Source organism: Schistocerca cancellata, chromosome 3, assembly GCF_023864275.1.
Source record: "Schistocerca cancellata isolate TAMUIC-IGC-003103 chromosome 3, iqSchCanc2.1, whole genome shotgun sequence".
Lineage (NCBI taxonomy): Eukaryota > Metazoa > Arthropoda > Insecta > Orthoptera > Acrididae > Schistocerca > Schistocerca cancellata.
In genome coordinates, this window is record NC_064628.1 from 390,059,398 (window position 1) to 390,181,293 (window position 121,896).

Here is a 121,896-nt window from a genome sequence, read left to right on the forward strand (position 1 = left end):
GAAGTTGAAAGAAACTGGTCTGCACATTTACCAAAGCAGCTTTAGAAAAAGTGGATTCAAAAAAGGCGAGTAACAGCCAAAAGTAAAGTGACTGATACCAAAATATCAGTGGAGTTTGTGTTAAGACTGTACAACACTGATTCTTAAATTTTATCTTAAACATAGGACCTGACAAAGGCAGCAGCTGAAAAATGCTGTAAATGAAAATGAAAATTGCGATGTGTAATACAGAGCTGTATTACTTTACTGTTTTTTTTTGTTATGAAAGACGATCGATTTAGATAATGACTCTGACCAGCTTCGGGTCACGAAAATGAAAATACATTAATCGACCTCGACTGTATTATTCGAAAAAAAATTATAAAGACTACAGACTCATTTAAGGAATTTGAGGTGTTATAAATGATATGTGATTGTATAAAAATTAGTGTTATGTATTTAAGTTCGAAGTAAATCGTATCTAATCGTCATTTCGGTCAACCGAGCGAGGCGGCGCAGTAGTTAGCACACTGGACTCGCATTCGGGAGGGGGATGGTTCAAACCCGCCATCCTGATTTAGGTTTCCCGTAGTTTCCCTAAGCTACTTCAGGCAAATGCCGGGCTGGTCCCTTTGAGAAGGCACCGTCGAGTTCTTTCCCCATCCTTCCCCCATCTAATGGGGGCAATGAACTCCCTGTTTGGTCCTCTCGCCCAAATCAACGAACCAACCAATCATTTTGGACGAAAAAGATTTTTGGTGTACCCCTTCGGTTACTATAAATGAAAGAAATCTATTTTCCAATCACAAACGCAATATTATTCTCAGAGAAAATGTATCAGTATCTGGCACCCGTAGTATAATGGAAGAGTCTTCTCTATCTTCCGTCAAGGGCACGCCTCCTGTGCTTTGTCAGCAAGGAACACTCATTCGGAACGCACTTAGTCTCCATCTTTAGGTCGGTTAAGTGAAAGCCACCTCCTTTTCCTCCGGACGGCCTCCGATTTGCTCGAGGTGTTCTGCGATAGTACCGGAGGCGACAGCAGACAACTCGACAGTCGGAAACTAGGACTTTAAAGTCTTTGCGCAGACCGTCCGACGGAGAGATACGAAGCGCCGTCTTTCCAGGTGCGAGCCCAGTGTCTTATCACTTAGTGCAGGTGACTCCTGCCGTCTTCAAAAATGTTTCAAATGGCTTTGAGCACTATGGGACTTAAACTTCTGAGGTCATCAGTCCCCTAGAACTCAGAACTACTTAAACCTAACTAACCTAAGGACATCACAAACATCCATGCCCGAGGCATGATTCGAACCTGCGACCGTAGCGGTCGCGCGGTTCCAGAATGTAGCGCCTAGAACCGCTCGGCCACTTCTACCGGCTGCTGTCTTCGGCAGTAACAGTGGATGACCTAGTGTTGGGTCAGTTTCCGAAGACTAGGGAGACCTTGGACAGCAGCTGCCTGCAATAGAAATACGGACTGCTGACGGCACGCCAAATTCTGCGCAGCGCCTGTTCCCGCTGCGGGAATACGAAGCGACGCATTCCAGCTCGTGCTGCCGTGTCTCCGCATGCCAGGAGTTCTGCTGACGAGGCTGCTGCCGCCACCTCCGCATGGAAGCAGCCTCGGTTGGAAAGCAGCAGCTCTCACAGGCGGAGCGTCTGTACGTACAGAGGGGGAGAGGAAGAGAGGGGGGGGGGAGAGCCCAGACGAATTTCTGGAGTACGTCATGCTATTGTTATTGGTCTGACCAGCGTCCGATACGGTTTTGTTTACGAGAAGTGAGGAATATTCCGCTTCCCAGCCAGACGGAAGTTTTCGTGGGGTCACACGCCTGTCGCGCGTCGGTCGAGTGACCCCTCAGAGTTTAATGGATCCGTCTGTCTGCTGCCGAAGCCCATTTACGAGATATTCGGGGCAGTCGTGAATGAGAAGAGGGCACTGAGGACCTCTAGAGCCACACCCCCCTCCCCCCCTCTCACATTGGTGACGCGTCACGGCGTTCTGTCCGTAGATCGCACGCGAGTGTGGGCGAATCGCTGGTTCGGACGTTCCGATACCGGATTTGATACGATATTTGGTATCGATACAAGTACCTGTAACGGCATGTGGATGAGCAGAACGGTTTTGGCACTGATAGATCGAGTGCTTACCCTCCTGAAGCAGGTAGTCGTGAAAAGCAGAGAGTGGAACAGTACCATGCACATTCTACTTAAAACAGGCTATGTCAAAGCCTTTAAGGGGGGTAGGACGTCAAACGGGCCGACTTGGTGCAGAAGAGGCATCACAGGACATTTTAATTTCCAGTGTCTGTACTTTTACAAATAAAGTCATAAAACTTTGTCAGAATCACCAGGAAGGATTCAGGATTCACACTCATTTCAGTGGAAGTTCGAAAACATAACAAAATAATTTTTTTTACATGTGAAATTTCATCATTTTTTTCACTTACTTATGGCTGCATTTGTTGCTATAGGTGCACTTTTCTTCATAAGTTAGAGAGATTCTTCGATGAATTTTGCACTGCGTACATACCATACTTAGAGATGTATGAAACTCTAGAATTTATTTAATTTATGAAAAAACGAATGAGCTGTTATATTTTAAACTTTATGTTTAGAAAAAACACAAATTTTATAGTTCATTACCTAAATTTTTACCATAGTTTTCAATAGATTTGGAAAATTCTAGAGTTTTATACACCTTTAAGTATGGTTTGTATGCTGTGCAAAATTCATCGAAGAATCTCTCTTACTTATGAAGAAAAGTGTACCTACACCAACAAATGCTGCCATTAAGAAGTGAAAAAAATGATGAAATTTCACATGTAAAGAAAGTTATTTCGTTATGTTTTCGAACTTCCACTGCTATGAGTGTGAATTCTGAATCCTTCCTGGTCGTGCTGACAAAGTTTTATGAAATTATTTGTAAAAGTATAAACAGTGGAAATTAAAATGTACTGTGGTGCCTCTACTGCTCCAAGTCGGCCCGTTTGACGTCCTACCCCCCTTAACAGAGCACTCAGGAACCAAGCATGGGACATAATAGATTGCATGTAAAAACGTGCGTTGTTATCATTATTATTGTTACACACGCTTAGGCCGCTTCAGAACCACGTGAAGAGTATTCTCGATGTGACATTTTTCTCCCCCCTCCTTCCATCTATTGTCCACATTAAAAAATGGCCAGTCCAAGTAATAAATAAGCAAAGTCTTTTATGAAGATTTGAGAGGAGTGACTATTACAGTAAAGCGGAAGTGTTTACTTAGCTTGTCATGTTGAGATGGCTCCAGTTCTTCTTGTCTAGGGGTCTGATTCTTGAAGCTGAAAGTCTAACATCAGGTCCTCACGGTTGGCTTTGAACTAAATAATTTGGAAGATTGTTGTTGCAAAATTTTTACGTAAATATATTTCTCACAGATTTTCTCACATTTTGGTATATCATACAGTATTATATTTTTCACATTAACAAAGTCGAAATTACGTTGTTCGCACCTATTATACAAAAATACGTCTCATCACATCAGAGACAAGCATACGACTCTCACACTCTGCGGAAATAACAATATTCTAAAGGTCTTACAAGCTTTCTTAACAAATGAATTCCTGATAGTTTTGTTACATTATTAATTTAGATTATTATATCATAAATGAATCAAGAAATAAACATAGTAAACAGTACAGGACTGCGTAATAAGTAATATAAATTTTAAGTGTGCAAATAATTCGTAATTTCAAATGTTTCTAAAAAAAATTAACTGTACATTCAGAACGAGTACTTATCGACTATGATATCGAAACTAAAATATTTTATAAAGTAATTCCTTTTCATAAATTTTAACTTCACATAGTGTGTATAAAATTATATGAATGTTTTTAGAAGAGCAACTGAGATAATATTGACCTGTCCAAAACTCTAAAATAATACTGTAATAGATTGAAAAAAGATTTATTTGCAACTAATTGGCTGATTTTTTTCAATCTGTTCTGAATCACACAGTTGCTGTTTCGCAGTCATGTTTACGATTTTGAAATAATACTGGTCTCAACAACTGCTGTTGAGGAAAAGTAATACTAGAGGAAAATGTCCCGTTACATGCCACACTTTTCATCTTTCCACTATGCATTTTCTTCCTTTCTTCCGACCATGTTCTTACTGCCTTCAATTTCTTGAAATCTTGGTTCACTATTCGCTTGAGTACTTTGTGGCTGAAATGTTTGCCTGTCTTGTATATCTGAGTCTGTTATGCAAACATCATTCAGGACTTTCCTGACTTCGGGGAGCCGCTCCATGTTCTAGTCTATTCTACAATTGCCTAGTTTGTCGGGTGGCCGGTTTTCTCCTTATATGCCCGTAAAATTTCAGTCGACATTGCTTTGAATCAGGAACGGTGTTAGATATTTGTTCGGTCTCCTGTCTATCCTGCTGTCGGTAGCCACCTTATGTCTTACTCGACCTCAAGATTTTCCAGGTGATTTTCATCTCTAGTTTCTTAATATTTTCTAATGCATTTTTTACACCCACGATCAACATTTCTGAAGCCTGTAAGGTTTCTGGCTTGATGCCAGTGTTGTAATGTCTTTCTGTTACATTACGTGATAGGGATGATTTATAGTAGATGTTTCCAGTCTTTCAAAATGCTCAAGTACTTTTTTGATTTCTCAGTTTGTGAGCTGCTTCCTCTAACCCATTTTCATGTATCATCGTGCCAAGATAGTTTAATCTGTGAACTCTCATGATGCTGCTATATTTTGTCGTAATCTTTTTTGGCGCACCTTTTTGATTTGTTATCTATTCCGTCTTATCGAAGGAGATCTGTAATCCGACCTTTTCAGCCTTCTCTTTCAGGATCTCTGCTTTACTGTAGTATCTGTGTTATCTATTGTCAGTGAATGTCAGACAGCAAATATGTACTCCTGTAGTTTTCTTCCTAGCCTGTTTGGTTTATAAAGTCCCTGTATATTCAGTCATTTCTCCCATTCCCTGACAACTCTGATCGTATGTTCAACAACATTTGCGATATACCATCTCCCTCTCTCAAACCTGTTCCAATCGCTAACGAATCTGGTAAATCTCCCATACGTGTAATTTTGTGTTCATTGTTTGTTTATCAAACATGTTCACTATCGTTTCGTCGAGGCCCCTCTGTTCCAGGTCTTAGATCTCTAATGGTCTGTGTAAAAAAAACACCGACCAGCTTTAGGGACAGGTTTCTTAGGTAAAACAAGAGAACAAATGTCTTGTAAGTATGGGCCGTAAAATGCATACTTTTAAAGCTATGGGCAAGCTATGAGGACTTGCTCAGAAGAACAGGTGTGTTTCACACTAGCGAAGATGAACAAGTGCCAATAGCTCTTAAAACCCATGTTTACTGAACATGTTTTTCTTAAAGGACATCATCTTCACGCCAGTGACTGTTATAAGTTTTTATTACACTATTGCAAAATCGGCCTTTGGCCATTATCAAGTGCTGCTGAAAAATACAGAATGTTTAAAAAATCATTTTACAGGTTCATTATGTATCTCGTCGTTGTGCCGATTAAACAAAACATTTTAACTGTGAATCCATGTTCCTTACATGTTATGGCTTTAAGCCATGTCAATGTAATGTAAGCTGACACATTTTTATGTCGTTGTCAATACTGTTAAATACATTCGTGACGTTGTTACACAGTGCGAGCAGACGTATTCAAACGTCGTAAAGCAACATAATCTGTAAGTGCACACAATCGTTAACCCATCGTTAGTCACAAATGCATTAGACCGCAGCTGCAGACTACTGTTTGCAGGCTACTAATGAATCTGCAAAATAATTTTTTAAACATTCTGTATTTTTCAGCAGCACTTGGTAATGGCCTAAGGCCGAAATTGCAGTAGTGTAATAAAAACTTATAACAGTCACTGGCGTAAAGATGATGTCCAAAAAAATTTTTATGGCTGTGAATCCCAGCTACAACAAGTTTATTTTTTTCTTAGTTTGGGCCATGTGACTTCCTGTTAAAATATAGAAAGCAAAGTCATTTCAGTGGAAGAGACCTGTTCCATACTGTCGAAATTGAACAAGGGTATATAGCTCTTAAGGTACTCCGTTGAGAGCCCATGTTTACTAGACCTTTTTTTGTTTTGGTGTGAGCAATCTGTTCTTAAAACTCGTCGGTTCTTTTTTTTGGGACACCCTAGAAATCACGGGATAGCGATAAGCACATCACCAGATGAAGGTAGTATCGCAAGGCAGGCAGTGCATTGATAGAGTTATCATTTGTACTCAGGCGATTCGTGTGGAAAGGTTTCCAACGTGATTATGGCCGCACAATGGAAATTAACAGGCTTTGAAGGCGGAATAGTATTTTCCACTAGACGCAAGGGTTATTTCATTTCGGAAATCGTCAGGAAATTCAATACTCCGAGATCCACAGCGTCAAGAGTGCGCCGACAATACCAAATTTGAGGCATTACCTGCCGGCCGCGGTGGCCGAGCGGTTATAGGCGCTTCAGTTCGGAACCGCGCGACTGCTACGGTCGCAGGTTCGAATCCTGCCTCGGGCATGGATGTGTATGATGTCGTTAGGTTAGTTAGGTTTAAGTAGTTCTAAGTTCTAGGGGACTGATGACCTCAGATGTTAAGTCCCATAGCGCTCAGAGCCAGGCATACCCTCCCACCACCGACAACGCATTGACCGACGTCCTTCACTTAACGACTGAGTGCAGCGGTGTTTGCATACAGTTGTCAGTGCTAACAGACAATCAACAGTGCGTAAAATAACAGCAGTAATCAATGTAACACGTACGACAAACGTATCCGTTAGGACAGTGTGGCGAAATAAGGCTATACTGGGCTATGGCAGCAGACGAACGACGCGAGTAGCTTTGTTAATAGTAAAATATCGCCTGCAGCGCCTGTCCTGGGCTCGAGGCCATGTCAGTTGGACCATATCGAACCGGAAAACCGTGGCCTGATCATATGAATCCTGATTTCAGCTCGTAAGAGCTGCTGGTAGGTTGTCAACAAGGCACTGTGCAAGCTGGTGGTGGCTCCGTAATAGCGTGGGCTGTGTTTACATGGAATGGACTGGGTTCTCTGGTCCAACTGCACCGATCATTGACTGGAAATGGTTATGTTCGGCTACTTGAAGACCATTTGCAGCCATTCATGGACTTCATGTTCCCAAAAAACCACGTCATGGTACTGGGCCACAGTTCGCTATTGGTCTGAAGAACATTCTACACAGTTCGAGCGAATCATCTGGCAACCCAGATCGCCCAACATGAATCCCATCGAACATTTATGGGACATAACTGAGAGGTCAGTTCATGCAGAAGGTCCTCCACCGGCAACACTTCCGCAATTGCAGGGCTATAGAGGCAGCATGGCGCAATTATTGTAGTGGACTTCCAGCGACATGCTGAATCCATGCCACGTCGAGTTGCTGCACTGTATCGGGTAAAATGATGTTCGACACGATATTAGGAGGTACGCCGTGACTTTTGTCATCTGAGTGTATCTTAATAGATGGACCCGCCAGGGTAGCTGTGAGCGCTAACGCCCTGCTTCCTGGACTCGGGTAGGCGCGCCAGCCCCAGGTCAAATCCGCCTGGCGGATTAACGACGACGGCCGGTGTGCTGGCCAGCCTGGATGTGGTTTTTAGGCGGTTTTCCACATCCTCCTAGGTGAATACTGGGCTGGTCCTCACGTCCCGCCTCAGTTACACGACTCGCAGACATTTGAAACACATTCACACTTTTCACGATTTACACTGAGAGCTGGGGTACACTACTTCCGTCTCGGGGGGAATGGGGTGGCGGCGGGAAGGGTATCCGGTCATCCCTTAAAATTAACCATGCCAATTCCGTACTTAACCCTACCGACCCTGCGCGCAATACAGAATAAGGGAATAGTAAAAGAAAGAAAAGAAAAGAAAGTGTTTCTTAATAGATTAATGAAATTACGGCACTTCCAATGTAATTGATTTAGTAGTCAAGCTGTACCGAGTAAACAGTATTACGCTGTCGCCACTGCTATGTATTGTATACGCTACTGACCAAGCTGTTGGGGAAAAGACATAATCTTTTATTTACGAGGATTACGAGGATAATAGAGAAACTGCACGCTAGGCAAAAGCTCATAATGAAATTGAGAATGCCGCGCGGGATTAGCCGAGCGCTCTGAGGCGCTGCAGTCGTGGACTGTGCGGCTGATCCCGGCGGAGGTTCGAGTCCTCCCTCGGGCATCGGTGTGTGTGCTTGTCCTTAGGATAATTTAAATAGTGTGTAAGCTAGGGGACTGATGACCTTAGCAGTTAAGTCCCATAAGATTTCACACACATTTGAACCTTTTTGAAATTGAGAATGGCCTGAGTGAGGACCTCGTGACCCTCACTAAGCACTACAGGGTAAATCAACAAACACCGAGTTCTAGCAAATCCCATGTATCACCTTAACAACAGGGAGGCAATAAAGGAACTAAATATCGTCTGGAATGGTAGGCATCTGGTAGACTGTTCCCATCCAACATACCTGTACATCACACTCGGTAGAACTTTGATGCGTAAGAAGCATATGTAGAAAACTAAATATAAATTCAGACATTGAATAGAATACTAAACAAATCAACTTCTGCAAAGGTGGGGGAGCACCGCACAGCACTGGCAACCAGTTTCTAGGTCGCCGAGTGAGAATGTTTGGGTTGGGAGAGAACCTTGCATTACAAGAAAATTGACACTGTCCTGAATGATTCCTGCAGGAAGATTACTGGCTGCCTGAAAACAAACAAACTGAATCATTTGTGAAACTTCCTGGCAGATTAAAACTGTGTGCCCGACCGAGACTCGAACTCGGGACCTTTGCCTTTCGCGGGCAAGTGCTGTACCATCTGAGCTACCGAAGCACGACTCACGCCCGATACTCACAGCTTTACTTCTGCCAGTATCTCGTCTCCTACCTTCCAAACTTTACAGCGCACACTCCGCTGCAGAGTGAAAATCTCATTCTGGAAACCTCCCCCAGGCTGTGGCTAAGCCATGTCTCCGGAATATCCTTTCTTTCAGGAGTGCTAGTTCTGCAAGGTCCGCAGGAGAGCTTCTGTAAAGTTTGGAAGGTAGGAGACGAGATACTGGCAGAAGTAAAGCTGTGAGTACCGGGCGTGAGTCGTGCTTCGGTAGCTCAGATGGTAGAGCACTTGCCCGCGAAAGGCAAAGGTCCCGAGTTCGAGTCTCGGTCGGGCACACAGTTTTAATCTGCCAGGAAGTTTCATATCAGCGCACACTCCGCTGCAGAGTGAAAATCTCATTCTGAATCATTTGTGTTCGTTATCGCGTATTTCTTGAGCGCGTATCCGATGACCATTCCTGACACCATGCGGCACGCACTATACATCCATCAAGCCGTGCTCAGACGACTTAAATACAGACCAAACTTCATAAATTCAGTGCAACCTGAAAATGAGTCTGGCAACAAGAATGTCCAAACGCCCTTAATTAAGAGGAAGTTTTACCATAGGGTTTCTTCTGGACTGGTGGAGCTGAAAAACTTTCAATCGACATCGTATGGGGAAGGGGTGGTCAAACCACGTTACGAGTAAATGGGGTAACATAGACACCGATACGTGTGACTGTGGTGAGATTCAGACTATGCAGCAACTTCTGATATGCACGTTAGCAGTGTGCTCTCAGGAAGATCTTAGAAAGTACAGTGTTCTGTGTAATTGTGAGTGCATTACGTCGGAGGTAACCTGTCACCATGAAAACAACACGAAGAGAGCTCCATAAGCAGGGGTCCACACGGAGAGCTGGAATTCGAAAACTACTCATCAGTGTTTGCAAATGCTCCAACTGGAAAACGTGGTTCCTGTGAAACAGTACTATCTCTTTATTAACATGAAGTGTTGAGCGCTATTGACAAGGGATTTCAGATCGATTCCGTATTTCTGGATTTCCGGAAGGCTTTTGACACTGTACCACACAAGTGGCTCGTAGTAAAACTGCGTGCTTATGGAATATCGTCTCACTTTTGTGACTGGATTTGCGATTTCCTGTCAGAGAGGCCACAGTTCGTAGTAATTGACGGAAAGTCATCGAGTAAAACAGAAGTGATTTCTGGCGTTCCCCAAGGTAGTGTTATAGGTCCTTTGCTGTCCCTTATCTATATAAACGATTTTGGAGACAATCTGAGACAATCCGGTTGCTTGCAGATGACGCTGTCGTTTATCGACCATTAAAGTCATCAGAAGATCAAAACAAACTGCAAAACGATTTAGAAAAGGTATCTGAATGGTGCAAAAAGTGGCAGTTGACCCTGAATAACGAAAATTGTGAGGTCATCCACATTAGTGCTAAAAGAAACTCGTTAATCTTCGGTTACACGATAAATCAGTCTAATCTAAAAGCCGTCATTTCAACTAAATACCTAGGTATTACATTAAAGAAAACTTAAATTGGAAGGAAAACATAGAATATGTTGTGGGGAAGGCTACCAAAAGACTGCGTTTTATTGGCAGGACACTTAAGAAAATGTAAGACCTACTAAGGAGACTGCCTACATTACGCTTGTCCGTCCTCTTTCAGAATACTCCTGCGCGGTGTGGGATCCTTACCAGATAGGACTGACGGAGTACATCGAAAAAGTTCAAAGAAAGGCAGCACGTATTGCATTATCGCGAAATATGGGAGAGAGTGTCACAGAAATGATACAGGATTTGGGCTGGACATCATTAAAAGAAAGGCGTTTTTCGTTGCGACGGAATGTTCTCACGAAATTCCAATCACCAGCTTTCTCCTCCGAATGCGAAAATATTTTATTGACACCGACCTACATAGGGAGGAACGATCATCAAGATAAAATAAGGAAAATCAGAGCTCGTACGGAAAAATACAGGTGTTCATTCTTTCCGGACGCTATACGAGATTTGAATAATAGAGAATTGTGAAGGTGGTGCGATGAACTCTCTGCCAGGCACTTAAATGTGATTTGCAGAGTATCCGTGTAGATGTAGATGTAGATGTGGTGTTGAAGCCATATAACCTGGACTGTGGAGCAATAGCACAAAACCGTTTGGTCGGATGAATGGTGTTACACCCTGTATCCAACTTCTGGCCGGTTTTACGCCCCAGAAGTGAAACATGGCGGTGGTTCGGTGATTATTTGGGCAGCCATGTCGTGGTATTCCATGGGTCTCACGGTTACTCGGCAATGTGGCATTACTGCCAAGGATTATGTGACCAGTCTGGTTGATTAGGCCCATCCCACGGTACATTGTTTATGCTGTGTTCCAAGTCGACAGGGACCCTGTACACACAGCTCCTACCGTCCAGAACTCGTTTTGTGAGCACGAGGAAGAATTGTCACATGTCACCTGGCCCCTACAGTAGCCAGATCTCAATATTATTGAGCTTTCGTGGTCTGCTTTGGAGGAAAGGGCGCGTAATCGCTGGTGACCCATTTCACCGTTACCTGAACGTGCCACTCTTTTGCAGGAATAATGGTGTAAGATTCCGTTGAAAGCCATACAAGGCCTGTATTTATCCATTCCCAGACGGCTCTAAGCTCATTTGAAAGCCAACGGTTTTCCTTTTTCGTATTAGGCATATTAATGTGTTGCGTTTCTTGTGTTCCTATTTTTTTGTCCACCGTCAAGAATGTTGTAGATAAATACACCTACATACACTTTTTGTTTTATGTTTGTTTGATTTTAATGTTATGTTTTAAGAAGTAGTTCTTAATGAACAGCGTCTCTCGATACCAAAGGCAGAAACGAATTTAAAGTTTGTCTGGCTTACACTGTCAGGCTTAAACTACACTACTGGCCATTAAAATTGCTACAGCAAGGAAAAAAATGCAGATGATAAACGGGTATTCATTGGACAAATATATTATATTAGAACTGACATCTGATTACATTTTCACGCAATTTGGGTACATAGATCCTGAGAATTCAGTACCCAGAACAACCGTCTCTGGCCATAATAACGGCCTTGATACGCCTGGGCATTGAGTCAAACAGAGCTTGGATGGCGTGTACAGGTACAGCTGCCCATGCAGCTTCAACACGATACAACAGTTCATCACGAGTAGTGACTGGCGTATTGTGACGAGCCAGTTGCTAGGCCACCATTGACCAGACGTTTTCAATTGGTGAGAGATCTGGAGAATGTGCTGGCCAGGGCAGCAGTCGAACATTTGCTGTATCCAGGAATGCCCGTACAGGACCTGCAACATGTGGTCGTGCATTATCCTGCTGAAGTGTAGGGTTTCGCAGGGATCGAATGAAGGGTAGAGCCACGGGTTCTAACACATCTGAAATGTAACGTCCACTGTTCAAAGTGCCGTCAATGCCAACAAGAGGTGACCGAGACGTGTAACCAATGGCACCCCATACCATCACGCCGGGTGATACGATACGCCAGTATGGCGATGACAAATACACGCTTCCAATGTGCGTTCACCGCGATGTCGACAAACACGGATGCGACCATCATGATGATGTAAACAGAACCTGGATTCATCCGAAAAAATGACGTTTTGCCATTCGTGCACCCATGTTCGTCGTTGAGTACACCATCTGTGATGCAGCGTCAAGGGTAACCGCAGCCATGGTCTCCGAGCTGATAGTCCATGGTGCTGCAAACGTCGTCGAACTGTTCGTGCAGATGGTTGTTGTCTCGCAAACGTCCCCCTCTGTTGACTCAGGGATCTAGACGTGGCTGCACGATCCGTTACAGCCATGTGGATAAGATGCCTGTTATCTCGACTGCTAGTGATACGAGGCCGTTGGGATCCAGCACGGCGTTCCGTATTACCCTCCTCAACCCACCGATTTTAGATATTCTGCTAACAGTCATTGGATCTCGACCAACGCGAGCAGCAATGTCGCGATACGATAAACCGCAATCACGATAGGCTACAATCCGACCTTTATCAAAGTCGGAAACGAGATGGTACGTAGATGGTACGTATTTCTCCTCCTTACACGAGGCATCTGTTTGTGTATGAGAAATCGGTTGGAAACTTTCCTCATGTCAGCACGTTGTAGGTGTCGCCACCGGCGCCAAGGTTGTGTGAATGCCCTGAAAAGCTAATCATTGCATATCACAGCATCGTCTTTATGTCGGTTAAATTTCGCGTCTGTAGCACGTCATCTTCGTGGTGTAGCAATTTTAATGGCCAGTAGTGTACATAGCCTACACTAATTTTACCACTGACTGCATATTTGGACGTAGCATGTACCAACTGGAGCAAGTATGCATAAACACACATTTACATATACGGGCTCACCGCCAACTGCTTGCCGTTGTATGACCGTGGCTCAGTGAGCGGTACATTTCCGACCGGTGGTTCACTGACTGATTTTTCTCGAGCCACCTCTGACGTTATCGTCAGGACTTCTCAATGCCCGTATATGTCAAACAACTTTGAACGATCAGTTGACTGAGCAGAAAGTGAGGGGAAGGGGCAGATCGGATATGATTGCAAAGCCTCGCAGCGTTGCCTTCGGCACTGGTTTCGCCAATAACGTGTAAAAATGTTCGACGTATTCCTGGCATCTGACGCAGCCAGTGAAGGAGAGACGAGCACGCTATCTCACCGCTGTCCCCGTGCAGGCATCGTGACAACAAGATATCAGAAATTAGAACTCCCTCACTATAGCGGCCCGTTTTCCCGAACAGTCTATACGATAGCAACTCGATAAGCAGCTGTTTTGCCCGGTTACGAAAGTTATGTCGTGATGCGGCGGGCCTGCGGCCTACGTGTGTAGTGGCGTTCTTAGATGCGAAGTAAGGGAACTCGATACTTTTTGCGATGTAGCGCAAGCTCTCTTCTCTGTGGTTATTACGACAAGAGAGGCGTTACTTGTCCACAGAGTAGAAGAGAGCAGAGTCCAACTTGACGCGATTATTCTTGAATTGCAGAAAACCTACAGTAGATGTTCTCACCGTCGCCTAGAAAAGAAAGCATGCGCATACTGAATATGTGAACATATAAGAAGCTAGACAAGCAGACGCCCTAGCAGGCAGAAATCAGTGCGACGACCTTAACGGCGGGCCATCGCAGGCAGTGTCTGTGTCCCTCAAGGCACTGTGCTAGGTCCACTCCTGTTCACGACATATACTGGGGGTGTCACAGTTCTTATTACAGGCTTCTATGGGTTGTACAGAGGTCTTGGTGGATAAGGTTCTGACGAGGAACACACACACGGAAATGCACTGTTTGGATGTGAAACAAGTTTGGAGATTGGATCACTTTCAAATCTTCCATCGTTGCGGCTGATACAGCAACCAGTGTAAGATTTGAAATAACAATACAGTCATGAGGAGGTTTTTATTTTCAAATTTCAATGATGGGTTTCGCCTGTGGTAGGAATCTTCAGATTGTAGAAACTGGTCGCGGCGCATGCCGTCCATAAAAATGAATACACGATACGAAGTGCGATTAGAATGTCAAAACGTTGAAAATACCCTATGGGTGTCAAGCGGGTTCCTAACTCGTTGCCATTCTTCATGTGTAATCTTCAGCATCGAGGTATGGTACGTAATGATACAGCTGCAAACGAATGTATCGAGGAAGTTATGCGGGAGATTTGAAAATGATCTGAGCCTCAAACTTATTTTACATTATAACTGTACATTTCTGGACATAGATCTCTTCTCAAAACTCTTCTTAATACATATTTTCTACAACCCGTAGGAGCTTGCCACAGTACAGTCGTAAATAACATGCATTTCACACTCGCTTGCAGAGTATGTCGATAGGTGTGGAAGTCAGCATATAGGAAATGTATGATTAAAAATTGTTGTAGTCACTGAGATAGTTTTCAGTGCTGATTTCTCAAGTAATCAGGGATGGTAGTCACATACAGTAGATTAAATGAGCCCTTGTGCATGCATGGAGCTTAGCGAATGAGAGATAACACCAGTCTTACCTCAAGGGGATGGACAGTTCCATGTGTGGCTTCTTTGGAGTCTAGCTCCAAACCTTCATCTGCTCCCTGAATACAGATGCGTAAACTTACTTATCCAAGACATGGCATCAGTCACTGAGCTACCACGAACTTAATGAATGTAATATAAACACTGGAGAAAGTTGCACACAGCGCAGTAATGGACAAAGGTTCCATGTCGAAAAATAAGTTATAAATAGAGTATTTCACTGCGGCCTATTATAATAACTTGCTAATATTATTCTTACAGAGGTGATGGTGCCCTGTTGCTTGAGTTTTAGATTTACACTCCTGGAAATGGAAAAAAGAACACATTGACACCGGTGTGTCAGACCCACCATACTTGCTCCGGACACTGCGAGAGGGTTGTACAAGCAATGATCACACGCACGGCACAGCGGACACACCAGGAACCGCGGTGTTGGCCTTCGAATGGCGCTAGCTGCGCAGCATTTGTGCACCGCCGCCGTCAGTGTCAGCCAGTTTGCCGTGGCATACGGAGCTCCATCGCAGTCTTTAACACTGGTAGCATGCCGCGACAGCGTGGACGTGAACCGTATGTGCAGTTGACGGACTTTGAGCGAGGGCGTATAGTGGGCATGCGGGACGCCGGGTGGACGTACCGCCGAATTGCTCAACACGTGGGGCGTGAGGTCTCCACAGTACATCGATGTTGTCGCCAGTGGTCGGCGGAAGGTGCACGTGCCCGTCGACCTGGGACCGGACCGCAGCGACGCACGGATGCACGCCAAGACCGTAGGATCCTACGCAGTGCCGTAGGGGACCGCACCGCCACTTCCCAGCAAATTAGGGACACTGTTGCTCCTGGGGTATCGCCGAGGACCATTCGCAACCGTCTCCATGAAGCTGGGCTACGGTCCCGCACACCGTTAGGCCGTCTTCCGCTCACGCCCCAACATCGTGCAGCCCGCCTCCAGTGGTGTCGCGACAGGCGTGAATGGAGGGACGAATGGAGACGTGTCGTCTTCAGCGATGAGAGTCGCTTCTGCCTTGGTGCCAATGATGGTCGTATGCGTGTTTGGCGCCGTGCAGGTGAGCGCCACAATCAGGACTGCATACGACCGAGGCACACAGGGCCAACACCCGGCATCATGGTGTGGGGAGCGATCTCCTACACTGGCCGTACACCACTGGTGATCGTCGAGGGGACACTGAATAGTGCACGGTACATCCAAACCGTCATCGAACCCATCGTTCTACCATTCCTAGACCGGCAAGGGATCTTGCTGTTCCAACAAGACAATGCACGTCCGCATGTATCCCGTGCCACCCAACGTGCTCTAGAATGTGTAAGTCAACTACCCTGGCCATCAAGATCTCCGGATCTGTCCCCCATTGAGCATGTTTGGGACTGGATGAAGCGTGCTCTCACGCGGTCTGCACGTCCAGCACGAACGCTGGTCCAACTGAGGCGCCAGGTGGAAATGGCATGGCAAGCCGTTCCACAGGACTACATCCAGCATCTCTACGATCGTCTCCATGGGAGAATAGCAGCCTGCATTGCTGCGAAAGGTGGATATAGACTGTACTAGTGCCGACATTGTGCATGCTCTGTTGCCTGTGTCTATGTGCCTGTGGTTCTGTCAGTGTGATCATGTGATGTATCTGACCCCAGGAATGTGTCACTAAAGTTTCCCCTTCCTGGGACAATGAATTCACGGTGTTCTTATTTCAATTTCCAGGAGTGTAGTTTCACGTCCTCAACTGATGAAAAAAATGTGAGTGTACTGAACATTATACAAGCTTCAGCAGTTAATTAAACAGTTCACAGGGAACAGAACACGGCACATTTTTATATACAGGATGGTAAGGGTATAAGTGCAGATATTGTGGTCATTTGTAAATTAATATGTACCTACTTCATTATGTTATTTGTTTTTCTCTTCGTCTAATGGTCTTCCCACAAACACGTCACGTAATTTACTGCCTGATGTTCCCTACACGGTCATAACTGCACGCCTGCCAGAGCAGGAGTGACGTCATAAGCGAGTGACTGCGTCTGAGATCGCTCTCTAAGTTTTCATATATTTTTAGGTTTCAGATACATATTTTAACGGTTTTTGTGATAATATTTACTATATAAGTGACGTATTAGTGGTTTCTTCATTCACCTCTGCCTTTCTTGTGTTGTGACCTGATATTTGTGAGTGTTTCGTATCGAGCAACTTAACCTCTTGCCTGTGTTTACATTCCGCGCTGACCAGTTGCAGCTGTAGCGGCGCATCGAAAGCTAAGTACTAATTAATTGTTTGTGTATAGTGGTTTATTTAGGAACTTAAGTAGTCTTCAACCGGTGTTCTTGGTGTTTTCTGGTGAAATAATTTCAGAAGAACCTTTTGGGAACTGTTTACAGCTTCGTTACTGTGTCATTAGACGTTTGATTCTCTTTCTGTATTAGTCTTTTGTTATATTCACATTTGTTGTTTATTAATACTGTTAATAATAGTAGTTACTTCCCTTGTAGAGTAAGTTTGTGATTATTGTAGTCAGGTTTTTAACATCTTCTTATTGTAGTAGCGGAAATTAGAAAAAGTAAAATTTTACCATGAGTGAGAAGTGTGGGCTTTGCCGTAGGTTCGTGAGTAGTGGATTGCGGTGTGAGACTTGTTCGAAGTATTTTCACTGGGGGGCAGTGGGGAAGCCAGTGGGCATTCTGGTGAGATCCTCTCCTGGAACTGCAGGTTATGTAGCAAGAGTAAGTTGATAGAGGAGCAGGAGCGTAAGATCTGTGCCCTTCAGGTGCAGTTGAAAAACGCACAGGAGGAGCTAGATAGGATGAGGAGGGAGAAGGGGGTTGGGGAATGGGAGCTGGCTGTTGGCAAGAGATTTGCTAGGAGAAGAAGATTTTCAGATAGTTTTACTATTGGTATTTACAATAGATATGACCAGTTGTCAGAGTCTAGTGGAGAGGAATCTCTAGTAGCTGTAGATGTAGGAAGTATGCAGCAGACCTCAGTAGTTACTGTGCCTAGAACAGTTGCAAAGTCGAAGAGGAAGAAGAAGGTTCTGCTGTTAGGTAGTTCTCATGGCAGAGGTGTAGGCCAGCAGTTGCAGGAAGTGCTGGGGAGTGAGTACCAGGTCACCAGCATTGTGAAGCCTAATGCAGGGTTGGCTCAGGTGACTGTTAACATAGGGGGGTTATGTAGGGATTTTACTAAAGAGGATCAGTTAGTGATTGTGGGTGGGGCTGGTAATAGTATTGATAGGGATGGGGAGTATGACATAGATGGTGACCTGGAAAAGATAGCCACTCAGACTGGCAACACGAATGTGCATTTCGTGGAACTGTTTCAGCGTCACGATCGGCCTCATTGTGATACAGCCGTCAGGCGTAATAACATGAGACTTGGGGGTGCGCTGATGACAGAAAGCATGGGTCACATTTCAGTGGTGTCGGTGGAGTCTATCAGCAGGACGGGTTTCACTAGACACGGCCTGCACCTCAACAGGTATGGGAAGGGGAGGTTGGCAAAGCTTATAGGTGACAGCATAGGTGGGGTTGGTGGGATCACTCATGGGAAAATTCCTGCAGTAGTGGGTGTTAGAGCTGCACCTTTTTTAGATTGAAGTCAGCTGATAGGTATTCCTGCTTAAGGGAAGTCTCTCTAACAAGTGAATCACTTTTGACAAAGCTTAGGTATCCGAGTAATGAGGGAATTAGTATATTTCATCAAAATATACAATGTATTAGAGATAAAGTTAGTGAACTGCTTATAGATGTTGACTCTGAAATTATTGGTATATCTGAACACTTCTTAAATAAGGAGATAATTCAGAGGCTTCCTTTACCAGGATACAGGTTGGCTGGCTGCTTTTCGAGGAGCTCTTTGCGGTGTGGGGGAGTAGCCATGTATGTGAAAAACGGCATCGCATTTGAGTCAATTGATGTTTCAAAGTACTGCACTGAAAAGGTGTTTGAATGTTGTGCAGGTGTGGTTAAATTTAACGGAGCTAAACTTGTAACTGTTGTTATTTATAGATCCCCAGACTCCGATTTCACAACATTTTTGCTAAAGCTAGAGGAGGTTCTTGGTTCACTTTATAGGAAATACAAAAAGTTAGTTATATGTGGTGACTTCAATATTAATTGTACAAGTGATTGTGCAAGAAAGAGGATGCTGGTAGACCTCCTTAATTCATATAATCTTATGCAAACCGTATTCTTTCCAACGAGAGTGCAAGGGAACAGTAGAACAACCATAGACAACATTTTTGTTCATTCCTCATTACTAGAAGGGCATTCTGTTAGCAAAAAGGTGAATGGCCTTTCAGATCATGATGCGAAAATTTTAACTTTAAAAGATTTTTATGCTGCAACACGTGTTAAATATAGTCATCAGTTGTTCAGGAAAGCTGATCCAGTTGCTGCAGAGACCTTTGTAAACCTTATAAAGGAACAAGATTGGCAAGATGTTTATAGCGCTGATACAGTAGACGATAAATATAATGCTTTTCTCAAGACTTTTCTCATGCTCTTTGAAAGATGCTTTCCGTTCGAGCGTTTAAAACAGGGTACTTGCACAAACAGGCAGTCTGGGTGGCTGACTAGAGGGATAAGAATATCTTGTAGAACAAAGTGGCAATTATATCAAAACGTTAGTCGAAATCTAAATGCAGCAGCCCATTACAAACAGTACTGTAAGGTGCTTAAAATGTTATTAGGAAGGCAAAAAGTATGTGGTATGCAGATAGAATAGCTAAGTCTCAGGATAAAATTAAAACCATATGGTCAGTCGTAAAGGAAGTTGCTGGTCTGCAGAGACAGGTCGAGGATATAGAATCAGTGCGTAGTGGGAATGTCCGTGTTACTGATAAGTCGCATATATGTACAGTATTTAATAATCACTTTCTGAATATAGCAGGTGAACTAAATAGAAACCTAGTCCCAACAGGGAATCATATAGCGCTCTTAGAAAAAAGTGTTCCGAGACTGTTACCTGAAATGCTCCTCCATGATACTGACAAGAGGGAGATTGAGTTAATAATTAAATCACTAAAGACCAAGAACTCTCATGGATATGACGGGGTATCTAGCAGAATACTGAAGTATTGTTCTATGTATGTTAGCCCAGTTCTCAACCATATCTGTAACTTTTCCTTTAGGAGTGATCGGTTTCCTGACCGATTAAAGTACTCGGTAGTGAAGCCACTTTATAAAGAGGGAGACATTGATAATGTTGACAATTTTAGACCTATTTCTATGCCATCGGTGTTTGCTTAAGTTATCGAGTAGGTTATATATACAAGGTTACTGGAGCATTTAAATTCACATAATTTGCTGTCAAATGTTCAGTTTGGTTTTAGAAATGGTTTAACAACTGAAAATGCTATATTCTCTTTTCTCTGTGAGGTTTTGGATGGATTAAATAAAAGCTTGCGAACGCTAGGTGTTTTCTTTGATTTAACGAAGGCTTCTGACTGTGTTGACCACAAAATATTACTGCAGAAGTTGGACCATTATGGAGTAAGGGGAGTAGCTTACAATTGGATCGCCTCTTACTTTAAGAACAGAAAGCAGAGGGTAATTCTCCGCAATATTGAGAGTGGTAGTGATGTTCAGTCCCAATGGGGCACTGTTAAGTGGGGCGTTCCCCAAGGGTCGGTGCTGGGGCCACTGCTGTTTCTTATTTATATAAATGATATGCCTTCTAGTATTACAGATGATTCAAAAATATTTCTGTTTGCTGATGACACCAGCTTGATAGTGAAGGATCTTGTGTGTAATATTGAAACAGTAACAAATAATGTAGTTCATGAAATACGTTCGTGGCTTGTGGAAAATAATTTGATGCTAAATCACAGTAAGACTCAGTTTTTACATTTTCTAACTCACAATCCAACAAGAACCGATATTTTGATCAGACAGAATGGGCATATTATAAGCGAGACGGAACAGTTCAAATTCCTAGGCGTTCGGATAGATAGTAAGCTGTTGTGGAAAGCCCATGTCCAGGATCTTGTTCAGAAGCTAAATGCTGCTTTATTTACCATTAGAACAGTATCTGAAATAAGTGACAGTTCAACACGAAAAGTAGTCTACTTCGCACATTTTCATACGCTTATGTCGTATGGTATTATTTTTTGGGGTAATTCTTCTGATTCAAAAAGGGTATTTTTGGCTCAAAAACGGGCTGTTCGAGCTATATGTGGTGTAAGTTCGAGAACCTCTTATCGACCCCTATTCAAAAATCTGGGAATTCTGACATTGCCCTCACAGTATATATTTTCTTTAATGTCGTTTGTTGTTAGCGATATTAGCCTATTCCCAAGAGTTAGCAGCTTTCACTCAGTTAATACTAGGCAGAAATCAGATCTGAATGTAGAATGCACTTCCTTGACTCTTGTGCAGAAAGGAGTGCAGTATTCTGCTGCATCCATTTTCAATAAGCTACCACAAGAACTCAAAAATCTTAGCAGTAGCCCAAACTCTTTTAAGTCTAAACTGAAGAGTTTCCTCATGGCTCACTCCCTCTATTCTGTCGAGGAGCTCCTGGAAGAGCTAAAATATTAAGCAAATTCCAGTGTTACATTGTTGATTGTCTTCATTTAAACTTACGACTTGTCACCTGAATATGTTTTTTTTTATATTTCATTTTATCTGTTTCTAATATCGTGTTATAATTTCATGTATTGACTCGTTCCATGACCATGGAGACTTCTTCTTAATTTGGTCCCACGGAACAATAAATAAATAAAATAAATAAAAAAAAATAGACTAACAGTTTAGCGTCCATGCATCCACACTTCAACACCTGACCTGATGCCCAGGGGGCAAATAAGAAGTAACCACTTCCTGTTGTCACATGTACTTGGAGGTACTAACCAAACTAAAAACATACTGCTCCTAATAGCTACAATTATTATGTGACGAAAAAGAATTTTTGCAGTCAAGATCGCGTGTAGAAATATTTTTATTTCCTTAATTACAGATTTCGACGGAGACTAGCTGTTATCTTCGGATCTTCTGGAAATAAGCAAATGTGGCGCCTTTGTTTTATAAATGGTGTGTGCTCTCGTTGAATTCGTGTGATCCATGGGCAGTAATATTTTCAGACGATCCGAAGATGACAGCCAGACTGGCTGCAAAAATTGTTATTTCCACCAAACATCAGATCGCCCCTAGCAACATGTGCAACTTCTACAGTTATTAGTCTACAAATGAAGTAAATACTGATGTAATGTTGTCCAGCACACTGTCCTGTGTGCACATCCCCGTGACTCCCTATATTTTTGGGTCCTATGGCTCCGGCCGCTGCCCGCATCTCCACGATATCTCTTTAAATATATTTAAGTTGCAGTCTTCCTGTGTGCCTTCTGTTGTTGGTGTAAATTCAAATTCATTTTTGGTTATTGTTTCTTGTTCCATTGCCATTAAGTGTACAAACCAAAAAAGTTGTCTGCTTTCTGTTTCATCCATTATTCTATCTTTCTTGTATATTATTTCCCTAACATTCTCATTTGTCCTACAAATAGTTCCTTTTTCATCGTTCCAAGCTGTAGAGCTTTGATGCTCGTCTTAGAAAGTCCATTTCTACAGTTTTGATCTTCTTGCCGTTCTTCTCTGTATCCGCGCAACACTCCGAACCATAGATGGCAATTGGCTCAACAATAGCCTTTATGTGTATCAAGTTCCGTTTTTAATACGATTTTTGTGGACCACAAAAGGGAGCTCAGTTTTGATATTGTTGTCCTTCCTGAACTCAACCTGTTCCTCAAGTTATCTTAGAATGTGCAATCTTCATTAATTGAAATCCATAGCTGTTAATAACTTTCACAGTTATCGGTTGTTACATTGTCTGATATTTCAAGATCTATCGATTGCATTCCCGCAGTTAAGTACGAGGTGCATTCAAGTTCTAAGGCCTCCGATTTTTTTTCTAATTAACTACTCACCCGAAATCGATGAAACTGGCGTTACTTCTCGGCGTAATCGCCCTGCAGACGTACACATTTTTCACAACGCTGACGCCATGATTCCATGGCAGCGGCGAAGGCTTCTTTAGGAGTCTGTTTTGACCACTGGAAAATCGCTGAGGCAATAGCAGCACGGCTGGTGAATGTGCGGCCATGGAGAGTGTCTTTCATTGTTGGAAAAAGCCAAAAGTCACTAGGAGCCAGGTCAGGTGAGTAGGGAGCATGAGGAATCACTTCAAAGTTGTTATCACGAAGAAACTGTTGCGTAACGTTAGCTCGATGTGCGGGTGCGTTGTCTTGGTGAAACAGCACACGCGCAGCCCTTCCCGGACGTTTTTGTTGCAGTGCAGGAAGGAATTTGTTCTTCAAAACATTTTCGTAGGATGCACCTGTTACCATAGTGCCCTTTGGAACGCAATGAGTAAGGATTACGTCCTCGCTGTCCCAGAACATGGACACCATCATTTTTTCAGCACTGGCGGTTACCCGAAATTTTTTTGGTGGCGGTGAATCTGTGTGCTTCCATTGAGCTGACTGGCGCTTTGTTTCTGGATTGAAAAATGGCATCCATGTCTCATCCATTGTCACAACCGACGAAAAGAAAGTCCCATTCATGCTGTTGTTGCACGTCAACATTGCTTGGCAACATGCCGTCAGCATTCGTGGCACCCACCTGGATGACACTTTTCGCATTTTCAGGTCGTCATGCAGGATTGTGCGCACAGAACCCACAGAAAGGCCAACTCTGGAGGCGATCTGTTCAACAGTCATTCAGCGATCCCCCAAAACAATTCTCTCCACTTTCTCGATCATGTCGTCAGACCGGCTTGTGCGAGCCCGAGGTTGTTTCGGTTTGTTGTCACACGATGTTCTGCCTTCATTAAACTGTCGCACCCATGAATGCACTTTCGACACATCCATAACTCCATCACCACATGTCTCCTTCAACTGTCGATGAATTTCAATTGGTTTCACACAACACATATTCAGAAAACGAATGATTGCACGCTGTTCAAGTAAGGAAAACGTCGCCATTTTAAGTATTTAAAACAGTTCTCATTCTCGCCGCTGGCGGTAAAATTCCATCTGCCATACAGTGCTGCCATCTCTGGGACATATTGACAATGAACGCGGCCTCATTTTAAAACAATGCACATGTTTCTATCTCTTTCCAGTCCGGAGAAAAAAAATCGGAGGCCTTGGAACTTGAATGCACCTCGTACACTGAGGTGACAAAAGTCGTGGGATAGCGATATGCACATAACCAGATGGCGATAATAGTGCGTATACAAGGTATAAAAGGGCAATACGTTTGTGGAGTTGTCATTTGTACTCTGGAGATCATGTGAAAAGGTTCTCGACTGATTATGGCCGCACGATGGCAAACACTTCTTCCATCTGATAGACGCACACACCACAATCGATGTTCTCTTAACTAAATAAAGACACGAAATGTGAACAAGCAGTCAACCGAACAATTTACATGGGAGGGAATAACGATCCATCGCAAACACACCTCCATTTTCAGTCTTCTCAATTTTGCACGTGATGACGAAAGGTATCCAACACATACTAAGCATTAGTTCGGTGTTCGCTCATCTAGAGGATAACACGGTTGTGTCATCTACATTCCTGCACTCCATTGAGATTTGTAACGCTCTCGCGATGTCTAAATGCACCAGTCACGGATCTTGCCATTCTCCTTTGGATCTTCTCAATCTCTTGAATCAGACTCAACTGTTAAGGACCCCATACAGACGAACAATACTCTAAGACCAACAGGACGCCATGAATTAAAAAAAAACTACCCCATAAATGGGAATAATATCGATTTAATTGATTTGCATAAATTTTTTACATCAATGTGGTCTTAGTGGTACAATAGTTAAGGGGAGGGTGTGTGTGAGTGGGTGACATGGAGCAGAACAGCAGGTTAAGTGCAGAACAGTAAGTTAATTTGAATAATTTTTATGTAAAACGCAGTACAATAGTTAAAGGGGGTGAGTGACAAAGAAGAATGCGCCAGAAATGGCGTTCAAAGGGATGCGAAATTCGAAAAGTGTACCAGAAAATGGTGGGAGGACGTAACTAATTACTTAATTTGGTATCAAAGGCGATGCAATAGTTTAAGGAAATGAGGGTGACATCGAAAACCAGTTAACAGGACAATAGGTTACATACTGATGAAGGACCAAACATTAGGTTAAGACACCCAGAGTACAGTGGCGAACATTAGGTTATGCAACATGTTTGCCCCATGTAAATACTTCTTACAAGACCTACATGTTTCCAAACAGCAGAGAATGATGTGTAAGAGAAATCCCCACAAACTGATTTTTTTATAAATAAACAATATACCCCTGAATTTCCTGTTATGAGACCCTTCCTCTCCGTCACCAGACCGCCATCTTAGATTACGTCATGGAAGGGATGACAGCGCCCTCTGGTGGCATACGTCGTGGCGAACACACTGGATGGTGAACTGCCTCTAATTGTTTAAATAAATAGTGCATGCAAAATAAAGACTTATATCCAGTCCATGTCAAGTCCTTTTCCTGCCAATCCCTAGGAAGACGTGGCGGTCTGATGACTTAGGTTAGTGGAGGTAACCCAAGTGACCTATCTTCCCACCATGTTCTTAGGTTAGTAGAGGCTGCATTGTCCTGATGGAATTTGAACTTCCTGCCAGGGGAAGAGGTGTGGCACTTTCCCATCAGAGAGGTTAATTAATAGAGCAATTTAATTAAGTAGTCAATCAAATTGATAAGAGTGAGAGTGGGGCCTATTCTAGTAACTCAGACCTGGAAGTGTAACTGTAGCAGCGAAGGGGGAGGGGGTTGGGGAGAGGTAGGGGGGGGGGACAATAGGTTAAGTGCCTGTCACTCAAAAGGAAAGAGGGGTGACATGGAAAATCACTTAACAGAACAATAGGTTAACTCAGACCTGAAATTGTATCTGTAACAGCGAGGGGTGGGAGGTTTCCTGAGGGGTGAGGGGAGTGGGAGGGTGTGGGGGACAATAGGTTAAGTGTGGTGACATGGAAAAGCACTAAACAGAACAATAGGTTCGTAGGAGAGCTTCCGTAAAGTCTGGAAGGTTGGAGGCTGGGTACTGGCAGAAGTAAAGCTTTGAGGACGGAGCGTGAGTTGTGCTTGGGTAGCTCAGTTGGTAGAGCACTTGCCCGCGAAAGACAAAGGTCCCGAGTTCGAGTCTCGGTCCAGCACACAGTTTTAATCTGCCAGGAAGTTTCATATCAGCGCACACTCCGCTGCAGAGTGCAAATCTCATTCTGGAACCATTTACAAGTCTTTGAGAATAAATTTTAAGGAAAAATCTTTGGTCCGTATTACGACAGTGAATCACAATGCTGGAAGAGAAGACACAACAGAAATCCACGAAGTATCACAACAACGAACGATAGTGAACATAATAAATGCTAGAAGACTTCAATGGCTGCACATCTGATGAGAATGAAAGAAGATCGAATTGTGTAAAGAATATTAAGGGAGAAGCCATATGGCAAAAGACCATGGGGGAGACCCAGGCGTACTTGGCGCAATGAAATGGATTGCATATGCGAAAGATTGAGAATAAATAACTAGAAAGAGGCAGCACAAGACAGGAGCATCTGGAGGAATCATTTGAGATTGGCACGGGAGCTTCGAGTCCCTTAGAAGTCTGCTACTACTACTTATGCCAAAATACCGAGACTCGTGAAGAGGGGTCGACAAGAAGTTCGTGAACTTACACCATTTATTGCCCGAACCGCCCGTTTCTGAGCCAAAAGTAGCCTTTTAGAATGGAAAGAATAATTCCAAAATATAATACCGTACGACATAAGCGAATGGAAATAAGCGAAGAAGACTGATATTCATGTCGAACGGTCATTCGCTTCAGATACTGTTCGAATAGTAAAAATGGCAGCATTAAGTCTTTGAACAAGATCCTCCACGTGGGCTTTCCAAGACAGTTTACTATCTATCTGAAAACGTAGAAATTTGAACTATTCAGTTTCACTAATCATATACCCATACTGTAAAGTTAAAACGTCAGGTTTTGTTGAATTGTGTTTTAGAAAATGTAAAAACTGAGCCTTACTGTGATTTAGCTTTAGTTTATTTTCTACAAGCCATGAACTTAGGTGATGAACTGCACTATTTGAAACTGAGCCAATGCTGCACACAACATCCTTTACTACCAAGCTAGCGTTATCAGCAAACAGAAATATTTTAGAGTTACCTGTAATACTAGAGGGCATGTCATTTATATAAATAAGGAACAGGAGCGGCCCCAACACTGATCCCTGGGGCACTCCCCACTTGACAGTACCCTACTCAGATCCCACATCACAGCTGTTATCAACATTGTGAATAATGACCTTTTGCTGCCTGTTGCTAAAGTAATAGGTGAACCAATTGTGAGCTACTCCCTGTATTCCGTAATGGTCCAACTTCTGGAGCAATATTTTGTGATCAACACAATCAAACGCCTTAGTTAAATCAAAAAATATGCATAACGTTCGAAACCTTTTGTTTAACACATCCAGTAACTAACAGAGAAAAGAGAATATAACATTTTCAGTTGTCAAACGACTTCTAAAGCCGAACTGTACATTTGATAGCAAATCGTGTGATATAAAATGATCAATTAACCTTACATACACAGCCTTTTCGATAACTTTTGCAAACACTGATGGCATAGAAATAGGTCTAAAATTATCTTCATTATCCCTTTCTCCCATTTTATAAAGCGGCTTTACTACTGAGTACTTTAATCGTTCAGGAAACTGACTGTTCCTAACAGAAAAATTACAAATATGGCTAAATACAGGGCTAACACGTGGAGCACAGTATTTTAATATTCTTCTAGGCACTCCATCATATCAATGAGAGTCATTAGTCTTCTGTCATTTAGTTATTGACTCAATCTCCCCTTTGTCTGTATCACCAAGGAGTATTTCAAATGCCAATCTCGGAATAGCATTTGCCAAGAAAGTTATATGATTCTCTGTAGAAGCTAAATTTTTATTTAATTTACCAGCAATGCTCAAAAAATGGTTGTTAAATACTGTACATATATCTGATTTATCAGTAACAGAAATATTTTTACTATGAACTGAGTTTATATCATCGACCTTGTAGTGCTGACCAGACACTTCCTTCACAACTGACCATATGGTTTTAATTTTATCCTGTGAATTAGCTATTCTATTTGCATAGCACATGCTCTTGCCTTCCTAATAACATTTTTAAGCACCTTACAATACTGTTTGTAATGGGCTACTGTAGCTTGATTGTGACACCTTCTAACAGTTTGATATAATTCCGGCTTTGTTCTACATGATATCCTTATCCCACTAGTCAGCCACCTGGGCTGCCTATTACTACTAGTATCCCATTTAGAACGTTCTAATGGAAAGAAACTCTCAAACAGCATGAGAAATGTGTTAAGGAATGCATTATATTTATCATTAACGTTATCGACACTATAAACATCCTGCCACTCTTGTTCTTTGACAAGGTTTAAAAAACTCTATTGCTGTTTAATAAACTTTCCTACATAGTTTGTAATTATATGATACATTTGTTTGAGTGTTTAGTGTTAAAATTTTTGCGTCATGGTCTGAAAGGCCATTCGCCCTTTTGCTAACAGAATGCCCATCTAATAATGAAGAATGAATAAAAATACTGTCTATGGCTGTGCTACTGTTCCCCTGCACCCTAGTTGGAAAAAACACAGTTTGCATCAGATCGTATGAATTTAGGAGATCTACCAACATCTTTTTCTTGCTCCATCAGATACAAAATTTATACTGAAGTCACTACATATAACTAATTTCTGGTACTTACTACAAAGTGAATCAAGAACCCTCTATAGCTTCAGCAGAAATGCTGTGAAATCAGAGTTGGGGGACCTATAAACAACAACAATTAGAAGTTTAGTTTCACTAAATTCAACTATCCCTGCACAACATTCAAATATCCGTTCAGTGCAAAGTCATGATACGTCTATGGACTCAAATGGAATACTGTTATTTACTTACATAGACCACAATCCTCACCCTGCATGGAACTCCTTGAAAAACAAAAAGCTAATCTATATCCTGGTAAAGGAAGCCTCTGAATTGTCAAATTATTTAGGTGGTGCTCCGATATACTAATAATTTCAGAGTCAACATCTATAAGCAATTCACTAACTTTATCTCTACTATGTAAATGTATGGATGTAGAGGCATATCTCACTAGGGGTAAGATAGATACTGCCTACAGAAAAATTAAAGAGAAGCACTCGTATGTGAAGCAGTGGCTCCGCCACCATGACAAGGATTGGTACCGATGGGACATACACGCCCTTGCGTCGCGCCGGAGGAAGCCCATTGAACGATATGGAGATTACACGGAAAAATAGGGTCTCTAGATAAAACACCATTCTTTCGCGTGTGGAATTCTCATTATTTTCAATAAAGAATTGTTGAAAAAATTGCGGAGTGTTACTTCCTTGGCAACCATCGTTTCGGCTCCTCTGCCGCCGTGGTAGGGAATTGGGACGCGTCAGTTTCATTGTGTACCAGGATTATGGACATGTACTTGCAACGAAACCAAACGTCAACCGCGTAGCTTTGTTTTTTCGAAGTGAAAGTTAAAAACTGTGTGACTACTCCCTGGCTGGGTAGGCAGAAGCAGTCGGTCGGAGGCCTACCTGCTAGAAGAGCTTGCGGCCGGCGGTGGTGGGCGGCCGGCGGCGCTCGGGCAGCCAGCAGGTGATGTCGACGCCGCCGTAGTGGTCGGAGGCGGCGTCGCCGTTGGGGGCGCCCAGCAGCGGCGTCTCGGCGGCCACCAGTGACGCGGCGGCTGCGGCGCGCGTCAGCGTCGCCGTGCGCCCCACCGTGGCCGTGCGCAGCGGCACCTCCGCCCCCGGCGCCACCCCAGCGCCGCCGCCGCTCGCGCCGCCGCCGGCCTTGTTGAGCGCCTCCAGGCTGTCCGCGGCACGCGACATCGCCTCCAGCCGCTCCAGCCGCGACCTCAGAGACCTGTGGATCGGACAGCGCGCTGTACGCCTCCAATATGTATTACACTACTGGCCATTAAAATTGCTACACCAAGAAGAAATGCAGACGATAAACGGGTATTCATTGGACAAATATATTATACTAGAACTGACATGTGATTACATTTTCACGCAGTTTGGGTGCATAGATCCTGAGAAATCAGTACCCAGAACAACTACTTCTGGCCGTAATAACGGCCTTCATACGCCTGGGCATTGAGTCAAACAGAGCTTGGATGGCGTGTACAGGTACAGCTGCCCATGCAGCTTCAACACGATACCACAGTTCATCAAGACTAGTGACTGGCGTATTGTGACGAGCCAATTGCTCGTCCACCATTGACCAGGCGTTTACAGTTGGTGAGAGATCTGGAGAATGTACTGGCCAGAGCAGCAGTCGAACATTTTCTATATCCAGAAAGGCCCGTACAGGACCTGCAACATGCGGTCGTGCATTATCCTGCTCAAATGTAGGGTTTCGCAGGGATCGAATGAAGGGTAGAGCCACGGGTCGTAAAACATCTGAAATGTAACGTCTGCTGTTCAAAGTGCCGTCAATGCGAACAAGAGGTGACCGAGACGTGTAACCAATGACACCCCCATACCATCACGCTGGGTGATACGCCAGTATGGCGATGACGAATATACGCTTCCAATGTGCGTTCACCGCGATGTCGGCAAACACGGATGCAACCATCATGATGCTGTAAACAAACCCTGGATTCATCCGAAAAAATGACGTTTTGCCATTTGTGCACCCAGGTTCGTCGTTGAGTACACCATCGCAGGCGCTCCTGTCTGTGATGCAGCGGCAAGAGTAACCGCAGCCATGGTCTCCGAGCTGAAAGTCCATGCTGCTGCAAACGTCGTCGAACTGTTCATGCAGATGGTTGTTGTCTTGCAAACGTCCCCATCTGTTGATTCAGGGATCGAGACGTGGCTGCACGATCCATTACAGCCATGCCTGTCATCTCGACTGCTAGTGATACGAGGCCGTTGGGATCCATCACGGCGTTCCGTATTACCCTCCTGAATCCACCGATTTTAGATATTCTGCTAACAGTCATTGGATCTCGACCAACGAGAGTAGTAACGTCACGATACGTTAAATCGCAATCGCGATAGGCTACAATCCGACCTTTATCAAAGTCGGAAATGTGATGGTACGCTTTTCTCCTCCTTACACGAGGCATCACAACAACGTTTCACCAGGCGACGCCGGTCAACTGCTGTTTTTGTATGAGAAATCGGTTGGAAACTTTCCTCATGTCAGCAAGCTGTAGGTGTTGCCACCGGCGTCAACCTTGTGTGAATGCTCTGAGAAGCTAATCATTTGTATATCACAGCATCCTCTTCCTGTCGGTTAAATTTCGCATCTGTAGCACGTAATCCTCGTGGTGTAACAATTTTAATGGCCAGTAGTGTGTAATCCGTTCATCATAAGAATAAAACTGATGTAAACATTGCACTATGTATTCTTCTGCGTTTGCTGGAACCTCATTGGATACCAGTTTCATGTGGGACTGCAGCCAAGCTGTCGCGAGTACTGTCAAGTATTACATAAGGGTACATTATGAGCTAACCTCCCGCCGGACGTTGGAGTCCCCCATTCGGGCATCGGTGTGTGTGTTGTTCTTAGCATAAGTTAGTTTATGTAGTGTGTAAGTGTAGAGACAGAAAACCTCAGCAATTTGGTCCCTTAGGAATTCACACACATTTTGAACAATAACAGTCATCTTAAACCCTAACCTAAAATGTTCGCATTTGAAATAGAATTTTTTTGCAAATTCGCTGTCAACTCGGCATAGAGAGCGATCATTAATTACAAAATTTCGCTTGTTTATATACACCGGTGTGGGAAACTTAAGGACGGAAGTAACTTTGCCATGACGTGTCACTGCCAAGTAACATAGCACGATGGAACTTGGGCCGTAGATATAAACAACTGCCACAGTATGGTGCAGAAGGCAACTGAAAAATGCGCAATGAGACGAACAGAAATGGCACTTTCATATAATAGTTTGACTAAACTTCTAACGATTTGCCATGGTCTCCTGGAGCAGCTCCACCTGTGCTATTCGATGTTTCAACGCCATAGCCCGTTAACTGGGATGTAATTATTTTACTTGCAATTAATGTGAAAGGCAATTTCTGGTTGTGAACTATTTTTAAATTAAAATGAAAAGCAATGGTGCCGTCGTTAAGAGAAACAGGGGCCTTTTTCATTAAATGACTGACTTAATTCAGAACTTTTACCAAAGTTAATGCAGTGTCTTCCGAAAGTAGCAACGCCCCACAGTTTTGGCTTGGAGAGAAAATCTTACTGTAAAATTTATTACTGACCGTGAATTTAAAAATGTTTCCTTGCCGAAATTTGTATTAAACTGATTGTCGGACTGCGCAATATTAAAATGATTGCAGATTTTGTCGTATGTCACAAACAAAAGACTACGGCGCATGAAATGGCGCGTGCAAACTGTAATAACCAAAAGAAGTGCTTCCGTACTTAAGAAAATCTGTAAAGGAAAGACAGGTTTACCAATGAAATATGGTTAAACTTTAGCAGCATATTGTAAAGAAATAAAAGTCAACTTACACTATTCCACACAGCCTAATATTTAAAACAGGAAATCCTCTACATGAAACGCGCGATATCCAAGCGGACGTACTTGGTATTCTGATTTCTAATAACAGTTCCAGTTGCAAATAAATAAGTAGCAGTCCTATTGGCAATTTGTGGTAAGGTCTTATGGGACCAAACTGTTGAGGTCATCGGTCCCTAAGCTGACACACTACTTAATCTAACTTACGCTGAGGACGACACACACACACACACACACACACACACACCTATGCCCGAGGGAGGACTCGAGCGGCTACCCCGCGCGGCGTAAGCAGCAGTCGAAGAAAGATCTAGTACGACGAATTCATCGAATCCGCAAAATTAATTGCGTAACATGAATCAGGCAAAAACAAGAGAACAAAAGAGGAGAGCAAAAAAGAAAAGAGAGAGGTGCCCTTGTTTCTCGACTGTTTCTGCTAATTACGCGTTATGGTCTTTGTACGATTTTCGATATATTATCCAGAGGTGTCTGGCACAGTTACATTACTTTGGGTAAATTTCGTGTAAAAGTTGGGGACGTTATAGTGTATTGTCATTGGAAAGAATGAAGTCGTGGCAGAATGCATCCCTGAAAAGACCCACACGGTGAAGGAGTACATTGTTAGAATGATATTGACCAACATGTGTACCGTGTTCAAATATTTAGTCGGTACGCCCATGCAGCGTTATGCCTCCAAACAACCTAACTACTGGACCACCAAAACGATCATGTTCGACAATGTTTCCGGGTACATTACGCCTCCCCATCTCTCGCCATAAGGGAGTACGTCCAGAATCAACCACTATTCAGATCAAATCTCCCCCCTCCCCAACCCGAGAGCAGCACATCACCCAGTTACTCGTTGGTCCAGACCCTGCGGTCTTAGCGCCGTTTCAAAAGTCCGTTGCACAACGTAGCGATCATCTGCTGTTGTAATTGGTCGTGGTGGGTACCACCTCTCCTTCGGGCAGCAATGGCTGTGGCTCGGAGTACTATACATGCACGTGAAACAAGGTTGTGAGTAATACCAAACTCCTGGTCTACACTCGTCACAATTTATTTAACTGTGGAAGTAATTGTTTATTTTTATCGTGAAGTAATTACGCTCTTGAGAAGAAGCAAGTATTTATGTTTGCCGCAATTTCTCTATTTGACAATCAATCGCCGGCCGTTGTGGCAGAGCGGTTCTAGGGGCTTCAGTCTATAACCGCGCGACCGCTACGGTCGCAGGTTCGAATCCTGCCTCGGGCATGGATGTGTATGATGTCCTTAGGTTAGTTAGGTTTAAGTAGTTCTAAGTTCTAGGAGACTGATGACGTCAGATGTTAAGTCCCATAGTGCTCAGAGCCATCTGAACCATTTTTGATAATCAGTCAGAAACAGACATAGTGGTCGTAAAGTACCAGATCATTGAAGTAAATGACTGGGGTTCGATCCATGGTTAGTCCCACGATTTTTATGTCATTTTTCACTTCTTTTACCGGCGGCAAAGTTTTTTACTGTGAAAAATGTCGAGTTGCGCCGGGGTTCTGAGTGCACGCTCAACTAGACCTCCACTTGTAAATGGCTGCGTGAGTCAGAGGGAGGCCTCCAATAGCGCCATGCCCAGTATGCCGCAGTAGCGTTCAGTCCAACCTTCTGTTTGATGACACACTGACTTAGTACAAATGTTATGGTAGATTAGAAAGTAAATGTCTTCTGTAGAGAAATCTTTGAGTGCAAGAGAAGTGGGAACATGGGTGTCTTCATGCAGTTGAGTCAACTATCTTCAAGACCTTCTCCAAGACTTTTGCGATTATTAAGGCCGTGATGAATGATTTAATGCACAGACATAAAATCAGCATTTCTAAAATGAGTAGCTGACACAGATTTTTATGAGTCTGTCTTCGTGAACTAGGTCATTTGTGTGATTTTCTGGCACACAGGTGGCGATTTCAGCCGGCCGTCCACTGCGGTGAATAGCGGTGACTGATTTTAAAATGTTCGATTCAGAAGTACAAGTTTCCGCCGCTTAAGCGATTTTAACCTGACTGTCGAGATCTTGTCGAGTAACTTTTAGCAGGTTGGGTAACGAAGTGGACTTTTATGTTCGGGCACACAGCCCACAGTCGCATTAAATTTCTTAAAGGAAGTCATTTCCCAGCATAATACTTTCTTTTATTTTGAAATAAAGAGGTTATGTTCGATTGTATAACGATTAGTTAATTTCATACTACGAAATGGAATGAAATGATCGTGTGTCATCGTTAGCTGGGAGGCCAGTCCAGGGAAGTTCGGGCACCGTTTGCTGCAAGTTTTATTGCAGGAAACGCCATACTGGGCGACTTGCGCATCGGTGATGATGAGGTGACGAGGAGGACGATACAACGCCCAGTCCACAGGCGGAGAAAATCTCCAGCCTGGCTGGGAATCAAAATAGTTCAAATGGCTCTGAGCACTATGGGACTCAACTTCGGAGGTCGTCAGTCCCCTAGAACTTAGAACTACTTAAACCTAACTAACCTAAGGACATCACACACATCCATGCCCGAGGTAGGATTCGAACCTGCGACCGTAGCAGTCGTGCGGTTCCGGACTGTAGCGCCTAGAACCGCTCGGCACCGTGGCCGGCCGGCCGGGAATCGAACCCGGGCCAACGACATGGTAGGCAAGCACGTTACCACTCAGCTAAGCTGGCTGACGCACAGTGCTAAGCTATATGACAATAAAAATTTTGATGCTTTCACAACGCTATCATCTACCACTTGGCTCAAAACATTAAAAGTCACAGAAATGACTCTTCGGAGAAAACCAAAGAGCGAAGAAAAAGTACGCTACTAAAAATAAGAAAAAAAGAATTGTTTGATGTATGTTTCCATTGACGCACTTACGCTAACGTACTTTAATGTACATAAAATGCCTTCGCAGTGGCGAATATGACCAGCTGTCAGCTGTGTAAGGGAATGACAACAGTGAAAATTTGTGGCGGACAGGGACTCGAAACCGGATTCCCACCTTAACGCGAGCCGTCGGCTTAACCACTTTTGGCTATCCAGGCAGGACTCACGGCAAGACCCAGACGTTCATATTTCGTCATTCCTGCCCCAAAACCTAGTCGTAAACACACTATTTAATTCTCGAACAGTGGAGCACATTTTACACTACTGTCCATTAAAATTACTACACCGCGACGATGACATGCTACAGACGCGAAATTTAACCGACAGAAAGAAGATGCTGTGATATGCAAATGATGAGCTTTTCAGAGCATTCACACAAGGTTGGCGCCGGTGGCGACACCTACAGCGTGCTGACATGAGGAAAGTTTCCAACCGATTTCTCATACACAAACAGCAGTTGACCGGCGTTGCCTGGTGAAACGTTGTTGTGATGCCTCGTGTAAGGAGGAGAAATGCCTACCATCACGTTTCCGACATTGATAAAGGTCGGATTGTAGCCTATCGCGATTGCGGTCTATCGTATGGCGACATTGCTGCTCGCGTTGGTCGAGATCCAATAACTGTTAGCAGAATATCTAAAATCGATGGGTTTAGGAGGGTAATACGGAACGCCGCGCTGGATCGCAACGACCTCGTATCACTAGCAGTCGAGATAACAGGCATCTTATCCGCATGGCTGTAACGGATCGTGCAGCCACGTCTCGACTCCTGAGTCAACAGAGGGGGACGTTTGCAAGACAACAACCATCTGCACGAACAGTTCGACGACGTTTGCAGCACCATGGACTATCAGCTCGGAGACGATGGCTGCGATTACCATTGACGCTGAATCACAGACATGAGCGCCTGCGATGGTGTACTCAACGACGAACCTGGGTGCACAAGTGGCAAAACGTCATTTTTTCTGATGAATACAGGTTCTGTTTACAGGATCATGATGGTCGCATCCGTGTTTGGCGACATCGCGGTGAACGCACATTGGAAGCGTGTATTTGTCATCGCCATACTGGTGTATCACCCGGCATGATGGTACGGGGTGCCATAGGTTACACGTCTCAGTCACCTCTTGTTCGCATTGACGCCATTTTGAACAGTGGACGTTACATTTCAGATATGTTACGGCCCGTGGCTCTACCCTTTATTCGATCCCTGCGAAACTCTGCATTTCAGCAGGATAATGCACGACCGCATGTTGCAGGTCCTGTACGGGCCTTTCTGGATACAGAAAATGTTCGACTACTGCTCTGGCCAACACATTCTCCAGATCTCTCACCAACTGAATACGTCTGGTCAATGGTGGCCGACAACTGGCTCGTCACAATACTCCAGTCACTACTCTTGATGAACTGTGGTATCGTGTTGAAGCTGCATGGGCAGCTGCACCTGTACACGCCATCCAAGCTCTGTTTGACCCAATGCCCAGGCGTATGAAGGCCGTTATAACGGCTAGAGGTGGTTGTTCTGGGTACAGATTTCTCAGGATCTATGCACCCAAATTGCGTGAAAATGTAATTACATGTCAGTTCTAGTATAATATATTTGTCCAGTGGACACCCGTTTATCATCTGCATTTCTTCTTGGTGTAGCAATTTTAATGGTCGGTAGTGTAATTGCAGGCCACTGTCGGGTGCCGGCGGATAAATACGATATTGCAGTGCCTGTGGTGCTAAGGACAACGATGCAGTTTTCCTTCGAAGGTGCATACATGTCCGAAGGATCACTGCGTCTTTCGCCTTAACATCACAGGCACTGCAGTATCGTATTTTATCGTGTTACGTGCGCTGGCGCAGTGACAAAACCGGCGTAAGAGTTGCAAATGGTTCAAATGGCTCTGAGCATTATGGGGCGTAACATCTGAGGTCATCAGTCCCCTAGAACTTAGAACTACTTAAATCTAACTAACCTAAGGACGTGACACTTGTTTTAATTTTACTTATGGACTTCATATCTTTGATAGCTGTGCCTGTAGCGACTTTGGTAGGGTGAACCTCCTATTATTGCTTCCACATGACACAACATACTTCGGAAAAAGTACAGTGGAACAACATACTTCGGAATATTGTGTAGATTGATAATTCCCAATGGGCGAAATTAGGTGACTGATAAATTATGTAACAGTGCTTGTTTCGAAAAAAAAATACCGTCTCACGAAAAAGACTTCCTTTAAGAAATGGAATAGAAAACAAGACTTCAGTATCTGGAATGTGCTGCTCGTTTCGAGATTGGCGAAATAGTCGGATGTGACGTCACACTCGGCGCAGTTTTTCCCAGATCACGTCACTGATTTCCCGGTGAGATGCAGCCGTTTTACATTGGAATTCTGGGACTTGCTGCCGCAGTAGAGAAACAGCCGGCCCTCTGTTGACTTCCTGGGACTCTCACTGAGAGAGTTTTCCTGGAGGCCGGAGTCGGCGGACCATCGTCCCGCTGAACTGGACAGACGGAGGGAGAAAGAGACACGGGCGGGGCCAGCAGGCAGCGAGTGACGGGGGACGGACCCCCTGCCCCCCTGAGATCGCGCGGACCCCCACCGTGCCCCGCGACTGACGTAAAACGGCCGCCGCCGGCGCTATCTGGCCGTGGCGACCTCGCGGCCGGCCTGTTTGTCACCTCCGGACGCTGGCAGTCCCCCCCCCCCCCCTCCGCCACTTTCCTCCCGCCCCCCGCCTTTCATCTTAGCCGCTTCTTCCTCTGTCAGGCATTTCATCACACCGGCCCTCGTGTCCTTGCGCTGCGGAGACGAAACGGCGAAACTGGATTTTTCCGGCACCAGAATCGGCGCATCTATCAGATGACATTCGGACGGCGGAGATGCGTCGCAGAAGCTCACACACACCCACGTAGTACACCAACTACGGCACAACGCGCTACATTAAAAAAACTGTCACTTGTAAGGTTTCATTGCGCACTTTGCTGAAGGGGCGAGTATGCTGACCGTAAGGCACCTTATTTTTATTTCCTCCTACAAGGTAATTTACATTTCCATAAGCACAGAATGAGTACTAATATTTTCCTACTTTTACTATATTTCATAAATATTGCACTGTGACTGCAGTCTCATGTTTTCTATCCACCTTGAACCTCCTCGCCACCCCTCCCCGCGTCTCTTCTGGTCTCTCTCCCATTCCCGTATCCCTAGTCGTCCACTATGCCAGCATTACTGTACCAACCTAATCTAACGGATTACCACTCTTCCCCACTCAGCCGCCACGCCTCCCTCATCTCTTAATGCTTTGTTTGTCGGTATATATCACAAGTCTCTTGTTACCCCCTCCCTCCATTTTGGAGCCTTTAACCACTGGCCTATAGGTAGGTCCCTTGAAGTTAACATTTAATCAAATTTTCACTCATATCGCTGCTGTCATTTTATCCAGCCCCCCATCCATATCCCTCACTTAAACCCACCTATGCAGCATCAATTTATCACTTCCCATCTACCGTCCCCCCCCCCCCCCCCCTCGCATTTTTAACTCCTACTGTTAACTTTCGTAATATACTGGGTAATTGTATCCCAGAAAATTGTGGATTTTACTTCTCCTGTTTTTCCTTCTCGGTGTATTTTGGGCTTGTTTATTTCATTCGATATCAATGGTTTTCTCTGCAACTTCACCCTCTTTCGACTAGCACTGGGTATTCTCAGTTCGAACAATCATCAGGTCACCTCTAATACACGTTTCCTGTAGTAAGCAGAACCACATCTGAAAGTTGAGATCATTTGCATTTAGGCACCTGAAGATTTCTATTATACAGCAAAGCCAACTAAAGTAACGTTTTGGTGTCTAGTTTCTGTAATGTTAGAGTGTTTCAGTCAAATATGAACCTAGTTATAACAATTTTAATTACTTTTTCCAGGATTGGTATTGCGGGTTCGCTGAATTCATTTTAAGAGCCCAGAACAGTTGAGTCTAAATTACCTAAAAGCATTTTAGCAAACTTAAATTTTGTTTAATCTAAAAAGTACATGTTTGAAAGAGGAAACTCTTCTTTCGTACCTAGTCTTCTTGGCACTATGTTGCATACCACTAAATATGGTTTTAATGTCTACGAGTCAACCGGCCGTTGTGGCCGTGCGGTTCTAGGCGCTACCGTCTGGAACCTCGCGACCGCTACGGTCGCAGGTTCGAATCCTGCTTCGGGCATGGGTGTGTGTGATGTCCTTAGGTTAGTTAGGTTTAAGTAGTTCTAAGTTCTAGGGGACTAATGACCTCAGAAGTTAAGTCCCATAGTGCTCAGAGCCATTATTTGTCTACGAGTCACATACTTTTCGTATTTCAACGAACGTTTGCCCCAAATTTAGCAAGCCTATAACTGCTAAATGGGCTCAAGTCCTTAGCACACATTTCCACACCTTGTCAGTAACTACGTCTTTGTCGTGAGTAAACAGCTGGTGAAATTTACAAACATGTCGTAACAAAAGTGGTTGAAATGGCTCTGAGCTCTGAGGGACTTAACATCTGAGGTCATCAGTCCCCTAGAACTACTTAAACCTAACTAACCTAAGGACATCACACACATCCATGCCCGAGGCCGGAGTCGAACCTGCAACCGTAGCCGTCGCGAGGTTCTAGACTGAAGCGCCTAGAACCGCTCGGCCACACCAGCCGGCATGTCGTAACATACTCGAGGTTACCGAATGAGTGTTTAGTAACTTTTTACACAATTTGCGTTGCGAGAGACCTACCGTTCTATTTGAAGCTGCCTCATGAACACAAGAAAACGTTCCTCACGCTGGACTTGGGTTCCGTTTCTTGACTGGTATGCAGTCACCAATTCTTAATTTCCACCCAGTCTTCTTTAAGTTCGGTTTGTTCATTTTGTTGCTGCCACCATTATGAAACTACCTACGCAGACATGTCATGTTGGACTGACAGCGCAACCTGCCGGGTGCAGCAGGCAGAACGGGTGCCGTGAAGCTTGCCAGGCTTCGGAAGCCCAAGCGGGCCTGCTCTAACCGCTGTGCTTCAACACACATGCACTCTTGTGCCTCCGTTGCTGACGCTGGCGCTGATGCTGAGAAACACGAGCCGGAACTTCGCTCACGGTGGTGCAGTTTAGACAGAAATTGTCGTTCCTGAGGTTCCTAATGGGTGGAAGAATATACACTACTGGCCATTAAAATTGCTACAGCAAGAAGAAATGCAGATGATAAACGGGTATTCATTGGACAAATATATTATACTAGAACTGACATGTGATTACATTTTCACGCTATTTGGGTGCATAGATCCTGAGAAATCAGTACCAAGAACAACCACCTCTGGCCATAATAACGGCCTTGATACGCCTGGGCATTGAGTCAAACAGAGCTTGGATGGCGTGTACAGGTACAGCTGCCCATGCAGCTTCAACACGATACCACAGTTCATCAAGAGTAGTGACTGGCATGTTGTGACGAGGCAGTTGCTAGGCCACCATTGACCAAACGTTTTCAATTGGTGAGAGATCTGGAGAATGTGCTGGCCAGCGCAGCAGTCGAACATTTTCAGTATCCAGAAAGGCCCGTACAGGACCTGCAACATACGGTCGTGCATTATCCCGCTGAAATGTAGGGTTTCGGAGGGATCAAATGAAGGGTACAGCCAGGGGTCTTAACACATCTGAAATGTAACGTCCACTATTCAAAGTGCCGTCAATGCCAACAAGAGGTGACCGAGACGTGTAACCAATGGCACCCCATACCATCACGCCGGGTGATACGATACGCCAGTATGGCGATGACAAATACACGCTTCCAATGTGCGTTCACCGCGATGTCGCCAAACGCGGATGCGACCATCATGATGTTGTAAACAGAACCTGGATTCATCCGAAAAAATGACGTTTTGCCACTCGTGCACCCAGTTTCGTCGTTGCGTACATCATCGCAGGCTCTCCTGTCTGTGATGGAGCGTCAAGGGTAACCGCAGCCATGGTCTCCGAGCTGATAGTCCATGGTGCTGCAAACGTCGTCGAACTGTTGGTGCAGATGGTTGTTGTCTTGCAAACGTCCCCATCTGTCGACCCAGGGATCGAGACGTGGCTGCACGATCCGTTACAGCCGTGCGGATGCGATGCCTGTCATCTCGACTGCTAGTGATACGAGGCCGTTGGGATCCAGCACGGCGTTCCGTATTACCCTCCTGCATCCACCGTTTCCACATTCTCCTAACAGTCTTTGGATTCCGACCAACGCGAGCAGCAATGTCGCGATGCGATAAACCGCAATCGCGATAGGCTACAATCTGACCTTTATCAAAGTCGGAAACGTGATGGTACGCATTTCTCCTCCTTACACGAGGCATCACAACAACGTTTCACCAGGAAACGCCGGTCAACTGCTGTTTGTGTATGAGAAATCGGTTGGAAACTTTCCTCGTGTCAGCACGTTGTAGGTGTCGCCACCGGCGCCAGCCCTGCGTGAATGCTCTGAAAAGCTAATCATTTGCATATCACAGTATCTTCTACCTGTCGGTTGAATTTCGCCTCTGTAGCACGTCATCTTCGTGGTGTTGCAATTTTAATGGCCAGTATTGTATATTACCTTTCTTCTTGATTCGTTCTTGCTATTGGGTACCTGTAAAATAGAAGGTAAACACTCTGCTGGGGGATTAGTAAAGAGCCGGCCGGGGTGGCCGAGCGGTTCTAGGCGCTTCAGTCCGGAACCGAGCGACTGCTGTGCTCACAGAATCTAATTCTGCCTCGGGCATGGATGTGTATGATGTCCTTAGGTTAATTAGGTTTAGTTCTAGATGACGTCTGATGTTAAGTCCCATAGTGCTCAGAGCCATTTGAACCATTTGATTAGTAAGACTTAATTCCTTCGCAGGTCAGGCCAACGCGTGGTTGGCCTGTGGTGCGGTTGCTGGTTCAGTCCTCGTATGATCCGGTTGCGGGAGTGCCCGCTTTCTCTTAGAACTTCCTGGCGATGGCGATGTCTCCGTCGCGGCAGGCTGAGCTGCTTTTATGGTTGCGGCGGAGACGGGGGCTGGCAGACAGGCTGGAAGGAGAATTTGTACACGCCCGGTAATGGAGGAGGCTGGCGTCGCAGATCGATCCGCGCCTTGTGTCGAATCGGAACAGCGCGGAACTTTACGCACTATTCGATAACGGTGGTTTTCGACAGACTTGCTGCCCCATCCAAATTTTTGTATGGGGTGTCTACCGGTGTTTGTCCCTCGGCAGTCACGAAATGAATAACAGCATGTTGGCCCTGTTTTCGGTAATAACGTAGCCATAGTTCACGCTTCCGCATTTACCGCACGCAGTCGGAAAGACACCTAAGCTCTACTAATCCCTTGCCTACTGGTCGGTGCTTATATACCCGCTTCGGAGTCGCGCTACGTTACGTATATGCTGCAGCAACGCTCTCAAACGGAAACTTTTTGATCGCCTCTTATGTATTCAAGTTCGTTGTAACACAGAGCTTTTATTTCAATGGTATACTTGAGTAATAATGTTGGAATGTGATGATTTATTTACAAGTATACAGAACAATGCAAGATATTCATTGACTCGAAGAATATTACTTGAACTGGGAAAGAACTAGTTATTGAGCGTAATTGGTAGATGTTCTTTGACTTTAAAAGTTTAATAGGAAGAATTTCTAATTGAAGGCAGTATAAGATGGCTATTTTTTGATGATGTTATTGGATGTGTTAATGTTTGTAAAGGAAAGTGGTATATTTGAAGAACTGTGGTCAGAGAAACAGTTGTTAGGCAACAGTATCTGTGTCTGCGATGATAGCACTGTGGAGTCGTAGAATCTTTGACATTCAGTAGTGGAAAGGTGCGGTGTGCAGCAGGCGCGGGTTTGTTGAGTGTTCAGTGTAACACATGGACGCATTTTTCTATTCCATGGACGAGTTTCTGTTTCACAACTGGTAAAAAATAGTTGTACCTCTAAATGTAGTTGCATGGGTAGAACTAAAAATTTCAGTAATATTAATATTAGCGCTATTCAAGTGTGGATATATATCTTGTAACCTGACTTGTTCCACATCATATCGACAGAATAATCGGGAAAGTAATCTACGGAACATGACATAACTAAAACTAACTATGCGAGTTGCAGATTTATTACGGGGAGGAATGATCACTGGGAACAATTGTTGGATACATACGTACATAAAAAAGGACTTGAAATGAAGAACAAGGTATTATTTGATGAGCTAAAAAAGTTTATTTTTATTTTTGGTTGGTTGGATTGGGGAGCAAAAGGACCAAACTACGGGGTTATCAGTTTAATTTTGTAGACTTGTGTTGTTGGTCCACTTCAACCTCGTCGCAGTCGAGTTTCTGATAATTATTCTATTGATTAATGTTCTCAGTTAATTTGCTGTACCATGGAAGTTATTAGATTAAATGAGTTTTGATATTAGAGTCTTTAATTGTTTTCTTTGATAAGTTCCTTCCTAATTGAAATTTTAGTACTTAAAGGTTGAGTCATGTGTTTCTTTGGCATTCTGTATCGAGATTATGTACCCAATTATCGTGGACGAACAGTAGTTAGTTTTTAGCAGTATTTTTTATAGCTGTTGCGGACTCATGATGCGTTGCTGTTTCTACCAGCACTTCATTTTGCAGGTGAGATTCACAATACCCGATTGTTTCGTTTCCTTTGCGCAATGTAGGTTCATTCAGTTTCTTTATTTTACCACGGCCGAAAGTCAATGCAGCAATTTTCGTGTGTTTCAGGTTACATTCTTATACAGGTCGACATTACAGTTTGCTTTCCTTATATACAGTTACATTTTTATCGAACAATTCGCACTGACCAAATCTACAGCCGGCCGCGGTGACCAAGCGGTTCTAGGCGCTTCAGTCGCGTGACGGCTACGGTCACAGGTTCGAATCCTGCATCGAGCATGGATGTGTGTGATATCCTTAGGTTAGTTAGGTTTAAGTAGTTCTAAGTTCTAGGGGACTGATGACCTCATATGTTAAGTCCCATAGTGCTCAGAGCCATTTGAACAATTTTTGAAACCAAGTCTACGGAGCGTGAAATCATTGGTTTGCTTATTTATTTGTTTATGAATGAGATCGGTTTTTCACAGACACAGGATTTTTTTCAGTTTCATGTAAGTGACGTGGCTTTGAGCTTAGTACCACATTTAAATTGTCAGTTCACTTTCCCAGGTTTGTATTTACGATAACACACACAAGTAACGCCTATTCACTTACAGCAATCAAATGAACATCTTCGGCCAGACATATAGTGTTAATTAATTATCCTTTGCGCGTCATGGGGGATTTTGTGTATTAGGCCCCTATGTGATGGACGTTTCACCTGAGCGAGCACTATGTTACCAATGAATCGCTGAGGACCGGGAGTTTGGGACAGTCAGAAGTTCAGTGAACTGTGTTCACTTCCTTTACAGGAGGGAAACGCTACACTTCCATCGGGCAGTCCACGTTTATGAAAAACGAGGATACGTACATTGCAGTGGTAAATTTGGAAAAGGTTTTTGGTAATGTGGGATGGAGAAAACTTTTCGGTTTATGTGAAAGAGATTGTATTGATGAAATGATACACAGGCCGCAATAAGGAAAAGTGTAAGTTAGTGATGCTTATTGTCACCGCAGTTAGGAAATTTTTGCATAGGGGAGACAATAAGGGAAGTGGGTGACCGTGGCAATACATGAGTTGATCGACACGGTTAGAAAATCGGCACAGTACGTTTCTCTCATGCCACAACAAGAAGAAGGCTAGAATGATGCTATGCACAGCATTTGGTCATCCTGGATGGTTAAATGTGTAAGAGGTCCGAGCAGATGTAATTTCGATGTATTGCTCACGCGCTGCCTGCGATATGTAAGGTATAAGAGAATCTCAGACCAGAGAGCAGTGTTGACTGCAGTAGGAACTGTGTAGCAGTAGGAGTAAGTTGTTGCTAGCGAGCAGTCTGGTCTGGTGTATCGTGTTGGCTGGGCCGGTCGCTGTGCAGCGAATTTCGGAGCCTGAGCATTATTGTATAAGGTAAAAAGCAGCCTCGCGCGTATGTAGTATTGCTATCTCAAGTCCCATGTAAATGTTTTAAAAATCTCCTAATAATAATCTTTCTCATAAAAAGTAACTTTTAACAACCAGTCATTTCAATTTAAAGAATTTACTAATTTCTCCAATCCATGATCTTCCTGATTATTGCAACAGAAAAATCAGTTGTTTCCTTTCATAAATGACAAATCTATCGGCCAGCATTGCATAGGGCTGTGCCAGAAAAATTTATTGTAAGAGCAGATATATACGCGTTATCCGGCGACTTCTTTGAGGTAAGAATTTTTCTTTTTTTTTTTTTATTCAAAATGATCTTTCAGGGCCATGACGCAGCACTGCTGACGTCCAAAATTTACCAGGTTAAATTCACAGTCAATTATTCAAAGGTTGTAACTGAGTCACATTTATTATTGAGAGATTAGTCACATTGTATTATTGCAAAATTACCGAATTTATCTGAGGGAGGTTACGCTGAATGTGAATGAACGACATAATTATAATTTTTACTGTTGAGAGGTTTAGGAATTTTTCTGTTTTAAGGTTACACTAAATGAGAATCAAATTTTTTGTGCGGAGGTTACAAATGTATAAGCAGGACAAAAAGCCCTGGAGAAAATGGGTCAGTTATAACACCTAGAAATATATTTAGATGACCGCGTCTGTAGCTGGGTGATCAGCGCGACTGACTGGCATGCCTGGGACCCGGATTTGATTCCGGGTGCTGTCAGGTATTGTTCCTCTGTGGGAGGACTGCAACGGGGTGCACTCGGCCTCGTGAAGCCAACTGAGGGGCTGCTCTACTGATTAGTAGCGACAAGGACCGGTTGACTGGTGTCCAGTGACATCACTGGAAGAGGGTGACAGGGCGGTTGGTCGGACCCGATTAGCCCATCTAGGGTGAGGATGCGCAAAATTTTTCTTACTTTTTTAAGATTAGAGCAGATATACAAGTTTAGGGTTGAGCTCTGGGTGGGAGGCACAGTTTTTTACTCTCCCCTGCCCTTCCCTCTCTAATTATATTGTGCTCCTCAGTTTTAACCAGTCACAGGTGCCTAAAGATTTAAGAATAGTAGCAAAATATTATTATTGTTGTTGTTGTTGTCGTTGTTGTTGTTCTTCTGCAAACCATTTAGTATAATTTAGTTACATCCGTGCTTACTTCAGCAGTTCCGTAAAATTTCTAACAGATTGAAATTCCCGTAAATACAGCGTCTGAAAAGCATTAGTCTAAGAAATTTAGATGTACCTGTCTCGTGTAATAGCTTTAAAAACAGTAACAGCAACAAACTATAACATTAATAATTTACCTGAATGGTTGGTGTCCGTTGTTTCGGACAAGGCCGGAAGAACAGGCACCACACACTCATATAATTTGATTGGCCTATCTGGGCAATGGATCCACCTTCTTCAGTGCGGCTGCACAAGTACGTCTGACTGTGGCATTCTCAGTGAGCGAACATGGAGTAAATGGACACGGATTGCGGATAGTTGACGCTAGATGGTAGTGTGAATCGGTCGTGTGGCGTGCTGAGTGTTCTGCGCAGTTGCGATAACGCTGTGTGGCGGATGGCGCTGTGGTTATCGCAACTGCCTCGTAAGCGGGAGTTACCGGGTTCGAATACCGGTCCGATACACCTTTTCAGGTTCCACCGAAGCGTCCGATCCCACCCGTCGGCTTTGACCCGTGACGTAAGACTGTTGTGGTGTGTGACTTCACGACGGCGCGGAATTTAGTTTGAGAGTGGCGTGTTTGTAGGTGTCGTTTTGATGCGACCGGTGGTGCTCTCTGGTGGTGTGTTAGGTGATGTTTCTGGTTTAGTGTGCGTCGTGTGTGAATTTTGGTAAATTGCTTTTTTTACGTCTTTGGTAGGTATGGATATGACTGACAGGGTCAACAGTTTTCGGTTGTCGGCTATGATGGGGGACAGTGCGTTGTCTCTAATAAAATTTCTTCAACTATTCGAATTTTTGGATGAAGTCGTGAAGTGTTCAGTATGCTGTGAAGAAATGAGGCTTACTTAAAGTTCCGGCGTCTCGGACCAGGGACGGGTGTATGTGGAGATGTTGTAAGGATAACAGGACAAGGGAAGTGTTCGATCCCAATGTGTGGTTGTATCGGGAGATGTTTTTGAGCTATATAGGTCAAGGGAAGTGTTAGGTCCTAATTTATGGGCTCGGGAGCTGCTGTTGAGCTATATAGGTCAAGGGAAGTGTCCGATTCCAGATGATATTGTGTTTAGTGGTATTTGGGGAGTTTTGTGATGTCGGGTTTTTTCGTCGTTTTGCGTGGTTTCGTATGGGGGTGGGTGTCTAGTGGTATTTGGGGAGTTTTGTGACGTCGGTTTTTTTGTCGTTTTGCGTGGTTTCGTATCGGGGTGGGTGTCTAAATTTGTTTATATTTAGTTTGCCCCCACCCAAAAACCCCCTATTTCCCACGCTTGTCCCGTTAGTGTCATTAGGCTTTTTGTGGAACGTGTGTATGGTTGTTTTCGATTTATTTTCGTCCTCATAATGTGTACGTAACGACTTTATATGCGCCATATTGGAATCGTGGTTTATGGTCGTTTCCGCCATATTTGTGACGTCATGGGTCAAAGCAGACGGGCGGGATCGGACGCTTCTGTATTTCCCATTTTAACTCGTCGCCGCTGATTCCGAGTAACGATCCAATACAGCTGACGGCAGTGATCCACTGCCTTTTCTTTCCTTTGTTCTTCTCTCCACCTTCAATTTACATATAAAGTTTTATTAAATTCGTAATTTATTCGATATAAAATCGAAATGTGCAGTCAGCATCATCAGTGGTCGACTAAGACTGCAAATACAGGACTATGGCTGTTCGAGTATGTAAGTCGGGGGGGGGGGGGGGTACGGTGTATCTTTGTGTCGTTCCGACCTGCGTTCAGGAAAGTCATCCTTACTGTTAGTCAGGAACGGTGCCACGCCTGTTGCTGGCAGCAGACTGCGAATGAGCGGCTTTCCCTAACTCCAGTATGCAGTTAGTGAGACAGGAAACAAATCCAGCGGGCACGGGTAACGCCTGCAGGGGGGAACAGCGACCGTCGGATACTAAAACTGTGGAGCAGCCAGAGGTGGCACGGAAATTTATTTTATGGCATGTTTCACTTCCTAGACGTGAGCGTCTTCAGAACTGTGGAAATACAATGTAGCACAGCACCACAAAAATAAGTCTACTTAGAAATGAAAAAAGTCGTGATAAATTGCAGTCTAACAAGGAAAATATTTGTTGTTGTTCATGAGTTCCACTCCCCATGTAATAATTGAAATTCGGCTGGAAAGAAGCAAGGGAGAATGTTGCAACTTGAGACAATTTTCAGACTTCCGCCTCAAGCGAGCCTTGCAATACAAGCTTGATGTATTTTTTATTCCGATTTAAACAATGGGCGGCCTCTGTGGCCGAGCGGTTCTAGCCGCTTCAGTCCGGAACCGCGCTGCTGTTACGGTCGCAGGTTCGAATCCTGCATCGGACATGGGTGTGTGTGATGTCCTTAGGTTAGTTAGGTTTAAGTCGTACTAAGTCTAGGGGAATGATGACCTCAGATATTAAGTCCCATAGTGCTTAGAGCCATTTGAACCATTTTTAAAAGATTGATTCACTTTTTATGTGCCTTAGTCTTTTTCTAAAATTACAAAACTTACTCCAGTAAATTAGGATTTTCCAAATTTGAAAACATGTTCCAAGACAGAACATGCCCATATACCTAGGAACAAACTTTCGATTCAAATTTAAAAGCGTTCCAGTCGAGACAGTCTTGTCAATGGTGTGTTTAATAGTCTACATAGTTACTACATTACACACCAATAATCAGTAAGTGAAATCGATTTAAGCTGAAGTAGACTGCGGGAAAAAAAATAGTACACCCTTTCGGCGGTTTCCAAGTCACTCAAGATTTAATCTGGCAACAGTGCATATAGAGTACATGAAATGATTGCATTTACAGTTGGATAGCGCAAGCGGTTCCGAGATAGCGCATATCGACAGATGCTGAAACACCCATATTAGTACGTGGGGTAGCCTCCACAGGCGGCAATGCAGGTGCTGACTCTGGCCTCCAGTCGCTTGTACAGACAGCGAATGCCGTCCTGGGATACGTTATGCCACGCCTGCTCGACCTGTTTACGTAGTTCTGTAAGAGTTGCACGAGTCACTTCTCGTCCCGTCATATCGCAGACGTTTTCGACTGGATACAAGTGTAGAGATCGCGCTGGCCAGGAGAGTTGCTGCATACGTTGCAGAGCACGTTGGGTTTCACGGGAAATGTATGGGCGAGCACTGTCCTGTTCGAACAGTACATCACCTTGCTGCCGCAAGAATGGCAAAAGAATGGGTCTAGCAACATTCTGCATGTACCGAGCGCTTGTTAGCGTCTCCTCTAAAAACACCAAAGGTGAATGAGATTTGCAGCACCGGCCGCGGTGGCCGAGCGGTTCTAGGCACTTCTACATCTACATCTACATCCACACTCCGCAAGCCACCAGACGGTGCGTGGCGGAGGGCACATTGAGTACCACTATCGGTTCTCCCTTCTATTCCAGTCTCGTGTTGTTTGTGGAAAGGATTGTTGGTATGCCTCTGTGTGGGCTCTGATTTTATCCTCATGGTCTCTTCGCGATATATACGTAGGAGAGAGCAATATACTGCTTGACTCCTCGGTGAAGTTATGTTCTCGAAACTTCAACAAAAGCCCAAACCGAGATACTGAGCGTCTCTCCTGCAGAGTCTTCCACTGGAGTTTATCTAACATCTCCGTAACTCTTTCACGATTACTAAATGATCCTTTAACGAAGAGCGCTGCTCTCCGTTGGATCTTCTCTATCTCTTCTATCAAACCTATATGGTACGGAGCCCACACTGGTGAGCAGTATTGAAGCAGTGGGCGAACAAATGTACTGTAACCTACTTCCTTTGTTTTCGGATTGCATTTCCTTAGGATTCTTCCAATGAATCTGTCTGGCATCTGCTTTACCGACGATCAACTTCATATGATCATTCCATTTTAGATCACTCCTAATGCCTACTCCCAGATAATTTATCGAATTAACTGCTTCCAGTAGCTGACCTGCTATATTGTAGCTAAATGATAAGGTATATTTCTTTCTACGTATTCGTAGCACATTACACTTGTCTACATTGAGATTCAGTTGCCATTCCCTGCACCATGCGTCAATTCGCTGCAGGTCGTCCTGCATTTCAGTACAATTTTCAATTGTGACAACCTCTCGATATACCACAGCATCATCCGCAAAAAGCCTCAGTGAACTTCGGATGTTATTCACAAGGTTATTTATGTATATTGTGAATAGCAACGGTCCTACGACACTCCCCTGCGGCATACCTGAAATCACTCTTACTTCAGAAGACTTCTCTCCATTGAGAGTGACATACTGCGTTCTGTTATCTAGGAACTCTTCAATCCAATCACACAATTGGTCTGATAGTCCATATGCTCTTACTTTGTTCATTAAACGACTGTGGGGAACTGTATTGAACGCCTTTCGGAAGTCAAGAAACAGGGCACCTACCTGCGAACCCGTGTCTATGGCCCTCTAAGTCTCGTGGACGAATAGCGCGAGCTGGGTTTCACACGACCGTCTTTTTCGAAACCCATGCTCAGTCTGGTACCGCACGACTGCTACGCTCTTAGTTTCGAATCCTGCCACGGGCATGGATGTGTGTGATGTCATTAGGTTAGCTAGGTTTATGTAGTTCTAAGTTTTAGGGGACTGATGACCTCAGATGCTAAGTCCCACAATGCTCAGAGCCATTTGAACCATTTGAGATTTGCAGCTACTCGGGCCCCAGGTCAAAAGGCTTGAGGCAGGGTCAGTGTGTTGGACGAATGCACTCCAAGAGAGACAGCATTCATAAAGTCTGCATTGTATGGGCAAATGACCATCACTTGCTTGAGGGTAGAACCTTCTTCATCGCTTAAGACCACGCCGTCCCATTCGTCTTCCAAGTGATCCTCTGACGGCACCAGTCGATACTGCGACGTGAGTGGAAGGTGGTCTAGAGGTGTGCGTGCCCGTAGTCCCACTGGTAATAACCGGTTCGTAGCAGTTCGTTCTGACACGTCTTGGCCCGCAAGCCCTCTTACTTGTCTGTGGTAGCTGTACGATGTGCTACTGCTGCCCTTACAATACGACGATTCGGGCGGGCGTCTGTGCTGCTTGGACGTCTAGAACCTCGCCTACGCGTGTGGGAATGTTCACGTGACTAATAATGTCAGCACTGATTCACAGCTGACGCAGTAGGTCCAACTTGTGTGGCAGTCCTCCGAAAGGTCCACCCGTTTTAAACCTGCTCAGTTGGCTGCAGGAAGCACGAGTGCGTCTCCGTGGCATGTCTGCCTGCTTGCATCGCACTGAGCCTCCTGACTATTAAGGGGTCGACGCAGATAGCGCTCTTGTAGCTAGGCCACTACACTATCTGTTGGTGGACGACGTTCAAACCATTATCAGTACATTTACTACCACGCAGGTGGCATATGCCGTCATTGGAACAACATCGACGTCGCCTTTTCAGGTGTACTTGAGAGGCACCCACATGCCTTGCTCATACTGTGGCATCAAGCAGTCAGGCCTGCAAGATGAATGGTCTGCCAAGCGAGTGGATTCATTCTTATTTATCGAGTAACATGAACTCTCGTACTCACAATTAAGTTACAAATTACCCTCCTGTATGAATATTACGCAACGGAAACGCACATCTGACTATCAGTAATTTACAGAACTCTGACTGTTCACTACGCACTGGCAATACCACATTTTCTTTCTTATTTAACGGCTTTGATCAACACGTGGCCATCGCACTGAATATGAATGGCGCACACATAAATTCTGGATATCATGACAACATACAATTCGAAGGAAAAAGCCACCAATCTTTTTCTTTTCACTATCTTATTTATTCCAATAAATTCTATAACCTAAACACACAAATTCTATAACCTACAACAATAACACATGAGAAATTCCGCCCAGTGGGCATGGCTTTACATTGGTGATTCTCTATCTTATGGTCTCGTAATTATTTAATGCTACAGTGCACTTTCTGGATAGGATGGTGGATCTTTTTCTATATCTCACACTTCGACTCTCACAACCATCATCACGAAACTTTCCTCCACCATCCTATCCTTTCTGGATAGGATGGTGGATCTTTTTCTATATCTCACACTTCGACTCTCACAACCATCATCACGAAACTTTCCTCCAGGCCGAGCGGTACAAAAGGAACATGCATAACCCACTACCTCTAAAACTACCTTGCTACTCTCCCATGCAAACCACACATACTTAAATTACATAACATACACCACACTGCAACATGGAATACGACATAAGGAATAGTCACAACATTATAATCACATCACTTTCAGCTTTCCCACTTCAATTAGTATTCATCCCAGTTCCACACGACACTGCCCCACTTCGTAACTTTTCTTTCCTACTACGAACTCTCGACGTTATATGCACGTCTTCCTGTGCAATGCAAGTCACGTGGCGTTGCTGGATAGACGGCTGACTCACCTTGCTTCACTCTCAGAGTATTATAGTTTGAATCAAGCGTCACACGGAAACACAACACGCAAAGTAATATTAAGAACATATTCATCACACACGCGAGTCCTCAACTGATACCATGGACGAGTACTTCTCTTTATCCTTTGTCTCATACACAGATTGAGACTCACACAGTACTCACCACGTGGAAGTACTCGTCTCTAATTTCAAGTCCTGCACACGCCATTTCTTAAATATTTCCAACTTATAGTGCACACGCTAGTAATTCAGCTTAACTTAAGCACTTGGAAGTATTTCAACTTATTGCTACACGTGGTTTCATTGTGACCGTTGGTCACTTCCGAAGATTACTACGATCCCATTAATATTACCTGCCTGACATTTAATTCTCCCCACAAAAGTTCCTGAAATAGAGAAATTATTATTCTAAACTACTCTTAAGTATTTCACATGCATACCATGTCTCCACTCTTTTGTCCTTACGGAGCACGCCTAAGACAGGTCTTACCAACACTAATCCAGCGGTAGAGTGCTGAAACATGGCCGTTCTTCAGGTCCTCTCGCACCTCTGTCGAGGTGGGGGAAGACCATGCTACCGTATTGGTCAGCCACATTTCAGGCGCTCAAAGCTCCGGTAAGTTTCATCTCTTTGGTTCCACCAAAGGTGGCCAAAGGATCGTCTCAAAGATGATCATATATTCACATTCACTATCTGCGGTTAGCAGACGACCATACATTCATTCATTTCACAGATCTCACCAAACTGGATGTAGGCATTTATTTTGTGGGAGTGCACATGTGATCAATTAAATAAATAAATTGTCATTCTTTCCCACACTGGTATCCGGCTTCGCTGTATTAATTGAAATTGAGTTATTTTTACAAAAAATACGTTGTACTGACAAGAATAACGAAGATGTTGTACCTATTTTCAATGTCGGGCGGTACTGTACCCTTTCATACTAATTTTTTTTCTGGTAGTGTATTCCAAAAAATCTTTTACATTCTGAAATAGAAGCTACTAGAATTTAACAAACATTTCCATTTTGAAGATAGGTAAAACGCTCAAGACATTAACAAAGAAACTCAGTCCATTTGCAAGTATCGCATGTTCCGTAGTAACAGACCTTCTTTTTCAGGGTACAAGACTGTACACTATCGACGAAGTATGGCTTAACTGTCCACATCTTATATGAATAGCGCTAAAAATACATTGAACTCACCATAAAATTCTGTACTTGAAGAATTAACAATATATTCCAAATAGTTATAATACACTACTGGCCATTAAAATTGCTATCCAAGAAGAAAAGCAAATGATAAACGGATATTCATTGGAAAAATATATTATACTAGAACTGACATTTGATTACATTTTCACGCAATTTTGGTGCATAGATCCTGAGAAATCAGTACCCAGAACAACCACCTATGGTCGTAATAAGGGCTTTGATACGCCTCGGCATTGACTCAAACAGAGCTTCGATGGCGTGTACGGGTACAGCTGCCCATACAGCTTCAACACAACACCACAGTTCATCAAGAGTAGTGACTGGCGTATTGTGACGAGTCAGTTGCTCGGCCACCATTGACCAGACGTTTTCAATTGGTGAGAGGTCTGGAGAATGTGCTAGCCAGAGCAACAGCCGAACATTTTCTGTATCCAGAAAGGCCCGTACAGGACCTGCAACATGCGGTCTTGCATTATCCTGCTGAAATGTGGGGTTTCGCAGGGATCGAATAAAGGGTAGAGCCACGGGCCGTAACATATCTGAAATGTAACATCCACTGTTCAAAGTGCCGTCAATGCGAATAAGAGGTGACGAGATGTGTAACCAATGGCATCCCATACCATTACGCCGGGTGATACGCCAGTATGGCGATGACGAATACACGCTTTCAATGTGCGTTCACCGCGATGTCGCCAAACACGGATGCGACCGTCATGATGCTCTAAACAGAACCTGGATTCATCCGAAAAAATGACGTTTTGCCATTCGTGCACCCAGGTTCGTCGTTGAGTACACCATGGCAGGCGCTCCTGTCTGTGATGCAGCGTCAAGGGTAACCGCAGCCATGGTCTCCGAGCTGATGGTCCATGCTGCTGCAAACGTCGTCGAACTGTTCGTGCAGATGGTTGTTGTCTTGCAAACGTCCCCATCTGTTGACTCAGGGATCGAGACGTGGCTGCACGATCCGTTACAGCCATGCGGATAAGATGCCTGTCATCTCGACTGCTAGTGATACGAGGCCGTTGGGATCCAGCACGGCGTTCCGTATTACCCTCTGAACCCACCGATTCCATATTCTGCTAACAGTCATTCGATCTCGACCAACGCGAGCAGCAATGTCGCGATACGATAAACCGCAATCGCGATAGGCTACAATCCGAGGTTTATCAAAGTCGGGAACGTAATGGTATGCATTTCTCCTCCTTACAGAAGGCATCACAACTTTTCACCAGCCAACGCCGGTCAACTGCTGTTTGTGTATGAGAAATCGGTTGGAATCATTCCTCATGTCAGCACGCTGTTGGTGTCGCCACGGTCGCCAAATTTGTGTGAATGCTCTGAAAAGCTAATCATTTGCATGTCACAGCATCTTCTTCCTGTCGATTAAATTTCGCGTCTGTAGCACATCGTCTTCGTGGTGTAGCAATTTTAATGGCCAGTAGTGTATGATATGCAGCAGTTAAATATGTAAAAGGCGAAATATTTACAAATGCTGGTAAAACGTAGTCTCATGTCTAACAACAAAAACTGTAGAAAATGGCGCAAGCTGATTATGGCTGTGTTTAGTCCACATTCGTTTCGAACATGCTGGGTAGATGTTATACAACGATGTTGCAAGGTCTCTCTCCACTCCAAGAAGTTAACGAAGTATTTATTTTGTTTACTGGTAATTTGACGACAAAGACGGGTTAGATTAAGGACCGTGACTGTTAGTGAATCACCAACTATGCGATTTATCATAGAAATTATTATTCATTTCAAACAATTTTTAAAGGTATTCGGCTTTAGCAATATTCAGCATGCCACCATACTACGTTTATCGTTCCACACCGAAACCTTAAAGCGAACTGAACAAGGGGCGAATAATTATACTGGAAGCAAATTAGCAATGATGTGCCGACACGCACCTCGTGTGCTCGTCTATAGCACGGCCTCGGGTGCCATCCCAACGATCCACCACCCTCTGGTACACAAGCAAACAGTTTGTGAAACTGTATTGTGTTTGACAGTATTTGACCGCGTAAAGAGCTGTTTGACGTGTTTGTCAGACATAGAGAGTGTTTGATGTGTTCGCCAGAAATTTCGATTCACAGAAAATTTGATAAGGTGGCAGACGTTGTGTACGTCGACGTTCCGACGCATATATTTAATGAAAAACATTTTTATTACAATTTATCTCACAGGTCCGTCAAGGAAACTACCGTCAAGGAAAATAGCACTGGTAGTTACCAAAATGGCAGCGGTGTTGCATCTTTCCCAGACATATATTAGGCAGGATGAGCTTGGGAAAAATATCAATATTCTACGCAAAACATAGAAGCGGGAGTGCAATATAATAAAGACGGGTGTGGGCTACATGTTCCCACGTTGTGGTAATTTAATTAACTATCATACTGGAGCTTTGAGCAAAGTTCTGGTACTTGCAGAAAAATAACAATGAATTAAGGATGGGTTCGGATCAGAGACGTAAATCCGTGCAGGGAAACGTGTGTCCAAACCACAGCAGTATAACAGGACGCAGTATTTTCAAACAAAGAGGCGGAATCGGACGTAAAAGCTATCAAGATACGAAACATAATATGTGAATAACAAATTACACGAAATAATTCGACACATCTAAGCTTCACAAAACGTTTAACGATCTATAGGCCCATCTCAGCTCCACAAAACACGTCTGGTACATAAAAACAAACTTGTCACAGCTAAGGACTAGCAAAATACTACAATGGCAAGGACAAAAACGGGTATATGCCACGAATTTTACCAGAGCAAACGTTTTAAATGTTGCATAATAAGCAAAAAATGAATGCAAACGATTTTGTAACATCCTTTCACGAAAGTGAAAAAAAGAGAGCTACCCTATTGGGCACATATTAGGACGTGAATCGTTACTGAAAGCTGTAGCTGAAATTTTTTTTTTTTTTTTTTACTTTATTGTCATTTTAATGCCTATACAATAAGCAGGCTGGCAGCAGCACACTACGCTGCTCTTCAGCCAAATGAGACAGAAGCACAAAAAAACAGGAGAAAAACAGAAAAGTCACAAAATGGTGGGCGATAAAATAGGAGACACAGAGAGACAAACACGGAGCCGTTCACACTTGACGATAAACCACACTGCAAACTGTTGAGACGACGCACAGACACTGAAGAAGACGATGGCACTGGTGAACAACGGAGCGTGACGGGAAACACTGAACACGAAACACGACGGCACACACAAGACACTGATGGCGGCGATCTCCGGCGCGCGAAAGTCCACGGAGCGTGTGCGAGTCCGGGGACCTGCCAAGAGCGGAACAGGGGGGAGGTGGGGGGAGAGGGGAGAATAGGATGCCAACGGCGGGGGAGACGGGGGCAAGAGGGCGAGGGACAGGGGAGGGGGGGCCCGGGGGAGAAGGGGAGAGAAAAGGAGGAGGGAGGGAAAAAGGGAGAGAAGGGAGGGAGGGTGCCCGGAGGAGCAAGCACGGGAGGAGGGCGGGAGGATCAAAGTTGGTAGGAGGGGTAAATGGAGGGGAGGAGGGCATCATCAGGGAGGGGGAGCTGGCGGAAGCCACCTTGGGAGAGGGTAAGGAGGGTGGAGAGATGGAGACCGGGTGGGACATGAGAGTACAGGCGCGGCAGCGGGCGGGGGTGGGAGAGGATCGGGGAGACGAGCGGGTGGGGAGGATCGAGTTTACGGGAGGTGTAGAGGATTCGTATCCTTTCGAGGAAGAGGAGGAGGTGAGGGAAGGGGATAAGATCATACAGGATCCGTGTGGGGGAGGGGAGACGGATGCGATAGGCAAGGCGGAGAGCATGGCGTTCAAGGATTTGGAGGGATTTATAAAAGGAAGGGGGGGCGGAGATCCAGGCGGGATGGGCGTAACAGAGGATAGGGCGGATGAGGGACTTATAGGTGTGTAGGATGGTGGAGGGGTCCAGACCCCACGTACGGCCGGAAAGGAGCTTGAGGAGACGGAGTCGGGAACGTGCCTTGGCTTGGATTGTCTGGAGATGGGGAGTCCAGGAGAGGCGACGGTCGAGGGTGACGCCAAGGTACTTAAGGGTGGGGGTGAGAGCGATGGGACGGCCATAAACGGTGAGATAGAAATCAAGGAGGCGGAAGGAAGGGGTGGTTTTGCCTACAATGATCGCCTGGGTTTTGGAAGGATTGACCGTGAGCAACCACTGGTTGCACCAAGCGGTGAACCGGTCAAGATGGGATTGGAGAAGGTGTTGGGAGCGTTGCAGGGTGGGGGCAAGGGCAAGGAAGGCGGTGTCATCGGCAAACTGGAGAAGGTGGACGGGGGGTGGCGGCGGCGGCATGTCCGCCGTGTACAACAAGTACAGAAGGGGGGAGAGGACAGTGCCTTGGGGCACACCGGCGGAGGGGAAAAAGGTGTAGGAATCGGAGTTATGGATGGTGACATAGGAAGGACGGCGGGAGAGAAAGGAACCGATCAGACGAACGTAGTTAATGGGAAGGGCGAAGGTTTGGAGCTTGAAGAGGAGACCGGAGTGCCATACGCGGTCATAGGCGCGTTCGAGGTCAAGAGAGAGGAAGATGGCGGAGCGACGGGAATTGAGCTGTTCGGAAAGGAGATGAGTGAGGTGAAGGAGAAGATCGTCGGAAGAGAAGGACGGCCGAAAGCCACACTGGGTAACGGGGAGGAGGCGGTGCTGGCGGAGATGCTGGTGGATGCGGCGGGTGAGGATAGATTCCAGGACCTTGCTGAAGACCGAGGTAAGGCTGATGGGACGGTAGGAGGAGACGGCGGACGGCGGTTTGCCAGGTTTGAGGAACATGAGGATACGAGAGGTTTTCCACAGGGCGGGGTAGTAACCAGTGGACAGGACTACATTGTAGAGCCTGGCCAGGGTGGAGAGGAAAGAGACAGGAGCTTCACGAAGGTGACGGTAGGTGACACGATCGTGACCAGGAGCGGTGTTGCGTTTGGTGCGGAGTGTAGTAATGAGATCCTGTGTAGTGATGGGGGCGTTAAGTGCCGTGTGTGGAATGTTGTCCAAGTACTGGAAACCAGGAGCGAGGGGAGGGACAGAGGTGTCAGTTCGATCGCGGATATCTGGGAAGAGGGAGTAATCGAACCGGGGATCATCAGGGATGGAAAACACATCGGACAGGTAGGAGGCAAAGTGGTTGGCCTTACTAAGGGCGTCAGGGAAGGGGTGGTCATCGTGGAGAAGAGGATAGTAGGGGGAGGGCTTAGTTCCGGTAAGGCGACGGAAGGCGGTCCAGAACTTGGACGAGTTGATGGGGAGGGTAGCATTTAAACGGGTGCATGTCTGTCGCCAGTCCCGGCGTTTCTTAGCCGCGAGCAAATTTCGAATGTGTCGCTGTAGTTGCCGGTGGCGTCGTAGGGTGTCCGGGTCACGCGTGCGGAGGAAGGCACGGTAGAGACGACGGGATTCACGGAGGAGGAGGACGGCCTGTGGTGGTAAGGTAGGACGGTGGGGGTGGATGGCAACAGTAGGGACGTGGGCCTCCACGGCCTCAGACAAGGTCTGCTGGAGAAAGGAGGCGGCATGGGAGACATCATCGGGATGGCGGTAGGCGAGAGGGTGGCTGTCGACCTGAGTGGAGAGGGTATCCCGGTAGGCATCCCAGTTGGCACGGGAATAGTCATGGATGTACTTGGGGGGAGGGTCATGACGAGGGTCGGGGCGGGGGCGACGACCGTCTGAAACGGTGAGGAGGACAGGGAGATGGTCACTACCAATAGGCTCCAGGACATCCACCGTAATGCGACCAAGGAGGTTGGGGGAGGAAAGAATAACATCGGGAGTGGAATTGGATTCGGGGCGGGTGTGCTGGGGGATGGGGACGAGGTCGCCTTGAAGGGAGGAGAGGAACCGATGCCACCGCCGCAACTGGGCAGCGGAGCGACTATGGATGTTGAGGTCGGCGGCGATCACATAGGAGGAGAAGGTACGGTCGATGTGGGAGAGGAAGTCGAAAGGAAGAGGGGCGTTGGGGCGGACATAGATGGTGGCACAGGTAACGGTAAGGCCGGGGAAGAAGAGACTAAGGATCAGGTGTTCGGTGGGGTCGGGAAGGAGAGGTTGGAGCCGAACGGGGATCTGGCGGTGGTGGCCAATGGCAACTCCGCCACGCGCAACTGGGAGGGGATTATCGGAGCGGTGGAGGAGATAGGGGGACTGTAGCTGAAAGAATGGTCGATGGGAACATTCGCTGAGGCAAGTCTACAAGACATGAGTAAAGAAAGCAGATCGTCGATCGTTTGGGACCAAAACATTCAAGCTGAAGTGGAGTATGTACAGGGTGTTTCAAAAATGACCGGTATATTTGAAACGGCAATAAAAACTAAACGAGCAGCGATAGAAATACACCGTTTGTTGCAATATGCTTGGGACAACAGTACATTTTCAGGCAGACAAACTTTCGAAGTTACAGCAGTTACAATTTTCAACAACAGATGGCGCTGTAAGTGATGTGAAAGATATAGAAGACAACGCAGTCTGTGGGTGCGCCATTCTGTACGTCGTCTTTCTGCTGTAAGCGTGTGCTGTTCATAACGTGCAAGTGTGCTGTGGACAACATGGTTTATTCCTTAGAACAGAGGATTTTTCTGGTGTTGGAATTCCACCGCCTAGAACACAGTGTTGTTGCAACAAGACGAAGTTTTCAACGGAGGTTTAATGTAACCAAAGGACCGAAAAGCGACACAATAAAGGATCTGTTTGAAAAATTTCAACGGACTGGGAACGTGACGGATGAACGTGCTGGAAAGGTAGGGCGACCGCGAACGGCAACCACAGAGGGCCACGCGCAGCTAGTGTAGCAGGTGATCCAACAGCGGCCTCGGGTTTCCGTTCGCCGTGTTGCAGCTGCGGTCCAAATGACGCCAACGTCCACGTATCGTCTCATGCGCCAGAGTTTACACCTCTATCCATACAAAATTCAAACGCGGCAACCCCTCAGCGCCGCTACCATTGCTGCACGAGAGACATTCGCTAACGATATAGTGCACAGGATTGATGACGGCGATATGCATGTGGGCAGCATTTGGTTTACTGACGAAGCTTATTTTTACCTGGACTGGCGCATATGGGGAACCGAAAAGCCCCATGTTGCAGTCCCATCGTCCCTGCATCCTCAAAAAGTACTGGTCTGGGCCGCCATTTCTTCCAAAGGAATCATTGGCCCATTTTTCAGATCCGAAACGATTACTGCATCACGCTATCTGGACATTCTTCGTGAATTTGTGGCGGTACAAACTGCCTTAGACGACACTGCGAACACCTCGTGGTTTATGCAAGATGGTGCCCGGCCACATCGCACGGCCGACGTCTTTAATTTCCTGAATGAATATTTCGATGATCGTGTGATTGCTTTGGGCTATCCGAAACATACAGGAGGCGGCGTGGATTGGCCTCCCTATTCGCCATACATGAACCCCTGTGACTTCTTTCTGTGGGGACACTTGAAAGACCAGGTGTACCACCAGAATCCAGAAACAATTGAACAGCTGAAGCAGTACATCTCATCTGCATGTGAAGCCATTCCGCCAGACACGTTGTCAAAGGTTTCGGGTAATTTCATTCAGAGACTACGCCATATTATTGCTACGCATGGTGGATATGTGGAAAATATCGTACTATAGAGTTTCCCAGACCACAGCGCCATCTGTTGTTGAAAACTGTAACTACTGTAATTTCGAAAGTTTGTCCGCCTGAAAATGTACTGTTGTCCCAAGCATATTGCAACAAACGGTGTATTTCTATCGCTGCTCGTTTAGTTTTTATTGCCGTTTCAAATATACCGGTCATTTTTGAAACACCCTGTATGTCGTGTGGCTAGGGCCTCCCGTCGCGTAGACCGTTCGCCTGGTGCAGGTCTTTCGATTTGACGCCACTTCGGCGACCTGCGCGTCGATGGGGATGAAATGGTGATGATTAGGACAACACAACACCCAGTCCCTGAGCGGAGAAAATCTCCGACCCAGCCGGGAATCGAACCCGGGCCCTTAGGATTGACGGTCTGTCAGGAGTGACGAGTTGACACGTGAGTGGAATGCGGATCTCCATCAACGCAAAACTGAGAATGGTGGTCTTTTCTACCACATGTTTTCTGAATTCGAAAAAAAATGTGCAATTAATGATCTCATGTTTATAGCATCTAACTTTGGCAAACCATGTTTTTAAAAACTATATATGGTGCTTTGCTTTCGGGTGCAAATGTGAATAAGTTTTGTGGTTGCCCAAGACGCTTGTAAGGTTGTGTCTCTGAGAAAAACAATTATTTTAAACTCAGTCCGCAACTTTGGAATGATTCCCCTTGCGCTTCATTGATAGTCGTACTGTTCGATAATCTTACCGGAATCTGGAGCCTCATAAAGCTGAATGCCAAGTTAGATGCCTTGCCTTTTTCTTTTGCAGTTAATGATTCCACTGCTAATTGATAAATTAGTGCATCACCTTGAACTGTACCCAAATTCTTTAGGAAGCAGAACTGGCAAGAGGTATTTCGCTAATTTTTGTGCAGGCGCTCGACAGCCTCCAATTCACTGTGATGGATTCCGCTAGGGTACCGTAGTTAGAAGGCCAAAGTACTTCGTTAAGTCCAAATAACTTACGATAATGCAGCCGGGTGACGTCCTTGAGTATTCAACATAAGCGTCACAGCATCACAGACCCTTACAATAGCCAGTCAAATCTGATACTGGAGAACATTGCCTAGGCACCGGTCATCCTATAGAATATAGCAACGCGGAGATTATGGCGTGCACTTTCAACTGTTGCGATAGTGTTGGTAAGGAAGTTGTTGAGATTAAATTAACAAGCGACACTGTAAATAGAGATGGAGGTTTTTGCTGAAATTCTGCATGGAAACCTGCCCTGCTTGTTTCATGTTTCCGGATACGCTCTGCACACCGTGGTTTTTATGTTTCCTTGCACAGCGGCTTGTTGCATTTGTGCCTTGAAAATGACAGGGTGTCCCCGTGTCAAAATAATGGCGGTTGTCGAAGACGACACCCGTCTTCATTTCCATAAGTTATCTGCGCGTAGTATAGACCGGTAGAGACTCAAGCTACACTCTCTGGTTTAACTTACTTTGCAGGAGATACTGAATGGATGTTTGCTGCGTGGAGTGGCCGCGCGGTTTGAGGCGTCATGTCGCAGACTGCGCGGCCCCTTCCGCCAGAGAATGTGTGTGTTGTTCTTAGCGTAGGTTAGTTTAAGTTAGTTTAAGTAGTATGTAAGTCTAGGGACCGATAACCTAAGCAGTTTGGTCCCTTAGGAATTCACACACATTCGAACATTTGATGTTTGCAAGGACACGAACCTCTACACCAGTTTTCTATTTTGGCTAATTTTAAGTACTGGGAGGTGCTACCATTGCTACAATGTTCTGCTGCTACCCAATTCCGACAGGAGTAACCCGAGAGCATAGCCGATACGGAGTGCAGTTAATACCGCATACTGCCAGCGTCTGACCACGCAGCGTAGGTCTTACTGGTAAGGTGCGCAAAGTTTAAAGGCGGTCCGGAAGCGGGTAGATATGTCCCAAGTCAGTCCAGTCCTCAAGAGGCACTGCCTTCTGAGGCCCACACAGGGTCAGTGGACGAAGCCTACAGACCAGTCGGCGCGTGGTGATGATGTGCTCTACAGCACCCAGTAGAATGTCAATGTGCGGACCTACTGTTTGTCTCAACGAAATAGCTGGCAACCAGCAAAGTGAGAGAATTATTAATGCAATGAACATATCACTACTTTCTCATTAAGAAATCGATTCTAGCAGTTTCGTAAGGAGAACTGTATGGGCTGATTACAATCAATGTAGCTATGATCTGAAAACATACATATTTTCTGGAAATAAAAGCAGTTAAGACATATGGAACCTGAGTTTTCCCCGCCGCATACAGTGTTCAAATAACTTAGGGAATGCTGCCGGGTGACGTATTCGACAACCGCTGATATTTCGACACACTGTAAACACTAGCGCTGTTGTGGATTGGCAAGAGAGCCAAACCACTATGAGAGGAATCCGAAAGGCACGCGTTTTAGCTCACGCAGGCTGGCGTGAGGTCTGGAACAGGTCAAGGAAATGAGACTAGCAAAAAACGTACGTAGCTGCTGGAATACTTAACTTTAATCCATAATTGGTTAACATCGCTCTTGACGGTACATGTTTTACAGCATCAATCGTAACTGGTAATGGCGCCTTGCTAGGTCGTAGCAAATGACGTAGCTGAAGACTATGCTAACTATCGTCTCGGCAAATGAGAGCGCAATTTGTCAGTGAACCATCGCTAGCAAAGTCGGCTGTACAACTGGGGCGAGTGCTAGGAAGTCTCTCTAGACCTGCCGTGTGGCGGCGCTCGGTCTGCAATCACTGATAGTGGCGTCACGCGGGTCCGACGTATACTAACGGACCGCGGCCGATTTAAATGCTACCACCTAGCAAGTGTGATGTCTGGCGGTGACACCACAAGCGCTACCACAAAAGCAAAGATGACGGACGTCAGAAGTTATCGATAGTGAGAATTATTAACCAACAGGTGAGGTAGCATTAACTCTGGTCCTCTGTTTTCTGCGTATCGCAGGATCTGTGGAGACCCCATAAAAAGTGTTAAGAAAAAGATAACAGCCTGGACTTTCAAGTGTCTTAACTCGTATTGTGCTCTCCCCCTTAGGTTATATGGCCTTCAGAATCCCCATAAGGAACGGGTTCCTCTTAGGCCGGTTGCGATGCAGCGTGTAGCAAAACATCTCACTATTGCTTTGATCCCACTAGTACGCCTTTGTGTGCATCACATTAAGAACTCGGCGTATTTATTACGTTGATTAGAGGGAAAGCGTTTAAACCACTCTGATATTTTGGCAAGTTTAAACGTGGTCTCTCTCTTCACTCGCGTTCCACTGTGTGGTTCGATACGGTTGGTTGAGGGTAGGTTTGGTGCTGAATTAACGAACCTGCTTCGTCCTGTGTTGACTTGCACTTACGTTTTATTAAATTATCAGCACTACGAGCAGGAAGATTGAATTGCGATGAGCCAGCTGCTGTGACGGAGCGGTTCTAGGCGCTTCAATCCGGAACAGCGCTGCTGCTACGGTCGCTGGTTCGAATCCTGCCTCGGGCATGGATGTGTGTGATTTCGTTAGGTCAGTTAGGTTTAAGTAGTTCTAAGTCTAGGGGAATGATGACCTCCCATAGTTCAAATGGCTCTGAGCACTATGGGACTTAACTTCTGAGGTCATCAGTCCCCTAAGTCCCATAGTGCTTAGAGCCATTTTGCGATGAGAAGTCCCTTGTCACTTATTGTTGCCAATTTGTTTATGGAAGACTTCGAGGTTCGTGCTTTGGAGTGGGCGGCTTTGAAACCTGCGTATTTTCTATACTTACATCTACATCAGATATGTAGACAATACTTTTGTTGTTTGGCCCTGTGACAGTGAGAATTTTTATGACCTTATACAACACCTGAATTCAGTCCACCCGAATATCCGTTTCACTATGAATGTGGAAGAGGATGGCTGCCTTCCATTTCTTGATGTGCTGGTCATGGGGAAGGTTGATAGAACGTTGGGAAATGCCGTTTATTTGAAGCCTACTCACAATGACTTAAATCTACTGGCTCATAGCTGTCAACATCCAGCTCAGCGTGGAGGGATACTTCGCACCTTGGATCACAAGGCCGACGTCATCTCAGACGCTGAGAGTTTGTCAGCTGAGTTAGCCCATCTCGAGGTCACCTTTCTTCGGAATGGCTACAGTCAAAGTCAGATAAGACGTGTGTTGTGGTACCGACCGACCGTGGACTCTGTGAGTGATGACAATACCCAGAAGTCACCAAAGTTCACAGTCTTTCCGCCTTACCCAGAGAGCACTTACAACAGGATTGTTCGTATTTTTCCGAAATGTGGCGTGGAATGTGTTTTTCGACCACCATCTGATATTAGGGTCCTTTCAAGTTCCGTAAAGGATGATCTTGGTTCGCATAAGGGGGTGCCAGTCATATTCCTTGCAACTGTGGCGTGTCGTATATTTATCAAACTATCAGGACTGTGGAGAACCGGTGTACCGAGCGTCACACATGCATACAAGACCCGAGGAAATCTGCTATTGCGGCACGTTGATCTTGGCACCGTCATCCAATGGAAAACACTGAAGAGCCAAAGAAACTGGTACCCCTGCCTAATATCGTGTAGACTGCCCGCGAGCACGCAGATGTATCGCAAGACGACCTGGAATGGACTAGACTAATGTCTGGAGTAGTGCTGGAGGGAACTGACACCTTGAATTCTACAGGACTGTCCATAAATCCGTAAGAGTACGGAGTGGAGATTTCTTCTGAACAGCCCGTTGCAAAACATCCCAGATATGCTCAGTAATGTTCGTGTCTGGGGAGTTTGGTGGCCAGCGGATATGTTTAAACTCAGAAGAGTGTTCCTGGAGCCAATCTGTAGTAATTCTAGACATGTAGGGTGTCGCATTGTCCTGCTGGAATTGCCCAAGCCAGTCGGAATGCGTCACCTGTCAGAGTCGTATCTAGACATATCAGGGGTCCCACATCACTCCAACTGCACAGGCCCGCGCCATTACAGAGCCTCCACCAGCTATAACAGTCCCTTACTGACATGCAGGGTCCGTTGATTCATGAGGCTGTCTCCATACCCGATACAGTTTTCATCAAGGGTACACGAGTAGCCCTTCGGTTCCGAAAGGCCATATCGATGATGTTTCGTCGAATGGTTTGCATGCTGACACTTGCTGATGGCCCAGCGTTGAAATCTGCAACAATTTGCGGAAGGCTGTCTCTGAGCACTATGGGACTTAACTTCTAAGGTCATCAGTCCCCTAGAACTTAGAACTACTTAAACCTAACTAACCTAAGGACATCACACACACCCATGCCCGAGGCAGGATTCGAACCTACTACCGTAGCGGTCGCGCGGTTCCAGACTGAAGCGCCTAGAACCGCTCGGCCACCACGGCCGGCTTTGTGGAAGGATTTGCACTTGTGTCGTAGTTGGTCCCGTTCTTGCAGGATCTTTTTCCGGCCGCTGCGATGTGGGAGATTTGATGATTTACCAGATTCCTGATATTCATTTATTGTCTTATACAGGCTTTGCTGACTGCAGCCCCGTATTCTGCCTCTTTACATGTCTTTGTATTTGAATACGCATGCCAATACCAGTTTCTTTGGCGCTTCAGTGTATAACAACACGGAGATTTTGTTGTTGAAATTAAATTATCAAGTAACCTGATAATTAGAGATGGTGGTTTTTGCTTAAATTCGGCGTGGAATCCTACTTTCTCCCTTGTCAAAAGAAGAGGGGCAGAGGTAATGATACCTCACCTATTTATTAATTTTCACTATTGATAACTTCCGATATCGCTCGTCTTTGATTTTCCGCTGACGCTAGTGTTTACAGTGTGTATGTCGTGTGTGTTATGTTTCCGGAATTGCTCTGCAAACTGAGGTTTTAAGTTCCCGTGTCCAGCTTTTATTTGCTGCATTTTGCCTTGAAAATGACAGGGTGTGCAGCTGTCGAAATATCGGCGGTTGTCGACGATGTCACTGTTATTTCAACAGTTGTAAATACATTAATAATATTCCTGCAGCTGGTACACCTAATTCTTTTATTCGGTATTGACTGCAAAATGCTGCACTCCAGTCTAAACGTTTACAGCTAATAAACATGACTGCTACATATTTGGTTACCAAATTGAATAACTTACGATAAATCCATCACCTCCTGATAATTTCATTTAACGTGACTCGTATCTAATTGAGAAAAACATACAATAACGGCTCAATATTTGACTAATAATAAAAACAAAACGACATATATTAGAATTCCAACGTGGGGTTAACTGCAACAACATCTGTCACTACATAAACCGCTGACCAACGTGGCTCTAGCAAAGTGCTTCCTACAAGCCGTCCTCCATAAGCAAGATCAGTTCTTTTAAATGCCTCGGTCCAGGGCGCGTACATCGGCATGCGTTATGTCACGAGAGTAACAACAAACACGGAGGAGGGGGAGGGAGGGACGACCTCTGCTCGCGCGCCAGTAAAGGATGTGAAGTCCGGGTAGCGGCAAAAACTCACTATCTCCACCTCCGTTTCAAAACACCCGCATTTTTCCGTCTGGCCGCTCCGCCTCTTATCGTCTGCCGCCTCCCAGCCGACTACGGTTACTATCTCTATTATTGCACGGGGCTATCGGAGTCTTTCTCCGCGGGTCGCTTACCAGATACAGAGGCGCTGGAAATTAATTACCACTCAGTACTGGCGAGGTACACGCTTCTTGTCGTGGAGACTCTGCCAGAGGATTATGTTCAAAATGTTCAACTGTGTGTGAATTCCTAGGAACCAAACTGCTGAGGTCATCGGGCCCTACACTTACACACTACTTACACAAACTTATGCTAAGAACAACACACACACCTATGCCCGAGGGAGGAGTCGAACCTCCAGTCGGGAGGGGCCGCGCAGTGCGTGACACGGCGCCTCAAACAGCGCGGCCACCCCGCGTGCCAGAGGATTATGAAAATGTAAACAGAGGCCTAAATCTGTGGACGTCTCTACGCCGGAAACCCCCATGCAGTGGAGGCAGAGGGTACTTTGAACAAACAAATACCAGCGACATTCTCTCCTATTGTGTTTAGGTATTGAGCAATGGAGAAATGACCACGCGTATTAAATCTCTTACCCTATTACCATGGTGGCTTCCGGAGATACACTATCGCAGTGGTAGTCAGCCTGGTCCCCGACGTCCGCTTGCGCGCGTTTTCCACCTTTCACGGTGGGTGGTAGGCAGTAAATCGTTATAAAAACATTTTCATAAACTTTTCATATAGTACCCCTTGTTGTTGTTGTTGTTGTTGTGGTCTTCAGTCCTGAGACTGATTTGATGCAGCTCTCCATGCTACTCTATTCTGTGCAAGCTTCTTCATCTCCCAGTACTTACTCCAACCTACATCCTTCTGAATCTGCTTAGTGTATTCATCTCTTGGTCTCCCTCTACAATTTTTACCCTCCACGCTGCCCTCCAAAGCTAAATTTGTGATCCCTTGATGCCTCAGAACATGTCCTACCAACCGGTCTATTCTTCTTGTCAAGTTGTGCCACAAATTCCTCTTCTCCCCAATTACATTCAATACCTCCTCATCAGTTATGTGATCTATCCATCTAATCTTCAGCATTCTTCTGTAGCACCACATTTCGAAAGCTTCTATTCTCTTCTTGTCCAAACTATTTATCGTCCATGTTTCACTTCCATACATGGTTACACTCCATACAAATACTTTCAGAAACGACTTCCTGACACTTAAATCTATACTCGATGTTAACAAGTTTCTCTTCTTCAAAATCGCTTTCCTTGCCATTGTCAGTCTACATTTTATATCCTCTCTACTTCCGCCATCATCAGTTATTTTGCTCTCCAAATAGCTTGACAATTTAAATTTTGAAATATATGCTATTTGTTTCACACGCGGTTATGTTTAGTCCATGTTATGTAAGTGAGACTATATGGTGCTATACAGGGTATATCACAAAGAACCATCCGTTTTGGGACGTCTGTATTTCTGAAACTAATAAACATATACAACGAATCTTGTTTTTGTGATGAATGAGAATCTCAGTTTTTTTTTCATGCCTTTTCTTAGGTGTTTGATATGCCCCCCCCTTGAGGTGCGCGGCATATGTCAACGCAGTATTCAAATTGTCCCCACACTGCAGCGAGCAGCTTCCACAGCTGCTGTTATACGTTGTCTCAGTTCATTCAGTATTGTTGGTAACGGAGGCACACAAACAGTCTTTTATAAACCCCTACAAGAAATAATCACATATAGTCAGGTCTGGTGACCTTGGAGGCCAGGAACGTAAGGCTGAATCATTTGGTCCAGTGCGCCCGATCCATCGTTCACTAATCCTTTGATTTAAAAATTCTCGCACATCCAGATGCCAGTTGGGCCGGGCCCCATCCTCTTGGTAAATGAAGCCGTTCAAACCAGTCTCCAACTGTGGGAAAACAAAGTTCTCAAAAAAAAAAAAAAAGGTTCAAATGGCTTTGAGCATTATAGGACTAGACTTCTGATGTCATCCGTCCCCTAGAACTTAGAACTACTTAAACCTAACTAACCTAAGGACATCACACACATCCATGCCCGAGGCAGAATAGAACATGCGACCGTAGTGGTCGCACGGTTCCAGACCGTAGCGCCTAGAACCGCTCGGCCACCCCGGCCGGCGAAGCTCTCAAGCTCAAGATATGTGCTTCCTGTTATAACAGTGTTCTCGGCAAAGAAAAATGGACCATATACCTTTTCCATGAAACTGCACAAAACACATTAAATTTTGGAGAGTCCATCTCATGTTGCATAATTTCATGTGGTTGTTCCGCACTCCATATTCTCACAGTATGATGGCTCATCTTTCCATTTAAGGGGAGACGGAAGACAAGTGGGCTTCAAAATTCGATTTTTAGATTTTAGCATATTTGAAATGCCTGGCCTTTCCTGCGTGAAACAGTTTTTGTTTTATATAAATACGACAAATTTTTCGTGAGATTTTCCTGACGCTCTGTGCTATCTGGCATTTAAATGCCACGCCTTCCTTTCTGCGCCATGCAGAGATAATGCACAACATTCTTTTACTTCTTGTATATTATTTCATGCTTCTATTGTTTTATCGCTTCAATGTTTCCTACCCTGTATCTAATATCGATATACTTGTCTGTTAGCACTCACAACTTTACGCAAACGTCGCTGCTCTTGATCTTAGATAAGTGCAGTTCGTCGGCCACTGCGTTGTCCTGGTGAGAGGTAACGCCTGAAACTTGGTATCTTCGGCTTGGCCATAAGAAGATAGGAAGGGAATTTAGAAAACATAAAAAGAGCTGTATGGGCTATCCTTTTCCATAAGCTTTCCACAAATGAAAATCCAGTGCACGGTCTTTGCCCGAATGATCCTGACACTTGGTGCAAGTACAGGAGAAGTGCCAGATTTGACCATAAACATTCTTTACCTGCGTCAGTAATGAATGAAATTAAACCCATATTTAGAGACCTTTGTAAAGATACCATGTTGAAGAAATGTCTTCATGGGAAAATCCAAAATTTAAATGACTGTGTAAATTCTGTCCTCTGGAACCGGTTACCGAAAACTGTATTTTTTCAGCTTACAACCCTCAAATTTTGTGTTTATGATGCTATTTTATGCTTCAATGATAGTGTAATTAGAAAACTGGATGTTTTGGAATTATTGGGCATAAAATCTAGTGGAAATACTGCAAAATACTTGGTGCAAATAGATAAAGAGAGAATCCACAAAGCAGATATTCCTAATTTAAAATGCACAAAAGATGCCAGACAGAAAAGAAGAGGGACCAAGAGAAGAAAAGAAGATCAGTATGAGTCAGATGATGCTCAGTATGGTGCAGGAAAATATTAGTGGTAAGTAATTCTCATCAATAACTATACTAGAATTGCGATATTAAACTTTAAATGGATTTTTCTCAAAATTACATTTTTTTTTTACTTTCAGGTACCATTATTTGATAAACTAATGGGGTTAGAAACATGAAATTTGACCAATTTGTACTGCAGATAGTAATAAATTATTCCAAGTAAATTGAGACCAACCAAATAATCAGAAACTGTTTTATAATAATTAATGTACAAAAAAAGTTAAATTTTACTAGTGAAAGAATAAATATTTTTTATACCATAAGAGATATTATGTTCATTTTACTTTTAAACTGAAGCACATATGTTTTATATATATATGCAGCAAAAATTTCATTCTTTTATCACTTATAGTTCTTTTGAAAAGTGTACCTATTCAAGGGGTAAAATAGCATTGGCAGAATAGGGATAAAAATTGCCTTCCGTCTCCCCTTAAATGGAATGTTGCCTCGTTACTAAACACTAAGTATGTAAGAAAACTGTCAGCCTCCATCTTGCCAAGAACGAAATTACAGAACTCACAAGCTGTTGTTTGTCAGCTTCACGAAGACCTTGCAGTACTGAATTTTGTACGGTTTCATGTGTAAACGTCGACGCAACACACACCAGACGGACATCGGGGGCATGTTGAGCTGTCGAGCTGCAAGGCGAACGGATTTCTGCGGACTCTTTGCGAAACTGTGGCGGATGTTTTCGACGCTTGTGTCAGAAACTCGGAGGCGGCACAGCCATTTACCTTTGCTCAAACAACCTGTTTCTCGGAATTGTTCATGCCATCGTCTAATGTACAGGAGCATCGACACCATACTTAGTACGAAAGTCACGCTGAACAGTTATTGCTGACCCGCACTGCGCAAAACACAGAACACAAAACGGCGTCTGTTGTCCCGACGCCACTTTTACTATAACTGAAGTGGGCGCACACTGCTGCTACCTAGTGGGAAGCATGTAAAACCCGATAGTTTGCTCTTTACTACAGTACATTGTTGATGCATATACCTCAAATAACATAAGAGAAATGATTCTCTTAAATCGGATAAGTCTTTTTCATACATCCTGTAGTATGATCCGAAACTAAGGAACTACGTCCTAGAACAGCTCGCGCACTCCCCCTCCCCCTCCCCATAGTCCCCACCCCCCTCCGGCATCCCACACCACCATCAAACTGTAGCAGACAATTTGCACTCATTCTCGGCGCCAACCCCACTACGAACCCAGTCCGTGATGCGCGAGAGGCATGCGCAGCAGTCGGCACACGACACGCGCTCTTTTGTTTGTGGATGGGCTCGTGTCTCAAGAAAAATAAACACGTTCGTGGCTAGTTGCCAGAGTATCTGAAAATCGGTTTTATAGATTCGGTTGTAAGTGAACAACAAATCTACTACGAGAACACTTTTCTACAAAGCATCAACATAATAATGGCAAGCCCATTGAATAGTATCGGTAAATCCATAAAACACTTCAAAAAAGTTCAGCAACCGTTGCATCATTTAAGACAGAACACGCAGTGAACGAAGGTCGATCAATTGCCACTTACCGCAATCCGAAATATTTCCAAAAAGCGGTAAAGGCTTTGATACTGGAGAAACGGTAATAATACCCTCTGTAAGAGAACTTACACTGAGGTGCCAAAGAAACTGGAATAGGCATGCGTATTCAAATACAGAAATATGTAAACAGAATACGGCGCTGCGGTCGACAATGTCTATATAAGACAACAAGTTCAAAAATGGTTCAAATGGCTCTGAGCACTATGGGACTCAACTGCTGTGGTCATAAGTCCCCTAGAACTTAGAACTACTTAAACCTAACTAACCTAAGGACAGCACACAACACCCAGCCATCACGAAGCAGAGAAAATCCCTGACCCCGCCGGGAATCGAACCCGGGTGTGGGGAAGCGAGAACGCTACCGCACGACCACGAGACGCGGGCAAGACAACAAGTGTTTGGTGCAGTTGTTAGATGGGTCACTGCTGCTACAATGGCAGGTTATCAAGATAAAGTGGTGTTATAGTCGGCGCTCGAGGGATTCTCCCGTTCGATCATTTCACGAGTGTGAGTGTACCGTGAATATCAGGAATCTGGTAAAACTTCAAATCTCTGACATCGCTGCGGCCGGAAAAAGATCGTCTAAGAATGGTATCAACGACGACTGAACAGAATCGCTCAACGTGACAGAAATGCATCCCTTCCAGAAATTGCTGCAGATTACAATGCTGGGCCATCGACAAGTGTCAGCGTGCGAACCATTCCACAAAACATGATCTATATGGGCTTTCCGAGCTGAAGGCCCACTCGCGTACCCTTCATGAGTGCACGACACAAAGCTTTACGCCTCGCCTGGGATCGTTAACACCAACACTGAACTGTTGATGAGTGGAAACATGGTGTCTGATCGGACGAGTCTAGTTTCAAATTGTATCGAGCCGATGGATGTGTATGGGTATGGTGACAACCTCATGAATCCAAGAACCCTGCATGTCAGCAGGGGACTGTTCAAGCTGGTGGGATGTGTGCAGTTGGAGTGATATGGGGTCCCTGATATGTCTAGATACGACTCTGACAGTTGACACGTATGTAAGCATCCTGTCTGATCACCTGCATCCATTCATGTCCATTGTGCATTCCGACAGAGCTGGGCAATTCCAGCAGGACAGTGTGACACCCCACACGTCCAGAATTGCCACTACAGAGTTGCTCCAGGAACACTCTCCTGAGTTTAAACACTTCCGCGGACCACGAAACGCCCCAAACATGAACATTATTGAGCATATCAGGGATACCTTGCAACGTGCTGTTCAGAAGAGATCTCCATCCTCTCGTACGCTTACGGATTTATGGACGGCCCTGCAGGATTCATAGTGTCAGTTCCCTCCAGCACTACTTCAGACGTTAGTCGAGTCCATGCCACGTCGTGTTGCGGCGGATTCGTTACTCGCCGGATTCGTTACTAGGGTGACAGCCAAACACAACACGTTCGAAGTCACTGGGTTGTCCTGACCGAACCATTGTTGCGTTGCTGCTCCACTACCGACAACTTAGTACCCCCAACCTTCTACTGTAGTGACACGTCCGCCTCTGGCGACATATGGTCTGAATTACGTAGGAATGTCCGGAAAGCATCCCTGATAAGCTCAATAATGTTCATGTCTTGGGAGTATGGTAGCCAGTGGAAGTTTTTAAACCCAGAAGAGTGTTTCTGGAGTCAGTGTGGGGGGGGGGGGGGGGAGTCGCATTGTCCTGTTGAAATTGCCCAAGTGTGTCGGAATGCACAATGGACATGAATGGATACAGGTAATCAGACAGGATGCTTACGTACGTGTCCCCTGTCAGAGCCGTATCTAGACGTATCAGGGGTTCATATTGCTCCATCTCCACACGCCCTACAAGATTACAGAGCCTCCACCCCCTTGAACAGTCCCTTGCTGATATGCAAGGCCCTTGGATTCATGAGGTTGTCTCCGTGCGCATACACGTCCATCCACTTTATACAATTTGAAACGAGACTCGTCCGACCAGATAGCATGTCTCCAGTCATCAACAGTCATTGTCGGTGCTGATGGGCCGAGGCGAGGCGTAAAGATTTGCCTCGTGCAGTCAAGGGTACACGAGTAGGCCTTCGGTTCCAAAACCCCACATCGATGATGTTTCGTTGAATGGTTCTCATGCTGGCACTTGTTGATGAGCCAGTATCGAAATTTGCAGCAACTTGAGGAAGGGTTGCACTTCTGTCACACTGAACGATTCTCTTCAGTCGTCGTTGCTCCCGTCCTTGCAGTATCTTTTTCCAGTCGCAGAAATGTCGGAGACTTGAAGTTTTACCGGATTCCTAATATTCACGGTACACTCGTGAAATGGTCGTACGGGAAAATCCCCACTTCATCGCTACCTCGGAGATGATGTGTCCCACCACTCGTGCGCCGACTATAACACCACGTTCAAACCCATTTAAATCTTGATGACTGCCATTGTAGCAGCAGTAACCGTTCTAACGACTGCGCCAGACACTTGTCTTCTACAGGCGTTGCCGACTGCAGCGCCATATTCTGCCTGTTCATACATCTGTATTTGAATACGCATGCCTATACCAATTTCTTCGGCGCTTCAGTGTAAAACCATCTCAAGCTGCCCAAGCCAACCCTCTGTGATGCGTTTGTGAAGTGCGAACGCGAAGAAAAAAATAGAGCTAAACCAAATACGGGTCAGACATGATGCACTGCCGGACGGGGACCGTCGAGCGTTGTAGACAGTGCTGTAAGAACTCGCATGAAATCAGCAGAAAAAATCGTTCGTGACTTCCAAAGTATTACCAGCACGCCCGCCCGGTTTGCCGATCGGTCTAACGCATGGCTTTCCGGAGCGGGAAGGAGCGTCTGGTCCCCGGCATGAATCCGTCCGACGGACTTGTGTCGAGGTCCGGTGAGCCGGCCAGTCTGTGGATGGTTTTTAGGCGGTTTTCCATCTGCCTCGGCGAATGCGGGCTGGTTCCCCTTATTCCGCTTCAGCTACATTATGTCGGCGATTGCTGTGTAAAAAAGTTCTCTACGTACGCGTACACCACCATTACTCTACCACGCAAAAACTCGTCTGGTGTGAGACGTTCCCTGGGGGGGGGGGGGGGGGGAGGGGTCCACCGGGGGCCGAACCGCACACAATAACCCTGGGTTCAGTGTGTGGCGGCGGAGGGATAAAATGGACTGCGGTAGTCGTCGTGGAGTTGTGGACCACTGCGGCTGCGGCGGGGACGGAGCCTCTCCGTCGTTTCTAGGTCGCCGTTTAACATACTATACACTACAATTACCAGCACTCGAGCTAGCACAACGACTGTACGAAGGGAGTTGAAAGGAATGGCGTGCAGTGTTCGAGCAGCTCGTCACAAGCCGCATACTTTTGAAGTCAGTGCGAAGCGACCTTTAGAGCGATGCCACCGGACAGTGGTGGATGACAGGAAACGAGTGTTTTGCAGGGTTGAATCACGCTATGCCCTCCGGGAATCCGATGGAACGGTTTGCGTTTGACGAATGCCTGAAAAAGTTAGCTGCTATTTATGTAGTGCCAGCAGGTGGAGGAGGTGGTACGATGTGGTGGTGTTTTTGTGTTCAAAGTGTGATCTCCTTATCGTGGTAACAAAAGTGATACATGTGGAATAAAATGAATACATTTTGCAGTATTGCGTCCTGCGTACAGTAGAAGAACAGGTCGGATACTGTGATAGTTTGTATCAGCATGACAACGCACCCTCTCGGAAGCAGCAGGTAGACAGTAATGTTCGTGAAATGGAGAGTCGCGATCTGAACCCTATGGAACAACTTTGGGATGCTTTGGAACGCCGACTTCGCTCCAGGGCCTACCGTCCAACATCCTCCACCTTCTCTGGTTTCGGGTCTTGACGATGAAAGGGCTGCAATTCCTCCTAAGAGATTCGGACAAGTCACTGAAAGTTTCCTAAGCACAGTTCAAGCCGCAATAATGGTTAAGGACGTCCACACTCCACATTAATGTCTGGATATTCTATTCGTTTTTGAGTGTTGAAGCTGCTCAGCTGTCTAAATTTCACAAACGGTTATTACTCTTAAAGGTAGAAAGTAATATTTTCATACTACAATTAATATTCAATTAGTGTAATGTAGATTGCATCGTGATACTGAACGCCACTCGCTCAAGACAGTGTGCGTTTTCGCCATGTTTTACTGTGCGATGTCAGTCAGGTAATATGGACCACACCAAAAGTCGTCTGGTACGGGCCATTTTCTTGGTTTTAGGGGGAGGTTACCATGAGAAAAAGATTGAATAATCAACGCTAGGATAACGTTCTACGAGTGGGGGGGGGGGGAGGGGGGGAGAACGTCAGAAGCTTGAACGTGGTAGGGAAACTAGAAAATCCGAAAAAGGAAATGCAAAGGCTCAGTCTAAATATAGTAGCGATCAGTGAAGTGAAGTGGAAAGAAGACATGGCTTTCTCGTTAGATGAGTATAGGACAATATCAACAGCAGCAGAAAATGATATAAAGGGAGTAGGATTCGTTATGAATAGAAAGGTGCGGCAAAGAGTGTGTTTCTGTGAACAACACTGACAACTATCGTTCAGGTATACATGCCGACATCGTAAGCTGAAGCTGAAGGGATAGAGAAAGGGTAATACAGTATGTAAAGGGGGATGAAAATCTAATAGTCATGGGGGACTGGAACGCAGTTGCAGGGGAAGGAGTAGAAGAAAAGGTTACTGGAGAGTATGGGCTTGGGACAAGGAATGAGAGAGGAATGAGAGGAGAAAGACTAATTGAGTCCTGTAACAAGTTTCAGCTAGTAATAGCTAATACCCTGTTTAACAATCACAAGAGGAGGGGGTATACTTGGAAAAGGCTGGGTGATACGGAAAGATTTCATTTAGATTACATCATGGTCAGGCAGAGGTTCCGAAATCAGATGCCGGATTGTAAGGCGTACCCAGGAGCAGATATAGACTCAGATCACAATATAGTAGTGATGAAGAATATCCTGACGTTTAAGACATTAGTCAAGAAGAATCGATACGCAAAGAAGTGGGATACGGAAGTACTAATAACGACGAGATACGCTTGAATTTCTCTAATGCTATTGTTACAGCAATAAGGAATAGCTCAGTAGGCAGTACAGGTGAAGGGGAATGGACAACTCTAAAGAGGGCCATCACAGAAGATGGGAAGGAAAACATAGGTACAAAGAAGGTAACTGCGAAGAAACCATGGGTAACATAAGAAACACTTCAATTGATCGATGAAAGGAGGAAGTACAAAAATGTTCCGAGAAACTCAGGAATTATGGAATGAAATAAATAGGAAGTGCTGGCTGGGTAGCTAAGACGAAATGGCTGCAGGAAAAATGTGAAGACATCGAAAAAAAAAGATTGTCGGAAGGACAGACTAAGTATACAGGAAAGTCAAAACAGCCTTCGGTGACATTAAAAGCAGGCTGGTAACATTAAGAGTGCAACGGAATTCCACTGTTAAATGCAGAGGAGAGAGCGGATAGTTGGAAAGAATACATTGAAAGCCTCTATGAGTGGGAAGATTTGTCTGATGTGATAGAAGAAGAAACAGGAGTCGATTAAGAAAAATAGTGTATCCATTATGGTTCATATGGCTCTGAGCACTATGGGATTCAACTGCTGTGGTCATAAGTCCCCTAGAACTTAGAACTACTTAAACCTAACTAACCTAAGGACATCACACACATCCATGCCCGAGGCAGGATTCGAACCTGCGACCGTAGCGGTCGTGCGGTTCCAGACTGTAGCGTCTTTAACCGCTCGGCCACTCCGAGGGTATCCAGTATTAGAATCAGAATTTAAAAGAGCTTTGGAGGACTTAAGGTCAAATAAGGCAGAAGGGACAGATAACATTCCATCAGAATTTCTGAAATCATTGGGGGAAGTGGTAAAAAAAAAACGACTACTCACGTTGGTGTGTAGAATGTACGAGTGTGGCGACATACCATATGACTTTCGGAAAAGCATCATTCACACAATTCTGAAGACGGCAAGAGCTGACAAGTGCGAGAATTTTCGCAGAATCAGCTTAACAGCTCATGCATCCAAGTTGCTTACAATAATAATATACCGAAGAATGAAAAACAAAATTGAGGATGTGCTAGATGACGATCAGTTTGGCTTTTAGGAAAAGTAAAGACACGAGAGAGGCAATTCTGACGTTACGGTTAATAATGGAAGTAAGACTAAAGAAAAATCAAGACACGTTCATAGGATGTGCCGACCTGGTAAAAGCGTTCGCCAGTGTAAAATGGTCCAACATGTTGGAAATTCTGAAAAAAGTAGGGGTAAGCTATACGGAGAGACGGGTCAAATACAATATGTACAACAGCCAAGAGGGTATAATAAGAGTGGACGACCAAGAACGAGGTATTAAAAAGGGTGTAAGACAAGGAAGTAGCCTTTCGCCCGTACTGTTCAATGTGTACATCGAGGAAGCAATGATGGAAATAAAAGAAAGGTTCAGGAGTGGAATTAAAATTCAAGATGAAAGTATATCAATGATACGATTCGCTGATGACATTGCTATCCTGAGTGAAAGTGAAGAAGAATTACATGATCTGCTGAACGGAATGAACAGTCTGATGAGTACAGAACATGGACTGAGAGTAAATCGAAGAAAGTCCAAGGTAATGAGATGTAGTAGAAATGAGAAACTTAACATCAGGATTGATGGACACGAAGTAGATGAACTTAAGGAATTCTGCTACCTAGGCTGTAAAATAACCAATGGCGGACGGAGCAAGGAGGACATCAAAAGCAGTGGTAAAAAAGACATTCCTGGCCAGGAGAACTCTATTAATGTCAAATATCGGCCTTAATTTTTGGAAGAAAGTTCTGAGAATGTACGTACGTCTGGAGTACACCATTGTATGGTGGTGAAACATCAACTGTGGGAAAACCGAAACAGGAGACAATAGAAGCATTTGAGATGTGGTGCTACAGACGAATGTTGAAAATTAGGTGGACTGATAAGGTAAGGAATGATGAGGTTCTACGCAGAATCTGAGAGGAAAGGAATATGTGGAAACACTGATAAGGAGAAGGGACAGGATGATAGGACATTTGTTAAGACATGAGGGAATGATTTCCATGGTACTAGAGAGAGTTGCAGGGGGCAAAAACTGTAGAGGAAGACAGGGATTGGAATACATCCAGCAAATAATTGAGGACATAGGTTGCAAGTGCTACTCTGAGATGAAGAGGTTAGCACAGGAGAGGAGTTCGTGTCGGGCCGCATCAAACCAGTCAGCAGACTGAAGACGAAAAAAAAGTAATCAGTTTCAAGTGTTTTGGTGGGCGAAATGCTCGAAAGGGTTGCTGTCGATCGTTTTAATGTTCCTATAACTACACTGCAAAGTTCCCAGTGTAAGGAATCAGAAGACATCTGTAACACACCTGAGATGGGGTTTTCGGATCAATATTTCGAAGAAAACTGAATCCACTATGAAAGATGTGACGATTGGGCACATGAACTTTATACAGACATTGACGATTTCATTTATTATTCTTTCTTTTTACTTTTAATTTTGATAATCAGACAGGTATTATTTATCTAAACTTCATCGTGCAGAAGAACTAGAATTTTATTTTATATGGTAAAATTTACGTTTGTGTTGTGTTTTTATTTTAATTATTTAATTACATTTATTTTTGATATATAAATAAATTATACTTGTTTGTGAAACATAAAAACAGATTTTTTTATTTAAAAATCTGTATTTTGTTGTATGTACTAACATGTCCGAAAAAGTATTTCCTTGCTGTGTGTCTTACTTATGAGAAGTCTCTTTTTCACCGTTTACACAAAACAAGTGTTCAAGTAAAGATTATGTGCAGGTATCCCTCTCATTTCAATACACCAACAATGGTTTTATGCCAATTTTGGCCAAATTAACACATACTTGCCGCTGTTTCCATACCTTAACGATGTGATATGCCGCGCATGTTTACAATTAATGTTGCTATCGGATGCTATGGCAGCCTTGTTGATAAAACATCTTCTAGGTAAAAACCTCACCCATTCTGATCTCAGGGTCTAGATCATTAACCAGGTGTCATCAGGGAATGATTAAGGAACTGGTTAAGATATAGTGAATAAAATTAAGGACAAAAGAGCTGTGTGGCAGAATTTGATTTTTAAAAGAAGGGATAGGTTGACAAAGCACGTTTTGAAGAGATAAGTAATACTTCAATTGTAAATGAGGGGGAGAAAGTGAGGTTTGAATACAGTAAGTAAGTACAAATTGTTAGAGGGTACAGCAGTCAGGTAGATGCGCTCAGATTTGCAGAACGAGATCTGCTCAAACCAGTCTTCCGACTTATGACGACGACAACAACAACAATAAAAACAACAACAAAAACAGCAGCGACTTCGCGTTGCTCTTCGCTGCTGTTTGCTTCAAAGTCTGTAATAGAACCTGTAGCCTCAGAAAGTTTATTAGAAAAAGGAACGAAGGGGGGAAAATAATTAACGATGTGACTTATTAATGGAAACTGAATTTGCAGCAACAGGTAATCTCATTGAAAATTAACTTGTCAACAAAGGTCTTTCGCGATATGTTTCAGCATTCGGTACACCCGTGCACCACTTCTAGCTTTGTACTGGTGTTCGTTGCGAAACACACAACAAGCGCTTAATATCAATACTGGAAGAAATGGGGCGGGGGGCTTCTTCACTCCTCTTTCCACAGGAGTCTGCTGATAGGAGTTTCCTTCCTGCACTTCCTCCAGCCACTTCTATAAACGATCAGGAAAGGTTCTACAGACAATAGATGATTTGCTAAATTCTGTTTGCTGCTTTGCAGGTCAACCACAGTAACGCGTTCTAAAGAGATTAAATCGTATCATACGAGGAAATGCCGCATTGTCTGCAACATGATAAACAAATCATTGCGGCACAGTCCATAAACCTGTCTGAGCATGTTCGTTGGTGAGATGAACTATTATGAAATTACGACCAAAAGATAACTATTACTCACCGGAAAGCAAAGAATTATTTGCGTCAACTAGAGATAGGAGGGTAAATAGACAAGTAAAATATAAAAAGAATAGCAGCGAAGAATGTCTACGTAAGAGTAGCGAAACTTTTACGCAGCATCGGTTCCATTTCCTCCGATTGGTTCAGAACAGATGTTTCACTAAAGGTGCAAAGTTCACAACCTCTGTTACTCTTTCAGAAATAAAAATTTCCCTGCGGACCATGATTCAGCCTGAAGATATGACTTGACGTTTAAGTTACCGAACAGTTGAGCAACACAACGGAAGATTATGCTGGTCATTTCGAAAGCTGTGAACAAGTGTGTCTCTTGCAGAATGAATCACTCCTGACGATGAGTCATCTACACAGCACATATCCCGCAAGCTACTCTACAGTGAACTGTGGTGGATACTTCGTGCCGGTATTACCGGATTTCTGTGTAGCAACTTCAAAAAGTAAGTTACATATGTCCTTCCACGCTAAGACTATTGTTGCAACAAGAGTGGGACATTGTCAGAAGACTGTGCCTGTTCAGGGTTTCCAGGAGACACAATTCTGCTGCAGTACAGATAACAGGTGCGTCAGACTGTGCGATCGAAGTGGAGCAGCAAACGGTAACGAATTCCATAGCTGAAGAACGTAGAATAGTGGGATTCTCGTGGGCAAAACGTCTAATTTGCACACAGATTCATCGTGAATTTCTGGCGGTATACACGCCACATACGGTGTCCTGTCCAGCCGTAGTGAACCATTTCCAACAATTTGACCAAGGCCGCACAGACGTGGGTGATGTTGACTGGGAAGGAAGGGCGTCGACATCGCCCACAGACGACAATGTCGAGGATGAATATCTGTGGGGAAAGAGGTTTTTCTACGGGGAAGGCCATTCACACATCGGGAGAAATTGACGGATTGATAGAACGTTGCATCCATTGTTTACAGAGAGTGAGTGACTAAGCTGAAAAATAGTGGTATGTATCTGTATATTAAGGGGAAGTACCCATTACTACTGTTTACACAACTAGCGATAGATCACTGTAATCTGTATCATCAGCAGAATATGATATGGACCATGACGGACGACCTATAATGGAATGGTTACATAACACACATATAGGAAAAACCAGTAATAGACTGAGACTCGTTGGAAGAAACTCAAGTAGTTGTAACTCACTGACGAAAAACGTGGCTTACTTGTTCTAACAGCCGGCCGGAGTGGCCGAGCGGTTCTAGGCGCTACAGTCTGGAACCGCGCGACCGCTACGGTCGCAGGTTCGAATCCTGCCTCCGGCATGGATGTGTGTGATGTCCTAAGGTTAGTTAGGTTTAAGTAGTTCTAAGTTCTAGGGGACTGATCATCTCAGAAGTTAAGTCCCATAGTGCTCAGAGCCATTTGAACCATTTTTGTTCTAACAGTTCTGAGAGCATTAGCAGTCTATGACCGTTACCAGGCTGAATTAACACAGGATAACAGAAGATCCAAAGAAGAGCAGCCCATCTCGTCACTGTATGCAGTATAATCCGTGCAGAATTCTGTAGCCGGTAAATACACAGACTGTAGGGCACGAGTGGGGGGAGAGGTAGTGGTGGGGGTTACGGGTAGGCATTGTAGGGGAAACGTCGAGCGCTGGAGGGAAAGTGCCGCTCCAAACTGAAGCCTAGACTCACATTTTTTGTAAATATTATGTGGGACTCTCCACGTGTACACCTGCATGGTGACCATTCAAAAGGATCTACTGTCATCTCTGTTTCCGTTAGTATCTAAAAAGAATTCCGCCGAAAATGCAGCTATTTATTTTCACCTGACTTGTTAACCATTTCAGACTTTCAGAGTGGAGAATTTTGTGTAAAACCTACACATTTCTCTTGTTGCCATGTTAAAATTTACTCTGTCTCACCTCGCTAACATGCTGTACAGACACAGTTGCGAGAGAATTCTGAAACAGCGGTTTTGCAGTCTATTAAGTGAGGAACCGAGGAAAAGCAAAGTCAGTAGCTTATGAAAGAGGATATCCTCAGTACAAAAAATGTGTCATGTCATCGAAAATGTTCCAAAACCAATAGCATTTCCGTTTCACCAGATATTGATGACCCTTAGAAATCACATTCTTTCAACGAAAAAGTCCTTAGCTGCTGGAATAACATCGTAGATAATGAAGTTTTACATAATATCGATACGGTAAAATTCTCGTTTGTTCGCGTGCTATCATTTGGCAGAGTCTCGCTTCGGTATCTGAAACCATTTATGAAATCTGAGGAATGTCGAGGATATTTCACTCTGGCTTTATCGCTGGCGCGGCGTGATCGCAAATGAGCGTGCTACATCAGATCAGTTTTCTCGACATTGGTGACAGATAGATACCTCTTCCCAAGTCTACAGAAAAATTCCGTATGTTAGCTAAACTTTATACCCATTAACATATTATGTAATATGATCCAAACGCAAAATCGTAGCGACCACTCTTTTTCATTGCACACTTTACCGAATTTCGCGCAGTGTCTTACTTTCACGTAAATGTCACAATAACTATGGCCATCAACGAAATGATGGGCACATCATCACGAACCTGACATATAAAAGAAAGAACTTGCCCCCTTTTAACAGCCATGTACCGCAAGTCTGTAGGGGAACGGAAGATTCCAAATGACTGGACAAGAGTACAGGTAGCTCTAGTTTTCAAGAAGGGTCGTCGAGCAGATGCGCAAAACTATAGGCCTATATCTCTGACATCGATCTGTTGTAGAATTTTAGAACATGTTTTTTGCTCGCTTATCATGTCATTTCTGGAAACCCAGAATCTACTCTGTAAGAATCAACATGGATTCCGGAAACAGCGATCGTGTGAGACACAACTCGCTTTATTTGTTCATGAGACCCAGAAAATATTAAATAGAGGCTCCCAGGTAGATGCTATTTTACTTGACTTCCGGAAGGCGTTCGATACAGTTCCGCACTGTCGCCTGATAAAGTAAGCAGCTGTGTGGCTGGATTGAAGAGTTTTTAGCAAACAGAACACAGACGTTAAAGTAACCTCCGGCGTGCCACAGGGGAGTGTTATGGGACCATTGGTTTTCACAATATATATAAATGACCTAGTAGATAGTGTTCGAAGTTCCATGCGGCTTTTCGCGGATGATGCTGTAGTACATAGAGAAAATTGCAGCGAAATTCAGGAAGAACTGCAGCGCGGATAGGCACTTGGTGCAGGGAGTGGCAACTGACCCTTAACATAGATAAATTTAATGTATTGCGAATACATAGAAAGAAGGATCCTTTATTGTATGATTATATGATAGCGAAACAAGCACTGGTAGCAGTTACTTCTGTAAAATATCTGGGGGTATGCGTACGGAACGATTTGAAGTGGAATGATCACATAAAATTAATTGGTGGTAAGGCGGGTGCCAGGTTGAGATTCATTGGGAGAGTCCTTGGAAAATGTAGTCCATCAACAAAGGAGGTGGCTTACAAAACATTCGTTCGACCTATACTTGAGTATTGCTCATCAGTGTGGGATCCGTACCAGGTCGGGTTGACAGAGGAGATAGAGAAGATCCAAATAAGTGCGGCCCGTTTCGTCACAGGGTTATTTGGTAAGCGTGATAGCGTTACGGAGATGTTAAGCAAACTCAAGTGGCAGACCCTGCAAGAGAGGCGCTTTGCATCGCGGTGAAACTTGCTTTCCAGGTTTCGAGAGGGTGCGTTTCTGGATGAGGTATCGAATATATTGCTTCCCCCGACTTATACCTCCCGAGGAGATCACGAATGTAAAATTAGAGAGATTCGAGCGCGCACGGAGGCTTTCCGGCAGTCGTTCTTCCCACGAACCATAAGCGACTGGAACAGGAAAGGGAGGACATGACAGTGGCACGTAAAGTGCCCTCCGCCACACACCGTTGGGTGCCTTGTGGAGTATAATTGTAATGTAGATAAAGGTATAAGTAAAGGAAAAATCAAATTTTATCGAATAGTTTCTGTAAAATCGGTTGTGAAAGATTGCGGGACGTCTGCCTCGATTCTATGAGCGCCGACCGGTCGAAAGGTGGCAAACTCTTGTCGTCATCCCCTTCCGAACAAACGAATGAACTCGCCCAGCGCCTTGGGCGAAAACTGGTCACTGTGCATCGGCCACCTGCGAGGGCTATACTGGCATGCTGGGGCTGGTTACCTGCGGGTGTAGGCGGCGAGCAGCAGCTCCTGGCTGCGACGCCGGCGACGCCTCCTGACGGCGAGGAAGGCGGCGAGCGCCGCGGTCGCCGCCAGGCACGCCAGGATGGTGGACGCCGCCCCCGCGTACGCCGCCGTCACCGCCGCCTCCACGCGCGCCGCCCGCGCCGCCGCCTCCGCCTCCGCCGCCGCCTCCGCCTCCACCTCCGCCACCGACACCGCCTCCCGGCCGCTGCCATCAGCTGGCCATGACGTCCCCATCGTCGACGTTCTCGGGACCCAGCCGGGAGAAAACTTGACCAGCAGCCTGAAGTGCACACGAACCAAAACAGCCGGTCAGTAGCGCCTGCTGCAGGCGGCACGGCAGCTCAGCGTGTTCGGTCAGAGAGCCGGTTGGCCTCTGTAATAAAAAACTGAGTGGAAGGATCAACCACCGAACTTGAACAGGATGTCTTGCGACGTCTGCAACGACCAAACACAACGATCAATAACAAACAACATGCAAAAAAAAAGAAAAAAAAAGAAGTGTCTTGCGGTAGCGTTCTCGCTTCCCGCGCAAGGGATCCCGGGTTCGATTCCCGGCGGGGTCAGGGATTTTATCTGCCTCGAGATGACTGGGTATTGTGTGTCTTTCATCCTCATTCACTCGCAAGTCGCCGTAGTGGCGTTAAAGAACTTGTGGAGCGGCGGCCGAACCGTTCGCCCCGCGAGGGCTCTCCCGGCCACTAATGCCATACGCTCATACAGGGTGTTACAAAAAGGTACGGCCAAACTTTCAGGAAACATTCCTCACACACAAAGAAAGAAAATATGTTATGTGGACATGTGTCCGGAAACGCTTACTTTCCATGTTAGAGCTCATTTTATTACTTCTCTTCAAATCACATTAATCATGGAATGGAAACACACAGCAACAGAACGTACCAGCGTGATTTCAAACTCTTTGTTACAGGAAATGTTCTAAATGTCCTCCGTTAGCGAGGACACATGCATCCACCCTCCGTCGCATGGAATCCCTGATGCGCTGATGCAGCCCTGGAAAACGGCGTATTGTGTCACAGCCGTCCACAATACGAGCACGAAGAGTCTCTACATTTGGTACCGGGATTGCGTAGACAAGACCTTTCAAATCCCAGCATAAATGAAAGTCAAGAGGGTTGAGACCAGGAGAGCGTGGAGGCCATGGAATTGGTCCGCCTCTACCAATCCATCGGTCACCAAATCTGTTGTTGAGAAGCGTACGAACGCTTCGACTGAAATGTGCAGGAGCTCCATCGTGCATGAACCACATGTTGTGTCGTACTTGTAAAGACACATGTTCTAGCACCACAGGTAGTGTATCCCGTATGAAATCATGGCGGTGAATCGAGGAAGTACAGTACATACTGACGAAACTAAAATGAGCTCTAACATGGAAATTAAGCGTTTCCGGACACATGTCCACATAACATCTTTTCTTCGTGTGTGAGGAATGTTTCCTGAAAGTTTAGCCGTACCTTTTTGTAACACCCTGTATATATATTCTTAAACACTCAGCGTGCGCCTAACGTAATATCAAGGCGCTTGCGGGAGAAGGCAGTGTGCGCCAAAGAAACTGGTATAGGCATGCGTACTCAAATACAAAGATACGTAATCAGGTATAACACGTCGCTGCGGTAGGCACCACCTCCGTAAGACAACAAGTGTCTGGCGCAGTTATTAGATCCGTTACTGCAGCTACAATGGCATTTATCAAGGTTTAAGTGACTTTGAAAGTGGTGTTAAGTCGGCGTACGAGCGATGGGACACACCATCTCTGTGGTAGCGATGAAGTGGCGATCTTCCCGTACGACCTTTTCACTGTGACTATAAAGAATCCGATAAAACACCAAATGTGAGACAGTGAAGCGGCCGGAAAAAGATCTTGCAAGAACTGGATCAATGACGACCGACGTGACAGAAGTGTAACCATTCCACGAATTGCTGCAGATTTCCATGCTGGGCCGTCAACCTGTCTCAGCGTGTGAACCTTTCAACGAAACATCATCGATATGGGCTTTCGGAGCCGAAGGTCCGCTCGTGTACCCTTGATGACTGCACGACACAAAGCCTTACGCCTCGTCTGGACCCGTCAACATCGATATTGGACTGTTGATGGCTGGAAACATATTGCCTGGACGAGTCTAGTTTCAAATTGTATGAGTGGATGGGCGTGTACGGGTATGGAGACAACCTCATGAATCCACGGACCCTTTATGTCAGCTGGGGACTGTTCAAGCAGGTGGAGGCTCTGTAATGGTGTGGGACATGTGCAGTTTGAGTGATATGGGACCCCTGACCTCTGACAGGTGACACGTACGTAAGCATCCTGTCTGATTTATTGCGGTAGAGTGTAGGCCACTTTCACTTCTAACGAGGCATCCTACGCATTTTACATTGTATTCACTAGGACGCACAAGTTCTAGGAGATCTTACACCTAGTCTGGAATCAAACACTTAGAAATGACCAAGTTATAAATAGTGGAAACGATAATAGCTATAGCAGAAAAGAAACACAATTTATATTTGCACATAAAAAGTAGAACAAAAAAATTAAAATAACAGGCAGGCAGATTTAAAGTGAATAGACTAGCAAGAGTGAATGTGAGAGCAGGAGTAGGATAGGAAGAGATAAAGGAGCATGACAGGATACTAGTCAAGAAGAGATCGTGGAAAGAAAGGGAGTTGATCGATTAAGAAATGAAATGAGAAACAAGCTTCAGTACGAGAAGATGGGAGCAATTGCTTAGCTTTCTGACAGAGGGAACAGCTCATATACTGTACGTTAATTTTGTAAGGAAAATTATGAAGTAGACAAACCAAAGTGCTGCAGCCTTTTATTAAATGCAACAAGGCATTAAACTGTGCACAGAGTGCTTAACAACTCGTTCCAGATGCCTACATTACCAATAGAAAAGGAGTTTGCGAAAGCCATTGCTCTAAGGATGATTGCAGTCACCATACGAGGTAAAGGACATGTTGAGTTACTGTTGTTATGCGATGACTAGTAATTGATCTCGGATGCAAGGTGCTCCAGTGTATGCACACTGAAGAGCCAGTGATGTGGAGATAGCATACGTTAGTTACGTAACTTGTCTTGCTCCATCCACTGTTAACTGCTCGCCTTAGGTACCTGCTGATGGACATCATGTAATAAATCATTGAATAAACTGAAACTCAGGTTCACGTATTATACCGCCAACTGAGCTTTTTATAGTCCAAAAATGTTTCGGCTCACTTTTATCATTATCAGTGGGTACTTTCATTCATGTCATTCTCTAGAATGCTGTATTCTAGTCCTTCTTTACGTTAATGTATGTCTCGCCACAGGTTTTCTCATGATTCCTGTCCTCTTATGCTTTCCTCGAAAAAAAGTGGCCATTGATAACAACTTAATCGTGTTAGTATTTCCTGAAGGATGTTAATAAATATTAATTTTAAAGATTGTAGCACCTTTCTCTTGCTGCAGTGTATTTTTTACATCCATTCCAGATGCGTCTCACTATTTATATTGCAGGCAAGTCGGGGGAATATTTTAGAATAATACCCGTGTCCAGATTAGAGAACATACAGATTCTGACAAGACAGGTGAGTAATTGGTAATAACATTGTGTTGATGCAAAATTTATGGTCAGAGATGGTTCGAATATATAACTGCCACATGTAAAAACAAAACTATATTTTTCCTAAAAAATCCTCTGAAAAATGGCTTTAATATAGAGGGCGACAATTATTGAACTATATGAAATAAAATCGTCATAACTTCTGAACGGTTTGCGTTGGATTTTCAAACTGTACGGTTGGCCGCGGGGTATGATAGAAGTTAATATGCGCATGCGCCCTGTTATTGTTGGCCACTTCCATTTGGATGAGTTAGTCAGTAAGAAAAATTGGTGCATTTGGGGACTGAGGATCCGCACTACGCCATCGAGAAGTCTCTTCACCCTCAACGGATGACTGTGTTGTGTGCAATGTCCAGTGGCGGAAGAATGGGTGCGATATTCCTTAGAGCACAGTGGCTACTGAACTGTATGTGAAAGTTTTGGGAGATGATTTCATCCCCATGATCCAAAGTGACCCTAATTTCGACAAGATGTGGTTCATGGAAGAGGGAGCTCGACTCCATCGAAGCAGGAGGGTTTTTGATATCCTGAAGGAGCACTTTAGGGTACCCAGAGGCCACTGACCTGGGCCTCGGTTGGCCGCCATGTTCTTCGGATCTGACCACATGCGACTCCTTTTAGTAGGGCTACATTAAAGCCAAGGTGTACAGCAGTAACCCCAAAACCATTGCTGAGCTGAATACAGCCATTCAGGAGGTTATAGACAGCATCGATGTTCCGACGCTTCTGCGGGTCAGGAAGAGTTTGTCTATTCGTCTGCGCCACATCATCGCCAAAGGATGTCAGGCATACCGAAAATGTCATAACCTAAATCCGAATATCTGTAGTGATGTTCGCATGTTGAATAATATGTGTGCACACCGTAGTTTCTATCTTATTTACGTTTTTTTCATACAGTTCAATAATTATCAATCTGTATGTTGGCCTTTATTCACTCCACCGTCTCGCTCCTATCATAGTTCATGCGACCACCTCAGTGGATGGTGGTGGTGGTGGTGAGGATAGCGGTGTCCATCTACGAAGTCTGACCTCCAGTACCTGCACTATCGCTGTCGGTTGCAGATTTCACTGTTCGGAAACTCTTTCTCATTTTCTAGGGTCAGTGTAGGGCTCCACGCCTGAGTTATACGCCGCTTTTATCAACTAGACCATCTTACCAGGTGGCAAACTGGGATAGAATGTGTACCATAGAAAACATGCACACACTGATCTGTATCTGCTTGCCTCCAGTAGTCACTACAGCTCCCAAAGTGAAGGCATTTAACGCATACTTGTTCATACGGCGCGATCCATCTGCGACAAAGACATTTTTTCCAAATGAGCTGGAGCACCTGGAGACGACATTCCGAAGAAGTGAGTACAGCAGCAATAGGACATGGCGTGCGTTTAGACAGGCTGTACCGAGACAACAGCAGGAAGAAAAAGAAGAGCACAAATCACTAGCATGTATCCCCTTTGTCGTCAATACTTCCAGAAAAATCAGTAAATTCTTGAAGTGACATAATGTTAAATGTCTAATTCGTTCAACTCTTAAAACTTTGGCACTACTAAGCTGAGTTAAGGACGTTCCAGCACATCGAAAACTAGGTTAAAAAATGATCCAAATGGCTCTGAGCACTATGGGACTTAACATCTATGGTCATCAGTCCCCTAGAACTTAGAACTACTTAAACCTAACTAACCTAAGGACATCATACAACACCCAGTCATCACGAGGCAGAGAAAATCCCTGACCCCGCCGGGAATCTAACCTGGGAACCCGGGCGCGGGAAGCGAGAACGCTATCGCACGACCACGAGCTGCGGACTCGAAAACTAGGGATCTACCAAATCCCCAGCCACTGCAGCAAAGCAACGTGGGGAAATTATATGCATGGAAGAAAAAGGTGCCTTTGAACATAGAGGCCACACAGTGTACGATCGTGGTACCACGAGTAAATCGACGAGCCGCCAGCACCAGCCATAGGGGGCCAAAAATTTGGAAGATGACTTTAATGTAAACCAAAACCGTTAAATAAACAAATATTATTGCGATCTCGACTGTTGGTTTAACCTAAATATAGCACCAGGTCGCTGTATTCCATTGACAATGTTGTCTAAATTTGTGAATTACACCAGACCACCAAATCAGCCATAGCTTATCATAGTATAAAACTGGCCATACTATGGATACAATAACACCACGATGCTTAGCCAGTCTTCCTCGTTCTGGGATTGCATGATTACAGAGGCCATTAAATCAGGATTGTGTGGCTAGTGAAGGAAATTACACACAAAAGAATCAGGAGTGGAGCCCTGCACTGAGCCAAGGAAAGGAATAGTGTTCCCGTGCAGTGAAGTCTACAACTGACAGTGATAACATGGACACTGCAAATCAGTGTACAGAGCTGGACACTCTTACCCCTGCCACCACTACCATCCACTGTGGTGGCTGCGTGGATAGCGACATGAGAGGAGTGATGGAGGTGGTAATGCCCAAGGTATACAGGATGTCACCAGGATCTGAGTCCACAGCTCATGGTCTAGTGGCTAGCATTGCTGCCTCTGGATCACGGGGTCCCCAGCTGGGTCAGGGATTTTCTCTGCCTGGGGACTGAGTGTTTGTGGTATCCTCATCATTTCATCCTCATCATCATCATTCGTGACAGATGCTAGACTGGTCTGTGTAAAAACTGGGCTGCATAAAAACTGAGACTTTGTGTAGGCACTGATGACCATGCAGCTGAGTGCCCCACAAACCAAGCATCATCATAACCAGGCTCTGAGCAACAATCAGCACACACCACCTGAATATGGCAATGCATCTGTATGTCCAAATATCATGGAGTAATTGTGTCGTGACCCATCCTGACACCCAAGAATTGTGCAAGATTAATAGTTACCTCATAATAGGCGATCCAGAATCCCCTATTTTCCTCCGCAAACTTGGTTGCTGAATAAGTTTTAAATCCAAATGATGATGAGGGGACGATTTTTACGTGTCGCACAGGGAATCCGCGCGGTCTCGGAAGCCTTGTCACGGTTCACAACAGCTTCCCCCATCGGAGGTTCGAGTCCTCCCCGGGCATGGGTGTGTGTGTTGTCCTTATTGTATGTTAGCTTAAGTTAGATAAAGTAGTGTGTAAGTCTAGGGACCGATGACCTCAGCAGTTTGGTCTGCATCTACATCTACATCTACGTCCATACTCCGCAAGCCACCTGACGGTGTGTGGCGGAGAGTACTTTGAGTACCTCTATCGGTTCTCCCTTCTATTCCAGTCTCGTATTGTTCGTGGAAAGAAGGATTGTCAGTATGCCTCTGTGTGGGCTCTAATCTCTCTGATTTTATCCTCACGGTCTCTTCGCGAGTTATTCGTAGGAGGGAGCTCGGCTCTGAGCACTATGGAACTTAACATCTTAGGTCATCAGTCCCCTAGAACTTAGAACTACTTAAACCTAACTAACCTAAAGACATCACACACATCCATGCACGAGGCAGGATTCGAACCTGCGACCGTAGCAGCCCCGCCGTTCCGGACTGCAGCGCCTAGAACCGCAAGACCACCGCGGCCGGCCTCGTAGGAGGGAGCAATATACTGCTTGACTCCTCGGTGAAGGTATGTTCTCGAAACTTCAACAAAAGCCCGTACCAAGCTACTGTGCGTCTCTCCTTCAGTGTCTTCCACTGGAGTTTATCTATCATCTCCGTAATGCTTTCGCTATTACTAAATGATCCTGTAATGAAGCGCATTGCTCTCCGTTGGATCTTCTCTATCTCCTCTATCAACCCTATCTGGTACGGATCCCACACTGCTGAGCCGTATTCAAGCAGTGGGTGAACAAGCGTACTGTAACCTACTTCCTTTGTTTTCGGATTGCATTTCCTTAGAATTCTTCCAATGAATCTGGTTTACCGATGATCAACTTTATATGATCATTCCATTTTAAATCACTCCTAATGCCTACTCACAGATAATTTATGGAATTAACTGCTTCCAGTTGCTGACCTGCTATATTGTAGCTAAATGATAAGGGATCTTTCCTTCTATGTATTCGCAGCACATTACACTTGTCGACATGGAGATTCAATTGCCATTCCCTGCACCATGCGTCATTTCGCTGCAGATCCTCCTGCATTTCAGTACAATTTTCCATTGTTACAACCTCTCGATATACCACAGCATCATCCACAAAAAGCCTCAGTGAACTTCCGATGTCATCCACAAGGTCATTTATGTATATTGTGAATAGCAACGGTCCTACGACACTCCCCTGTGGCACACCTGATATCACTCTTACTTTGGAAGACTTCTCTCCATTGAGAATGACATGCTGCGTTCTGTTATCTAGAAACTCTTCAATCCAATCACACAATTGGTTTGATAGTCCATATGCTCTTACTTTGTTGATTAAACGACTGTGGGGAACTGTATTGAACGCCTTGCGGAAGTCAAGAAACACGGCATCTGCCTGTGAAGCCGTGTCTACGGCCCTCTGAGTCTCGTGGACGAACAGCGCGAGCTGCGTTTCACACGACCGTCTTTTTCGAAACCCGAGCTCATTCCTACAGAGTAGATTTCTAGTCTCCAGAAAAGTCATTATACTCGAACATAATACGTGTTCCAAAATTCTACAACTGATAGATGTTAGAGATATAGGTCTATAGTTCTGCACATCTGTTCGACGTCCCTTCTTGAAAACGGGGATGACCTGTCCCATGGGAACTTACCACAAATTTCCAATTATTCCGATTGTTCCTTACAAACTTACCTGCGAGTGCAGTTGCCTGCTAGTGCAGCCGCAGCGGCGGTCCTCGGAGGCGTGGAGACGCGACAACCACTGACACAGAAGGCCGTCGGCCTGACGGCGGGGTCGCAGGCGGCGGGGTTGCCGCCCAGGTTGGCGCAGGCGAGTGCGGGGTAGGGCGGGAAGGGCAGCAGGTCGGCGAGCCGCAGGCGGTTCCAGCTGAGGTCGAGGTAGCGCAGCCGCGGCAGCGCCTGCGCAGGCGGCGGGCCCGCCCAGCGCCGGATGGCGTTCTTGCGCAGCGTCAGGTTGTGCAGCCCCTGGAGGCCGGCGAACGTGCGCTCGCCCACGGCGCTCACGCGGTTGTCTTCGAGGTCGAGCATCAGCAGCGAGCTCGCGTTCAGGAACGGCTCGTCGGCACTCAGCGCCACGCGGTTGTGGCGCACGAACAGCCACTCGAGCTGCAGGTTCTCGGCGAAGACGTCCGCGGGCAGCGAGCTCAGCAGGTTGTGGTCCAGGTAGAGGTGACGCAGATCCGTCAGCTCCCGGAACAGCTGCGGCGGAAGCTGCCGCAGCCCGTTACCGCACAGGTGCAGGTACAGAAGCTCGGTGACTCCGGCGAAGGCGTCGGCGGGCAGCGAGGTGGCGTTGCACGAGTTGAGGAAGAGCACCCCCAGGGAGTCCGAGCGCAGCCAGCTGCCGAGGCCGGCCACCTCCAGCGGGTTGCCGCTCAGGTTGAGGATGAACAGCTGCGGGTTCCACGAGAACGCGACCGGCGCCAGCTGCTGCACCTGGTTGTAGCTCAGGTCGAGCACCTTCAGGTCCGGGAGGTCCGCGAACGCGTCCTCAGACACGAACGTGATGCGGTTGTGGTCTGCGAAAAGTTTCTGCAGTGACTTCAGCCCAGTGAAAGTCTCTCTCGTCAGGTTCTTAATACGGTTGAACGATAGGACGAGCTCCTCGATGTATGTCAACTTTGGGGAGGCGTTAAAAGTTTCCAGCCTCAGACGAGAACAGTTCAGAACTCCCAGACGCTGACGGCATTTGGGACGGCCTGTTGCCGTGTCGAGTGTGGGTGGGGCCGGTTGGCTGTGCTTAGTAACTGAGTCTTCTGATGCTGAGGTGCTGGCTCTCGAGACACTCGGAACGGTTGCAGGTGCACCGTAGATATCTTGAGACACTGCGCTGTCTGAGATAGATCCAGACCTGTCAATAATAGATTTCATTGGTAAAATCATTTCCTGAAATGTTTGCGAAAGTAAAACTTCACTCCCCCTCCACACTGCACATCTTTGGCAGTACTACAGTGTGTGTCATGTTGGAAGATGGTCCAGTTCTTGAACCATTCTGCACATCTTCCGCTACCAGCTCACATCAGCCAATGAAACATACTCTTCCTCAGAGAAAATCACTGTGAACAATCTTATACAGTGACAGATGCTCTCCTCGAAACTGTGATGTGACCATATTTGAAGAGAATGCAATATTATGCCGTATTGTCTACAGCAACTCTTTGCATGGCTTGCCATTATGAAAGTGTCTGCCCCTCCTGCTAGGCATAAGCAAATCTCACCTCTCCACACTTCCCCATAACTTTTTCTCTGTGCAGAGACATGATGGACACAGTAATGCACTCATTGCAGTATGAATGGGTTTACAGTGTCCCCTTTTTTGTTATTGATCACTCAGACACAATTTTTTGGAATTCTGTCTTACTATTGGATTTCTCGTGTAAATTTATTTTTCCCTGCGACAGTTAATTTAATTTTCATACAGAAAGACTTTATTAGTTCTGAAGCTCATTCATCCATGAAAAATACTGTTCGGGGTGAATCAAAAAGAATCATCCGATTTCAAACAATCATAACTGCTATGTTATTTGATATATGTGCGTGAACAATGTACTGTTCGAAAGAGGAAATTCTCGAGTTTCACATGGTTGCCGCTAGGTAACAGCAGTGAGCGCCCACTTCAGTTCTAGTAAAAGTGGTGTCAGACAACAGAAAGGATACTGTGTTCTACGTTTTGCGCAATGCGGGTCAGTAATAACTGTTAAGCATGACTTCCGTACTAGGTATGGATGATAGGATGCAAAGCATTAGACGATAGCACGAACCATTCCGAGAAACAGGTTGTTTATGTAAAGGCAAATCGCCGGGCCGTCCACGAGTGTCTGACACAGACATCGAACGCATCCGCCATAGTTTCACAAGGAATCCGCAGAAATCCGCTCGCCGTGCAGCTCGACAGCTCAGCATACCCCCGATGTCCGACTGGCATATGTTGCTTCGACGTTTAGACGTGAAACCATAGAAAATTCAACTACTGCAAGCTCTTCATGAAGGTCGCAAACAACAACTTGTGGAGTTCTGTTTTTTCGTTCTCGGCAAGATGGAGGATGACAATTTTCTTCCAGGCTTAGGTGTTTAGTGACGAGGCAACATTCCATTTAAATGGAATGGTGCACGGTCATAATGTGAGAATATGGGATACGGAACAACTACATGAAATTGTATAACATGATAGGGACTCTCCAAAATTAATATGTTTTGTGCAGTTTCACGGGAAAAGGTGAATGTGTCCGTTTTCCTTTGTAGACAACACCTGTGAAAAGTTGTGAAAAAATTCATTGTATATGTTTATTAGTTTCAGAAATATAGACGTGCCAATTTGGATGATTCTTCTTGATACAGCCTGTATTTATGGGTGGTAGCAACATAGTATCTGAGCACGCCAAATCCAAATAACAATAACCATTTCTGTTCAGAGTTTCATTGCGCCAAATTCCCTAAATCAATACGAACATTGATTATTAGATATTACCAGTCTGTGTACCTAGATACATGTCCAAGGTATGTGAAGATGAAAATCGCAATATTTTACCAAAGAAACTGACATTATTTAGATTTAAGTTAGTAACTAACGAATAGGTTTTGTCCTGCTTGAGGTAAATTCAGTTATCTTAAGTATCTGTAATACTGTACTCATAGTGATTCACGTATTTTTATATGAGTATTTTTGTGCGCCTGCTCTGCGTTTTGCCAAGAAAATTCATTTATCGTCATCCAAATATGTTTCGTTACTGGAGTGGCGTTGCAAGTGAAGTGCTTGCCGTAAGATAGTGTAAAAAACATATATTAGAAATCACTGAAGGTGCTACAATGGTGTGAAATGTGTGCGAACATAGGCTTCCACAGCTACTGCCATTTTCAATGAAGCATTTCGGGCATGTGACCATGTTGTCATGTTGTGCTACAGTCCCAGATTTTATTCTTAGTCGGAATTGCCCTTCATGGAGGCAGTCTGTTTACCAGTGAGCACTTGATGAAGTGCACTTCAAAGAATGACTAAGCCATTGCTCAATGTAATAACATGACAATGCTGTCTAGTAGAAGGAAATTTTTGTAGACGCGTGAAACATATATTGGTGGACATAAGGAAACAGTGTGTAGGGCAGACTGGATTTTCAAAAACATTAATGAAAATAGTGCAGATATTTGTACTAGATTATTGAACGAATGCAATCCGAAGAAATTCTCCTAATTCTCCTAATTTAAAGAAAAACGGTTCAGTCATTTTTCCACTATCCTTTCTCGTGCACATGAATCATCTTCCATTGTGCTCATGTTGACCAGACGTAGACACATTTTCAGATGAACTGGGTACTCTAAATAATCTTAACAGGCAGAAGCAGGCGAACGAAAATAATAACTTTAAAATAACTTCTTCCTAATTTCTAGTGAATGTTTTCTTTCCTGATTTTAAAAAGATACCAGAATCTTCGCTTTTACATGACAATGGCCACAACATCAAATATTCATTTACGATTCAGACAAACGTACCAGCTACAGAAGAATTATTTGATGTTTATTTTGGTGTTAACGTAAATAAAGGCATTTCTGGATCTTTTTAATCATTTCTACGCAGCCAGATCGTGATATTGCAAGTATCAGAGAGAAACTAATCTGGTAGATAATGTAGTTTGCTCATTCTAAACAATTTTTTTAATTATTATTCTATCTTGTTCGAATGACTGACTTCTAGAAAAGTAGCTTCCATAGTGTAAGTGTAATACGTTGTGATCACGGAAGATCATGTTTATTATTTTGTACATAGCTATTTAAATAGTCAGTTATCTTAAATGCAGCATTGAAGTTCATGTGCAGTCCCCCCCTCCCCCGCCATTGATATGAGAAGTAAATAGTACAGAATAGACAAGAATTATGACGTCTGTTACTAGAAGACAAGCGCAACAAAAGATGGATTTCAGTACTTCTCGTTACAAGTTACTTTACCTCAGAATGGTATGATTAGTCTTATCAAATCTATACCTTTCAATCTTTATCTAATAACACTAAATGCCTGACACGTGAAATTAAAAAATGAGCTGCAAGAGTTTTTCCCAGCTAAGTCCTCTTTCCATACAATAATTTTTATTTCCGATCCTGTAGGTATATAGTGCAATACATTTGCTTCTGTTATCATACTCTCATTTTTAATGTCTTGTGAGTGTGAACTTCCTTAAATGCAGACATATGGAAAAACAGTTAAGAGTATGCAAATTGGCCAAAACCATCTGCTACTTACGCTGCAAATGGGTGTTGTGTACATCGTACCATTCCAATAACGTTTCACTCTGTTCTATTAAATTTTACCCTGTTCCATTAAATGACAGAGAATAGGAATAACAAGTATTTGAGAACCTCTGTGTGATCTGTTACTTCTTTTCTTGCTCTCTGCGACATAGATACATAGGAGGGGAAGAGTGAAAATATTCACGGTTCTGACCTGAAAAACGATGCTGGAAATTTCCTAAGCATATTCTCACGAAATGTGGCGCTTCTTTCTACCAGCGTTTAAGGTTTTACAACTTTTCTATTATGCTCTTTCGCCAGTCAAACAAACTTTTGTCCATTCGCATTGCCGTTAATTGTTTAGACTCCGTGTCCCCTTTTAGTCCAACCTTATATGGGTCCCTTTTGCTGCAGCCGCGCTTAAGATCATAAACAAAGGAATGTGTTTCAGTGATCACATAACAAATTCGACGTTAGACAAGGAGCAGCAAGCGAGAGAGAAAGTTAAGTAAAACGTATTTCGTTTGTGATTATTTTCTCCCAGTGATAATTACTTATGTGCAAGAATGGTGTCTATACATATGTAAAATGCCTATATTTTGTCTGATTTCTGCTTGGGATGGAATATTACAGAGTCATTAATCCTGTAGTTAAAGGATACCACGTTTTGACGTATCGTGAAGGGCATAAGTTTTAATCTCCGTACATTAAGGGACTGCTCCATGCTGATATTTTAGCGAGCTCTAATTAGTGTTTACCGCCCAAAAATAACTTAATTTTCTGTGGAAAGACATAGATTGCAGTTACTACTATTCGTTAAATGACTAACGTACAACATGAACAGAATCGGTTCCAGTACACTCTCCTGGGGTGCACCAGTCATTACTTCAGTGCTTGTAGATGACTCTCCATCCAGAATAACGCGATGCGCCCAGACTAGCTGGAAATTTTATGCTCCAGTCGCAAACGTGGGTAGACATGTCATAGCAATGTACACTCTAAGACTTAAGAAACGACGCACCACGAAGGAGTTATGGAAATTGCTCACAGTTTATATTCATTCAAGTATCGACGGAAAATGCAAAATTGTACACTTTGGCAACCGACGGATGACTCGTGTTGCTGGAGCGCAATTTCATCGTGCAGCAAGCAATGACATTAAAAGGGGGACATATCGGTACCAGGACATAAACTCTTTGTGGATTTCATTCCGTGTACTCAGGGGGACAGTGAGTATGCCTCGCAGACAGGCATATGAGCAATGTACGAGAGATATTCGGAAAGTAAGGAACGATACGTCACGAAATGGAAACCACAGTGAAAATCAAAACTGTTTTATTTGCAACAGTTAGTTACAACTTCCAGATACTTATCTCCATAGTCGCCGATCCGACTTAGACGTTTGTCGTAGCGTTGTACCAACTTTCCAATACCCTCGTTATAGAAGGCAGCCGCCAGTGCTTTTCGCCAATTCTCTACGCTGGCCTACAGCTCGTTGTCTGTGCCAAAACGTTGTCTTCATAGCCAGCGGTTCATGTGAGCAGAGATGAAACTCAAAGGGAGACAAGTACGTGCTGTATTGTGGGTAATCAAACATTTCCAATTGAAAACGATGCAGGAGCATCTTCATTGCCCCTGCAGGATGCGGCTGAGAATTGTCTTGAAGAAGAAAACGTGTCACAGTTACGTAATGTTGGCTGCATAGCTTCAGGCGAAATTTCTCACCAGGTCCTCGTACTTGGCGGAAGACACTATTGTTCTAGGTTTCTTTATGTGCTCCCTGTGTGCTCAGAACTAAAAAGAACGACGTAACGCGATCGATGGACACACTAGAGACACTGCCCAACACACCTGTGCAATACGTCATCGGATTTTCACTGTGGTTTCCGTTTCGCGACCGATAGTTCCTTACTTTCCGAATAACCCTCGTATTTCGAGAGAAGACGTGTAGTTGGGCTCAAAGAAGCCTGTTGAGGTAATCGGCGAATCGCCTGACATTTAAATAGGAGTGATGCCACTATTCGATGATGTTGGCAGGAATGGGCGAACAATGTCCGAACACAGCATCAAGAAACAAGTGGCCCACTTAGGGAGAAGACAGAACGTGAGGATTGGGCAATCGTCAGAGAGGCAATAAGAGCCCTGGATTCAACATTAACATCAATCCGACGAGCAATTGCAGCTTCGATACCAACAAAGACCATTAACAGGCGGCTCACAGAAACAAGGCTGAGCTCATGGCGCCCCTTGCGCCAACTACCGCTGACATTTGCATACCAACAAACCTGTGGTCACGGGCAAACTTAGTCTGAAATATCATTGACTGGAGTAGAGCTATTTTCAGTGATGAGTCCCACTTCGACATGAGCCCCGATGACCACAAATATCACTGACTGTAGTATAATTATTTTCAGTGGTGAGTCCCAGTTCGACAGAGCCCCGATGACCACAAATATCATTGACTGGAGTATAACCATTTTCAGTGATGAGTCCCAGTTCGACATGAGCCCCAATGACCACAAATATCATTGACTGGAGTAGAGCTACTTTCAGTGATGAGTCCCAGTTCGACATAAGCCCTGATGACCACAAATATCATTGACTGGAGTAGAGCTACTTTCAGTGATGAGTCCCAGTTCGACATGAGCTCTGATGACCACAAATATCATTGACTGGAGTAGATCTATTTTCAGTGATGAGTCCCAGTTCGACATGAGCCCCGATGACCACAAAAATCATTGACTGGAGCAGAACTATTTTCAGCGATGTGTCCCAGTTCGACATGAGCCCCGATGACCACAAATATCACTGACTGGAGTAGAACTATTTTCAGTGATGAGTCCCAGTTCGACAAGAGCCCTGATGAACAGCGAAGACGTATCTGGAGACGCCCCAGACAGCTGTGGGATACCAACCTGAATGCCGCCCGCCGTACGGCCCGACAACTGGGAGTGATGGTCCGGGGTGCCATTTCACTCCAAATCAGGACCCCTTTGGTTGCCATTTGCGACTCCCTTACAGCACAGCGGCACGTCGACGATATTCTAAGCCCCGTTTTGTTGCCCTTCTTGGCAAGCCATCATGGGCTTACATTTCAGTAAGTTAATGCCCACCCACACACACACCAAGAGCTTCTAGTGCTTGTCTTCATGGTTGCAAAACCCTACCTTGGACAATAAGTTTGCCGGATCTTTCCCCAATGGAGAACGTTTGCAGCTTTATGGGCAGGGCCCTCCAACAAGTTTGAGATGTTGACGATCTAACGCACCAATTGGACAGTATTTGGCACGCTGTCCCTCAGGAGGACGTCCAACAACCCAATCAGTTCATGCCAAGCCGAATGATAGCTTGCGTAGGAACCAGAGGTGCACGAGCGCATTATTGGTGTGCTTAATTTGTGAATATCTTCCACTTGAATAAATCATCCAGTTTTTCTGGTAATCATTTGTTTGTCTGTACATTTACATCACATCTACTGATTGCTGTCCCATCTAGATACTTTCTGTATTGTGTGTCACTTTTTATTGTCTTACAAGCGGACCCTGCAAACTGTAAATCACGGATTTTGATGCGCTTCAAATAGTTGTAGAGGCACTCACCCTAAAGTACCCGGCTATCCGGTTTTCTAGCAACAGGCCTTGGTTTTTGAGAAAATCGATTTTGAAGTTCAAGTTCTGAATATCTGTAACATTAGACGTGTTCTGAATAAGTCAGCGTAGTGCAGCGGTAAAGGTTCACGTCTCCCACGCTGAAGGTGCCGTGTTCGAATCCTGCTCGTGTACATTTTTCTAAATCTACCGAATTTTTCAATTTTATTTGAAAGAATATCAGGTGTGCGAAATTGTAAACATGTATTCAGTCCCAGCAAAGTGCACTCCTATGCCAGTCTGCAATGTTTATTTTTAGCGACAAGTGAAAATCTGTACGAAAATTATTCAGAATGCTCCCGACTTGATGAAAGTCAATAGAGAGATCGCTTCTAGGGAAGATTCGATAAAATTGCATTCGCTAATCCTACATCAATTCAGCGTACCTAATTTTGAAAGCATGATTAGATACGCATGGTTCGCATCGAAATTAGCTGACGAAAGAGAAATATTTTTGAATGCAAAAGAATTGTGTTTCCCGGTTTCGTTCATGAAGGAACGGTGCTCCTTCAAGACGGCTGCTTTCATAAAATGCCTGTGGTGCTGCGAAAGTTTGTGCTTCTGTTGTTTCTATGATAAGTATCACCCACAATATTGTTCTGGCATATCAAGCAATGTGGATGATGGAAAATAAGATTTCTAATATTGTATGACAGAAAAAATTAATAACAATATATCTTTATAATTCCGCGCACCTCACACTGTTTTTTGATATTCTTTGAAATAAAATTGAAAAACTCGGTCGATTTTGAAAAAATAATGCGCACTCAGGATTCGAACACGATACCTGCAGCGTTGTAGCGGTAAACCTTTACCGCTGCGCTACGCTGACTTGATCAGAATTTAAGTAATGTTACGGGTATACAAAGCACGTAATGAACTGCAAACAAAGTTTCTCAAAAACCAAGGCTCGTCGCTAAAAAACCGGATAGCCAGGTACTCAGGACGAGTGCCTCTACAACATATTTTAAGCCCATCAAAATCCGTGATTTATAGTGTGGAGGGTCCCCAATCTTTAAGAACGACGAAGTGATACTGAATCAAAAGTTTTCCAGAAGTATAGAAGCACCAAACAATGGAAATACTGAAATAACACCGAACAAACTCGCCATCCTCTTTATTTGGCACTGAGAATACCAAATACGAAAAGTTCGAGATGAGTTTTGCATAATCGGTGTTTTCAAAAACGGAAGTTATTCTGTTCAAGGTTGGTCGTAATATTTGAACTCTCAATACACTCTAAGACAAAAGTGAATTATAGTAAATTGTCTTGCCACACAATATTATCATACATGGCGCACACGATCTACGGAACAATTAACAAACCCAAAACTTACTATATTGTCAGTTTTATTATTTATATGAACGCAGAATCTGCAGCTGTGGAAATGAGCGTTTGGCGTCATTGGCTGGGAGGCCCCTTACGAGGCAGGTCCGGCCGCCTTGGTGCAGGTCTTATTACATTCGACGCCACATTGGGCGACCTGCGCGCCGGATGGGGTAGAAATGATGATGAAGACAACACAACACCCAGTCCCTGAGCCGAAAAAATCCCCGACCCAGCCGGGAATCTAACCCGGGCCCGCGGGACGGCAATCCGTCACGTTGACCACTCAGCTATCGGGGTGGACATCTGCAGCTGTGATACGTATCATGTAAATTGAAGTTTTTAGGGGAGGGGGGGGGGGAAGGGAAAGGAAAGGGCAGGAAGTAATGACATCAGTTGCATCGGGAATTTTGTGCGGAATCAGCGACGACGAGTGAAGAACGTCTGCCAGACTGGGACGCGAACCCTGTATCTCCTGTATACTAGGCAGTGGGGTTAAGCACTGCGCCACCCGGACATAGGGTTTATCGGACTATCTCAGCACTATCCCCAGTTGACTCACATTCACACGTAGCGCCACCTATCTGCAGTCCCCATACATGTCCTCCACACTCCACAAATTTTGGATTATCACTGCAGATTGTTCGTAAACGTGCATCTGCACTGATGTTTGTGGATTCATTGCCCGTCGAGGCATATCAATTACCTGAATGCAACATGTCCGAAAGAACAGACACCACACATTCGTATAACTGCCTTACCTGAATGCAACATGTCCGAAAGAACAGACACCACACATTCGTATAACTGCTTCGCCCAGATGGGGAATGAATCTAAAATTAGCAAGCATGCAAGATATGGACGGGGACTGTGGATAGGTGTCCCTGGAGGGGAGCGTGGGTCGTGAGGGGGGCGGGGGGGATATCGAGATAGTGCGCGCATTTACGATAAACATTGTGTCCGGGCAGTGCGGTGGTTAACCCAACTAGCTTCTAAGTAGGAGATCCTGGGTTCAAGTCCCAGTCCGCTACACATTTTCACTCGTTGATGCTGATTCCTCAAAAAGTCCCAATGCAGCTGATATCATTAGTTCCTTCCTTTTATCCCCCGCCCCCCTCCACCTTCAATTTACATAACTGTATTGTTATTCGTATTTTGTAACTTAATTTTATGTTCGGCTTTGACGGAACATGTTTCTACTAATTGATGAAGTATCTTGAATGTCGAGAAAGTAATTATTATTTTGCTTCACTATACATATTTTATTTTGAGATAATAATGTTTCATAGCAGCTCTTTTATGGTAACTTAATTGCTGTAAGTATCTTAAATGTCGAGAAAGTAATTATTATATTGCTTCACTATCCATATTATATTTTGAGATAATAATGTTTCATGTTTGTTGTTGTTGTTGTGGTCTTCAGTCCTGAGACTGGTTTGATGCAGCTCTCCATGCTACTCTATCCTGTGCAAGCTTCTTCATCTCCCAGTACCTACTGCAACCTACATCTTTCTGAATCTGCTTAGTGTATTCATCTCTTGGTCTCCCCCTACGATTTTTACCCTCCACACTGCCCTCCAATACTAAATTGGTGATCCCTTGATGCCTCAGAACATGTCCTACCAACCGATCCCTTCTTCTGGTCAAGTTGTGCCACAAACTTCTCTTCTCCCCAATCCTATTCAATACTTCCTCATTAGTTATGCGATCCACCCACCTAATCTTCAGCATTCTTCTGTAGCACCACATTTCGAAAGCTTCTATTCTCTTCTTGTCCAAACTATTTATCGTCCATGTTTCGCTTCCATACATGGCTACACTCCATACAAATACTTTCAGAAACGAATTCCAAACACTTAAATCAATACTCGATGTTAACAAATTTCTCTTCTTCAGAAACGCTTTCCTTGCCATTGCCAGTCTACATTTTATATCCTCTCTACTTTGACCATCATCAGTTATTTTGCTCCCCAAATAGCAAAACTCCTTTACTACTTTAAGTGTCTCATTTCCTAATCTAATACCCTCAGCATCACCCGACTTAATTCGACTACATTCCATTATCCTCGTTTTGCTTTTGTTGATGTTCATCTTATATCCTCCCTTCAAGAACTATCCATTCCGTTCAACTGCTCTTCCAAGTCCTTTGCTGTCTCTGACAGAATTACAATGTCATCGGCGAACCTCAACGTTTTTATTTCTTCTCCATGGATTTTAATACCTACTCCGAATTTTTCTTTTGTTTCCTTTACTGCTTGCTCAATATACAGATTGAATAGCATCGGGGAGAGGCTACAACCCTGTCTTACTCCCTTCCCAACCACTGCTTCTCTTTCATGCCCCTCGACTCTTATAACTGCCATCTGGTTTCTATACAAATTGTAAATAGCCTTTCGCTCCCTGTATTTTACCCCTGCCACCTTTAGAATTTGAAAGAGAGTATTCCAGTCAACATTGTCAAAAGCTTTCTCTAAGTCTAAAAATGCTAGGAACGTAGGTTTGCCTTTCCTTAATCTTTCTTCTAAGATAAGTCGTAGGGTCAGTATTGCCTCACGTGTTCCAGTATTTCTACGGAATCCAAACTGATCTTCCCCGAGGTCGGCTTCTACTAGTTTTTCCATTCGTCTGTAAAGAATTCGTGTTAGTATTTTGCAGCTGTGACTTATTAAACTGATTTTCGGTAATTTTCACATCTGTCCACACCTGCTTTCTTTGGGATTGGAATTATTATATTCTTCTTGAAGTCTGAGGGTATTTCGCCTGTTTCATACATCTTGCTCACCAGATGGTAGAGTTTTGTCAGGACTGGCTCTCCCAAGGACGTCAGTAGTTCCAATGGAATGTTGTCTACTCCGGGGGCCTTGTTTCGACTCAGGTCTTTCAGTGCTCTGTCAAACTCTTCACGCAGTATCGTATCTCCCATTTCATCTTCATCTACATCCTCTTTCATTTCCATAATATTGTCCTCAAGTGCATCGCCCTTGTATAGACCCTCTATATACTCCTTCCACCTTTCTGCTTTCCCTTCTTTGCTTAGAACTGGGTTTCCATCTGAGCTCTTGATGTTCATACAAGTGGTTCTCTTATCTCCAAAGGTCTCTTTAATTTTCCTGTAGGCAGTATCTATCTTACCCCTAGTGAGATAAGCCTCCACATCCTTACATTTGCCCTCTAGCCATGCCTGCTTAGCCATTTTGCACTTCCTGTCGATCTCATTTTTGAGACGTTTGTATTCCTTTTTGCCTGCTTCACTTACTGCATTTTTATATTTTCTCCTTTCATCAATTAAATTCAATATTTCTTCTGTTACCCAAGGATTTCTACTAGCCCTCTTCTTTTTACCTACTTGATCCTCTGCTGCCTTCACTACTTCATCCCTCAAAGCTACCCACTCTTCTTCTACTGTATTTCTTTTCCTCATTCCTGTCAATTGTTCCCTTATGCTCTCCCTGAAACTCTGTACAACCTCTGGTTCTTTCAGTTTATCCAGGTCCCATCTCCTTAAATTCCCACCTTTTTGCAGTTTCTTCAGTTTTAATCTACAGGTCATAACCAATAAATTGTGGTCAGAGTCCACATATGCCCCTGGAAATGTCTTACAATTTAAAACCTGGTTCCTAAATCTCTGTCTTACCATTATATAATCTATCTGATACCTTTTAGTATCTCCAGGGTTCTTCCATGTTTCATAGCAGCTCTTTTATGATAACTTACCGCTGACAATATTTGCAAGTCAAGGGAGTGGACAGAACACTTACTTTTATGTCTTAGAGTCTGAAGTACTCACATTGACTCTACTGTGAGCACTTCTGGACTAAAAGTTTATTGAATGGCAGCTCTCACTGAATTGCAAATGAAAACCTGGTCGAACTGCACTTGACTTTACTGCGATGGTAATCTGTGACTCATGGTAACTTGAGAGGCTGACCAGTGGAGCGGAATGTTGGGGGTGGAAGGGGGAGGGGGGGGGGTAGAGGTATGGTGGGTGGTGCGGTATGGGAATACTCTTGTGATGTTTGCGTGTGCATATTTATTTCGTTTTAGGTTAACATCTTTCCAGGTTTTTTTATTGCATTGTAACTAGCCAGTGGATACATCGTTTTTTTCGTGCATTTTTTATCAGTTACCGTAAAATAGGACGAAATTGAGACATGAAGGATACTTTAAACACTACGGACATACGTATTTTCAGGTATCGCTGGATGTGATTTCACTTGTTTTCCTTGTAGCTCTGTTTTCAAGCCTCAGACAGGAGTCTTCAATTTATTAATCCATTTGCATTTGTTTTGAATGTGCCTTTTTACAGTTTGAAGCTGACTTGCAAAAAAAGTAAGTAAAATAACGTGTTGTGCCGAATCAACTATAATGTGTTTGATTTTTGATGAAAGTGTAGATACAGTATACCTTTCTTGTGAAACTGAATTTCAAAAAAGTTGGATATACAGGGTGTTTCAAAAAGAATGACCTGATTTGAAAACTCCCATATTTATTGATAAAAACGTACTACCAATATGGGATAAATTGCAAAACATAAAATCTTAAGGGTTTTAGCTACACTATTAGAAACGCTCTGTGACCCACCAGCAGCAACATGAACAACATCCAGACGGTAGCTAAATTCGCCATAAACTTTACACAATGTTTCTGCTTTTACAAAAGTTGTGGTAGCTGTTATTTTGTTGTTCGCTTCTTCTGTGTCACCAGGTAAAGGGAGGATGAACACACTTTCCTTTACATATCCCCTCAAGACAAAATGTCATGGGAACCTGTTTGGTGATCCTGTAGCCAAGAATGCAGGGCAGTGTTTTATGGTCTCGTTCACCCTAACTAGTTTTGAGGCAAAGTATCGTTGATAAACTGACGTACTTTGTAAGCCACTGTCGAAATAAAGTCATCGGAGTCCTCCTGAAGTTGTGCAAAAAGCCAGTTCTCCTGTATTTGAAGATACCTCATTCCAGTCGCCATTTTTTCTCAAAAAAGAAGGACCGTACACTTTTTCACGAGAAATGGCACAAAAAAGTTAATTGTAGGTGAGTCTCTTTCATGCTTATTAATATCAGCAGGGGTGTGGAGTCCACATATGTGCGTGTTATATCGACTTACATTGCCGCTAACCTGAAATGTTGCTTCATCACTGAAAATTAACAGTGGTAAAAATGTATCGTCTTCGATGTGCTCTAGAAGAGCACCGCTGAAGTCAATTCGTTTCCTTCCATCACTAAACCGCAGAGCTTGCACTAATTGTAGTGTGTATGGTTTTCAAACCAAACAATGCCTTAACACCCAAGAGACAGTTGTATCACGCGTTACCAGTTCTCTGCTTACGCAGCGAGTAGACTTTCGTGGATTCCGCTGAAACTTTTGCCGAATTCTTTCCACAACATCATGAGAAGTGCGAGGTCGACCTGGACTCTTACCTTCGTACAAGCTTGCTGCCTCTTCAGATTGGCCATACCAACGACGAATGTTTTAGTTGCAGGCGGATCAATGCCAAACGGCGACGAAAAGCACGCTGGACCCAAGTCACAGACTCACTCTTCGCAAACAGCAGAACAAAAAACGCCCTCTGTTGAGCTGACGTCATCTCACTTCTGACTGACTGCAAACTGAAAAGACGCGCTGACTGGCATCTAAAGGCGATTTTCTGAAACTCTTGGCCCCGCTCATTCAAAGAATAAAGATTTTCTTACCGGCACGTCCGATGTTTCGTAATTATCGCAGTCCAAAATCAGGTCATTCTTTTTGAAACATCCTGTACCTGAACCATTCACATGAAAGTACAGTATTCTCTGGTATTTTAGAAATTAACCTATGTCCTACCTAAATGGGAAATTACGTAGTGTGGAAGTAAAGTACTTCACAAACTGTATATTTACTGCAGGCATATTTTGTGTGTTATAGATTAAGTGATGATTCAGAAACATAAGGGCACTAAAAAGTAGGCGATACACATATTATTCCATATTTGATTTAAATGATACCATGAGAAAAATAAAAAAGGAAGGGGGATTAGGATTTAACGTCTCGACGACATCAAGGTCATTAGAGACGGAGGACAAGTTCGGAATGTTTCAGGGATGGGGAAGGAAATCGGCAGCGCCCTTCCAAAGGAGCTATCGCGGCATTTGCCTGGAGCGATTTACGGAAATCACGGAAAACCTCATTCTGGATCACTGGACGTGAGTTTGAACCCCCGCCCTCCAGAATTCCAGTCCAGAGTGCTAACATTAAAACAATACCTTGATAAGAAACGGACTACTCTCATTAAGTAAATTGCAACCACGCATTCAAAGAAATTTTCAGTCTGGTTTTAGGGGAGCTGGCATTTCTTTTGAACCAGAAGAAATTCCGAAACGTCAACCAGGCTCAACAAAGCAAGTAGGCCCAGGAGTGTCTGATTCTTTCGAAAATCATTTCAAAAAAGTGTGCTTTGAGTCTCGAAGCCCAAAGAGAAGCAGAAGGTGGTTCACTGGTGAACCTGGCGAAAGTTTGGGGAAAAATGTTTCCAGACAAGAAGTGTCTCTGATTCAGTGTCAGAACATGCTGTGACTCAAAATTTTGATGCCAGTATAGATATTAATGAGAGTACAGACTACCTGCTAAAAATAGCAGATATTTGGAAGTTGGAGATTTTAGTTTGAGGACAGCAAGTTTTTCAGTTCCTTCAAAGAAAGCGACGAATGAATTTTATATTGGACACAATTTATGAATGGTAATTACATCTGTCAGCTATTGAGAAAAAGTGCCAATTTGAAAGGCCATTTATGATGAATTCAAAAAGAAAAAAACTCCATGGAGGTGTTTTAAGCTCTGTTTCTTGTCAGAGGAAGACGTCAGCTCCATCATATACCACTACGTGTTTTCATTGTAGTACTTTAACCAAATCACGCATCAGTTCTGTAGCTCTTTTTTATTTATTTATGTTTGATATAATTGAAATAAAATTATGCTAACGAAAAAATTTCCTCCAAGATTTGCAAAAATTGAACAAAATGTCATATATACACTGAAGAGCGAAAGAAATGTTCACCTACTTAATATCGTGTAGAGCCCCCGCGAGCACGCAGACGTGTCGCAACACGACTTGGTGTGGACTCGACTAATGTCTGAAGTAGTGCTGGAGGGAACTGACACCATGAAGCCTGCAGGGCTGTCCATAAATCCGTAAGAGTACGAGGGGTGGAGATCTCTTCTGAACAGCACGTTGCAAGGCATCACAGAGATGCTAAATAATGTTCATGTCTGCGGAGTTTGGTGGCCAGTGGAAGTGTTTAAACTCAGAAGAGTGTTCCTGGAGCCACACTGCATCAATTCTGGACGTGTGAGGCGTCTCGTTGCCCCGCTGGAATTGCCCAAGTCCGTCGGAATGCACAATGGGCACGAATGAATGCAGGTGACCAGACAGGATGCTTACGTATGTGTCGCCTGTCAGAGTCGTATCTAGACGTATCAGGGGTTCCATATCACTCCAACTGCACACGCCCCACACGATTACAGAGCCTCCACCAGCTTGAACAGTCCCTTGCTGACATGCAGTGTCCGTGGATTCATGAGGTTGTCTCCATACCCGTACACGTCCATGCGCTCGATATAATTTGAAACGAGACTCGTCCGACCAGACAACATGTTTCCAGTCATCAGCAGTCCATGTCGGTGTTGACGGGCCCAGGCGAGGCGTAAAGCTTTGTGTCGTGGAGTGATCAGGGATACACGAGTGGCCTTCTGCTCCGAAAGCCCGTATCAATGATGTTCCGGTGAACGGTTCGCATACTTACACTTGTTGACGGCCTAGCATTGAAATCTGCAGCAAATCCAAGGAAATGTTGCACTTCTGTCACGTTGAACGACTCTCTTCAGTCGTCGTTGGTCCCGTTCTTTCATGACTTTTTCCGGTCGCAGCGATGTCGGAGATTTTATGTTTACCGCATTCCTCATATTCTCAATACACTCGTGAAATAGTCGTACGGGATAATCCCCACTTCATCGCTACCTCGCAGATGCTGTGTCCCATCACTCGAGCGCCGACTATAACACCACGTTCAAACTCACTTAAATATTGATAACCTGCCATTGTAGCAGGAGTAACCGATGAAAGGTCTTTGTTGGATTCCTTTCATGTTAATTTCTTAAATCTGTTGTCATGTACGGCATAAATTCCTCGTCTAAATTTACTGTGGTGTTTCTATCTGAGAGGAGACTGAACAGTGGAACGTGTTACTTTTACACATAAACAAGAACGATCTGTCACACTATCACACTACTATACTTAAAAACACAGTTTATATGTAATTCATGCCTCACAGTCTCATACGGAACCTACATCTGCTTTCTTTTATACACTGTATATGATAAGATACTGTCATCCCCCTTCCCTTCTGTGTGAAAGGATGAATGAGCAAATGTATTTCTAGTTGCATGCTTGATGGTAGCAGACAAGCCTGTCTGCTAGAGAACAGTAGGACCAATGTCGGAACAGGTAGCTACGCTTTCTAAAAGCAAAGAGGTTTCTATTCTTGGCATGGTCCTGTCCGTCCCTTGTCGTGTTGGTATAAGAAGCTGCCTCTCTGGTCACTTCCGTTTGTATCTGTGAGATACCCTCGGTAGGGGCCCAGGCCAGTCAGTCCGCGGCGAGCATCTGAAGTGGTAAGGTCTCCGGCAAAGTGCGTCTCTACTAAGTCCGTAGGACAATGGATTTCTTAAGTTCAGCCTAACCGAAAATTTAATCACCTTTGTTTCAGGTTTAGATCTAAAATATCTTATGTTATCTTAAATTGCAATGCAGTGTAATTCGAGTGTGAAGTTTAGAATATCTTCCACTAGTTTGCTTTGTCACTACTTTGTGAGCAAAAGGGAACCACATGTTGATGATCCGTAACTCTAAGATCACCAGTCTTAAATGCGAATGCTTGTGAGATTATAACGTCTCGTCTTGACAATATTTTTCAATATAGCAACTTTTCTTTATGTTCAACCCACATGGGGTGTACTTTGTGAAACCAGTACCACATGCTTATACAATTGTTTGACCCATCAGGTTAATAGTAAGACGATAGTAACCAGCTCGAGGTTTTTCTTTTGTAAATTGCGTTTCGATGTAATTTATTTTAATTATCAAAATTATTGTGGAGTTACACTCTCTGTGCAAACCAAGTTGACCACGTGAAGCGTGTGGTGTAATCATCAAAGTAGCCCTCAGCTATTCTTTTCGGGAAGATTTCACAGAGAGTTAGTATGAATTTAGAATACCAGTGTGTGGTAATTTCATGACGGACAGGATTGCGCTATGAACGTAACTTCTTTTGGTGAAAATTGATCGTTTGGTTGTGGTTAATTTCCTCTTGCATATGTTTCAACGTTCTTCGTGTGTTATTTTATGAATGCAGTGTTGTATGCAGTCTCCCAATCTTGGCTCCATATTTGATGTGTTCCGTAAGATTACAAACTCACATTTTCACAATTCTTAATAAGGCACCAGTTTAGTTATGAATCAAGTTTAATATGCTGAAATTTTAGCGGAACAATGGTCAATGTTAAAATAAATCTCTAAATATAAACTGATTTATTTCTTTTTATTTAAATTATATATATATATATATATATATATATATATATATATATATATATATATAGGCCAGTTGTTGTAAGATGACTATTAAAAGATTACAATTAATGTTAGTCTGGTTGGCAATTTGCTAAACTAGACTGGATACTTCGTGAAACAGTTGCTCAGAAATGCAAGGTTAACTTCCACAGATAGCTCACAGCTTTTAACCCGCTTTTATTATCTTGAATATCAGCACCGCTTTCAGAACAACTTTATGCATCAAATTTACACCGATCAAACAACTGCGCCAGACACATGTTGTCTTATATAGGCGTTGCCGACCGCAGAGCCGCATTCTGCCTGTTTGCATGTATCTGTATTTGAATACGCATGCCTATACCAGTTTCTTTGGCGCTTCAGTGTAGAAATGCATGCTTGTATTTTAAAGGAAAATTTATGTATTCAGTGTTTTTATGTCTCTAGTAACTCTATGTAAAGTCTGATTTGAGGCACCGAGCTATTTTAAGTGAATGGCTCAGCTGCATCCATCTCTTGAGTAAACTGAACCAATAAGAAAACAATTAATGAAAATAGCAATAATAAAAGCCCAGTAAAGCTTACAGGTGATTAGCACATAAGAGGACTAATCATATGACATATAAGTAGGTATGTGTCAATGTACAGTTACTCAGTGACAATATTTGAAACTCTTTAAGTAGCTCAAGCAACCGCTATTGTGGTCGGTATCTTCTTCCTACATGGCCATCCGTAGACCTGCATCATTTACCTTGAAATAATGTGAATATTTAGGTTACCCTAAAAGTGCTGTTATATAACACTACGCATCTTGAAACAAAATACACTGCCGACCGCCCTAAATTCAACACCTTGAAGGAAGCATCGAGATCAGGAGAAATTTGCAGCATGCGTTTGCGGCGACGATAGAGGAACGTGATTAGCATCTCAGTGCAAGTGCACATCACGGGCGCCAGTAGTAGACCTGCAAGCGCTACATAAAGTGGGAACTGGCGGCCGTGTGGACGTACTGGAATTGTTTTTATTTCTGTTCTGGCGTCACCACAAGCGCCAGAACGAAGAGGAAGAACGCAAGACCAGAGAAGGCGGTGAGGCGACGTCAGCCAACAGCCCACTGTCAAGAACCGCGCCGTGGCAGGAGCGACCTCTGGAAGAAGTGAATATAAGCGTTGATTTGGGAGAGTGGGCCAATCAGCGAGATTATCGGTCCCATTGGATTAGGGAAGGATGGGGAGACAAGTCGGCCGTGCCCTTCAAGAGAACCATCCCGGAATTTGACTGAAGCGATTTAGAGGAATCACAGAGAACCTAAATCAGGATTGCCGGACGCGGGTTTGAACTGTCGTCCTCACGGATTCGAGTCCAGTGTGCTAACCACTGCGCCACCTTGCTCGGTGTGATGACAGGCATACTGTGTGAATGGCAGTGATGGGTGGCTCTGCCGAATCACGAACAAATTCGGTCTGTTGCGCAACCAGCAGTGTCCGCGCCTACCTTTCAACGTCATTTGCCGTGGAGTGGACTGTCCGCAAGGCGTCCATTGCTGCCTTTACCACTGAGTCAACGCCACAGGTGTTCGCACAGGGAGTGGTGCAGTGAACGACGGACATTGCCAACCGAATGGACCGACATTGCTTTTACCGAAAAACCCTGGCTCCGCTTGCACCACCGCAATTAGAATCTGGAGACACTGTGGTGAGAGACTATTGAACTGTTGTCTTACGGCATCGCCATATTGGTTCTGCTCCCGGTGTTATGGTTTGTGGTAGTTTTGGATTCCGCTCTCTCACCCCCCCCCCCCCCCTGGTATGCATCGCCAGTACACTAGCCAGTCAGCGTTACATCTCTGAAGTGTTGGAGCTTGTTTTTCTCCCGTACCTTCAGAGCTTGCCAATAGCCACATTTCAACAGGATAATTCGCGACCACACGTGGTATGCAATGTTCAAGACTTCTCCATTACACATCGGATTGCACTGCTGCCTTGTCCTCCCTGTTTTGCAGATCTCTGGCCTATCGAAAATATCTGGTCGATGACTGTGGAACGACTGGCCTTCGATCACCACCCGCTGCTACACCAGATCAACTTTGTCAATATGTGGAAGCAGCGTCGACTGCCACATCCAACAACACATCCAGAGCCTCTCTGATTCAACGCTGAGACTTGTAGCAGCGGTTATATCCATAAATGACGGCAAAACTCAATACTGACTTCATCATCTTCCTCACTTTACATGGGGCTGTATTTTCAATCGTGTGATCTTTTTACAAAGCGTCGTCTCCCAAATCAGTTTGTCAGTGGCGCCTGGAGTCATTCCTAGTGTTGCGTTTGGATGGATAGCAGTGTATGTACAGATAAGGAAACAATCATTTCTTTTATTTCTTTTGTAGACCACTGAGGTTAGAAAAACAATGAGGTGAAGCATATTTGATTAAAAACAAAAATAATAATTCCTTTTTGACAGACAAGACGTAGTTATTCTTACCAACACGAAAAACACTATTGAACTGTAAACTGAGAAGTGTTAGCTGCTAGTATTAACTATGTAAAATGTAACTAACCCGCTGTGTTCTGGAAGTTCTGTAGACGTCCTGTCGCCAGATGTAACTGGTGGAGGAACTGCAATTAATCCTTCTTCACTTATTACAGAGGCTGCACCATCCAAGGATCCTCCAGTTCCCTCCTCTCTGCTGCCGTTTAACAAATGGTTTCCCTCATTCGTTATAAGCTCATCTGGGAGGAGTTCGCCTTCGGTATTGTTCTCGCTTCCAGGAGGAATACCTCCTGGAGGGCTGCCATCCACAGAAGATACTGGTACTCCGGTGGCCCAGACATCTGGCGCGCCGAACGCCTGATGGACTCGGCCCTGTTCACTGGCAGCGGGCGCTACGTAGTTCCCGTGTCCTGGTGGAACACCTGGCGTCGTTTGGAACTTCTCGTCATCTGGTGCATTGGACTCTTCCTCCTTCGACGCACGGAAGCCGAATGCGTAAACGTCTTGACCGGCTGGCTGACTGTCTGCCGCCGACAGTGGTTCTGGGCTTCGCCCATCACGAAGAGCTTCTTCAAGGAGCGCAGACAGGGCTGATGACACCAGTGTTGTCAAGACCAGCGCCTGTAACATACAAGAATCACATTACATTCAACAAATTTTGTCTGCTTTAATCACTGGAATACTCAATCCAAGACATAAAAAGGACACACTGCGAGGAAATTATCCGTATTGGACAGAAATCTATAAATGTAATTTACATGTACAGAAAAACGAATTACTACACTTCCAGAAAAATTGGGTGATTTATTTAAGACAAAGAGCTTCACAAATTGAGCAAGTCAATAACGCATTTGTCCACCCTTGGCACTTATGCGAGCAGTTATTCGGTTTGGCATTGATTGACAGAGTTATTGGATGACCTCCTGAAGGATATCATACCAGAGTCTATCCAACTGAGGAGTTATAAAGTCAAAATCTGCTTTTGGGTCTGGAAGGTCAAATTTTGTTATCTTATTGCATGTATTGCATCATATGGATTCATGAGTGTAGTCTTGCCTTGTGTCTTCGTATAATTGGTAACTTTCAAGTAAACCTTACAATTTGTATGGTTACATTATAAAAATAAGACCAACTGTTTTATAGGGCCAATTTTTAATGTCTTTGGTGTTAGTTTTTTCATAAATCCTCGTTGTTAACAGTTCTCTGCGTAGTTCCGTTGTTCAATTAGTTACGAGAATTTTGTTTAAAAAATGCAACTTTCAAATTCAGCAACACATTGTTTACTAAGTAATTGTATAATGAGAGGACGGCTTGGTTTTGGAATGAACACACAGAAAATATTGTGAGGAAGGCGAAACAAAGAACGCGTTTTATTGGCAGAACACATAGAAGATGCAACCAGTCTACTAAAGAGATTGCCTACACTACGCTTGTCCGTATATCTTCTTTTGGAGTACTGCTGCGCAGTGTGTGATCCTTACCAGATAAGACGTCCGCCCCTGGTAGCTGAGTGGTCAGCGCGACGGAATGTCATACCTAACGGCCCGGGTTCGATTCCCGGCTGGGTCGGTGATTTTCTCCGCTCAGGGACTGGGTGTTGTGTTGTCCTTATCATCTTCATTTCATCCCCATCGAAACATAAGTCCCCGAAGGGGCGTCAACTTGAAAGACTTGCTCCAGGCGACGGGTCTACCCGACAGGAGGCCCTAGTCAAACGGCATTTCCATTTTTTCACCAGATAAGATTAATGGAATACATTGAGAAACTCAAAGAAGAGCAGCACATTTTGTATTATCGAGAAAAAGGGGAGAGAGTGTCATATCAGCGGCAGGATACAGGAATTGGGGTGCACATCATTAAAACAAAGGTGTTTTTCGTTGCGGCGGAATCTTCTCATGAAATCTTACCATCTTCCTCCTCCGAACGCGAAAATATTTTGTTGACGTTGACCTATATAGGGAGCAACGACCATAATAAAAAAAAAAAAATAAGGGAAATCGGAGCTTGCACGGAAAGATAAAGGTGTTAGTTTTTTCTGTGCATTGTTCGAGATTATAATAATAGGGAATTATTGTGAAAGTGGTTGATGAACCCTCTGCCAGGCACTTAAATGTGATTTGCAGTTTATCTTTGTAGATATAGACGATACATAGCTGCTCGGCGAGCCCTGCCCATAAAGCTCCAAACGCTCTCGACTGGGGACAGATCCAGACACCTTGCTGGCCAGGGTAGGGCTTGGCAAACACGCAGAGCTATTCGTTGCTTACTAACAACATGAAGACGTCTAACAAAATTGCGTCACGTGGATACCTTCTGTAGAAAATATACATCAAACAGAGGTAATTTCGCAACACCGTAATCACTTATCCGAGAAGTAAATTCATTCAATACTATCATTCAGTGCTGCGCAGTAAGTGCAGTGAGTAGACCTTCGTTTTCGAGAGTCTGGTTCCGAGTCTGTATAATTTTATTTTATTTCCAAATTTTAGACAGCGTAAGATTGTATTTAGTTTCCTATTCGTTGTACAGTAATTACTCTACAAAACACGTGTACTTACATAACAAACGAAAACTAAACTCCGTCCGAATAGGCCATGAAGCTCCAACGGTAACGACCAGCCGCCGTGTCATCCTCAGCCCACAGGCATCACTGGATGCGGATATGGAGGGACACGTGGCCAGCACACCTCTCTCACGGCCGTATATCGGTGTACGAGTCCGGAGCCGCTACTTCTCAAGCAAGTAGCTCCTCAGTTTAGCCTCCCAAGGGCTGAGTACACTTACATGACACTGACACATAAATGAGAGTAGAATCATGGACATACTGCCACTGATAATGGATTTTAATTATTACAACTGGCATTTCTTACTCAACATAGTATGTAAGTTTCATAAATTTTGTAGTTATTTCAGTCGTATGACAAGTAAATTGTTTTTCACTGATTATTAATTACTCTTCGTGAATATTTACGAGGTGCATTCAAGTTCTAAGGCCTCCGTTTTTTTTTTCTCCAGACTCGAAAGAGATAGAACCATGCGCATTGTTTTAAAATGAGGCCGCGTTCATTGTCAATACGTCCCAGAGATGGTAGCACCGTACGGCAGATGGAATTTTACCGCCAGTGGCGAGAATGAGAACTGTTTTAAATACTTAAAATTGCGACGTTTTCTTTACTTGAACAGCGTGCAATCGTTCGTTTTCTGAATTTGCGTGGTGTGAAACCAATTGAAATTTATCGACAGTTGAAGGAGACATGTGGTGATGGAGTTATGGATGTGTCGAAAGTGCGTTCGTGGGTGCGACAGTTTAATGAAGGCAGAACATCCTGTGACAACAAACTGAAACAACCTCGGGCTCGCACTAGCCCGTCTGACGACATGATCGAGAAAGTGGAGAGAATTGTTTTGGGGGATCGCCGAATGACTGTTGAACAGATCGCCTCCAGAGTTGGCATTTCTGTGGGTTCTGTGCACACAATCCTGCATGACGACCTGAAAATGCGAAAAGTGTCATCCAGGTGGGTGCCACGAATGCTGACGGACGACCACACGGCTGCCCGTGTGGCATGTTGCCAAGCAATGTTGATGCACAACGACAGCATGAATGGGACTTTCTTTTCGTCTGTTGTGACAATGGATGAGACGTGGATGCCATTTTTCAATCCAGAAAGAAAGCGCCAGTCAGCTCAATGGAAGCACACAGATTCACCGCCACCAAAAAAATTTCGAGTAACCGCCAGTGCTGAAAAAATTGTGGTGTCCATGTTCTGGGACGGCGAGGGCGTAATCCTTACCCATTGCGTTCCATAGGGCACTACGGTAACAGGTGCATCCTACGGAAATGTTTTGAATTCCTTCCTGCACTGCAACTAAAACGTCCGGGAAGGGCTGCGCGTGTGCTGTTTCACCAAGACAACGCACCCGCACATCGAGCTAACGTTGCGCAACAGTTTCTTCGTGATAACTTTGAAGTGATTCCTCATGCTCCCTACTCACCTGACCTGGCTCCTAGTGCCTTTTGGCTTTTTCCAACAATGAAAGACACTCTCCGTGGCCGCACATTCACCAGCCGTGCTGCTATTGCCTCAGCGATTTTCCAGTGGTCAAAACAGACTCCTAAAGAAGCCTTCGCCGCTGCCATGAAATCATGGCGTCAGCGTTGTGAAAAATGTGTACGTCTGCAGGGCGATTACGTCGAGAAGAAACCCCAGTTCCCTCGATTTCGGGTGAGTAGTTAATTAGAAAAAAATCGGAGGCCTTAGAACTTGAATGCACCTCATAGATACCTCTGACCAATATTTTTTATTTTCGGCGTTAAAATAACAGTTCTTGTAGGACATTTATCGTTTAAGAAACAGTACATGGCTTAGCTTTAGTGGGAAAATCAAAATTAGAATGTAAAAGTTACACCTAGACCTGGAATGGAACTCACGAACGAGAGTATTGTAGCCCAGAACTATACACACTGCTCTAAAATTTTTTTGTTTGTTCTAACCAAAGCCCTGTAATATACACGGCATTAGTTATAACTGTGCAGCACTGATGCATAGTGTTGAATGAAGGTACTTATCCGACACTTGATTACAGTGTAGCCAGATTAGCTCTCTTTGACGTACATTTCCTGTCAAAACTATTCGTATGACGAAATTTTGTTACAGACGTTATTGTATAAGTATTTTTAGTATGCAAGGAATCATGCTGTGGTGCCTGAGTATTATTTACTTTTCCCTCCAGCCAGTACTTTTGCCGCTCCCAAGTTTTAGTTGGTACGACCAGCTGTATAAATCCAAGCATGTTGAAAATTAAGCCTTCTGTAACTGATTCATAATATTATTGCAGGAATGAAGCGACTTTTTATTAAGCCTATTTGCAAATTTATTTGCTAAATGTAGAGGGCGTACAGTTTAACGTGGAATCCAAACCACATCTCGTTCCTGGCTATTCCTCACAACGCTCAGAGGTTAAAATGACGACTGAAAAGACCGCGGTTCGAACGACATTCGATTCCTAGATTTGTCGAGTTCCAGGCACACGCTTTACCGCTAGACCATCACTCTCGCATGCATGTGATTACGCAGAAGAGCCAGAGAAACTGGTACACCTGCCTAATACCGTGTATAACCCCCGAGAGCTCGCAGAAGCGCCGCAACACAACGTGACATGAACTCAACTAACGTCTAAAGTAGTGCTGGAGGGAATTGACACCATGAATCCTACAAGGCTGTCCACAAAACCGTAAGAATACGAGGGGATGGACATCTCTACTGAACAGCACACTGCAACGCATCTCAGATATGCTCAATAATTTTCATGTCTGGGTACTTTGGTGGCCAACAAAAGTGTTTAAACTCAGATGAGTGTTCCTGGAGCCACTCTGTAGCAATTCTGGACGTGTGGGGTGTCGCATTGTCGTGCTGGAATTGCGCAAGTTCGTCGGAATGCACAATGGACACGAATGGATGCAGGTGATCAGACAAGATGCTTACGTACGTATCACCTGTCAGAGTCGTATCTAGACGTGTTAGGGGTCCCATATAACTCCAATTGCATACGCCCCACACCATTACAGAGCCTCCACCAGCTTGAAGAGTCCCCTGCTGACATGCA

At 44.5% G+C, this 121,896-nt stretch overlaps 1 protein-coding gene across 1 annotated transcript; it reads right to left on the reverse strand.

The window, feature by feature from the left end:
• Positions 1–29,545: 29,545 nt before the first annotated feature.
• LOC126176326 (uncharacterized) lies at positions 29,546–119,112 on the reverse strand. The gene is made up of 4 exons (XM_049923476.1): positions 119,074–119,112; positions 116,357–116,910; positions 94,696–95,874; positions 29,546–29,873 (listed from the first exon to the last, which is right to left on the reverse strand). The coding sequence occupies exons 1-4, from the start codon at positions 119,110–119,112 to the stop codon at positions 29,546–29,548; spliced, it is 2,100 nt and encodes a 699-aa protein (XP_049779433.1).
• Positions 119,113–121,896: the final 2,784 nt, after the last annotated feature.

Coding starts and splice junctions, on each gene's coding strand:
- LOC126176326 (XM_049923476.1), bottom strand. CDS start 119,112: ATGTCCATGATTCTACTCTCATTTATGTGTCAGTGTCAT. Junction 116,911..119,073: donor CATTTATGTGTCAGTGTCAT/GTAAGTGTACTC, acceptor TGTATGTTACAG/GCGCTGGTCTTGACAACACT. Junction 29,874..94,695: donor GCAGGCAACTGCACTCGCAG/GTAAGTTTGTAA, acceptor TCCGATCCACAG/GTCTCTGAGGTCGCGGCTGG.